Raw genomic sequence first — 112200 nt, 5'->3', positions numbered from 1 at the left:
CTTTACAGGGTTTATATAGGGAAAAACCACAGAACTGGGAAGGGGGTCTTACTTGAGGGACTTTCCACATAGAGTGAATTCTGACTGGTGGGAAAAACCATAGAGCTAGGGAGGGGGTTTTGCAGGGGGTCCTGCCCAAGGGACTTTTCTGATCGGTGGAATCCACCTGGTGTTGCTTGGTTAGGCCAGAAGCGACCACAGGCAGGGTGGTGGTTTCCTGGGTTCCAGGAAACAGAGACAGGGTTCAGGAACTAGGCAATGGGGTAAGGTCTAAGAATAGCAACCAGAGACTATCACCTTAAAGTGGTTGTTCTTTAGTCAATTTGGGACAAGCAAGCAAGCACCTTACAAAAGCTAAGAGGGCAGGTTAGCATGGCAATGAGGCTTTTAATTCCTTGACCTTACACATGGATGCTAGGGAATTGAACTCAGGTAGTCTCTGCTTCTCATGCTGTTGCAGTATGGTTCGCATTGCTGGTAGAAATCACCCAACCAAGAGCAGCTTCTAGGAAAAAGAGATTTATTTTGGCTTACAGGCTCGAGGGGAAGCTCCACAATGACAGGGAAAAACGATGGCATGAACAGAGGTTGGACATCACCCCCTGGCCAACATAAGGTGGACTACAGCAACAGGAGGGTGTGCCAAACACTGGCAAGGGGAAACTGGCTATAAAGCCCATAAGCCCGCCCCCAACGATACACTCCCTTCCAGGAGGCATTAATTCCCAAATCTCCATCAGCTGGGAACCTAGCATTCAGAACACCTAAGTTTATGGGAGACACCTGACTCAAACCACCACATTCTGCCCCTGGCCCCCATAAACTGATAACCATACATGATGTAAAATACAATGCATTCAGTCTGACTTTAAAAGTCCCCATAGTTTTTATCAATTCCAAATATGTTCATACATCCCCATTGTCCAAGATCTTTTAACTGAGCCATAATACCAAAAAATAACCTCAAAAAACCCATAATGGCACAGAATAAATATTCACACTGCAGTAGATGGCATTGGGCATAGCATAAAAACATTCAACCAGGGCTGGAGAGATGGCTTAGTGGTTAAGCGCTTGCCTGTGAAGCCTAAGGACCCCAATTCGAGGCTCTATTCTCCAAGTCCCACGTTAGCCAGATGCACAAGGGGGCGCACGCGTCTGGAGTTCGTTTGCAGAGGCTGGAAGCCCTGGCATGCCCATTCTCGCTCTCCCTCTATCTGTCTTTCTCTCTGTGTCTGTCGTTCTCTAATAAATTAAAATTAAAAATTAAAAAAAAAATTCAACCAATACAAGATTTAAAACAACCAGGGCAAACATTTGTAGCTTCAAGTCTAGCAACTCTAACCAGTGACAAATCTTCAAGTTCGATAATTCTAACCAGCAACAAGTCTCTGGCATTCCAATTCCGCCCCTCCAGCTAGGCTACTCACAGTCCTGGGATACTTCATCAGGGCCGGCAGCTCCTCGGCAGCCATCTCATGGTCCTGGCATCTCCACTGGGTCTCTACTGCAATCCACGGTTCATTCTCATGGCCCCATGGTGTCTCTATGCAGGCAACAACAAACCTGCTTCACACTGCCATGGCCATTTCCAAAACACAAGACCATGTTGCAAACTCAATGACCCTCTTTCCAGCATTTTATACTCCACGATACCAGGTAGGTGCCAATTTGTTAATCCAGGGGGGAATAAAGCAGACTTTGAAGACCAGGGCACTCCTTGAGCACTCAGGTCCCTTCAAAAGAGTCTACATTATTCTTGTTGCCCCAGTGCAGGTCAGTTAGCCCAGTCTCATAGATTGTAATCTCTCAGTTGCAGCTGAACGGGCAACAGTTCACCCAAAGATTTTTCTTTCTGTGCCATATCCCTCTGCACACACAAGTTCATTTCTACACAAAGCAACCCTGCATAACTTCTCAGGACATGGGCATAAGAGTAAGCTTCTCACACAAACTGCTAGCCCAGTCCAAGCAAAGCTCTTTCTCGCCCTCATAAGCCAAACCTCACAGTCCATAGTTCTTACTGCATTCAGGTCTTGTAGCTCTGACCATAATAGTCCATCAAGCTGTACTTATAGCACTGCAAAGCATCTCTTAGGCCAAGGTTTCAACTCCTTCCACTTTCCTCTTGAAAATCAGCTCCAAAAGGCCAAAGCCACACAGTCAGATGTCTAGCAGCAACCCACTCCTGGTACCACTTTACTGTTGCAGTCCGGTTCTCACTGCTGGTAGGAAAAAACGATGGCATGAGCAGAGGATGGACATCACCCCCTGGCCAACATAAGGTGGACTACAGCAACAGGTGGGTGTGCCAAACACTGGCATGGGGAAACTGGCTATAAAGCCCATAAGCCCGCCCCCAACGATACACTCCCTCCAGGAGGCGTTAATTCCCAAATCTCCATTAGCTGGGAACCTAGCATTCAGAACACCTAAGTTTATGGGGGACACCTGAATCAAACCACCACACATGCTCACACAGCAAGTGTTCTCACCTGTTAAGCCATTGCTGCAGCTGCCATAATCATTCTTGGTAGCAACAAAGGTGACCAGGTATTTATAGCTTTCCTGTTCCCATCAGAGGCAGTGTTCACTGTCTCCTGGTTCCGTGATACGAGTGACACACAACATACCCACCACTACTGTCAGCCCCACAGCCTGTCCTGCTGCACCAGAAGCTGCTGATGTCACAGCCTGAGTCCCCAGCTAGTCCTGAAAAGTGAGGGACACCCCACTCAGGGCAGGACTGTGGTCCTCAGGTCACCAGGGCCCTTCAGGATGGGAACCTCTGCTCACTAGAAATGGGCTAAGAGGCTGAGGTGGGAGAAGGAGAATATAAAAGGAGAAAAAGTTGGGTTGAGAGTGAGTAGAGTTGATGGCAAGGGAGAATTAGAAAGATGGAGAGAGAATGAGAAAGAGAAAAGAGAAGGGAGGGAGAGAGGGAGAGAAAGAGGGGGAAATAGAGACAGCTTATGAAAAATGGAGATAGAAGTGAATTCAAAGTATATGAAAAGAAATAAGAACCCAGAAAATAAGAGTTCAGGTCAGCCTGGGCTACAGTGAGACCCTATCGTGAAAACAAAAGCAAAAGGAAAAGAAAGGAGATGATGAAAACAGAAGGGAAGAAAGGAAGGAAGGAACAGCACATTTTAGTAGTGGATGGGTGGCCCAAAAGGGCTGGGATACCATACATTCAGTCTGCTGATCTAGAAATAATGGGGAAGCAGTGAGAACTGTAATTCAGAGAGACTCAAAGAAGAGTGTTAGGAAATGGCCAGGAGGGTGCATGGGCATGAATTCCTTCCTGGGACAACTCAGGTTGTCCTCATTTTGACTCTTGGTGAGGGGCCTCTGGCTACATTTGGCCCTGAAAACAGCTAGAGTACCCTCTAGTCCAGCTGCTTTTCCTGGAGTGGGCAGAGCCTGGTGATGCAGGGAAATCACACTGGTAGGCTGGAACCATGGTTCAGGAGGCCCATAGCTAGGGATGAAGCTGGCTCTGTGGAAATAGCTTTCTTCTGAGTGTCAGTGCTTCATTTCTTTTCCATTCTATAATATTTAGTACAATAAATTCTCCTAAGTGTGTCCAGCTTTGAGAAAAATTATGTTTCATAAATCAAATGATAAGAAATATGCCTCTTGGGCTGGAAAGATGGCTTAGCAATTAAGGCACTTGCCTGCAAAGCCAAAGGACCCAGTTCGATTCCCCTGGACCCACATAAGCCAGATGTACAATGTGGCCATGTGTTTGGAGTTTGCAGTGGCTGGAAGACCTGGTGCACCCATTCTTTCTTTCTCTGTCTCTCTCTCTCAAGTAAATAAATAATAATAATAATAATAATATATGAAAAAAAGAAACATGCCTCTAGGGGCTGGGGAGATGACTTAGTTAAAAGCACTTTCTGGACTGGAGAGATGGCTTAGCAATTAAGGTGTTTGCCTGTAATTGATTCCCCAGGACCCACGTAAGCAAATGCACAAGGGGGCACATTCATCTGGAGTTTGTTTGAAGTGGCTGGATGCCCTGGTACAGCCATTCTCATTCTCTCTCTCTCCCTCTTTCTCTCTCTCAAATAAAAATTAAATAAATAAACATAATCTTAGAACAAAATCACTTTCTTTTTTTTTTTTTTTTTTTTGGTTTTTCAAGGTAGGGTCTCACACTGGCTCAGGCTGACCTGAAATTCACTCTGCCCGGCTAAAAAAGCACTTTCTTGCAATGCCTGTTGGCCTGGGTTTAATTCCCCAGCCAACCAATACAGCCACACAGGTATTTGTTTGCAATGGCAAGAGACTGTGATGTACCCGAACACATACATGCAAACATATATATATATACACATATACATATACATATACATATACATATACATATACATATATAGGTGTGTGTGTGTGTGTGTGTGTGTGTGTGTGTGTGTGTGTGTGTTACATGCATCCAGCACAGGTGATCAGAAGGACTGACCGACCTAACTAGCTGACATGAGCCCACATAGTGCATCAAAGAGGTAACCAGCTTTACAAGTCAATGTAAGTGAAATAGAGCTTCACCCCAAAAGGGAACTAGGCTGATTTACACTGAGGCAATACATACTCCAAAGCTGGGCTTACAGGTTTGAAGTGGAAGTGCTAATTGAAACTTCCCTATCAGGGTAGGTTGCTAAAGAAAGAATCCCAGGGATTAAAAATAAAGTTCAAAACCCAGCCCACTAAGGCAAAATACTTTTTTTTTCAAGGTATAGTCTCACTTTAGCTCAGGCTGACCTGTAATTCACTATGTAGTGTCAGGGTGGCCTTGAACTCATGGTGATCCTCCTACCTCTGCCTCCCAAGTGCTGGGATTAAAGGTGTGTGCCACCACACCTGGCTAATACTGACATTTTATATCTGATGTATATTTATTATTCTTTAAAATAATTTGCCACTTTAAATAATTTGTGTATTTGGGTTAACTTTTGTCACTTTGGCGATTTCTGAATTTTTAGTCCCATTTAAAAAATACTTTATTTATTTATTCATTTATAGAAGTGTGAGAAGAATTTCAATCTAATGGCATAGTTTTCAACAAAATCAGAAGCTGGGCATGATGGTGCACACCTTTAGTTCCAACACTCAGGAGACTAAGATAAAAGTATTTTCTTGAGTTTAAGGCCAGCAGGCTATACTGAGACCCTATCTCACAAAAGAAAAAAATCATAGAAGAAAATTTTCCCTAAATAGAAAAAGAGATGCCAACATAGATACAGGAAGCATTCAGAACATCAAACAGACAGGACCAGAAAAGAACATCTCCACAAAATATTATAATTAAACTAATAAACGCATAGTAAGAGAGAAGCACTTAGTCACCTATAGAGACAAGCCCATCAGAATAACAACAGATTTCTCAAAACAAATTTTAAAAGCCAGAAGAACATGGAGTAATGTGTTTCAAGTTCTGAAAGACAAGAACTGCCAACCTAAGTTACAATATCCAACAAAGGTATGTGTCATAACTGAAGGAGACAGAAGAACTTTCCATGATGAAAATAAGCTAAAGGACCACTAAGTTACCTCTACAGAAAACACTTGAAGGAATCATTTGGACTGAAGAGAAGGAAAAACACATACATGAGACCACAGGAAATAATAAGCCATGATTGAATAATAATGTAAGAGAGTAATAGAAAAGCAGCAAGTGCTTTAAAAATAATGACAGGAATTAATACAAACTTTTTCAATAATAACTCTGTCAATGGTCTCAATGCCTCTACAAAAAGACACAAAATTGCAGAGTATATTAAAAGGCAGGATCCTTCTGTCTGTTGTCTCCAAGAAATGTACCTCTGAGAAAAGAAAGACCCTGGGGCTGAAGGGATGGATTAGCAGTTAAGGCATTTGCCTGCAAAGCCAAAGGACCCTGGTTTGATTCCCCAGGACCCACGTTAGCCAGATGCACAAGAGGGCACATGCATCTGGAGTTCATTTGCAGTGGCTGGAGGCCCTGGTGCACCCATATTTTCCCTGTCTCTTCTCCCCCCCCCACCTCTCTTTCTCTGTCAAATAAATTAATTTTAAAAATGAAATATAAAAAAGGAAGACTAACAGGGTGAAAGGACGGAAAAATGGTATTTCAAGCAAATGGCCTAGAACACAAGCAGATGTTGCTGTGCTGATATCTAACAGGATAGACTGCAAACTGACATTAATCAAAATATAAAGATCATTTTATACTGATTAAGAGAAGAATCCAAGAAGAGGACATTGCAATTCTAAACATATTTGTGCCAAACATGCTGCACCCCATTTTATTAAACAAACATTACTAGATGTAAAGTCACATATAACCCAAGAACAATAGCAGTAAGCAACTTCAATATTCCACTCTCATTAATTGACAGGTCAGGTCATCTCTGCAAAAAATAAAGAGAAGCATCTGTACTAAAAGACATCATAGAACAAATGGACCTAATAACCATCTAGAGAACATTCCATCTAAATGCTACAGAATGCACATTCCTTCCAGCGGCACATGTCAATTGCTCCAAAATAGATTATACATTAGAATACTTGTACCAAATATAGGAAAATTGAAATAATTCTGTGTAATCTATCTGATCAAATGGGATAACACTACAAAGCAATAGTGACAAAGGTGACAGAATGCTGGGACTTGAGAGGCCCAGACATGAGGCCTAGTGGAACTTCCTAAACCTAGCTAAAGTTTGGCAAACTGCCTCCACACAGCTATGACTCAGCAGGGGGCCAAATGGACTCCTGCCTGCTACTTCCTCACAGGAAGTTAGAATTCCTACCCATATGTGCTTAGAACTCAGCAGGGGGCCAAATGGCCTCTGGCCTGCTACTTTCACACAGGAAGTGAGAGTTAGAACCAATCATCTCAGAGGTCGCAGTATGCTATTGGCCCTTACACCTCACCCCATCCTAAAATCCCAGACTTTGTTCTCAACATTATATAAACACCCGCCTGTAACAATAAAGTGAGTTCCTGCTTTGATGAGAGACTCCTTGCTCAGTGGTTTTGTTCCTGGCCGTGGACACCCACCCTCCTCCTCAACCCTTGGGAGGAACCAGCGGGCCTGGTCCTCCCCCAGCACTACCTGCGGGGGGGGGGGGAGTAGGGGAGCCCAGCATCTGGTGCCCAACATAGGGCAACAGGTGGCATTCATTGAGGAGGTCAATCAGCATGCAGGTGAGTGTACCCTCATAAGTTATGAGGCAGTCTTCATATTTAATGTGCTAAACCTTGCTTCTATAACCTGTACTTGCTTGTCAAGATCTCTTCATTCTCTTCCTCTTTCCTTTCACTTTTGGGTCGCTGGCAAGCTGCATTTGCAGCTTTTGTACAGCATGTTTACCTATTTTTTGGATCCCTGTGTTTGTGTTATACTCGTGTGTCTGTGGCTTGTTACAGCCCTAATTTTCTTTCTTTTTTTATTTATTTATTTATTTATTATTTGAGAGAGACAAGCACAGAGAGAAAGACAGATAGAGGGAGAGAGAATGGGCGCGCCAGGGCTTCCAGCCTCTGCAAACGAACTCCAGACACGTGCGCCCCCTTGTGCATCATTACAGCCTTAATTTTATGGACATTTCACTTTCGACTTTATAATACGAGACAGTCTACAAATCCAGTCCTGCCTTAGAAGCTCTCAGGGCACTCCTAAAGAGCAGAGGGCTTAATTTAACTGACAATCAGGCTCGACAGACCTGGGATTGCCTTCTTAAGCTGGCGCCATGGCTGCCGGAAGGAAATCTCTTTGATTGGGACACTTGGGATAGGGTAGAGGCCCTTGTTTGTCTGGCACATGTGGAGAAGGGTCAACCCCCCACCCCTAGAGGTCCTCCCTACGATCTCGGCCCTCAAGGGCTGCTTCCCTCTGTTGGGACCCCTCCTCACGGAGGGATTCCAAGCCTAGGGAATCGAGCGAGACCCCAAAGACTGACACTGACGCTTCTCAATGCAAAGCAGCAAGAGGTGTTTATTGAAGTTCCGGTGCATCGGGGCTCAACACAGTCCCCACGCAGGAGGGGTGAAGAGCCCCGAATAGCAACTTTACAGGGTTTATATAGGGAAAAATCACAAAGTTAGGGAGGGGGTCTTGCTCAAGGGACTTTCCATATAGAGTGGATTTTGATTGGTGAAGTCCATCTGGTGTTGCTTGCCTAGGCCAGAAGTGACCACAGGCAAGACGGTGGCTTCCTGAGTTCCAGGAAACTGAGACAGGGTTCGGGAACTAGGCAGTTGAGCAAGGTTCAAGATCAGAGACTATCATCTTAAAATAGTTATTCTTTAGTCAATTTGTGGCAAGCAAGCAAGCAAGTTACAAAAGCTAAAAAGGCAGGTTAGCATGGTAACGAGGCTTTTAATTTCTGTAACCTTACATTTCCCCCTTCTCTTGGGCATAATTCCAATCATGGAATTTTAGATTTCTGATCTCCCTATTAGCTGATATCATTGACAGAGAACCAGTAGTTGGACTGTGTCAATTCTCTCCCTGATGAACGTTACCAGACAGACGTATGGTGTAAACAGTCTATTCCCCTTTTATTTTTCCCTCTCATGAGAAGATACTTTAACTGCTTTAGGGGACTGGGTTGAAGACATCAGATCATTTACTACTTCCTGCTGAACGGGACACGAAGTGGAGACTTGTTGTAGTTAGAGAGTTTCTCCCAGGGAGGGGAACTATTTTTAATGGACCACAGAGTGTAGGAAGATAATCTTGAAAGAGAACTTTGGAAAGAAAGAATAAAAGTAAGGAGTTACTGAGAAGTGAGCACACAGCAAATTGGTCCCTTTGCAGGTTGAGGGAATCCAGGTAGACAGGCTTGGATCATCTCAGGACCATCTGAGGATGAGCTGGCTGAGATTTTCTTTTAGAACTGTTTATTAAATGGCACAGTAGTATTTAACATGGTTTGTAAAACAGATGAGATGTTATCAGAGTTATTAGAAACATATACATAACATTTAATCTTGACAATAAAGAGCTATTGGGTGCCATTAAAGGTTATATATATATATGTATTGGTCTCAGAATTTATTTATATATTTTAGATTTGAAAATTACCCTTTGAACATCTATAGTTTTTTATTATTATTATCGAATTAGAACTGTGGGGAAAAGATATCTTAATGTTTATTTGTTTTCCCTCTTGAATACCTCTTGTATTACTTAATAGGCCATTTATATATTTAAGCTATTTTTTTATCTTTGGTTATACATTTCTCTCTGAGTGTTTAAGACCATGTAGATAGTCAAAAGTTAATTAAGGATTAATTTTGGAGGTCATTAATGGCTCTCCAAAGAGACTTTAGGGACACAGGAGCAGCCCCATAGTTTACTGGTGTCTTTTACCTGTTAGGATGAGTCAGGGCCATGCTAGCCAAGTAGTTTTTCCTTCTTTGGGAAGTCAGGAGGACTGATTACTCCTCAATTGTGACTCTCCTGTTTCATATTATACACCAGTTTTGATTGGGTCTCCATATCCTCCCTGCTCAGGAAGACAGGTGACTTACCAGGGGGCCAGTATAGAAGTGTCCCATCATCTCCAGTGGCCTCATGGCATGGGAGCACAGGCCAAAATATTGACACCTTTTACTCCGATGATTCCAATTGGCTTTGGCTTCTACATAGGTGATTAACACACTTAGAAAGGAAGTTACACCAGCTTGGATGTACATACATATAGAGCATATTTAATTACTGAAATAGACTTAACTAAAGAATGGCACAGGGCTTTTAAAATCATTTTGTCCTAACTTTAAAATTTTTGTTGTACTGTGGTAGCATAAGCCATATATCTGAGGTATAGAAAGTAGGCACATCTCATATTTTAAATATCTAACATTTATAAATGTAGGCAGAACCTGTTACCAGTCTTGAAATCAGTACCAGTTGATTTACAAACTTAACTCATTTAACCTAGAAAACAAGTAAGACAGTATAAGGTCTTAGCACCTGTGTGAAAACATCTTTGATTAGTTCAGATACCTGTGTGGGTACAAATTACCCAGAGAACATTGGAAACAGAACCATGGAGTTTGAATTTTTTTTTTTTTTTCTCAGATGAGGACCATTGTTTGAGCATGAGGCTGTGCCCTAAAGTAGGGAATATGTCTTAAGGGTTAATTTTGTTATAAGCACTGGACTTAAGATGCCAAAATTGAGACAGTTACTTTACATACAACAAAGTAGAATCTGGTCTTTTCTGAGTCCAAACAGCTAGCTAAGTATTAATATAACCCTTGATAAATCTTCTTGAAAGAAAAAACATTATTTGACAACCAATGATTTTGGCTTAAACTTGATAGCTATTGATTTCATGCACCACAGAAATTTTTATTAACATAAAACAATTTTATGTTCTACCCATGACTTAAATTTGATAAAGCTTAAGCAAACTATCCCAACATACTTTAGCTTGAAAATTTTTTTCTTTTTCACATCCACACACCTTCATTTACATACTTTAACATTCTGACCTAAGTACCACTTAAAAGGCATTTTTAATAAGCACTCTATGTCCCAACATTGAAAAATTCCTTCCCAGTTTCTTTCTTTTTGGGGCATTTATGAACCCAACATCCTCTTTCCTTGCAATATGTACATTAATCCTTCTCAAGGGGCTTCCTAAAGCCCTCAGGTTCCTTTTTTTTTTTTTTTTTTTTTTTTTGTTTGTTTGCTTGTTGCCCAGATACCCTGGCTGTCTAGGCCTTCCTGATCCTGATGCTCTTTTTTTTTTTATGATAAACCTTTTTAGCTTCTTTAATTATGTCTGTCAAAGCATTATTCACCTTAATATTTTAAATCTTTCTAGAAATGAAAAAATGTCCATTTCAAAAACATTGGTCATCCTCTGTCACATACAGCTCAATCAAAGTCAAATGGAGAGACACATTGACTGGGGCCTGGAGAGGACCAGACCCAGTCCTCACAGCAGGGTGAGAGTTTGGATGTGTCTTCCCTCAAGATGAAAAAAGACCCATTTGGGTACCAGCGAGGGACCTAAAATATTTACCCCAACAAGGGGACACTGATAATCACCCCTCCAGGGAGAGTCCCACCCCTGAGGACTGTTCCTAAAATGGTCTTCACCCTGCTAAACCAAACAATTTCCTCCCTTGTGGAAGATAGCTAGCTTTGCCCCCGATCTGGGCCTGCCTGGCTGCTTACAGTAATCATCAATGATACAACTACAGTTGCCCATATGACCCTACTCATTGGGTTGGGAATATCAGTGACATAAAAGCTGTGTCCAACACTATCCTTGATCTCCAACAACAGCTAGATTCCCTGGCTGAGGTAGTCTTACAAAGCAGGAGGGGATTAAACCTATTAATGGCCAAAAAGGGAGGCATATACTTGTTTTTACAGGAAAAATGCTGTTTCTACACCAATAGATCAGGAATCATTCAAGACAAGATCAAAAGACTTCGAGAGGACCTAGAGAAGAGACGGCGGGACCTCCAGGACAACCCACTGTGGACGGGCCTGCATGGCTTTTTACCCTACCTCCTCCCTCTACCTCTTCTCCTTTCCCTTATCCTCACTGTTGGGCCTTGTGTAATTAACAAAATTACACAATTCATTCACCAGCAGCTAGAGGCAATAAAAAAATCCATCAGGTTGAGATACATTATCAAAGGCTGGCAACTCAGGAATTAAGTTCCTCAGATGACCCACTGCCACTTCCTCTGCCCTCCATGTGACCGATGATGGGTAAGATCTCAGACTGACTGAGACAACCTAAGACAGGCCATGGAGTGGGTTCTCAGTGAGCTAAACACCTAGTACCCAGTGATGGGTTAGATCCCCAGAGGGGGATGACCTAAGACAGGGGCCATGGTGACTAATGCTCTTACAAAAACAAAAGGGGGAGATGTTGGGCCTTGAGAGGCCCAGATGTGAGGCCTAGTGGAACTTCCTGAGCCTAGCTACAGTTTGGCGAACTGCCTCCACCCAACTATGACTCAGCAGGGGGCCAAATGGCCTCTGGCCCACTACTTCCACACAGGAAATTACAGTTCCTGCCCATGCCACTCTTAGAAGTCTGCATGGGGCCAAATGGCCTCTGGCCTGCTACTTCCCCACAGGAAGTTAGAGTCCCCGCCCATGCACACTTAGAACCAATCATCTCAAAGGTCACAGTATGCTATTGGCCCTTATATCTCACCCCATTCTAAAATCCCCGCCTTCATTCTCAACATTATATAAACACCCGCCTGTAACAATAAAGTGAGTTCCTGCTTTGACAAGGCTCCTGGCTTGGTGGTTTTGTTTCTGGCCATCGACACCCACCCTCCTCCTCAACCCCTTGGGAGGAACCAGTGGGCCTGGTCCTCCCCCAGCACTACCTGCGGGAGGGAGAGTGGAGAACATACACAAACTCATGGAAATTTAATAATGCACTATTTAATGATAAATGTGTTATTGAGGAAATGAAAAAGGAAATTAAAAATCTCTAGCTGGACAAAGTGGTGCATGACTTTAATCCTAGCACTGGGGAGGCAGAGTTCAGAGAATTGCTATGAGCTTGAGGCCAGCCTGGGATGACAGAGTGAGTTCTAGTTCACCCTGGGCTAGAATGAGACCCTACCTCAAAAAATGGGAGGACTTCCGTGCTGTCGGCTGTGCTGGGGAGAAAGTACTTCACGCGCAGTGGGGTGACCAGACCCCGCAGGTACCGCTTAATAGGTAGTTCACACCGGGGGACAAATAGCTGCTGAGCTGGTGAAAAGACTCTCGCCAGAGTCCACGCATGTCTTAACAGAACTTTGGACTGTTTACTCCCGAAGAGAGATGTAGATTAATGAAGCTTTGAGTTTAATGTTGCCTGCTCTGTACAAAAATGCAATGCAAAGCCAACTTATTTTGTCAGTTCAAGTTCTTTATGTTTTTAACCTTTGGTTCTCAAGAGCTGGCCATCACTCGTGCTCTGGAGGTGCGGGAGTATGTTTGATACCTCATTCTTCATGCTAACAGGTTTTGTTTGTTAGTGATCCCCCGGCTCCGCCCCAGGCTGTCTTCCCAATGAACTCCTCCATGGCCCGTGAGGCCCTCTGGAAATACTGAAAATACTGAAAGGGAAGTTACAGGACAAAGCATTTGTTGATGTGTTTGCTGGGAGAAGATGTCCAGCAGTTGAGAGTTGGCACAATCCTGTCTCACTTTCCTTATTGGATACAGTGTTGGGGGCATAAGAGCCGGTGACATCATTTCTAGCATTGAACTCATGTACTGTCTAAATATCTCCTTCAGATGGTCAGGATCAAAGCATCCCAGTACTGAGGGTGTTCACATTCTGTTTTTCTGTAGTCCAGTGTTTTGAGGTCTTTATTTGTGTTTATGGTGATACTTAACATTTAGATGATAATAGTTTTTGTGTTTTTAAACTGCGTTGCAGGTGAGCTTCCTATTGTCAGTATTAAAGAATGTGGCTAATACAGCTTTCCCCTGAAATCCTTAGCCACGCCCACACAGACCCCTGTAAAACTGTATGTGTTGGACTTTATTTATTGGCATTTCTGTTTCCGGCACGTCTTACTTGATAGAGCTTTAACATTCTGCTGATGCTGGAAAGCTTTGCCCCGAAGCGTTAGTGACTCACCCATCATTGCTTTGCTCCTAGAAAGAGCAGAGTCCCTCCTTCCTGGTCCGTCTTGGTGTTTTGTAGCTGGGCTCACCAGAGCATGTCACAGCCACATTCAGCCTCAGTGGGAAGTGGGCTTTCCTACAGGGAGTTATTCAAGTTGAAAAGGTTCTGAGTATTAAGACAGACGCATATGAGAATCTAGCCTGAGCTCTTCCATCAGTGTTTAATGGTGACCAGGTATGCCATCTCTTTGAGGACTGTTTCTAAGACTGAGGACCCAGCTAGGTAGATGGTCATTTCCTCCAGCCAGCTGCTCTCAAACCCATCTTTCTTTTCTTTCTTTTTCTTTGTGACCTCTGAAACTTTTTGTAAAAATTGTCTATGTGGTAGCACAGATTTAAATGCCAAAGACATGACATATTTGTATAACACTGTGAGGTGTAAATTATTTACTGGAAGACAGCTTTAGAATGGAATGGGTGTTCTTAGTGGAGACAAGTACTGTTTGTATAAGGTTGCCACTTCACAGATACATTGACCTGTTTCTTTAGGCCTTAGAAAATATTTCAAAATGATATTTTGCTGAGAGTTTTGAATTATCTAAAGAAGTAGATTCACAAAATTTACATCTAAAGTATGTTGGAAGATCTGATTTCCAAATTCTCACTGATTTAAAAACTTCTGCTTGCCAGGTGTGGTGGCTCACGCCTTTAATCCCAGCACTCGGGAGGCAGAGGTAGGAGGATTGCCATGAGTTCAAGGCCACCCTGAGACTCCATAGTGAATTCCAGGTCATTCTGGACCAGAGTGAGACCCTACCTTGAAAAACCAAAAAAAAAAAAAACTTCTGCTAACAAACAGGCAAATGACTCAAAATACCCTATTTTTCACTCTGCGTGCATGGCTTTCATCCTGCTCTACCTGCTTTTCTCACCAGGTCCCTCTATCTACCTCGCCCCCAACAGCTCCTCTGGCTCCTTCAGCTCCATCAGACTCTCCTGACCCCTGCTTGGTAACAAGGTTTGATTTTAGTCTCTGGAGTTGTAAATAGAATACAAATTTAAAGTGGGAATGCATAACTTCTGGATGAATGAATGAATGAATGAATGAATATGTAAAGGCGAAATGGTTGTCTAGAGTCTATATGAAAAGTGCACTTGAAATGAATGTGTGTGTGTGTCTCACAACCCTAAGGCTGCAGAATTATTTCTGCTCTGAATAGTGCCATTTTGTTGTGGGGAATGTTTTCAACCAAGCCCACTATACTAGATGGCATACCCAATTTTTACTTTTGAGTGTCACCCAGAAAGAATGCTAAAACAATTAAGATCATAGGCAAAACATATAGCAAAATTCTCCTACTCTTAAAGAGTTGTAAACTGGCAGGATCTCAAAGCTACCTTGTAGCTCTGAGGGAAGTCCAAAACTCTCCTCAGAATTTAGGAAGAAAAAAAAAAGGCTTTTTCTTAGCTTCCCTGCCTTGTAGAACAAGGGGGCTGCAAGCACAGGGAATCTCAGGATCCTGGCCTGAGTATGATGATGGGTGAATGCCAAGTTGCTGAGAACAGACAGGGACTTCTTATAAGACATTTGTAACTGTTTACATTTACTGTATCTTTCTATGCTTCTATGAAATTACTAACACACATTTAACATTCTTAAACATGTTATGTTTAAATTTAGAAGTATTCAATACTGAGTTTCTAAGGGAATTTCAAAAATTTCTAATAATGTTCAAATCTGCTTTCATATATTTTTAAAAATGCATTTCAGGAATGTTATAAGAAAAACATTCCAAAATCAATAAATGATAAAATCTATATGCTTATTCTGGGTAAATAGTATAAGTCAAATCTGATCTCCTGTTTCTTAAAAAAAAAAAAAAAGTTACTTCAAAAGGCCGTTTGAGGGAAAAAAAAAAAAAAAGAACTTAAATGGTCATATTAAAAGTCTTATGGGGGCTGAAGAGATGGCTTAGTGGTTAAGCGCTTGCCTGTGAAGCCTAAGGACCCCAGTTTGAGGCTTGATTCTCCAGGACCCACTTTAGCCAGATGCACAAGGGGGCACACGGGTCTGGAGTTCCTTTGCAGTGGCCAGAGGCCCTGGCGTTCCCATTCTGTCTCTCTCTCTATCTGCATCTCTCTCTCTCTCTCTCTCTCTCTCTGTCACTTTCAAATAAATAAAAATAAACAAAAAAAATTTTAAATAATAATAAAAAAAAGTCTTATGGGACTTCCAGTTAAGATATATAAAGATACATAAAGGACCCTAAAGACTCTACCAGCAAACTAGTAGAGCTGACAAACACCTACAGCCCTGTAGCAGGATACAAAATAAATACACAGAAATGAGTAGCCTTCCTATGTGCTAACAACAAACACACAGAGGATAATATCAGAGAATCACTCCCATTCACAACTGCATCAAAGAAAATAAAGTACCTTGGAATAAACCTAACCAAGGAAGTAAAGAATCTCTATAATGAAAACTTTAAAAAACTCAAGCAAGAAATTGCAGAAGACACTAGGAAATGGAAAAACATCCCTTGTTCCTGGATCGGAAGAATCAATATTGTGAAAATGGCAATCTTACCAAAAGCAGTCTACACATTGAATACAATCCCCATCAAAATTCCAATGGCATTCTTCATGGAAATAGAAAAAAAAATCCAAAAACTCATTTGGAATCACAGAAAAACCTTGAATATCTAAAATAATACTGAGCAACAAAAATAAGGTGGGTGGTATCACCATCCCTGATTTTAACCTATACTACAGAGCCATAGTAACAAAAACAGCATGGTACTGGCACAAAAGCAGACATGTAGATCAATGGAACAGAATAGAAGACCCAGATGTAAGTCTGGGTAGCTATAGCCACCTGATATTTGATGAAAATGCCAAAAATACTCATTGGAGAAAAGAAAGCCTCTTCAGCAAATGGTGCTAGAAAAACTGGGTATAGAAGGATGAAAATAGATTCTCCTCTCTCTCCATGCACAAGAATTAAGTCCAAATGGATTAAAGACCTTAAAATCAGAGCTGAAACTCTGAAACTGCTAGAGGAAAAAGTAGGGGAAACCCTTCAGCATATTGGTCTTGACAAAGACTTTCTGAATATAAGAACAATTGCTCAGACAATAAAACCACACATTAACCACTGGGACCTCATAAAATTAGGCATAGGACACCATGAATAAAGCAAAAAGGCAACCTCCAGAATGGGAGAAAAATCTTTGCCAGCTATACATTTGATAGAGGAATGATATCTAGGACATACATAGAACCCAAAAAATAAATAATATGAATCAAACAACCCAATTAAAAAATGGACTGTGGAACTAGATAGATAGTTCTCAAGAGAAGAAATTCAGATGGCATATAAACATCTAAAAAAAAAAGTTCTTCATCCCTAGTCATCAAGGAAATGCAGATTGAAACTATGTTGGGATTTCATCTCACTCCTGTCAGATTGGCTACCATCATGAAAACAAATGACCATAAATGCTGGTGAGGATACAGAAAAAGAGGAACCCTTCTACACTGTTGGTGGGAATGCAATCTGGTCCAGATATTGTGGAAATCAGTGTGGAGGTTCCTGAGACAGCTAAAAATAGATCCACCATATGATCCAGCTATAGCACTCATAGGCATATATCCTAAGGACTCGTCTCACTACCTTAGAGATACTTGCTCAACCATGTTCATTGCCATCTATTCACAATAGTACCAGCCTATATGTCCCTCAACTGATGAGTGGATAATGAAGATGTGGCACATTTACACAATTGAGTTCTACTCAGTGGTAAAGAAAAATGAAGTAATAAAATTTGCAGGAAAATGGATGGATCTGGAAAGGATTATACTAAGTGAGGTAACCCAGGCCCAGAAAGCCAAATGTTGCATGTTCCCTCTCATATGTGGATCCTAGCTACAAATGACTGGACTTCTGTGTGAGTAGAAAGAAAACTCAATAGCATATGCCAGTAAGCTAGAAAGGAGTTATAAAGGGAATAGAAAGGGAGGGAGGGGGACCTAATAGGATGTTATTGTATATATACAAGTAGAAGAACAGACTAATGGTAGTGAAAAGGCCAAAGTGAGGTCAGGGGAAGAGATTGAGTAGGGTACAGTGGAGGGAGTGATAATAAAAATCTAAGATAATATAAATAAGTCATATGGAACTCTACTTTTTTGGAGAATGGAACATACAGGAGCCATTACTAGAAAATTTTCAGTGCCAGGGATGGGATACCTTCCAGTGAGTTGTTGGCCAGGGAGGTCCCTGATGCACCCAAAACACTACAGGCCATTGGCAAGGTCCTTGGTTTCCCACCAGGAATAGATGGTAAGACCCTATTGCTGAAGACTCCACATACTTGGGCTACAAGGTCACTGAGAAATCCTGCTGGAGCTGAGCTGAAAACCCCCTTCACAGAAATCTGGAAAAAGCTATGCTGTGTGCAGTTCAATCTGAGAGAGAGAGAAATCACCAGTGAAGATACTCAACAGTGGACACTACAAACCTTATATTTGGCCAAACAGGCCAAATGAACTAACTGGTGCAATAGTGGTACATCTGTTAGAGAAACCAACCACCCTCTAATTTTACTGGAGGCTTGCTCCCTGGGAAAGAATATATTCCTGATACTGAAAGCCTACAACAGGGTTAGTCATTAACTCTAGGGGTGTAACGTCTGCTACTCTCTGGCTAAATGTATATACTATGCTCACCAAACTGCCCAGTATGCACTTCTCTTAATGTTCATACCCATACATTAATGCTCCTCTCACTTTTGCTTAGAGAACCTTCTCTTTTCAGATAGCAGTGACCTTGGGATGACTCAGAAGACACCATGGTGCTGAGAAGTGACAGAGGAGTGCTCAGCACTGGGATATATCCATCACAACTTCCAAGGCTTAGGGTCCATTGTGGAAGATGTGGCAGAAAGAATGTAAAGGCCAAAGGAAGGATAGGACTCTTTGCAACGTGTTCCTCCAGACACAAAATGGCCTGTATATCCATGACCTCATAGTGCCTGACACTACCTACTCAAGAGCATCATAATAGGAGGAAAAGATCATGACATCAAAATAAAGGAGAGACTGAGAGGGTATATGATGGAGAGTGGAGTTTCAAAGGGGAAAGTTGTGGGAGGGAGGGAATTACCATAGGATATTGTTTATAATCGTGGAAGTTATTAATAAAAAATTAAAAAACATGAAGATTTAGTTATAAAAAAATCTCCCAACTAAAAAAAGCCCAGGCCCAGATGGATTCACTGCTGAATTTTATTAGGCCTTGATGGAAGAACTAACACCAATGCTTCTCAAACTTTTCCACAAAATAGAATAGGAAGGAATCTTACCAAACTCTTTCTATATAGTCAGCATCAGCTTGATACCAAGACCAGACAAGATAGAACAAAAAACAAAATTACAGACCAATCTCCCTCATGAACATAGGTGCAAAAAATGATTAACAAAATATTGGCAAACAGAATATAAAAGTATATCAGAAATATTCACCCCAACCAAGTAGGCTTTATCCCAGAGATGCAGGCATGGTTCAACATATGTGAATTGATAAGTGTAATACATTATAAGAATGGACTGAAGGACAAAAATCACATGATCATCTCATTAGATACAGAAAAATCATTTGACAAAATCCAACATCCTTTATGATAAAAGTCCTACAGAAACTGGGAATAGAAGGAACATATCTCAACATAATAAAGACTGTTTATGACAAACCTACAGCCAACATAATTCTAAATGGAAAAAATAACTTGAAGCTTTTCCACTAAAGTCAGGAACAAGACAAGGGTGTTCACTGTCCCCACTTATATTTAATATAGTACTGGAAGTCTTATTTATAGCAATAAGGCAAGAGACACACAAAAAAAGGGATACAAATTGGAAAGTAAGAGGTCAAGGTATCATTACTTGCAGATTATATGATTGTATTCATAAAGGACTCTAAAGACTACCAGAAAACTGTTAGAGCTAGTAAACACTTAAAGCCTTGTAGCAGGATACAAAATAAACACACAGAAATCAATAGTCTTCCTATATGCTAACAACAAACATGCAGAGGATGAAATCAGAGAATCACTCCCATTCACAATTGCCTTAATAAATAAATAAATAAATAAATAAATAAATAAATAAAGAAAGAAAGAAAGAAAGAAAGAAAGAAAGAAAGAAAGAACGAACCTTGGAACAAACTTAACCAAGGAAGTGGTCAAGGAAGAGAAAGAGTGACCAAGGAATGCTCAGCTCTGAAATAGTTCTATCACACCTTCCAAAGCTTAGGATCCATTGTGGAAGAGGTGGAGTAAAGAATATAAGATGGACAGCAACTCTTTACTTTCTTCGTCCAGGCTTTACAAATAAGCACCTTTAACCACTGAGCCATCTTTCCTGCCCTAGTATATATATTAAAGTGAAAAAAATCATGAAAAAACAAAAAAAGAATGTAAGAGCCAAAGGGCAGATAGGATCCCTTACAATATGCTCTTCCAGACACAAAACAGCCTGGGCCTCATAGAGCTTGACACTACCTACACAAGACCATCATAATAGGAGGAAAAGATGATGACATCAAAATAAAAGAGACTAGTTGAGAGCGGAAAAGGTATGATGGAATGTGGAGTTGCAAAGGGTAAAGTGTGGGGAGGGTGGGAATTACCATGGGTTATTGTCTATAATTATGGAAGATGTCAATAAAAAATAATAAATTAAAATTTAAAAAATTTAAATAAAATAATGAAAAAAGAAAAGGTGTTCTATAAATTTCCTGCTTAAATACTGGGAATTTTAGAATAAGCACATGATAAATTATAATATTGACTGAATGTATTTTATTTTCTAAATGGGATTATTTTAATATTCTTTATTGAATAAATATTATAATTTGTTTGCTATGAGACTTATTCTTAAAGTGAATGTAAACTATTTTTTCCACATGAATAAAAATGCATGTATTGCATTTTTAAAATGGAGAGATGGCTTAGGCATTCACCTGCAAAGCCAAAGGATCCCAGTTCAATTCTCCAGGACCCACGTAAGCCAGATGCAGGTGGCGCGTGCATCTGGAGTTCGTTTGTAGTGGCTGGAGGCCCTAGTGTGTCCATTCTCCCTCTCCCTCTCTCTTTGCTTCTTTCTCTCTCTGAAATAAATAAACTATCTTTTAAGTGCAAGTATTAATCAGGGGTTAATTAATTGCATTGAATTTTCATTTTTACACTAAAGTAATTCATCAGTATGTAGGTAAATGCTTTATTCAGTTTGTAATTATTTCCTCCAGTTATATTTGAAGTTAAAACAACTGGGTAATGTACCAATTGAGATAAATATATGCTTAAAACAAAACAAAACAAAAAAGCTGGGTATGGTGGCACACACCTTTAATCCCAGCCCTTGGGAGACAGAGGTAGGAAGATCATAGTGATTTCATGGCTACCCTGAGTCTACATAGTGAATTCCAGGTCAGCCTGGGCTAGAGTGAAATACTACCTTGAAAAACCAAAAAATAAATAAATAAGGCTGGAGAGATGGCTTAGCAGTTAAGATGCTTGCCTGCAAAACTTAAGGACCCACGTTTGATTCTACAGTATGCACATAAACCAGGTGCACAAGGTGGCATATGTGTCTGGAGTTTATTTGCAGTGACTGGAGACCCTAGCATGTCCATTCTCTCTCTGTACCTGCTTCTCTCTCTAGTAAATAAATATTTGTTAAAAATAATGCAATACTTGGTTCATTGTAGAAATGTGCCACTTAACATGAAATTCAGTTAAAATAAATTTTAACTTATAAAAATATTATTTGCTTGAGTTACTTGATATATGGTTATACTAAAATTTCTGGGGACTTATGTTTTCTAGCTAAAAATATTGTTTTGTTAGTACTTCAGAATTCTCTTTGTTTTGAAAGTTATCCCTCTTGCATATGTCAATTTATTTTCTGGGATTTTTGTCCATGAGAAGTTAGATATTTCTTCAGTCTTTCCAGATTGACTGTGCTTTAAGAAGGACTGCTTTTTCTTAGTCAGGGACCAAGGGTTCTGCTAAAGAAAAGCTGAAGAGATCTTCTAACATTTTCACAACTGTGGATGGAATATTTAAAAATATAATTGAAGATCTTACTTTATAAGTTCATTGATGTCTAAGTTCTTCACTGATTCCTGCCATTTGAATTCTAATGGATTCCAATTGTTACATAGGAAGAATATGAAATATTCTTATTTTAGAGATATTCATGTTATTAAAGTTACTAAGTTATGTAGAAGGCTTGAAAAAAATGTATGAAAATTTTCCCAATTGAAAAATAAATTTAGCAAGTAAATTCTTAAGGAATTTCATTGGATCATAAGGCAATTTAAGATAAACTGGAAAACTGTGTACTAAGAGTCATTCCACTAAGAGAAGAGTCAAGTGAATACTGTTTATTGGATAGTGTAATGGTTTGAATAAATCCTAAATCCAGTTGATTTAGTAATTTATTAAAGCTTGTAATTTAGATCTCCAGCCACCTGGCTGTAGGAGGTGTCACTGGGGGCAGACCCGGAATACCAATCTAAAGATATGCAAAGTGCCTGAGTTCTGCCTGGGTTCTCTGTGGTTTAGCTGCTGTATTTTTTTTAAATATTTTATTTTATTTTTGTTTGATTTTTATTTGATAGAAAGAGAGAGCAAGAGAGAGAGAGAGAAAGGGAGAGAAAATGTGCACACCAAGGACTCCAGCCACTGCAAATGAACTCCAGATGCATGTGCCACCTTGTGCTTACATGGGTCCTGGAGAATTGAATCAAGGTCCTTTGGCTTTTCAGGCAAATAACTGATAAGCCATCTCTCCAACCCAGAAATTTTTTTTGTTTTTTGTTTTTTTGTTTTCGAGGTAGGGTCTCACTCTTGCCTAGGCTGACCTGGAATTCACTACGTAGTCTCAGGGTGGCCTCAAACTCACGGTGATCCTCCTATCTCTGCCTCCTGAGTGGTGGGGTGAAAGGCGTTCGCCACCACGCCCGGCTAACCGAGGATTTTTGCTCTTGCTTTTGGTGGTGGGTTTTCTCTTTTTCACCATTATGGAACTTCCCCTGAATCTGTAAGCTTCAAATAAACGCCATTCCTCCCATAAACTGTGCCTGTTTTGGAAATTCATCCCAGCAATCTGAGGCTGTCTACTACAAATAGTGAACGAGTTTATTTTTAACTTTGATTATATTACAAGTTAACATTATCAACTTAAAAAGTCCAGCCCAAGATGGAATCACTGGTGAATTCTACCAGACATTCACAGAACTAACACCAATGCTTCTCAAACATTTTGATAACATGAAAAAGGAACGAGCTGGGGAGATGGCCTAGCAGTTAAGGCACTTGCCAGAAAAACCAAATGACCCAGGTTTGTTACCAGTACCCATTAAAGCCAGGTGTACAAGTGTAATAGGGTTCTTGGGGTCCAGGGAAGTCTTTCAACCCCAAGCCCTAGGTTTGTTTTTAATTTTAACCAAAGGATTGAGAAAAAAAAAGAAAGAAAGGACTGAGAAGGAGCTGGGTGTGGTGGCACATGCCTTTAATCCCAGCACTCAAGAGGCAAAGGTAAGAGGAGTGCCATGAGTTCAAGACCACCCTGACACTACGTATAGTGAATTCCAGGTCAGCATAGGCTAGAATGAGACTCTACCTCGAAAAACAAAAAGAAAGAAAAAAAAAGACTCAGAAGGATAATTAATAAATTATTATAATGTTGAGGGAAGACAGAGCCAAGGAAAGATGCCCACATGGCTAGAGATCCCATGTGGAGGGCCTGGAAAAACCATGTAATGAAAAGAGAGGAAAGAAAGTTCAAGGAGCTCCTGTTATGTGGGGAGCTGGAGGGGATAAAGAACCCATGTGGTGCTTGCTTTAGCAACACATATACTAAAATTGGAACAATACGGAGAAGATTAGCATGGCCCCTGCACAAGGATGACATGCAAATTTGTGAAGCTTTCTATATTTTTAAAAAACGATCTTGGAGCCCAGCGTGGTGGCACACGCCTTTAATCCCAGCACTCAGGAGGCAGAGGTAGGAGGATCACCATGAGTTTGAGGCCACCCTGAGACTCCATAGTGAATTCCAGGTCAGCCTGGGCTAGAGTGAGACCCTATCTCAAAAACAAACAAACAAAAAAAAAAATGATCTTGGGCTGGAGGGATGGTTTAGTGGTTAAGGGGCTTGCCTGCAAAGTCAAAGGACCCAGGTTCAATTCCCCAGAACTCACATAACCAGATGCCCAAGAGGGCACATGCATCTGGAGTTTGTGTGCAGTGGCTGGAGGCCCTGGGGCGCCCATTCTGTCTCTCTCTCTTTCTCTCTCTCTCTCTCTCTCTCTCTCTCTCTCTGTCTGTCTGTCTCTCTCTCTCTCTCTCTCCTCCCTCTATCAAATAAATAAAGAAAGAAAAATAAAATATTTTAAAAAACGATCTTAAAATTCATATAAGATGGCAGCAGGTCTCAGATATCCAAACATATCTCAGAAAAAAAAAAAATCTCTGGCTATATCACCATACTCAATCTAAAGCTATATTACAAAGCTCTGGTACTGGTACTGGCATAAGAACAGAAACATAGACCAATGGAACAAAACTGAAGTGTCAGACCTTAGGTCAAGTAACTACAGCTTCTTCATCTTTGACAAAGGTGCCAATAATGTAGACTGGAGAAACTACAGCATCTTCAACAAACGGTGCTGGACAAGTCGGATGAACATACGTAGAATGATGGAACTAGGCCACTCATCTCTCCTACACTAAAATCAAGTCCAAATGGGTTAAAGACCTCAGTATAAGACCTGAAACTCTTCTCATACTGGAAGAAAAAATAGGCACTCTCCATGACATAGGAGTGGGGAAAAATCTTCCTGAACAAAACCCTAGTAGCCCAGGAAATTAAACAGTCAACCAGTGAAATCTCATGAAACTAAAAAGCTTTTGCACAAACATACCATAAGCAGAGAAACAGATTACCCACTGAATTGGAGACAATTTTCCCCAGCTATACCACTGACAGAAGCCTAATATCTACAATCTATAAAGAACTCAAAAAACTAAACAATAAAAATATTAAACAGCCCACTCCAAAAATGAGGCAGAAAACTGAATAAAAGTTCTCAGAGGAAGAATTACAAATGGGTAAAAACACTTAAGAAAATATTCAACATCCCTAACCATTAGTGAAATGCAAATTAAAACAACCATGAGGGCTGGAGAGATGGCTTAGTGGTTAAGCACTTGCCTGTGAAGCCTAAGGACCCAGGTTCAAGGCTTGATTCCCCAGGACCCACATTAGCCAGATGCACAAGGGGGCGCATGCATCTGGAGTTTGTTTGCAGTGGCTGGAGGCCCTGGCATGCCCGTTCTCTCTCTCTCTGTCTCACTCTCACTCTCTCTCTCTCTGTCTGTTGCTCTCAAAAAAAAAAAAAAAAACAAAACAAAACATGAGATTCCACCTTACTCCAGTAAGAATGGCAATCATTAAAAAAAAATCTAACAACAACAAATGTTGGCAAAGATTTAGGGAAAGAGGAACCCTCATACACTGTTGGTGGGAATGTAAACTTGTACAACCACTATGGAAATCAATTTGGAGATTCCTGAAAAGGACATAAAAAGAACATAGAGTTAACAACAGACCCAATTATTCCCTTACTGGGCATTTATCCTAAATGTTCCATGCATCACTACAGAGATATTTACTCAACCATGTTTATAGCTGCTCAATTCATTATAGCTAAGAACTGGAATCAACCCAGATGCCTATTGGATGAATGGATAATGAAGTTGTGGTACATTTACACAGTGGAATTCTACTCAGCAGTAAGAAAAAAAAAAGAAATTTGTAAAAACAAAAAAAAAAAAGGACAGACTTGGAACAAATCATACTTAGTGAACTCATACAATCACAGAAAGACAAATGCTGCATGGTGTCACTTATCTGTGATTCCTAACCTGTACCTGCTCGAGTTGCTGACATACCTGATAGGCAAATCAAGGCCCAGATAATAGGAATGGAAGGGTTTGGGGAGAGGGGAAGAGGAGGGAGGAAAACAAAAACAAAATTAAACCCCAAATGAGTTGATACCATAGAAACCTTTATCCTTGGGGATACCCTAAAAGATAAAACTCTCAAAAGGAATAAGGGGGAAAGTACCTGAAAAGTAGGGCTCTGAGGGTGGAATGAAGCCTAAGCTTAAAAGAAAAATTTTTTCTGTCTCTGGCCTGTTACTCCCAGTACCAGAGATTGATTGCTACTCACATTGAGCTGTTGATCAGGGACCTATGAGGTCCTCAAATCAAGACATCTTTCTGTCAAAGCACTTGATTACCTGCCTGAGGCAAAAGCTAAGACACTATTGCAGAAGACACCATATGCTGCTGCCACAGAGCATGGAGAAACCTGGCTGGAATTCAGAAGAAATCCAGTCCCCAGACAGACTGTCTACATGAGTAGCTATATGAGCTACTGGGGGAGAGTGGCCAACAATGGTCTGAGCAACCAGAGGTCTAGACTACTCAGAAGCAGACACTCTGACAGGATGTACCTTGCCAGTGCAGTAGTGGCAACATAGCCACAGTGGGTAACCAATAGCTTTCTGATTTGGCTAAGAGATCCACTCAGGGTAAAGGAACCCATATCTGGAATTGGGAACCAGATAAGAATCCTCTGGAGACAAAGATTATGTTCTCCAGTGTAAAGCTCTCACTAGTCTTTGGCTAAAAGAGGGGTTACGTACATCAAATTCTCCCTAAAGTAATAATTCTTGTTACACTTAAACTATGCTGACTTCACTGTCCATTGGAGAATCTATTCTTTTTTCAGAAGATAGTGCGACTGGAGGAGGAAACGACCCCTTGCACATCAGCCAAGCTACAGCTGAAACCACAGAGGAAATGGAGAGATGAGCAAGAGTGCTGCTTCCACGCTGAACCTGACAGCAGCTCCAGGGAGCACACTCAACACCTACCACAGCAGAGATCCAGAGGCTCCAAGAGCTCACCACTGAAGTAGGCTTAAAACTCACCCAGCTGGCAGGGGCGGTGGCTGCCACACTGAGGACCACTCAGTGAGCATGCAATACTCACGCGCTGAGGAGCCCCCACCCAGGCGCTTCGCAGGGGGCCTGGACTTGAACCAGCGTATCCCCATCATTCCAGAGGATGTGGACTATGATGTTGGCCCGGCTCCAGACTGCCACAGCCCAAGAAGAGGAGCGGGCTCCATGCTACCAGATAGAAGAACCACTGCAAGCTGGCTGCCCTCCAGAGGAGGCAGGTGCCATCAAGGCTAGCCTCCCAGTGCCCCCAGTACACCCAGGAGTCCCTGCCAGCCACTGAGGCTGCAGGACCAGGATGTCGCCCAGTCATAGGTAACGGAGCTTGAACTCAGAAGGAACTCTTATCTGGAAATCGGGAACTGTACAGAGACTCCAAACTCTGACTTCCTTCAAAACACAGAACAACAGCAGGAAAAAAAAAATTTTAGCTTTGACAAACACAAAAGTGGTTTATTTTTTTTGTTTGTTTGTTTTTGTTTTTGTATTTTTGTTTTTGTTTTTCAAGGTAGGGTCTCACTCTGGCTCAGGCTGACCTGGAATTCACTATGTAGTCTCAGGGTGGCCTCGAATTCTCGGTGATCATCCTACCTCTGCCTCCCGAGTGCTGGGATTAAACGCGTGCCCCACCATGCCTGGCTGGTTTATTTCTTTATTAGAAAGCCCTCCTCTCCCCAAAATGTGAGCCACCTGTGGTACCAGTCCCCCCCCTCCAATAAACCAACAGACAGTTTCGAGTCCTTTGCCTCTAGATAATACATTACTCTTGTTTTGTAAAGTGTGCGCTTGGGGTTCTGAGGTGTGTGGGATTTAATTCTCTGATTTATTTTTTAAGACATTATATGTAAATGTAAAAGGTTATTTATATTTTTTAAAAAGAAAACCCTAACCACCAACTTTTGTTGAAACACGGAAAAAAAATCACTGCTTCATTAAATGAACCACATCATGTGTCAATACTGTCACCGCCCTGGAGGGACCTCAGGCCTTTGAAAAGCTCAGGGCTTCGCCTGCCTTAGGAGGTGAACCAGAAACCTGAAGCTAGTTGATACGGTACACACGCTGAGGGTCCGCCTCCCTTCTCATGACAAGGTTGGGTGTACAGGGCCACCCCTCCCCTGCCGTACCTGTTGCAGGTGATAGGAATGGCCAGGAACATGCGGAAAGGTCTGCAGCTCTGGGGAATTGGAGTCAAGCCAACTGATTGCCACCAAAGCCCGGGATGACGAGGACGATTCCTGCTCCGTGTCCTCTGTCCCTTTGGATCATCCCAAGTAAAGCAAGGGCTCATGGTCCAGCAGCAGTGTTTCCGAGCTCCTGTACCTGAACCCTGACCCCTGCGGTGGGGAGAAGAAACGTCCCGTCACGCCCAGCGGTCCGACTTTGCACCTGTCTTGAACTTCCTGCCTCTGGGTTGCAGGGATGCTGGGTAGGGGTGGAGGGCAGACACCCAGGAGGAATGTAGTTCTGTGGCCTTGGCGTCCGGTGGGGTTGGAGAACAGCCCTCGCCACTCACCCAGCCGCGCCCCTGCGCCACCTTGGAGAAGGCCGGGAGGGCGTGCTGAGCGCTCCTGTGCCTGCGGGGGGCCAGCCATGCCGACCCCACCCCGCCTGCTGCTTCCTTGGGACACCTGCTTGGCCCCGTGGAGTTGTGCACTGAGCTCCATCTGAAGGGGCTTTTTCCCACCTTGTCCCCCGCCCGGCAAGCACCGCTTCCGGGCCTGTGAGCCCTCTGCCTGCAGCCGACCTCGCGCGGCTCACCCGCACGTGTGCACTAGCCCGTCTGCCTGATGCACTATCCTATTACATACTGAACCTCCATGAGGCAGACTACCAGATAATTTAGACTCAACCAATAGGCTTTTGTGTATTTTTTTTCCAGTCTTTTTCTTTTAAGAGAGCGGGAGAGTTTTTGTTTTGTTTTTTAAAGAAGTTTCTTTGGGCTGGAGAGATGGCTTAGCGGTTAAGCGCTTGCCTGTGAAGCCTAAGGACCCCAGTTTGGGGCTCGATTCTCCAGGACCTACGTTAGCCAAATGCACAAGGGGGCGCACGCATCTGGAGTTCGTTTGCAGTGGCTGGAAGCCCTGGCACGCCCATTCTCTTCCCCACCCCCTCCATCTCTATGTGCCTCTTTCTCTTTCACTCTCAAATAAATAAATAAAAATAAACAAGAAAAAGGGAGACTCTATTTTAAATTACTTCAGGGAATGTCATCCTTTTTGTTCAATATAGTCCTTGTTTAAAAAACAAAAAGGAAATAATCAGACTAGCCCTGTGATCACTAACTTTTCTGGCCACTATTATTCCTTTATTTAGCAGGATGTCTGTTGCCATCAAAAAGCATTCAGCCCATTGGGTGTAGAAAGCTCATTTGTAGACAAGGAACCTTGGGCCCATCATGAGTTACCAGGAGATAAGCCTTCTTGGGCCAGGCTCCCAGGAAGTCAGTCCAGGGTCCACACTGGACATTTTAAATGAGAATTTCCACCAGAATACTTTGTTCTTTTAAACCCCAGCCCCTGAGTGGATTTGATTATATCTAGCCAACAATCTACAGAAGAAAACCCCACTATCAAAGGATCTAGCCATTTGTCATTTAGGAAGTTGCTGTGGCCTCTGGGATATAGTAGTCCCTTAGGAACTCCTCCCCCTCAGCTGTCCCCACCACACCTGTTGGTGAGCGGGGAGGAGGCCCTAAGCTGTTGCGATGTGGTCAGGGTTGCCTGTACTTCTGGGGCCAGGAGTGGCGGCTGCGAAGGACTACTGCCTGCACCATGCGTTCCTGTGGTCATAGATAAAGTTTGCTTAAAGTAAGTTTGTTTAAAGTTCCTCAAATACACATAGCCAATTACAATAAAGGTTACCTAATCTGCTTGGAATCCCCCTAACCCCCTGCCCACTGGCTTTGCCCACCAGCATCCTAAGCCGATCAGAAAAATACAAGTGCAGTTACTGCCTAAATCAACCAATCATGTAACCGTTACCTTAATTCTCCCTACTTCTTTGTTCAAATCCCTATTAAAAAAAAAAAAAAAACCTGCTCCCCTGCTGCTCAGGGTTGTCGTATGGATCCACTGCCTTGGTGAAGTCAAGAGTCTGAGCTTAAGCCCAAAATAAAGCTCTTTGCTGTTGCATACGTGTCAGACTCTTGGTGGACTTTGGGGACTCCATGATCTAGGCATAACATTAAGAGACATATGTTGAGACATCATGACCAGAGGCATTATCTCCCCCCAAAATTAACTGACTGCTGCTTCCACAACACATAAACTACAGCCCCATGGGAAATACCTGCAACCCCACTGAGTAGCATCCCCAGTGAAAAGTGAAGTGTTTAAGTTATTATTAAGTTATTATTAACTACAGTAGAGAAGCAGGAGAAACTCAAATCTTCTAGAAAGGAGGAAACCAGCCAGAATCCTGCCAACGTGCCAGAGGCCCCAGTCCGCATGTCTGCCTTCATGGGTGGCCCCGGAATACAGGAGCAGAAACCAGGTAGAGGGATTTTCCACTCACATGAGCCTCCTTGCAAAGTCAACAAACCTGAAGGGGAAGACAGCAGGGACCAGCTGAGGAGCTGCTGAAGGAGAACACAATCAGAACCAGCTAAGTAGCTCCAGTACAAATCCAGGCATACTGCACAGTCTCCCATCCCCCAAGCACCAGTACCATGGTGAACCACTGGAGAACCCATTCAGCCCCTGCCACAGGGGATCCAGCACAGCTGATAAGAACACCAGATCTACAACACAAATGAAAGGGTTCAACGTGGGCACTCAGCATGGTAAGATTGGAAGCCATCCCAAAGTGTAACAGGAGCTGGGCGTGGTGGCACACGTCTTTAATCCCAGCAGAGGTAGGAGGATCACCATGAGTTCGAGGCCACCCCGAGACTATATAGAGAATTCCAGGTCAGTATGAGCTAGAATGATACCCTACCTCAAAAAAAGAAAGAAAGAAAGAAAGAGAGAAGGAGAAAAAGAAAAAGAAAAGAAAAATAACCAAAGAGTAACAGGGACTACTTACACAAAGACAGGTACATAGGCCTGCACTGGAAGTACTAATCTCTCTTTTAATGTCAGGGCAGGTAATGTGTTACATAATCTTGGTTGGCTTTATCATTCTCAAAAAAAGCTGTATTTTGGTGATTACTACTGATTCCTCAAATACTTCCTAATTTATAGGGCCTTTGTCTTTTTCTTCTGTCACTATTGGAGGCAGGGTTTGACTCAGCTGACCCATTTCTGACCAGAAATCTCAACCTCCCAGTTGACAAGATTAAGGGTGTGTTGCCCCACACCCTTAGGGACTTTGGCTTTATTAGATTATCTGCTTGTTTTAATCCCCCTAAGGTCACTTCTGCTGCTTTCATGGGGCATAAGAGCTACACCTGACACCTTAAGCTCCTACCCTAGAGATATATGAAGTCAGACTTACACAGCTAAGAACACTGCAGATAATTAGAAAACCCAAGCATCAAATTAACCCAAGATGCAAAAATCTCTACATTGTAATACAAGAAACACAAAAAAATCAAGACAATACAATCCAACCAGAAATTATAAAGCCATCAGAAATGACCCCCAGTGAGAATGTTTTTGATGAAATGCCTGACAAAGATTTCAAAAAAAAAAAAATGATATTTATGCTCAAAGAAGAATCAAAGGAATTAAGGAAGAAAACAAACTCCTGAAGGAATCCCAAGAGAACACAGGAAAACAACTTAATGAAATAAAGGAGGTCAATATAAAACATTACTAAGGAAACAGAAATAATGAAAAAAGTACCAGTCAGATGTACTAGAAATGGGCCAGGCATGGTGGCACACACCTTTAATCCCAGCACTTGGGAGGCAGAGGTAGGAGGATTATGGTGAGTTTAAAGCCACCCTGAGACTACATAATTAATTTCAGGACACCCTGGAACTAGAGTGAGACTCTACCTAAAAACAAAGAAAGAAATACTAGAAATGAAAAACAGAGTTAAGTCAAATAGAAAACTCTGCAGAAGTTCTCACCAGTAGAATGGATCAAGGAGAGGACAGAATATCTAAACTAGAAGACCAGATGACAGATCTAATATAGGCCAACAGAGAAAAAGACTAATAGGAGGCATGAATGAGAATTTCAAGACATTTGGGGCATTCTAAAGAGATCAAACATAAGAATTCAGGGCATAGCAGAAGGAGAAGAAATTTACTCCTAAGGCATAAGAGGTATATGCCAAACTGACAAAGACTCCAACAGGAAGACATGACAATTCTAAAAATATGCACCTAACATGGAAGCTCCCAATTTCCTTAATTGCTAATCCATCCCTCCAGGCTGAGTCATTTTTCCAAGATTTTATTTCTTCTGGTGCTGCCAACAGCCCAGACCGCCCCCCCCCCCCCACCACCACCACCACATTTCAGCCCTGCCCCGTCAGCCCGCCAACAGCCCCCGCCCCGTCCCCCGCCCCAGAGCTAAACCCGCCCTTCAGGAAACCGCGCACCTTCTGATCCTGTCCTGTTGGCCCAGGCCTCGCCCCCAGACCGAGCCCCACCACCCCTTTGGGCCCCGCCCTGCCCGGGCCTGAAGGGCCGGCCAGGCTCCGCCTCACTGTGCCTACCAGCAGGTGGCGCCTGCGCGCCCAGAGCAGAGAAAAGCACTTTGTACCAACTTTTCAAGGAGTCAACATCCAGCCTAGACCCGCACCAGGGACCCGGTCCAGTGTCCCTTCTGGCCTCCCAAATCCAGTTCCTGGACCTTCACTCTCCCCTTTCTGCCCTGTCCCGGAGGAGATTCCCTGGGAACGTAGGAAAGCGTCCCAGGACCGTGCCATGGTCCAGGCATATGGCAGCCGGGTACTGGCCGCGATGACCCTGCTGGGCATCCCTGCCGCCGTGCTGACCGCTCTGGCAGCGCAGCTGCTGTTCCAGCTGCAGGCGGGACGAGCAGAGCTGCGGAGTCCCGAATTGGGCACCGGCTCCAGACTGCCTGAGGATGCGGCAGGGGCGCTTCTGCCGCTGGCCGCGGCGCTGGCCGCGCTCGCCCTGGTGCTCGGCCTCACCGCCCTGCTGCTCGCCGCGCTCTGCTCACATCTGGGCGCCGAGCTGGCACGAGGTCCTGGCCCCAGCAGGTAGGAGGCCCCGCTGGGGACTCTCCCTCCCCACCGTCCTACCTCCTGCGCTTCTTCTTTCTCCCGCATTGCGTGGATATTTGCAAAGGGTGCAGTTGCTCCTGTGACTGGGGCTCGGAGAGAGCCAGCTTTGCATACATCAGCAGCCCACTTTTTGCTTTGTCTCTTTTCATTGGTAACTGGGGACGGAACCCAGGGCTTTGCACCCGGTAAGCAAGCACTCTGTTACTAAACCACCTCCCAACCCCTGTGGGTCCCTGCTTTTAACTGCATTTCAGGCAAGTAAATAAGTGTGCCTAGCTAAGGGAGCTGACTCGACTTAAACTTGTTTCAGCTCCAGTCTGTGTCCAAGAACCTTAGATCGGGGGTGGGGAGGTGTCTCTATATGGTAGTGGATATGCAGTTTGAGTCTTTCCTCCAGGATGCTGGGAGAGAGAAGCCCTGAATCTGGTCGGAGACCCGGTGGATTCAAACATGGGAATTCCCACATTTGGGTAGATCCTATGCAGACTGTACTCAGCATGGGGGAACACCATGTCCAAAGGCCCTGAGGCAATGAGCTTAGGCTGTCGGAGGGATATAGGTAACTTAATTCAAGTTTGAAATAAGTCCTGCTGGCCCTGAACTGAAAAGTGGACAGGGACAAAGGAGTGAGGGAGACTAGGAAGGAGGTCACTTTCATTGTACAGGCGGGAGATAAGAATGGAAGAAACATTGACAGCCTCCACTTCTGTGATATTTGTGTTTGTAACATGAGCAATAGCATGTTCACCTCCGTTTCCTCACCTCCCAATGGGCTTCTGGTCTGTATGAAGATCGTGGTCAGTGAGGGACTGCATTTGGAAGCTACTGTATGCATGCTGGATGTTTGGTTGGTTGATGTATGTGAACAGCTTATTGGAAGGGAACAGTGGATAGATGGTAGATGGTAGATGAATGGGCAAGTGAATGGATGGGTGAGTGACTGGATTTGTGATTCGATGGATGAATGGGTGGATGTGTAGATACTATTGGATGAGAAGTATTAATGGGTGGGTGGGTGAAAACACCCCAGAAAGTTGTCCTTTGTCTCCTTTAGGTCATTGTCCCTCCCTCTGCTCCCCGCCCCCCCCCATACTTCCCTGGCTGAGGCCCTCTTCTTCCTTCCCCTCCTTAGGTCTGACTGGTTTCTGTATGACTGCCGCCTCCTCAGACACATGGCTCTTGGCCTGTTCTGCTGTGGGATCTCTGTCTATTTAGCAGGTGCGTCCAGGGGAGGGGAAGAAGGGTGCAGTGGTGGTTGGACCCTGGATTGTAATGGAAATTGGCCCTGGCCCCTTAACTAGGGTCAAAGCTGGAGCCAGCCTACCTGAGTTCAAATAGACACTCCCATCTATTCTCCCACTGCACTTTAGGCCATTCTGTGCCTGGTTCCTCATCAATATCATAGGCAATATCAATGCAAATAATTTTGTCTGGGCCTCAGAATTGCTGGAGAGTTAATACTCATGAAGGCTTCGGGTGACGTCTGACCACAGTGGGGTCTGCATGCACTTTCCTTATGAAAATTCCATATCTGTAGCCTGGCATGGCAGCACACACCTTTAATCCCAGCACTCGGGAGGCAGAGGTAGGAGGACTGCCGTGAGTTTGAGGCCCCCCTGAGACTCCATAGTCAATTCCAGGTCAGCCTGGGCTAGAGTGAAACTCTCTACCTTGGAGGGAAAAAAAAGAAAGAAAATTCCCTATCTGGCCAGATGATGATGCATGCCTGTCATTCCAGAACTCAAGGTGGTGGCAGGAAGGTCAGGAATTCAAGGTCGTCCTCTGCTACCTAGGAAGTTCAAAACCAGCCTAGGCTACATGAAACCCTGTCTCAGAAACACAAAAGACAAAACAAAAGAAAGTAGATAGGGTTGCTCTTGTGTTTGAATTTATCAGCAACACCTTGGCACCAGGTATGGCTGAATCCAGGTGCTTATGTAACCTTATGTGATATAATTCTTTCTTCCCCTCTTTAGCTGCTGTTACCCAAGTGGACTTTTGTTTTGTTTTGCTAAGAAATATGTCTGTAAGTACATAGGTGTAAGAAGAGTGAGTTAAGGTTTCCGTGTTGACTTTGAGCTTGGTATCCTCCTTGCCTCATGGTTCCTAGTTCTGGGATCACAGGTGTGTCTGCCTACCCCATTTCTTGTAAACAATTTTGACACAGTGTCTGTAATTCTCAAGCATTTTCCTGGGCTAACAAAAGTGCTGGTGACCTAGAGAATAAGATATTCTCATTGTAAAATGCAAGAAAAAAATTAAAGAAAAAATAAATATCTACAGCAAGACCCTACTTCAAAAAACAAAAAGAAATATCAAAAGGACAAATAAAAAGTTACATGTTAACCTTCTTGAGGGTTAAACTGAAACTTCACCTCACATTTAGATTCTTGTTGTGGTTAGGTGTTCTCAGTCGAGAAGAATTTAATTGCTAGCCAGAGCCAAAGAAATAATGATGTACAAAACAAAAGCAAGAACACAAAACCTTTCAAAACATGTAGAGCAAAACAAAGTCCTGGGCCTCATTTAAATATCTTAGAGATGATGCAATCTGGCCTCCTCAGAAGCAGGAATTCAGAATCAGAGAAGGCCAAAAGCAGCCCAGACTGTGACACCTTGGGCTTCCGTCTACTTGACCCTAGAGCCAGCCCTGGAAGAAGACTTATCTAGCCCCATAGCCTATGAAAACATTCAAGAACTGACTCTCATTGGCTGATCTTAAGTCATGCAATAGCCCTCCACCAATCACTATGATGGAAAAGCAGTGCTCTGATGGCTAAGCATGGCCTCTCAGTGACATAGCACTATTGGCTAGAGATGTGGCTTACTGGTAAAGTACTTACCTAGCAAGTGCATGGTCCTGGGTTCCACTCCCAGCCTGTTTGTTTTCAGACCAGGTCTCTCATAGCCCAGGCTGGCCTCAAACTCACAATACAGTCAAGGATTCTGTTGAACTCCTGATCTTCCTGCCCCCACCTCCTGAGTGCTCTGATACTGTGCTTATTCAGTACTGAAGATGGAGCTTAGGGCTTCCTGAATGCTAAGCAACTACTGTACACGCTGAGCCACATTCCCCACCAATGGAAGGGATTAAAATTTGTTTTTATTACACAATGCTGGGGATTGACCCCAAGATCCATGCTGGGCATGCGAGACAAGTGCTCTACTGCTTAACACCACAGCCTGAAGAGTCTAGTTTAAAACAAATGGATGAGGAGCACCTCAGAATGTGCCTGTAGTCAAGTAGTCTGCTATTAGTGGGTCTTTTGAGCCCAGAAGTTAGAGGCCAGCTTAGACATGATAGCAGGACTTCTCTCTCAAAGCAGAGCTAGGTGTACATACCTGTCATCCCAGCACTTGGAAGGTAGAGGCAGAAAGATCCAAAATTCAAGATTATCCTTGGCTCAAGGCAAGCCTGGGCTGCATGAGACACTGTTTCAAGAAAACAATTTTACCCTGAGACTACAGAGTTAATTCCAGGTCAGCCTGGACCAGTGTGAGACCCTACCTCGAAAAACAAAAAAAAAAAAAAAAAAAAAATTAAATTAATTTTTTTTTTATTATTTAGGAGAAAAAGTGATAGATAGAGAATGAGCATACCAGGGCCTCCAGCCACTGCAAACAAACTCCAGATGCATGCACCACCTTGTGCATCTGGCTTATGTGGGTATTGGGGAATCAAGCCTGGGCCTTTGGCTTTGCAGGCAAGTGCCTTAACCACTAAGCCATCTCTCTGACCCCAAAACTTTTAAAAGAGAATAAAATAATAATAGAAATACATAGAGCAAAATGTGTGCTTCCTTGAACTCCAAACTTCCCTTTTTATATTAGAGAGAGGGGTAGGCAAATAAAGAGAAATGGGGATGTCAGGGCCTCCAGCTGCTGCAAACAAACTCTAGATGTATGTGCCACCTTGTGCATCTGGCTTATGTGGGTCCTGGGGAATCAAATCTAGGTCCTTAGGTTTTGCAGGCAAGCATCTTAACCACTAAACCATTATCCCCAGCTCCTAAACTTCTGGTTCTATCTTCCCCTTAGAACAAAAACCATACCCAAGGCTTCCACTAACAATATGGTCTGATTCCCACCTCCCCCATCTCTGCCCCCACCTGCCCTTTGTTCCAGCTAAAGGGACAGTTTTCCCCAAGACTAAAACATTCCTAGGTGTTCCCACCACAGGCTTTTGCAGTTGCTGTTCTCTCCAAAAGAAAAATATGACCTTGGTTTTCTTCCACCACCTGTCTTTCTTTCTTTCCCCACAGGTTTAAGCTCAAGCACACCATCTTCTTGTGGAAGTCCAGTCCACAACTCCTGGAATAGGTCCCTTTTTATTGTCCCTCTGATTGGAAGGACTAAATCTAGAACCATTCAACTTGGGTCAAATCCCATCTGTCACCTCCAGGCTGAGTAGTTTTGGGAGAGTCACCTAGCCCCTCTGGACTCCAATTTTCTTACTTGTAAAATGGACATAAAGATGACATACTTACCAGGGGTGAGGGGAATCTATACAATCACCTGTGTCTGCCATGTCTCAAGGTTCTCTGTCACTCTATCTGAAGCATCTCCCCACAGTCTTGAAGAGCAAATGTCTGTTGATGAATAAATGAGCATTTCCTTCCCCAGCACTGGCCATATATGCCCTGCTGCTTTTCGAGATCGAGACAGGGGCAGCAGCTGCGTCCATCCTGGGATCTGGCGCCTTGGTTCTGGTGGCAGTACTGTCTCACACTCTGCTCCAGGCTGTCCGGGCCACCCGCCGGAGCCTCCATGAGCTGTCCCCACCATCCTTTGAAGATGAATCCACCAATCCTGCAGAAGTCTCTAAGGCCAGCTGCAGGGCTCAGCCCCAGCAGGGTACATATCACCCAACCCTCTCTGCAGCCTCCCTGGAGCCTGGGGACCCCCTTGGGCCTAGGCCCACTGCCACATTACCTGCAGCTCTGGGGGGTGCCCAGGAGAGCAGCCTGACTACCCTCTACACGCCCAGACACAGCTGACAGGCATGTGACACTGGGATGGGGTGGCTCATGAGATGCGTTGTATGCTGGGACACAAGCAACCAGTCACAGGAAGACTCAACACTGGTGTGAGCCCAGGGATTGGGGTATAGGTCCAGGCTCAGCAGCAGTAGGACTTCATTTCTTAAGAGTTCACAGCATCCCTATTTCTGTCCTCATGGTGTGAAATAGCTATGGCTATTCTGAGCCTTGGAAACTTTTGTCTTTTATCTCTCAAAGTAGAGTTTCACTCTAGCCCAAGCTGACCTGGAATTCACTATGTAATCTCAGGGTGGCCTTGAACTCACAGTGATCCTCCTACCTCTGCCTCCCAAGTGCTAGGATTAAAAGCATGCACCACCAGGCCCGGCAAGCTTTGTGAACTTTTTGCCTGCATTATACTGGCCAGAACACAGCCACACAACCAAATCTTGATGCAGGGGAGGCAAGGAAATGTGAACCAATGTGGTTCTTGTATAGGTGGGGGAACAGTAATGTAGGTGCTGATTCTCTGTCTCTATCCATTTTACAGATGAGGAAACGGAGGCCCCAAGGAGGTCAGTGACTTGCCAAGGGTCCCAGTTCTGAGTATCAGAGCTTGTATATCTCCCCTAAATTCTGTGATCTCCCCTGTCCCCCTGCTGCTGACAGAAGGCTCAACTCTCAGACTGACTTTCCACCACAACCCCAGCAGCTATTGAAGTTTGAAACTGGCATGTTTGGAGATCAGAGGTACCCAATGCCAGGAACATTCCTGGCTGAAGGTCTGTGGCTGAGTGTTTCTCATCTTTGCTTCAGTTTCCTTGCCTGGAAGATGGAAGCTGGTGATGAGACACAAGGCTCTACACAACTCTACATGTTTGCCATGTCTATGCTGTTGTTGCTAGGTGGTCTGTAGAGGCAGGAGACTGTCCCATTAGGAAATGACAGGGCTCATGGGGAAGGACAGAGGCTCAGATATCTGCAAAGGCCCCTATTCTACTTCTGTCTTACAGAGGTCTAAAATAAACTACAAAGCTCCCTATCTCTGTTTAGTTTTGGGGGTTTCTTTGTTTTGTTTTGTTTTTCTGAAAGGATCTCAACTAGCCCAGTGGCCTCAAACTCACTATGTGATGGAGGATGACCTTGAACTTCTGATCCTCTGATCCTCTTGCCTTTACTTCCAGAGTGCTAGGATTACAGGTGTGCACCACTGTGCCAGTTTATGTGATGCTGGGGATGAAACCAAGGGCCTTATGCACGCTGGGCAAACGCTCTCTGCAAAGTCATACCCCTAGCACTGTTTACTTGTTTTGTTGTTTTGAGACAGGGTCTTGCTATGGAGCCCCATTTAGCCAACTCCTGCCTCCTCCTCCCAAGTGCTCAAATTAGAGGCATATGATGATACAGCCATATATATACACATACATACATATACACACATATTTTTTGGGACATGGTCTCATGTAGCTAGCTAGCTCCAACCCTGTCTAACCACTGCACCCTGGCACCTCATCAGCCTCACATTTCTCTAGTACTTGTCTTTGTAAGACCCTGAAGTTGAGCCTCGGAAATCCTACAAGACTGACTCCTAAGGCCTTGCTGAAATCTAGCCTGCTTGTTGGCACCCTGAGAGGAAAGCTGGGAGCCAAGGACCTTTCTATCTCAGCCTCAATCAGCTAGGAAGGGGAGGGGCTGGAGCCAAGCAGTCTGTGCTACTGGGCACCAGAACCAGGGTTTGATTGAACACAGGTGCTTGGGCAACAGTTATGACCTGTACTTTGCTTTAAAATTTTTTTTAATATGTATTTATCTATTTAAGAGAAAGAAAGGGAAAGAGAGAGGATGGGTGTGCCAGGGCCTTTAGCCACTGCAAATGAACTCCAGACACATGCACCACCTTATACACCTTCTACACGTGGGTACTGGGGAATTGAACCTGGGTCCTTAGGCTTCACAGGCAAGTGCCTTAACACCTAGGCCATCTCTCCAGCCCCTATTTTTTTAATTTTTATTTATTTATTTGCATATGGGAGGGCTCTTGCCACTGCAAATGAATGCCCATTTGGCTTTACATGACTGGCTGGGAAATTAAACCCAGACCCATAGATTTCCCAAGTAACTGCTGAGCCATCTCCATACCCTGTGCTTTTCTTTATTATTTGTGTTTCTTTCCTTTTTGCTTTGTTTAGGCAGGGTCTTGCTGTAGACCAAGCTGGCTCTGAACTAATGCAATCCTCCCCAGCACTAGCACTAACCCACAGCTATCCTCAGGCCTACCCGGGCTCACAGCCACGGCTGGGCTGAGCCATGGGTTTTTGAGGGTGGCTCTCAGCAGGGCAGGCTGGTCCAGTTGGACCTAAGGCCAAGTTCACAGGTCATCCTGAGGCCCCTAGTCACGCGCTCAGATGCTCTGAAAAGTGATCATCTGGGGCAGGTTTTGAGGCATCTGAGAATGTGACCAAGGAAAACAAATGCCTTTTGCTTCCTGGAGGATAGATTCATGGCTGGTGCCATAGCAGCCACGACCAGACAGTTCAATGTCTCCCCCTTCAGGTGACCCACTGAAGACCAAGTGGTCCCACTCAACATTTTTTTTTTTCTGGAAGAGGAGGTAAAGACTTCTTTTCCCCTCCTCATTTTTAATTAGAAAAAAAATGAAAAATTATTTTTTCTTTCTTTTTTGGCTTTCAACACAAAAGGACCTCATCTCTATATCTCTTATTGGAGGAACATGAGGGAAATGAAGATTAGGAACAAAAAGATGTGGGTGCTGCCATGGGCAAGGTTAAGTATCAGTATTGACTCTTGAGTTCAACAGATTTTCTTGACCAAATTTTAGCCAGGTTCTTCTGAACTCTTGTATCTGGCTCTTGACAGTGGCCAGTTCTAGCTGTGACCTACCTAATTCTCGCTGTTCAGCCCATGCTAACCTTAAACTTAAACTGCCTCAGCCTCCCAAGTACTGGGATTCCAAGAATATGCCATATTGCCCAGTTTCCTGGAATATTTCCCACCTGTGGTTAATGATGAACCTGTAAATAATGAAGATTAAGTGTACTTGTAGCCCCCAAACCCAATTCCTGGCAGTGTCTGGTCATTTGGGGACATGCGGACAGGGGATGCTTCAGCAGACGTGTACATTCCCATCTGTGAACATCAACCTTTAGTGTGTACTAAGGAGGGCTTTCGCACTTGCGGGCTTGTTTTACCATTGAGATTTCACCATTGAAAATGGCCCCGGGCATCATGCTGAAACACTGTCTTGTGGCTACACAGATGGCTTAGTAGTTAAAGATGCTTGCTATACAAGCCTGCTGACTAGAGTGGAAGCTCAGCATCCACATAAAGCAAAAAGCAAGTAGCACATGTATCTGAAATCCCATCATGCCTAGGGCAATGGAAGCCTGACGCAGGAGATTCCCATAGCTCACAGGCCAGCTAGTAGGGTGTTTGCAACAGCTGGCAAGAGAAACATGTCTCAAACAAAGTGGAAGATCAGGACCTATACCCCAAGTCCTCTGACTTACACACATACATACACACAGCAAAAAGAAAAAACAAAAATAAGAACACTTGGGCTAGAGACATAGCTTAGCAGTTAAGTCACCTGCCTGCAAAGCCAAAGGATCCAGGTTCAATTCTCCAGGACCCTCATAATCCAGATATATAAGGTGATGCATACATCTTGAGTTCATTTGCAGTACGGCTGGGGACCCTGGCATACCCACTCATATTCTCTCTCTCCCCCCCTCTCTCAAATAAATAAATAAATAATAAGATATAAAAAATAAGACCACTCAAATTAAATGGATGTGATACTATATACCTGTCATCCAAGCACTGGGGAGGTGGAGGCAGGAGGATCAAGAGTTCAAGATTGGGCTGGGTGTAGTGGTGCATGCCTTTAATCCCAGAACTCGGGAGGCAGAGGTAGGAGGAACACCATGAGTTTGAGGCTACCCTGAGACTACAGAGTGAATTCCAGGTCAGCCTGAGTTAGAGTGAGACCCTACCTCAAAAAAAACAAAACAAAACGAAGAGTTCAAGATTGGGCTGGGGAGATGGCTTAGTAGTTAAGGCACTTGTCCACAAACCCTAAGGATCCAATTCCTCAGTACCCATATAAGCTAGATGCACAAGGTAGTGCATGTGTCTAGAGTTCTTTGCAGTGGCTAGAGGCCCTGATACACCCATTCATTCTCTCTCCCTCCTTCTATGACTCTTTCTCTCAAATAAATAAATTTTTAAAAAAAGAATTCAAGATTATCCTTGGCTACAGAGTGATCCTGTCTCTAAATTAAAAATAAATAAATAAATAAGTAAATGAGGTCTACAGAGCAGTGTTTATTGCCAGAAGAAGGCTGGCACCAAGTGTTTGGACACAAATGACTAGAAGGCACTAGCCCTGCCCAGATCCACCCCTGAAGGCTGGGGCAGGAGACCCCATCAGCAAGCAGCCCTCACCCCCACTTGGCAGCCTGGATAGTATGGCTGAGAGTGGGTCCTAGGTATGTGCTGGGCCCTTCAAGTTCCTGTAGTGTGGAGCCAGGGGGCTATCACAGGATCTCATTCTGGGGTAGAAGAGAGCTATGAGATGCTGGGGGGCAATCGCGCAGCCGCAGTCTTCTCCACCACGAAGCCATAGTTGTACTGAGGGAATGGAGAGAGGTAAGTGGAGGGAGTGGCTAGTGAGGGGAGAACTATGGGGGTAGTCAAAGAATGTGGGGCACTCAGGAACAGTTCTCCAGAAGTTGGGGTGTGATGGGGTGGATGAGGACTATGGGGACATAAGTGGGGGATCCCAGTACCTTCATGCACCCATTATACCCCAGTACCCACCTCCTTCTCAATGTCTGCCAGCGACTTGATGGTCAGGTCCCCGAAGGTAGAGAAGGCCTAGCAGGCAGAGTGAGTCAGACTGGGGCCTGAGTCCAAACATGAACCCCTATTGTTCCACCTTTTTGTGTTACTGTGGGGAAGTGTTGGTGGGGGATGGGATTTTTCATTTTTTGAGACAGGGTTTCAGTGTAACTGAGGATGGCCTTGGACTCCTGATCCTCCTGGCTCTGAGTCTCTTATCCTTCAGGAGTGGCCCTGCAAATATTTACCTAGATAGATGTACCCACCACACTTCCTGCCACTAGCTGCCCCTTTGCCCACTCTGGGTCCCTTTGTCCTCCATTTCTTCTCCACCACACCAAGGTAAGTGGTGCTATGCTAGGCTAGATGACTATAAGAATGTCTGGGCACCTAAAAGGGCAATTAAATGGAACAGACCCAGATCTCTGAGTTGCCGACTCACCAGGGGGCTGCAGCTCTTGCCCTCGAATCGGGGGTGCAGCGTGAAGGGAACCCCATCCATGGCTGGAATAAATACATCAGGAAAAACATTGAGAACAAGGGGCCTGGGCTAGAGAAATGGCTTAGCGGTTAAGGTGTTTGCCTATAAAGCCAAAGAACCCAGGTTTGATTCCCTAGGATCCACGTTAACCAGATGCCCAAGGGGGCACACGCATCTGGAGTTCATTTGCACTGACTGGAGGCCCTGGCATACCCATTCTCTCTCTCTTTCCCTCTCTCCCTCTTTCTCTGCCAAATAAGGAAGTAAATAAAAATAAAATAGTTTTTTAAAAAAAGGGGAAAGAGAGAGAGAAAACAAGGGGCCTGAGGGCTATCCCCAAGTCATTTCAGAATACCAGCCTCAGGATGGAGAGCTTAGCTGAGGCTCAGTTGGTACAGTCTCTGCTGAACAGTTCCATCCCTATGCTTACTGAACATCCCAGCACAGCAAAAGTAAAAATAAAACTACAGTTTGGTGTGGGGGGACCAGGTAGAGTCAACCCTAGCCCTGTGCCTTTCTGGGGTACAATTAGAGTCAGGCAAACATCTCCCTCTATGCCTCAGTTTCCCTATTCTGTGCTTACCTGAGATGCCATAGAGACTGGATGCCTCATAGATGGAGTCACTCCTCCTCAAGGTAGATGCCCGAGAGCTGAGTCTTGATAGTGTCCGTTCAGGACAGCTGCTTTTGCTGGTGGATGCAATGATAGCAACCTCTATCATGCCTGATCCCAGTCCAAGCCCCTCACCCACCCACACTGGTGCCTGGGTCTCACCTGGGCTGGCTTGGTGCATCCAGGGAGAGGCCTCGCATGTCCCCACTGAGGCCTCGGGGTTTGGGCATCGGCCTTGGAGCCTTGGCTTTCTTGCACCAGATGGCAAACCCTCCCATGTCCCTGGATGAGGAAGGGAGAAAGGACAGAGACTATCGAGTGAAATAGCCACCACAGGGAAGGTCTGTAGCCCTCTGCTTCAACACCTCCACCCTCAACCCCAATCAGTGTGGGAATACTGCAGAGTCCATTCCTAGGCTGCCTACTTATGGCAACCCTGCAAGATGGCTACAGCTGTGGCCATCCCAACATGCAGAAAGAAGGTTTCAAGGGACGCCTGAACTTCAGAGGGTAATATCAGGAGTTAAGGCAGGAACATAGATGCAAGACAGGGAGAGGGGCGTCCAGGGCCTACCCTACTCGCAGGTATCCAGGCACTGTCTTGGTCTTCCCACTCAGCCGTACATCAAACACAGCCATATCGGCCGCCCCCAGGGGCAACAGCTTCACGCACAGTCTTTTCTTCTTTGACACAGAAGCCTCTGGGAGTGCGGGCAGGGAAGTGAGAGAGGGAAGTTGGGCAGGGGTGGGAGGAGTACCTCTGGGGTGCTGGGTGTGTATAAGGACACCGTTAGGGAGGTGATTCAGTCACAAGTGGTGTAGTCATAGGAGGGTATCGCACTAAGTGGGTTTGTCTTTGGTGATAGGAACACTTTCCCTGGTCCTCTAATTCAGAGCTCATGAAACTACTACTGCCTTCTCAAATCCAGCCAAGGCCTGTTTGATGCACCTTGGAGGTCAGAAGTGTTTATTTTTTATTATACTCATTTATTTGCTTTCTTGCTTTTTCAAGGTAGGTCCTCATGTAGCACAAGCTGGCCTCCAGCTCACTATGTAGTCAAGACTGGCCTAGAACCCCTGATCCTCTTCTCTTCACCTTCAAGAGCTAAAGATGACAGGGTCTCACTCTGTAGCCCCATGCCCTCGGCCTGGAACTCACTATACAAACCAGGGTAACATCAAACTAAAAGCAATCCTGCCTCAGTCTCTCAAGTGCTGAGATTATAAACATGAAAAGTGGGAGATAGATCTGGATATACATTCAGACAGACAGACAGACAGATAGATAGATGTGTGTGTGTGTGTATGTGTATAATTTTTATTTATTTGAGAGAGAGAAGGAGGCAGACAGAGAGAATGAACGGGCACACCAGGGTCTCCAACCACTGCAAACAAACTCTAGACACTTGAGCCACCTTCTGCATCTGGCTTAGGTGAGTCCTGAAGAACTGAACCTTAGTTCTTTGGCTTTACAGACAAGTGCCTTTAACCACTAAACCATCTCTCCAGCCCAGAGTTTCATATTTTTTAAATGTATCAAGGAGGTGGGCATGGCAGTTGTAAATTCCAGCACTTGGGATGATGAGGCAAAAGAACAGAGAGTTCCAGGCCAGATGGGACTACACTAGAGTGTCTGTCCAAAAGCCAAATAAACAAGTAAGTAACTAGTTGAAAAGAAAGAAAGAAAATGAGCTGGAGAGATGGTTAGTTGTTAAGGCACTTGCCTGCAAAGCCTAACAACCCGGGTTCTATTCCCCAGTAGCTATGTAAAGCCAGATGCACAAATTGGCACATGTATCTGGAGTTTGTTTGCAGTAACTAGAGGCCCTCGTGCACCCATTCTCTCTCTGTCTCAATCTCTCTCTGTTTCTCTCTGCTTGCAAATAAATAAATTTAAAAAAAAGAAAGAGCAAGAGAGATGGCTTAGCAGATAAGGCATTTGCCTGTAAAGCCAAAGGACCTCAGTTTGATCCCAGGGGACCCATGTAAGCTAGATGCACAAGAGGGCGCGGTAGGCCCTGACACGCCCACTCTCTCTCCCTCTCTCAAATAAATAAAAATAAAAATAAACTGGAAGGGAGCCAGGCATGCGCCTTAATCCCAGCACTAGGGATACAGAGGTAGGAGGATTGCCATGAGTTCAAGGCCACCCTGAAACTACAGAGTGAATTCCAGGTCAGCCTAGGCTACAGTGAGACCCTACCTCAAAAAAAAAAAAAAAAAACTGGAAGAAAGGAGGGAGGGAAGGAAGAGAGGGAGGAAGGGAGGAAGAAAATGCCCATTGATATCATCTAGCTGCTATCTGGCTCTCTTCATAAAAGTTCATCAATATCAATCAAATACCCTGAGAACTAAATACAAATTAAAGCAACAAGTGAGTGGGTGGCTTGGGTCAGGCTAGGAAGGTCACATTGGGCTACGTGACCGGCAAAGGGCCGGTGTGGATGGGGAATGAACTCTGCAGAGAGCATAGTGAAGGAACTCCAAGCAGAGGAGGCAGCTGTTGGCCTGGAAAGGACACAGTGGATCTGCTCAGCTACAGGAGCAGCAGGTGACAAGCAGCAGTTAACAGTGGCAAAACAGGTCCTGTGAACGGACCCTGAGTGACAGACTGTGTGTGCATCAACCACTTTTTTTTTGAGACAGGGTCTCATATAGCCCAGGCTGACTTCAAACTGATCATGTATCTGAGGACGAACTTAAACTCCTGGCTCTGCCTCAGCCTGCCAAGTGCTGGGATGGGCGGCATCAGGCAACACATACACCTTTTTGGGGTAAGGGCAGCTTTTGAGACAGGGTGACACTCTACAGCCCCGACTGACCTCGAACTCGCAGCCATCCTCCTGCCTCTTTAGCATCCTGAATGCTAGGATGGCAGGCGTATACCATCACACCCTCCTTTCTGTTAGGCGGACGGGGAGGTTTTGAGATAAGGCTCAAACCGAGGAAGAAGTAGCAGGCATCCTCCTGGCTCAGCCTTTCAAGTGCTGAGGCTGGCCCAAGCACACTCGAACTCAGGACGGATGTCCCCGCCAGGGCCCTGCGCGCGCATGCGCAGACTCGCGCCCCCTCCCGTCTTACTGGTGTCCAGAGGATCACAGACTGGCGTGAAGCCCGGCGGGAGGGAGCCCTTGTCCAGCACGACCTGGATGTCGGCCACCAAGCTGTCCTGTGGATTCTGGAGCGTCGGGAGTGGGGATTAATGGGCGGCGGACGGCAGGACCCCGCGGTCCCCGCCGGGTAGTCTTTACCTCCAAGCCGCCCAAAGGACTCAGGCACAGGAAATAGCCGGACTTCTGCGCGAAGCTCTTGCCGAAGCTGGCGGGCGCGCCCTCCACGGTGCAAGCGATCTGCGAGCAGAGTGAGGGTCAGAGCCCGTCTGGGCCCTGCCGCCGTCCCCTGCCGCCGTCCCCGCCCCGCCGCGCCCCGCTCACCGCGCTGAACCCCCGCGGAGGCGGCGCCGAAGCCGACGACCAGGCCAGACCGGCCAGCGGCACAGTATCGATCGTCCCCAACCCAGGATCCATCCTCGCACCCGAGCCCAGGGGACACCCTCGCAACTCCCAGCAGCCTGACTCGCTTTGGCGGGACTAACTACAATTCCCAGAACGCCCTGCAAGGGCGGGGGGCGGGGTCTGAAGACTGCGCAAGTGCAAATAGTCCCGACTGGCCAATCGCGTGGGCCTGCGGAGCCACGCCCCCAAGTGTAGCCCAGGTGCTCCAGTGCTAGACCTTTGCGGAAAAAGGGCAAAGCTTTCTGACGCTCAGTAAGTTTGGATAGAAAAATCGTTTTCAAAACTGGACGTAGTGGTGCTTCTTTAATCCCAGCACTTGGGAGGCAGACGTAGGATCGTCGTGAGTTCGAGGTCTCTCTGAGACTACATAGTGAATTTTAGGTTTGTCTGAGCTAGAGTGAGACCCTACCTCAAAAAAACAAATAATAATAATAAATTAATTTTTTTAAAGCCGGGCGTGGTGGCGCACACCTTTAATCCCAGCAATAGGGAAGCAGAGATAGGAGGATTACCGTGAGTTCGAGGCTGCCCTGAGACTACATAGTAAGTTCCAGGTCAGCCTAGGCTAGAGTGAGACCCTACTTTGAAAAAACAAAAAAAGAAAGAAAAGAAAAATCAGGGCTACAGAGATGGCTTAGCATTTAAGGCGCTTGCCTGCAAAGCCAAAGGACCACAGTTTGATTCCCCAGGACCCACGTTAGCCAGATGCACAAGGTGGCGCATGCATCTGGAGTTCGTTTGCTGTGGCTGGAAGTCCTAGCGCGCCCATATTTTCTTTTTCTCTCCTCTCCCCTCCTCTCCTCTCCTCTCCCTTCCCCTCCCCTCCCCTCTCAAAAAAAAAAAAAAAAAAAAAACTAGAGGAAAAAAAGAGTTTTCTGTTCTAGATACGGAATCATTGGGGCCCATACAGGTGTTAATTTAAATAATGAAAAACACATGGGTAACCATGAAATCTTGGTTAAACCTAAAGACTTGCTCATGATAAAATGGGTTTGTTTTTAGGTGTTTTGTTTTTCGAGGTAGGGTCTTACTCTAGCTCAGGCTGATCTGGAATTCTCTGTGTATTCTCAGGGTGGCCTCGAACTCACAGTAATCCTCCTACCTCTGCCTCTTGAGTGCTGGAATTAAAGGCATGCGCCACCACACCAGCTTGTTTTCAAGGTTTTTGTTTTTGTTTTCAAAGCAGGTTCTGCTCTTGTGGTAAGGGGGGAGGGGAGGAGGTCATAGGGCTCCTTACAGAACAGAGAAGTTGTCTGTCTGTGTGCATGTGAGCAACCTTGAAGCCCAGTAGTTTAGGAGGCCTGGATGATAAAGGGAGACTGAAGGAAAGGGAAACGAGAAACATCAGCAGCAGGCTGTCAGTGTCCTTGAGTGTCCCCTCCCCGCCCTGTAACCCTGCTCCTCCATTGGCACATTGCCAAATATGTATTCAGCATCATGTTTTTTTGTTCGTTTCTTTTTTACTATAAAAGGTGTATAAAACCTTGAGCCAGGGTTCAGGTCTTAGCCAGCTAATAAAACTGCTTTCTTGTGATCTCAGTCCCTTGGTCCTTACTCTCCCACTTCACTCTGGCCCAGGCTGACCTGGACCTCTGTAGCCCCCAGGCTGGCCTCAAACTCAGAGCAATCCTCCTACCTCAGCCTCATAAGTGCTGGGACTAAAGGTGTGTGCCACCAGGCCTGGCTTTAAAATGAGTTTCTATGTTCTTATAAAGACATTTTTTCTTTCCTTCTTTTGGTTTTGGGTTTTGCTTGTTTTATGGTGCTGGGGATTGAACCTATGGCTTTATACATGGTAGGAGGACTCTACCCACTGACATACATCTCCAGTCCTTTTTGTGTATTGAGACATTGAATACACTACAAGCAACCAAGCACTGCCTACCTTTTTATTGTTCTAGCTTTCCTTTTGTTTACTTGGTTCCCCCCCCCCCCCAAGGGTTTCACTCTAGCCCAGAATGACCTGGAGCTCTCACTCTGTTGTCCCAGGTTGGCCTTGAACTCACAGCAATCCTCCTACCTCTGCCTCCCAAGGACTGGGATTAAAGGTGTGTACCACCACACCTGGCTTCTTTGTTTTTATTCTTTTTGCACTCCAGCTCAGGCTGACCTAGAATTCACTATGTAGTCTCAGGGTGGCCTCGAACTCATAGAATTCTTCTGTCTCTGCTTCCTAAGTGCTGGGATTAAAGGTGTGCACCACTATGCCCGGTTTACTTATTTGGTTTTTTGAAGCAGTGTCTCATGTAACCGGGTAAGAAACCTTTGTAGTCCAGAATGACCTTGACCAGCACTAGGGGATGCATGCAACTTGTTTGCAGTGGCCTGAGGCCCTGGAGTGTCTATTCTGTTTCTCTCTATCTGCTTCTCCCTCCCTCCCCCCCCCCCTCAAATAAATAAATGTGAATAGAAAAATTTTAAAAGGCTGCAGAGATGGCTTAGCAGTTAAGGCACTGCGTAAAGACTCAGGTTCAATTCTCTAGTACGTAAACCAGGTGTACAAGGTGACACATGCATCTGGAGTTTGCTTGCAGTGGCTAGAGGCCCTGGTTCACCCATTCTTTCTATGCGCCTCTTCCCCACACCTGTCTCTCTCAGATAAAAAAAAATTTTTTTTTTTTTTTTAAAAAGAATGACCGTGGCCTCCTCATCCTCTTGCTTCCACCTCCTGAGTACTGGTATTACAAATGTGCATTACCATGCCCCACTTCTGCTTGATTTTTTTAAGGCACTGGGAAGCATTTTTTTTAAATATTTTTATTTCTTTGAGTGCAAGAGAGAGTATAGGTAAACCAAGACCTCTTGCTAACTGCAAATGAAATCCAGTAAAATACATTTTGTGATTCTGGCTTTATGTGGGCACTGGGGTAAACATGGGCTGACAGGCTATGCAAGCAAGTGCTTTTAACTGCTGAGCCATGTCCCCGACCCCTCTCTTGATTTTTTTAAAGTTTTATCTGGGGGTTGGAGGAGTGGCTTAGCAGTTAAGGTATTTGCCTACAAAGCCAAAGGACACAGGTTCTATTCCCAAGGACCCACGTTACCCAAATGCACAAGATGGTGCATGTGTCTGGAGTTCGTTTGCAGTGTCTGGAGGCTGTGCCATGCCCATTCTTTCTCTCTCTCCCTCTTTCTCTCTGTCAAATAAAAAATAAAGTTTTATTTGCTCATGTGTGTACATGTGTATGTGTATGTATGGACACACCAGGGTTCTTGTCATTGCAAATGAACTCCAGACATACTCACTTTGTGTCCAGCTATATGTGAGTGTGGGGAAGCAGTAGGGTGATGGCCCCCCAAAAAGCAAAGGCAGGAATGTCTTTGGGCCTATCCTTGCAATCTCCACTTTGCTAGAGATCAGAGAAGAATCTGGCTTCTCCTTCTCTCTTGCTTGAAGGAGTTTCCTAGACCTACTTTTCCATGAACAACCTGAGTCCCCCTTTTTTTTTTGTTTTTGTAAGAGCATTAGTCACCATGGCCCCTGTCATAGGTTGTCCCCCTCTGGGGATCTTACCCGTCATTGGGTACCATGTGTTTAGCTCGCTGAGAATCCACTCCATGGCCTGTCTTAGGTTGTCCCCCTCTGGGGATCTTACTTGTCATTGGTCACATGGAGGGCAGAGAAGGTGGCAGTGGGTCATCTGAGGAACTTAATTCCTGAGTTGCCAGCCTGTGATAATGTATGTCGACCTGATGAAGTTTTATTGCCTCTAGCCGCTGGTGAATAAATTGTGTAATTTTGTTAATTACACAATGCCCGAGAGTGAGGAGAAGGAGGGGGAGGGGTCCAGGTAGAGGGAGAAGGTAGGGTAAGAAGTCATGTAAGCCCATCCGCAGAGGGTTGTCCTGGAGGTCCCACTGCCTCCTCTCCAAGTCTTCCTGGAGCCTCTTAATTTTGTCCTGGATGATTCCCAATTTATTAGTGTAAAAGCAGCATTTTTCCTGTAAAAACAAACATGCCTCCCTTTTCGGCCATTAGTAGGTCTGGTCCTCTCCTGTTTTGTAGGACTACCTCAGCCAGGGAATGTAGCTTCCAGGAATGATACCTCCATCTGGGATTAAGGTGGCTGGGGCACAAAGTCTCATCCAATTGGTGGGCAGAAAGTTATAGGCCATCTCGCCTCCACAAACATAAACCATTCCAGAAGGCGGGCAGCGTTGAACACTGGGTTTAGTTGTGTTAAAAGTACAGAAAGATGAATGTATCCCACATCTATACTGGAATTATTAGGGGAAGGTGGGACCCAAATGCCCAGAGGAAATATTGGGAAAAGCAGGACGGAGATGGGGAAGGTGGCTGAGCAGTTTTTTAAGGTCATATGGACAACTGTACTGCAAGCAGCCAGAGAGGCCCAGATCAGAGGCAAAGCCAGCGATCCTCTACAAGGGAGGGCATTATTTAGTTTAGCAGGGTGAAGGACCATTTTAGGAACAGTCCTCAGGGGCGGGACACTCCCTAGAGAAGTGATTGTCAGTGTCCCCTTGTTGGGACAAATATTTTAGGTCTCTTGCTGGTACCCAAAAGGGTCTTTTTTCTTTTTACAAAGTTTTTCCATGGACAAAAGTCCATGAGCTTCACATAAGTTTCTTTCAAAAAACTTCATTCTGTTATAGAGTTTTTGTACTTTAATTACTTCTCAGTATAAAGGTTGGGGTTGGGAAACAAACAAACCCTTTGATCTCAGCAATATAAACATAAATATTAAGGAATGGCCAGCTCTTATCAGTAACACTGAATGTGTATAATCTTGCTTACATGTAGGTACTAAAGCCTTGCTGTCAAATGGCCCAGAGCTGTGGATACAAGGCCAGCCAAATGGCTTTAGGCAATTTTTTTCCTTTTTTATTTATTATGAACTGGGCCCTTCTGGGCCTCAGTGTAGAAAGACTGTGTCTGTCTCATGTTGTCCTCTATGATATTTGGGCCTTACCTGTCATCAGTACATGAATTCCATCATTCATGCCCTGTTTTAGATTGACCTAACTCGAGAGAATCTAACCCATCTTTGATTACCAGCCTCTGCAGGGGCTTTAAAGATAATGTCTCAGGAAGCCGGGGTCGGGTCGTAGCTGTATTCCGTGTATTTCTGTACGGATATCCATAAAGGATCTTAGAAGGCATATAATGACTATGGGCAGCAGACACAGAATGAGTAAAAGACAAACACCTGTAGCAGCAAAGCTCCCTATCCAAGAAGAGAGAGAATTCCATCCAGGCAAAGCAAACTTAAAAGCAAATATTAAGTCATCGGCAGCTTTAGCTGCATCAAAAGTAAGATGATTATTTTGCAAAGACAAAATCTCTGAATGTAACTGAATCAGATCAAATATCTCTTAAATGCATTTTTCCAACACTGTTTGATGTTATTATATTTTTTAGAAGTAACACAAATCAATTGAAAATTTACATGATACTTCAAACGAGTTTTTAACTTTTAACCCTAGTATATAGAGCATCTAACAGGTGAAACTGGATCCAGGGTAAGGATTGAGCCCAATATTATTTTTTTAATATTTTTTGTCATATTTTACTTCTTTATTTGAGAATGACAGAGAGAGAGGGAGAGAAAGAGAAAGACAGAGAGGGAATGGACGTGCCAGGGCATCCAGCCACTGCATACGACCTCCAGACGTGTGCACCCCCTTGTGCACCTAGCTAATATGGGCCCTGGGGAATTGAGCCTTGAACTGGGATCCTTAGGCTTCACAGGCAAGCGCTTAACCTCTAAGCCATCTCTCCAGCTCAAGCCCAAGATCTTAAAGGGAAGTACAGTTTCAATTTTTTCAGGAGCTACTTTAAAGCTGTGAGTATGAAGGATAGCTAGACATTAAAAGTACAAGCCAAAAGCCAAATGTCACAGTACACTTTAGGAACTCCTGCTAGGCACACTTTACATATCTTTAGATTGAAATCTGAAACCCACCATCACACCTTAAGATAAACAATTGAATATATTGGGGGCTATTTATTTAAATTACCACATTTCGCCCCTGGAGTCCAATAGATTTATAACCATCACACATTATAACTTGTTAGAAAAAATTAAAATATTTAGGGTAAATAATGGCTTTTTTAGTTGGTCATGTGGGGTAAGGATTCCCCCTTTTGTTTTTGTAATTGAGACTTGAGAGTTTGACTATATCTTTTAACAATAGCCTGGGCCCAGGGCTTGTATGGGATACCTGTGGAATGTGAAATTTTTCAGGTCTGAAGAAAATCTACAAAGGCCTTGCTTAGGAAGCAGGGGCCATTATCTGTTTTAATTTGATCAGGCAGCCCAAGAGTGACAAAACATTGAAATATATGACTAATAGCATGTTTATATTTTTCCCTGGCATGTGCTGATGCCCAGTAGGCAAGGGAAAAGGTCAGTGAGCCCAGTCACCACGAGAGGGCAGACTTCTCCCCTGTCCCCACCTGGGTCAGTCCAAGGGGGCCACATGGCAGTCTCCCAGGAAGTATATTGCATACCAATTCCCAGTAGGGGAGGGTCAGGCTCAAGCTGCCAGGAGGGGGGCCATCTATTTAAATTACTAAATTTCACCCCTGTCTCCCAAAAGATTTATAACTATTATATATTATAAATTGTACTTAGTTTAATTTTAATGGTCCCCACAGTCTTGACCAATTTAAGATATTAAGACCTGTAAAATTAAACAAGTTAACTACTTCTAACATATAAAGACACAGAATAAACATTTTTAACTGGTATAAGGCATAGCAAGGAGAGACTAAAACAATGTAAATTGAACCACCATAACCTAAAATTAGTCTCAGTGCCTGTAATTTTAACTTGCTTGAGGTTTTCTAGCTAAAATCTTATATTTCAGCTGGGTGTGATGGTGCACACCTTTAATCCCAGCACTCAGGAGGCAGAGGTAGGAGGATCACCATGAGTTTTAGGCCACCCTGAGGCTCCATAGGGAATTCCAGGTCAGCCTGGGCTAGAGTAAAACCCTACCTCGAGAAACAAAAACTAAACAAAACAAAAAAACAAATCTTAAATTTCTTAATCCAATATCTCTAGCTAAGCATATCAGTCTATTACAAACTTAACCTTGATTAAACTCTCTGGGCCTGGGCAGCAGGACGCAGCCGGCCCTTATGCCAGTAGCGCAGTTCCAACGAAGTTCCCTATAGTCTTTCTTTCCTCTTAAAAAGCTAATAAGCCAAGCCTCGAAGTTTGATGTTGTCTGCACTTAGTATTTTTAAACTTTTATCTGAATAGTCCATAAAATTTGGCTTACCACTCCAGAAGATGCCTTTAGTTGTAAGCACCAAGTCTATGCCTATTTCTCCAAAACAAAGGTTCCAAAAGATTAGCATCCACATGGTCAGGTTCATCTCAGCTCATTTCTGTCTATATCAGACAGCTTTAGGTTCGCTGAGATAAATTTCTATACCAGGTACAGTTATGGAGGAAGGAATATTTATTGAAGCTTACAGATCCAGGGGAAGTTCCATAATGGTAGAAAAAGCTGGCCTGCCTTCACAGGCCCAAGCAGAGAGAGAAGCACAAGCCTTCAGAAATACAAAAGCTACAGGTGCAGCTTGTTAGGCCCCGTTCAGAAATACAAAAGCTGCCGGCGAACCAAGAGTGAAAGGAACGAGAAAGAGAACGAAGAGATGTCAGCAAGTAAATACAGGTTATAGGAGCAAAGTTTAGCACATTAAATATGAAGACTGTCTTATAACTCATGAGAGTACACTCACCTGCACATGTACACTGATTACCTCCTCAACAACTGTCTCTCACAGGGAGCACTAGTCTGCCGGGTTCCCAGAGCCCCACGTTAGGTGCCAGATGCGGGGCTCCTTCCCAGGCAGGCAGGTAGTGCCGAGGGAAGGACCAGGCCTGCTGGTTCCTCCCTAGGGGTTGAGGGGATGATGAGCGTCGGACGACCCAGACCTCTCCTGGCCACCGGAGAAAAACCACACTGAGTCGGGAGTCTTTTCGAAGCAGGAACTCATAGAAAAAACTTGCTTTATTGCTATGAGCAGTTGCCTATATCATGTTGGGGACAAAGGCGAGGATTTTAGGATGGGGGCGGGGTGGGGGGGGAGGCAGGGGGAGAGGTAAGGGCCAATAGTAAACTGTAACAATTGAAATGGTAATTACAACTCCTACGCAGAAGTAGCAGGCCAGAAGCCATTAGGCATCTTGCTGAGTCCTAGCTGGCCAGAGACAGGTCGCCAAACTTTAGCTCGGCTCAGGAAGTTCTACTAGACCTCACAGGACCCAACACCTTGGAGGGAGTGCCCCTTTCCTAGAATTTAAGTCTAATCCTGATATTGTGGTGGGTTAAACTCAGCCCCAAAACTTGGTGTCCTGGTTGGCCTCTTCTTAAGCCAGACCAGTCAGCCCTCTGGCTCACCTGACCTTAAAGGTGAAGCCCTTACCAGAGGGCAAGCTCTCTTGACTGCCTGATCATCTCTCATGAACTTCCAGGTCCTGACTCCTATTCCCACATGAGTTCTCTATACCCTCCTGCCTCCACGTGGTGACAGCTATCTGCATTTTCTTCTCTTTCTTCTCTAAATCTCTCTTCTAGTTTCTTCTAAGCTCATTACATGGACTCTTAGACCACATGGATGTATCCATTTCCCTTCCCATCATTTTATACTTTGCTTAATAAATGTAATAATTTAGAGCCGGGCATGTTGGCACATGCCTTTAATCCCAGCACTTGGGAGGCACAGGTAGGAGGATCACCATGAGTTCAAGGCCACCCTGAGACTAGAGAGTGAATTCCAGGTCAGCCTGAGCTAGAGTGAAACCCTACCTCAAAAAAACAAAAAAAAAGTAATAATTTAATAGTTATCCTTCTCAGCCTGGTTTTCTAGTTTCTTGGTTAAATAACAGACATAAACTCAGGGATTAGAGTTCAAGGACTTTCCTGAACTTGCAACACACCATTACACTGGGAGTTGAACCTGGGCCATCAGGCTTTGCCAGCAAGCACACCATTTGATATATATTTTTTAAATTTTTTGTTTGTTTATTTATTTGAGAGCGACAGACAGAGGAGAGAAAGAGAGAGAGAGAGAAAGAATGGGCGCACTAGGGCCTCCAGCCACTGCAAACGAACTCCAGACGTGTGCGCCGCCTTGTGCATCTGGCTAACGTGTGTCCTGGGGAACCGAGCCTCGAACCAGGGTCCTTAGGCTTCACAGGCAAGTGCTTAACAGCTAAGCCATCTCTCCAGCCCACACCATTTGATATTTTTAAATACTTTATTTATTTCAGAGAGAGAGAATATGGACATGGCAGGGCCTCTAGCCACTGCAAAAGAGCTCCAGATACATATGCCACCTTATACATCTGGCTTATGTGGATCCTGGGGAATCAAATCTGGATTTTAGGCTTTGCAGGCAAGCACCTTAACCGCTAAGCCATCTCTCTAGGCCCGGTTTGATTTTTGTTTTATTTTTCAAGGTAGGGTCTTGCTCTTAGCCCCAGCTAACCTGGAATTCACTATGTAGTTCTCAGGGTGGCCTCAAGTTCACAGTGATCTTCCTACTTCTGCCTGCTGAGTGCTGGGATTGAAGATGTGCACCACCATGCCCAGTGGCCCATTTGAATTTTTTTTTGTTTTGTTTTGCTTTGTTTTTTGTTTTTTGAGATAGGGTTTTGCTCTAGCCCAGGCTGACCTGGAATTCACTATGTAGTCTCAAACTCACCGTGATCCTCCTGCCTCTGCCTCCTGAGTGCTGGGATCGAGGGCATGCTCCATCACACCCGGCCCATTCAAATTTTTAAGAATTATTCTTTCATATTCCTGATACTGAAAACTTAAAACAGGGGTAGCCATGAGCCCTAGGGGTGTAACATCTGCTGATGTCTAGAAAAATGTATATACTATGCTTATACAGCTGCTCAGTAAGCACTTCTCTTAATATTTATACCCTTATATTAATGCTGCTCTCACTTTGGGTAGAGAATCTTCTCTTTTCATATGGCAGTGACCTTGGGATGACTCAGAAGGTATCATAGTGCTGGAAAGAAGTGACTGGAGTACTGAGTAACATCTCGATCACACCTTCCAAGGCTCAAGGTCTAATGCAGAAGAGGTGGTGGAAAGAATGTAAGAGCCAAAGGAAGGGTAGGACTCCTTACAACGTGCTCCCTCTAGACATAAAATGGCCTGGATATCCATGACCTCATATTGCCTGACACTACCTACACAAGACCATCATAAGAGGAGGAAAAGATCATGACATCAAAATAAAAGAGAGACTGATTGAGATGGGGAGGGGATATGATGGAGAATGGAATTTCAAAGGGGAAAGTGAGGGGGGGGAGGGAGGGTATTACCATGGGATATTTTCTATAATCATGGAAAATGTTAATAAAAATTGAGAAAAAAAAACCTTAAAAAATAAATTAATTAAAAATTACAAAAAAAAAAGAAAGAAAAAGAAAACCTGGAAAAAAAAGAATTACTCTTTTTTAAATTTATTTATTTGAGAGCGACAGACAAAGAAATAGGCAGATATATATAGAGAGAGAATGGGCGCGCCAGGGCCTCCAGCCACTGCAAATGAACTCCAGACGTGTGTGCCCCCTTGTACATCTGGTTAACATGGGTCCTAGGTAATCGAACCTCGAACCGGGGTCCCTAGGCTTCACAGGTAAGCACTTAACCGCTAAGCCATCTCTCCAGCTCCCATTCAATCTTTAAAAATGTTTTATTTTTATTTATTTACTTGAGAGAGAAAAAGAGGCAGAGAGAAGGAGAGAAAGAGAATATGGATGTGACAGGGCCTCTAGTCACTGCAAAAGAACTTCAGATACATGCACTACCTTGTGCATCTATCTGGCTTACATGGGTCCTGGGGAATTGAACCTGGGGCCTTTAGCTTTGCAGGCAAGCACCTCAACCATTAAGCCATCTCTCCAGCCCCCGAGTTTTTGTTTCTTTTTAAATATTTTATTTTTATTTATGTATTTGAAAGAGGCAGGGTTTTTTGCTTGTTTTATTTTGTTTTTCAATGTAGGCTTTCACTCTAGCCAAGGCTGACCAGGAAATCACTATGTAGTCTCAAGGTAGCTTCGAACTCACGGTGATACTCCTAACTCTGACTCCTGAGTGCTGGGATTACAGGCATGCACCATCATGCCCGGCAAGGCAGTTTATGTTTATTTATTTATTTGAAAGAGGCAGATAGAGAGAATGGATGTGCCAGGGCCTCCAGCCACTGAAAATGAACTCCAGATGCATGTGCCACCTGGTGTATCTGGCTTACATGGGTCCTGGGAATCAAACCTGGGTCCTTTGGCTTTGCAAGCAAGGACCTTAACTGCTAAGTCATCTCTCTAGCTCTGTTTAATTTTTTTTTCTTTTCTTTTTCTTTCTTATTTTTGGGGTGTGTGTGTGTGGGTGTGGTGGTGGTGGTGGTGGTGGTGTTTTGAGGTAAGGTCTCACTCTGGCCCAGACTGATCTGGAATTCACTCTGTAGTCTCAGGGTGGTCTGGAACTCACATGAACCACTATGCCCGGCATGGCTGCCTTTAAAAAAATTATTTTATTTGTTTATTAGAGAGAGGGAGAGAAAGAGAGGATGGGTGCACCAGGACCTTTAGCCAGTGCACACTCCAGACACATGTGCCGCCATGTGCATCTGGCTTATGTGGGTTCTGGGGAATCAAACCTGGATCCTGGCTTTGCAGGCAAGCACCTTAACTGCTAAGCCATCTCTCCAGCCCCTTAAAAATATTTTTATTTATTTGCAAACAGAGAAAGACAGAAAGAATGGGCGTGCAAAAACCTCTAGCATGGGGTAAGGGAGGGTATTACCATGGGATATTTTTTATAATCATGGAAAATTTTAATAAAAATTAAGAAAAAAAAAAATTAAAAAAAAACTCTAGCAGCTGCAAAATAACGCCAGATGCATGTACCACTTTGTGCATTTGGCTTTATGTGGGTACTGGGGAATTAAACTCAAGTTGTAAGGTTTTGCAGGCAAGCACCTTAACTTCTGAACCATCTTTCCAGCCACAGCTGCCTTTGAGTCATTCATTGCTCCTGTAAGTAACCCTGCTATGTAAGTAACCTCAAAAACTCATGGATTCACCAAAACTGGTCTTGGTGTAATAATTCTTTGGTCTGTCATCTGTGGCCTACAAATACGGCATTGACCACTAAGCTATCTCTCCACCACAGCCTTGTTGTTTTTGTTTGTTTGTTTTGTTTTTTTTTTTAGGTAGGGTTTCCCTCTAGCTCAGGCTGACCTGGAATTCACTATGTAGTCTCAGGGTGGCCTTGAACTCATAGCGATCCTCCTACCTCTGCCTCTTGAGTGCTGAGAATAAAGGCGTGCGCCACCATGCCCAGCTTGCCTTGTATCTTTTTGTTTGCTTGTTTTTGTTTTACAAGGCAGAGTCTTGCTCTAGCCCAGGCTAGCCTAGAATTCACTATGCAGTTTCAGGGTGCCCTCAAACTCATGGTGATCCTCCTACCTCTGCTTCCCAAGTACTAGGATTAAAGGCGTATGCCACCATGCGGCCCCCAACACCCCCCCCCCCGGATTTTTTTTAACTAGTATATGCTAAAGGCGGACCTTGAGCTTCTGCTCCTCCTGCATCAGTCTCCTAAGGAGGGCCTTGAACGTGTGTGTGACTGTTGTATGTGTGTGGACTTCTGTGTGTGGGTGTGCATGCATAAGAACCTAGGGGTTGATGTCTGGTGTCTTCCTCAGTCAATCTCTACCTTATTCTTTTTTTTTTTTTTTCCGAGGAGGGTTTGTTTTAGCCTAGACTGACCTGGAATTCACTATGTAGTCACAGGGTAGTATCAAACTCATGACAGTCCTCCTACCTCTGCTTCCCAAGTGCTGGGATTAAAGGCGTGCGCCACCATGCCGGCTATTCTACTTTATTCTTTGAGACAGGGTTTCTCAGTGAACCTGAAGCTCGCTAATTCAGCTAGACTAGACAGTGAGCCCCAGAGATCCTTTTCTCTCTTCCTCCCCAGAGCTGGGATTACAGGTGTGCACCACCACACCCAGAATTTATGTGAGTACTTGGGATCTGAACTCAGATCCTCATGTTTGCACAGAATACACTTTACTCACTGAGCCTCTTGGCTTCAAACTTTCAACAGTTTTCCTGCCTCAGCCTCCCAAGTGCTGGGGATGGGGATGCTCTACCACACCGAAATGTGTTTAAAATCCAGACCCACCAAAAAGAAAGAGGATTCCAAGTTTCTGTTAAGTAAACTCATATCACAAGAGTATTGAAGTCTGTCAACACACTAAGACAGACTTGTCACACCTACTGTGGTGAATTTTGATCACAAAATGTCACTTAGCAATCATTGTCCAACCTGTATTTCTCTTCTGTTTTTCAAATCCATTAAGTTCTAAGTTACTGAGGACCCCACAACACCATATCTCCCATCCTCCCCTGTCACCACAGCCACATAAGAAGCAGTATTTCCAGCCAGGCATGGAGGTGCACACCTGTCATCCCAGCACATGGGAAACTGAGGCAGAAGGATTGTCCCAAGTTCCTGACCAACCTGGGATAGATAACAATCTGGAAGGAAAGAAGAAAGGGAGTCTCATGACAAAGGTAGGATCAATGGCACCGTGAGTCATTGGGGAAGGGCTCTGTCTCCAGCCCTTCTTCCTTCCCTGAAGGTTGGGATAGACTGGAAGTTGCAATCCTCTAATCCTGAAGCCACACAGGGGCTGTGGCCACCAGATCCACGTGAGCCTGCAACATGATACAATCATGGTGCTGGGGAGATAGCTCAAGAGGCAAAAGTGGGGCATGACATGAGCCTAACTAACTCCCTAATGGGGAGGCAGAGACAAGAGGAAACCCAGGCCTTGTGGGGTAGCTAGTCTAGCTAAATAAGTAAGACTCAAGTTCATCAAGAGACCCTGTCTCAGAAAACAAGGGGAAGGGACTAAGGAGATGGCTCAGCAGGTGAGAGTACTTGCCACACCAGGATGAAGACTGGACCTCCATCCCCAGCATCCATGTAAACCCAGGCATGGCCGCACATGCCTGTAACCCCAGGGCTAAGGGAACAGAGCGGGAGGATGGCTGGGGCTCACTAGTCTGCCAATATGACTGAAAACAGAGAGCTTCAGATTCAATGACAGACTCTGTCCAGAAGATGAGATGGGAGAGAAATGGAAGAGACCACCATCATGCCCTGGCCTCCACACAGATGTGTGTGGAGAGTACACACTGTACATGCACATACATATGCCACATGCACACTCCACACACACTGCACACATACCAAAGTCCTCCTGACACTGACCTCTGGCCTCCACTCATTCACACACACGTGCACATGCTATTTGTGGTGGTTTGATTCAGATGTCCTCCATAAACTCATATGTTTTGAATGCTAGATCTTCAGCTGGTAGCAATTTGGAATTGGAGCCTCCTGGAGTCAGTGTATTGTTGGGAGCAGGCTTATGGGTGTTATAGCCAGCTTCCACTTGCCAATGTTTGGCACACTCTCCTGATGTTGTTGTCTACCTGATGATGGCAAGGAAGTGATGTCCACCCCTCTGCTCCTGCCATCATTTCCCCCTGCTGTCATGGAGCTTCCCCTCAAGCCTATAAGCCAAAATAAACCCTTTCTTCCCACAGGGTGCTGTTGGTCAGGTGTTTGCTGCCAGCAATGTGAAGCTGAGTGCACCACCATTATATGCATGTGCACCCACATGTATATAGACAGGCATACAAATACATACCTACAAGGTCCATCAATTCAGGGTTTCCAAAGACTTTTACCAGTTGCATGCTAAGAAATGGTGACAAACTCCAAGTTTGTTTCTCACGATATCAGCCCTGACTTCTGACCTGCCCTTTTGGCCTCTGAGTTGGTCACAAGTTGCCTGTGAGGTCTGAAAGTGTCCCTCATAAACAAATACATCACTGTGACCAAAGCACGGCTCTGTACCTGAAGTTCTGGTGGGTTTCTGGTCCCTAACCCATATCCTCAGGACCTTGGGAGCAAGGTCACCCTCTGCTGCTTCCTGCTGGATGGCTGAGTGGCTGTCACAAGGGCTTCCAGGCTAAAGAGCGTCTATCTTCAGTCTGGTGCCCTTCTGGGAGGCCAGGGATCCTAGCTTGGCCCCCCACTGCTACAAACACAGAGAAACAGCCAACCCTGGGAAATCTGGACTGTGTTCAGGATTTGGCTAAAGAATATACTGTGATAACATGCAGCACCCCCCATCCCCACACACCCTGTTCCCAGACTGGTAGCCAGGCACCTATAATCAGGCCCATTAAACTCTGGCCACATGAACAGGATATCCTTTCCCCTGGAGAAATCCCTCCCAACACCCTACCCAAGGTCTTTCCCTCAGGGGTCCTTCTTGTTTTTTATTATTGCTGTTGCAGGGGTGAGTTTGAGACAAGGTTTCATGGAGCCCAGGTTGGCCTTGAACTCACTATATAACCGAGGCTGGCCTCAAACTCCAGATCCTCCTGTATCTACCTCCCTAGTGCTGGGATGACAGACTTGCCTCACCATGCCCATGCCCAGCTTCCCTCCCCCTGGCTTTGTGTTCAGCAGGGCACCCCTGTGTTTACTCAAAAACATAATCTTTGATCCTGGCCACACTTCAGCATTATCTGTATCCATCTGTCCCCTCCAAACACAGGCTGGGCAGATGTTCTGTACATCCACTGAGCACCTACTGCATACTGAAATACTTATATTTCTTCAGGGGCCCTGCTTTAAAGGCTGGTCCTGCCATTACTCCACTTTGCAGATGAACAAATGGACCTGAACCTTTTGAAGGCCATTTGTTGCACGGGGATGGCCTGTGCACATTCTGGAAGCCTCAGCCAATTTCTTTCTGGTGCCAAATAAAGAAGGGCAGTCTGGACCACCTCCTCTCATCCAATCTCCCAGTTTCCCACCAACTTTAGGATTTATTTTATTTTATTGAAGCAGGATCTCACTTTAGACCAGGCTGGCCTCAAACTCATGGTGATCCTCCTACCTCAGACTCCTGAGTGCTGGGGTTAAAGGTGTGTTACACCATGCCCAGCTGCTCACCAGGGCTCACACACACATCCTCCATAGCTCCCATGGTCCACTCAGTGGAGGCAGAGGTGCTCAAGGGTCTCCATGGGGACTCCTGATCACAAACCCTGGCCTTCTGGCTCTTCTTTTGGACTGGGTGTTGGGGAAGCTTTTGTCCCCTGTGCTGAGGATTTCCATACTCCATCCCCCACCTCCTTCTTCCCTCCTCCCCCTGTCAAGCATTCCTCAGATGAACTAGGTCACAGTCCTGGCTTTCACTTTCCAGGAAAATGAAACTGAAAGACTGCAGTGTCAGGAAAATTAGAAGGTTTATTACAGCTTCATGCAGGCTGCAGCAGAAAGCCCAGGAAGTTAATGTAAGGGTTAATAAGTTGGGGGTCCAGGCAAGCATTAATGTAGTACACAGAAATTACTGGAACATGATGGCCCTAAAACGGGCTTTAACACAGGAAATTATTTGGGGTTGTAAATAACTTTCCAAACCACAGCCTGATAAGGTCACCTGCTGCACAGGAACCATTGTCTCAGGCTACATGGGAACTATTGCCCCAAACCATGCAAACAGGCTATTATTACAAACTAGCTAAGCCAGACCTAAGAGTCTCATCTGGGAAAACAAGTCAGCAAAGGAAATAGCCCTGAGCCAGGGATGGTGGCACATGCCTTTAATCTCAGCACTCTTGAATCTGAGGTATGCTATGAGTTCAAGGCCTATCTGGATTACTGAGTACCAGGTCATCTTGGGCTAGAGTGAGACCCTGCTTCCAAAAACAACAGCTGGGCATGATGGTGCACAACTTTAAACCCAGCACTCAGGAGGCAGTGGTAGAAGGATCACCATGAGTTTGAGGCTACCCTGAGACTACATAGTGAATTCCAGGTCAGACTGGGCTAAAGTGAGGGCCTACCTCAAAAAAAGGTGGGGGGAGAGCTGGGCATGGTGGTGCACGCCTTTAATCCCAGCACTCAGTAGGCAGAGGTAGGAGGATCACTGTGAGTTCAAGGCCACCCTGAGACTACATAGTGAATTCCAGGTCAGCCTGGACTAGAGTGAGACCCTACCTCAAAAAAACAAACAAAAAGGGGGGGCTGGAGAGATGGCTTAGTGGTTAAGACATTTGCCTGCAAAGCCAAAGGACTTTGGTTCAATTCCCCAGTACCCACGTAAGCCAGATGCACAGGTGGCGCATCGTCTGGAATTCCTTTGCAGTGGCTGGAGGCCCTAGTATCCCATTCTCTCTCTGTGTGTCTGCTCCTTTCCCTCTCTCTCAAATAAATAAATAAAATTTTATTTTAAAAAAAAAAGAAAAAACAAAAACAGGAAATAGTTTTGCTCAGTTTCGTGGTTTTTTTTTTTTTCAATTTTTCCCCCATTCTCTGATCTGCTTGTCCCTTCCCCTTAAATATCCTTCTTAGCTGTGTCTGAGCACAGCAGCCTCAAATCTGTGGAATGGGGTTTCTTGTCCATTGCTGTTCACCTGCTCTCCAATAAAGAACAGCCTGCTGTTGAGGTAACATATTCTTTCTCTTTATGTCCATGTCACTCTAATTGGTCTCAGCACCCCAGTCTCTGATCCAACAGTTGACATCAGCAAAAAAACCAAACAGGCAAAAGCTCTGCTGCTCATGCTAATGAGGGGGTGTGGCCTGCAGGCCCGCTGCTTGCTCTAGGCTTTCAAGCTCCTAAAAGCTGCTGTACACCAGACTTCCTGGAACTGGCTATTTGGCAGAGAAACTTCTGCCTTTTCTCCCACAACTAAGGGAAAATCTGGATAGGCTCTGCTTTTTATCACCATTGTCCTGTGAAGCCCATGGATGAACGATGGAAGGAAGACAAGGGAACATTCTCCAAGTCACAGCTGATCATAGGGGTCATAGCAATGCTGGTGGCCCTGAGCCTGATAATTCCCCTCATCATCTTTGCTGTCCGGGCCTATAGTGAAGCCTGCCAGAATATACACCAGGCAGAGAGAGCATGCCGCAATGGCACCCACCTCCTGCAAGGCCAGCTGACCCAAGCCCAGGAGGGCTTGCTGAAGGTGGAAACCCAGGCACACACCTGCAATCAGACTGTGGTAAGCTACTGTAACTACCTTGGGAACCTAGAAACCCTCCACAGAAACGCCCCACTGTGCCTGGGGTGGGGGAAGACGTGGGGAAAGCAGTAAGATGGCTGTGGGACCTCTGCACCAGGAGGGCCTTGGGTTTGCACACCAGGGATCGAGGAGTTGAAAATTCTCTCCAACACTGAACCTTGAGGTGGGTGAGGCCTTAGAACTCCCAGCAGCACCAAATCAGGGTCTCTGAATAACCCCCAGTAGGACTTGAGGGATTCTCCAAAATTTTTCCAAGGTGCTGGTATGGGGGAGCTTGAAACTGCCTCAGCCTTTGCACTTTTGTTTGTTTTTGCTTTTGCTTTTCAAGGTAGAGTCTCACTCTAGACCAGGCAGACCTGTATTTCACTATATTGTCTCAGGGTGGGCTGGAACTCATGGCGATCCTCTTACCTCTGCCTTCTGTGTGCTGGGATTAAAGGCACGCGACACCACGCCAGGCTTCCTTTGCACTTCTTGGTAACTTTACTAAGCCGTTGAAGAAGAGGCTATTGAAGCCCAGCATGGTGGCACACAGTTTTAATCTCAATGAGAAGGGGCATGCAGTTAGGGTGACTGGACCTCCTAAGGTAAAGCAGGAAAGTTTGCACTTGCTAGAAATCAAAGATGACCTGACTTCTTGTCTCTTGCCTGGTCCCTAGACCTGGAAAGGAGGTCTTTCATAGGACTTAAACATTGTGATTGAGCTGGGAGTGGTGGTGCGCACACCTTTAATCCCAGCGTTGGGGAGGCAGAGATAGGAGGATTGCCATAAATTTGAGGCCACCCTGAGACTACAGGGGTTCAGTTGGTAGAGTGTTTGCCTAGCATGCATGCGGCCCCAGTTTCCATCCCCAGTACTGCATAAATTGAGTGTACACCTGCATACCTGTACTCAGGAGGTGGAGGCAGGAGAGTCAGGAGTAATTCTTGGATACATAGTGAGTTAAAGGCCAGCATGACAGGCCATCTCAAAAATCAAAGCAAATCAAAACAAAAAGGTTTAAAACATCATTTCTTTTGAAAACACACACAAAAATAAAATTTCTAGCTGGGCATGGTGGTACATGTGTTATGTCCAGTTCTCGGCGCTCCCAGTGACCACCGAGGAGAACTAAACACGTATGCAAAGACAAGGAGCTTTATTTCAGGATTAAACTAGGACTCTTGACTTCACCAACACAGTGAATCCATACAAAAGCCCCAAGTAGCAGGAGGGCAGGGTTTTTATAGGGACTTGAACAAAGAAGTAGGGGGCAGTTACATGATTGGTTGGTTTAAACAGAAATTGTATTTGTATTCTTTTTGACTGGCTGGGGCAGAGAAGCAGCATGCCTGGACATGTCTAGGGGCTGACTCAGGTCCTCTGCCTTAAGCAGGAATTTGAAACTTAGGCCTAGCCGGGGTCGCACCTTACTGAAGCCTGTCATGGCGCCAGTCTGGTTTCCGGGTCTTTCACATGCTTTTTTGTTTGTTTATTTTTTGAAGTAGGGTTTTGCTGAAGTCTAGGCTAAATTGGAATTCACTATGTAGTCCCAGGGTGGCCTCGAACTCACAGCAATCCTACCTTTGCTTCCCCAGAGATCAAAGGCGGGCGCCTCCATGCCTGGCATGGCACATGTTTTTAATATTAGCACTAAGGAGGCTGAGGTAGGAAGATCACCATGAGTTTGAGGCCACCCTGAGCTACAGAGTGAGTTCCAGGATAGGTTAGGCTGGGCTAAAGTGAGACCTGCCCAATAAGTATATAAATAAATTAATGAATAAACAAACAAACTTCTAATGTGTCTGAGAAATTTTAAATTTTTCACGTGAGTCCTCGTATTGGAAGTCTTGCAGTTCCTTCTCATCAGCTAACTTGCTCTGGGAAAATCCCCTGTGCTGGAGACCTAGGAGAGGCCTTACTGATTTTCTTGGGCACTAATGCAGAGCATCTGGAAATTTCGCCAGGGTTTGAGTAAGGAGTGGAGCTTAAAACTCCCATTTTGGGATGATATCAAAATAAAAGAGAGACTGATTGAGATGGGGAGGGGATATGATGGAGAGTGGAATTTCAAAGGGGAAAGTGGGGGGAGGGAGGGAATTACTATGGGATATTGTTTACAATCATGGAAGTTGTCAATAAAAATTAATTAATTAATTAAAAAATAATAAAAATAAAACTCCCATTTTGGGAGCACATGTTCACCTGTAGCCCTGGGTGAAGAGAGTTGCAACAAAACAGTTAACAAGTCTTTAGGATGGAAGTTCTTTTCATGGCAGGGCTCAGGAGGGAGTCCAGGGCTCAGATGCAGCCAGAACCCCAGTTTCTGACGTTTCTTCTTCCCAGGTGACCCTGAAGACTTCCCTCCAGAAGCAACAGGCTCAGAGCCAAGAGCAGCAGGCGCACATACAGGACCTCGAGAGTGAGAAGGGGAGAAAGAATCTGGGAGGGGCTGGGCAGGAATTGAAGAAGAAGCAAAGCTGGGTGTGGTAGTGCACGCCTTTAATCCCAGCATTTGGGAGGCAGAGGTAGGAGGATCATGGTGAATTCAAGGCTACCCTGAGACTACATAGTGAATCCCAGGTCAGCCTGGACTACACAAACCAAAAATAAATAAAAATTAAGAGGTAAAGCAGGTCCCGAGGTTATTGCTAGAGAGGAAGTGAGATCCTGCCTCTGGGATGAAGCTGGGGAGTCAAGGCCATAGGCTGACAGGCCCCTTCTGATTCTATGTCATCCAGGAAATATCATCAATCTGAACCGGAGGCTGCAGGACATAGTAGCAGAACTGGAGCAATTAAGGTCAGATACCTCCACTCCTACCTGAGGCTCTACCCTTGTCACTTTCATCTCCCTACCCCAAGACTGGGGACCCACTTGGCTCAGAAAATACATATTGTAGTTGGGCATGGTGGCGCACGCCTTTAATACCAGCACTTGGGAGACAGAGGTAGGAAGATCACCATGAGTTCAAGGCCACCCTGAAACTGCATAGTGAATTCCAGGTCAGCCTGGGCTAGAGTGAGACCCTACCTCAAACCCCACCACCACCACCAACAACAAACAAACAAACAAACATTGTCTCAGGGAGTAAACTGCAGGTCTCAGAGAACCACGCAGTCTGGGTAGCTGCTGCCGGCTCCTCTCCCTAGGAACTTGGGAGGGGTGGAGGGCAGCAAGGAGCTTCTAAAGCCTGAACAAGTGAAGGTGAGTAACACAGGACTGTGATGCCAGCACACAAAAGGCTAAGGCAAACCGGGAGTGGTGGTGCAGCCCTTTAATCCCAGCACTCGGGAGGCAGAGGTAAGAGGATCACTGTGAGTTTAAGGCCACCCTAAGACTACATAGTGAATTCCTGGTCAGCCTGAACTAGAGTGAGACCCTACCTCAATACCTACAATGCCAGTGTGGAATGGTATGGAAACTGGAGAATCACTGGGGTTTGCTGGTCAGCCAGCCTACCTGAAAAACAACACAAGCTCCAAGTTCAGTGAGAAGTTATATCTCAGAAATATGGTGGAAGAGTGATAGAGGAGGAATTGTCCACATGTATATATATACACGATGTATACACACACACACACACCAAAAACTACACACATCTCAAAAGTATTATAATAATAATAATAATAATAATAATAATAATAATAAAAGATCGGACACATGAGCAGGACTCGGGCCTGGCCTTGCCTGAGTCCCCTTCTCCCCACAGGAAAGAGAAGAAGGCTTCAAGGCAAGTACCTGTGTTCAACTTTGCCAGCTCCCTGGTCACCTCCAGCCTCCTCAGACCTATAGTGTTGCTGATATTGGTCCTGGGTGCCTTGATGCTCTGAGGAGTCTCAGGTGAGGAAGGGCCAGTGGAGCTGGAGAACTGCCCAAGTGCAGAGTAGCAGAGCCCACTGGGAAGAGAGTGCTCAGGGATGAAAGTGGGGCTGGTGGTTGATGGGCCCAGATCACTGACCCGAGTCCCTCTCACTTTGTTTTAGGACACAGTCTGCATTTATACAGTCGCACCTGTTTTTGACATCTGGGGTCCTATCTCTCTTGACAGGCAGGGAAACAGGATGGCCCTTGAGAGGCCATGGCAGCCTTGGGGGTGTACAGCTGAATGGACCTTTGGCTGCCTCCCCTGAGAACTGCAGTGTCCCACTTGGCCATGGGGTAGGTGAGGTGGGTGGAGTCGGGCACCTGATTTTGGCTGTTACAGTTTTGTGGGGATGTCACTATCTTCTGTGATCTCTGGGCTTCAGAAAATAAACACCTGTTTTGGGAAAGAGAACTTTCCTGTCAGTGCTTAGAATTTCATTGTGTCCCATGCATGCTCTTACAATATCTGGAGCTGCTTGTAAGGGTAGACACCTCATTGCTGACCACACCTGTCTGCCCCACCCTGCTCTGTTTGCATCATAGGAGACACTCTGCAGCCTACTTCAGTGCTCAGAGCAGGTCAAACATGGTTTGCCTGTCTTAATCACTTATTTCTACAGTTCTAAGAAAGAGCTAAGGAGCCAGGCATGGTTGTATATGCCTTTAATCCCAGCACCCACCTGGGAGGCAGAGGTAGGAGGCGCACCTTGAGTTCAAGGCCACCTTGAGACTACATAGTGAATTTCAGGTCAGCCTGGACTAGAGTGAGACCCTACCTTGAAAAAGAAAGAAACAGGCGGGGTGTGGTAGCACACACCTGTAATCCAAACACTTGGGAGGAAGAGGTAGGAGGATCACCATGAATTCGAGGCCACCCTGAGACTACATAGTGAGTTCCAGGTCAGCCTGGACTACAGTGAGGCCCTACCTCGAAAAAAGAAAAGAGGCTGAGTTGGAATTTAAATTAGGATCTTCTATCACATCCAAGCCTTTGTTAGAATGCTTTCTCATTCTCCCTCCACCAAACTCATCCTGCAGTATCCCACTCTGAGAACTTCCCTCTCTGGAGAATCTTTTTGCTTCTTCAAAATAAACAGCTACAATTTCTATTGACCCTTCACCCACTTTCTGGTTCTTCCCAGTCACCACAGCCCTTTCCCCTGTTTCCTTCCTTCCTCCATGTCCTTCTGGAACCCCAGCTATTTCCTGTCTTTGGTATTGCTATGCCCTAGATTTCTGTGCTGTCCTCAGACCCCACAGTGCCCACAGGCCAGTTGGTGGGCAGCCCTGCCAAATGTCCCTGTCATAGCCACTGCTGGCCCTCTTGGGGCCTCAGTCCTTGTTTGCCCCACCCAGCCCTCCACTAGTTTGCTCTGCCTGCTGCCTGGAGACCCCAGTCATCACTGCCAAGGTCTAGGTTAGAGACTTGTCATAGGTTGTTTTTTGGGGGGGGCGCGGGGGTAGGGGGAAGGTTACTCAAACCCCATACCTGAACTTGTGTCTGTTCTAACAAAGAATTGACAAGGATGATGTCTATAAACTATTATATTTATTCCATAAAGTCCAGAAACCAAAAGGTGAGGAGTGGGTACATCCACATGGTCTAAGGACCCATGTAAAAGTCCATGGGCCTAGGGGAAAAATGTGAAAAGGAATATTCTAAAAGAGAGACTTTGTACTCTAAGGATCAAAAGGCAAAAACAAAACTGGTTGCAAGGACCTTAGGTGTTGGGAGATGAATAGCCCAGGAGCACAAAAAAAGACAGAAATCCCTTGTGGGCTCCAATGGGGCTTTTTATTATGTGCATGGGGCTGAATCCAGAATGAGCCAGCACACGTGGGTGCACAAGCTGAAAGGGGCTGGGCTTGAACCCTGTGCCCACCTGAGTAATTCCAGCTCTGCCTCCTCCGGGCCACGCCCCCTCCTCACTGGGATTCTAGGCGGGTCTCTACCACTAAGTGGGCGCGGCAGGGGGCGTCCTCTGTCCTAGCCCACAAACATTTTGGGCTGTTATTTTCTGTGAGGAAACTATCCTAACAGATGTGACATCTCCAACAGATGGGAATAGCACCCATCCTTCTCCCAGGTTGTGACAGCAAAATCTGCTTTCTGGCCAGGCGTGGTGGCGCGCGCCTTTAATCCCAGCAGAGGTAGGTGGATTCCAGGTCAGCTTGAGCTAGAGTGAGGCCCTACCGGAGTGGCGGGGGGGGGGGGGGGGGGCGGGCGGGGGGGGGGATACCTTCTGTATTGCTCCCAATCTCCCAGGGAGGGATCTTTGCAAGGACGAAGTCACTGGGTCCTTTCTTGGGGAGAAAAGTGGCATCTCTGAAGCCACTGCGTCAGCTAGGGTTTCGAAGCTGGCTTTTCCCATGAACAAACCAACTCTCCATTTGACCTCGACCTGACTTCCTTCCTCTTTCTCCCTGCCTGCTTTCCTTCCCCCCATGAAGCTGTGAAGTTGCACATGTGGTTTGGTCTCTCCAGAGTGCCCACACTGTGTTTTGCTGGGGACCAGAAACTCTGCTTCAAATGATAAGTGGGACCCACCAACCTCCACAACACAGTAGGGGAATGGGAAGAGGCAATGTTTTTCTCATTATGTGTTTTCCTCGGTATTTTGGCTTCATCCCCAGAAACCTGGCTCCAATTTTTGTGTCCCATGTAGCAGTTGAGAAGGTTGAAGCTTGGGGCCAGGGAGAGTGTGAGAGAAAAGCAAGAAAGCAGCAGCCTTCCTGCCAGATGAAGGCTAAAGCACTGAGTCAGGCCGGTGTTCAAAGGTATAAGGAGGCAAACAGACTCAATCAGCTGCAGGTCTAGGGAAGCAGATAAGGCATCAAAGTTATTTGCTCAGAATAGGCTCTCCGTTCTTTATTGGACATTCTAATCTTAACTCTTTAGTTCCCTCTGGTTTCCAGGGAAGGACATTAACCCTTCAGAGAGCAGCCAGCCAGGCACTGCCAGCACTCCCCTGTTCTCCCTTTCTTCTTTTCTCTCCCCCTCCTCCTCTTTCTCTCTGAGGCAGGGTCTTATCTAAACTGGCCTCTAACTTGACATGGAACTGAGACTGACCTTGAATCCTCATCCTTCTGCCTCCACCTCCAGGTGCTGGGATGACAGAGGCAGGCACAGCCTCTGATTTATCTAAATGGGGGAGCACACAGTCACACTCCCCTCACATTTATTGACCATCTACTAGGTACAAGCTCCTGTGATTACAACTGAGACACGTGCTTGCAAAGCCTAATGGCCTTAGTTTGATTCCCCAGGACCCACATAAACCAGATGCACAAAGTGGTACATGTGTCTGGAGTTCATCCTGTGTTTTTCTCTTTCCGTGTGTGTGTGTGTGTGTGTGTGTGTGTGTGTGTGTGTGTTTCAAGTAAATAAATAAATTTTAAAAAGACTTTGCTTTTTAGGGGTTTACCTACTCTGATGGGTGTCAGTTTCTGCGCGCCCCCTCCCAAACCGGGATGTAGAAATTGACGTTTCTAAGAGTTTTCCCGCCCCCTCCCTGTAAAGTAAACCGGGCTCCAGTCTGGGAATACCTTCTGTTGTGCTAATTCCTAGGCCAGTCCGTACCTAGATGGGAGGGGACAGCTCCTTCCTCAGAAACTGGGAAACCAAAACAGAGATTAAAGTCCATTTGGAAAGATTTGGGACAGTATGGGTCCAGCATAATTTCCCATCTCCATGTGAAAGACACGCCATACAGTGTTGGGACATCCCATGCAGAGTTCAGATGGCTTATACAGCGTGGGTTTGCCCCGCAATGCAGTGCTAGACCTTCCCTCCCTATTCCCCCAGAAGACCTTAAAACCCTCCACACCTCTTCCTGGGCAATTCAGAGTTTCTCCTCCCCCCATTCTCTTTGCTCTAAATCCCGCCAGTATGCCCCATTGGTGTTAATTAAAAAAACATGGAGGGGGGACAGAGCCAGGTGTGGTGGTGCAGGCCTTTAATCCCAGCATTTGGGAGCCAGAGGTAGGAGGATCACTGTGAGTTTGAGGCCACGCTGAGACTACATAGTGACTTCCAGGTCAGCCTGGGCTAGAGCGAGAGTCTACCTCTGTGGGGGTAGGACCCAAAAAGAAATTGACTCAGCGGTTTTCTAAACTCTGAACCTCACCCATCACCAAGGGAAGGCAGCCTGAAAGGCAAAACATTGACATACAATTTTTAGCAGGTGCCTGGATGTTGGTCAAAAGAGCCTGACTAGGACTGGAGAGACGGGTTAGCGGTTAAGCGCTTGCCTGTGAAGCCTAAGGACCCCAGTTCGATTCCCCAGGACCCACATTAGCCAGATGTACAAGGGAGCGCATACATCTGGAGTTCATTTGCAGTGGCTGGAGGCCCCGGTGTGCACATTCTTTTCCTCCCTCTCTCTCTCTCTCTCTCTGTCTCTCTGCCTCTTTCTCTGTCCAAAATAAGTAAATAATATATATTTAGGGGCTGGAGAGACGGCTTAGCAGTTAAGCACTTGCCTGGGAAGCCCAAGGACCCCGGTTCAAGGCTCGATTCCCTAGTACCCACATAAGCCAGATGCACAAAGAGGTGCATGCATATGGAGTTCGTTTGCAGTGGCTGGAGGCCCTGGTGCACCCATTCTCTATCTGTCTGTCTTGTTCTCTCTCTTTCCTGTCTTCCTGTCACTCTCAAATAAATAAAAATAAGCATATATATATATATATATATATATATATATATATATGCTTTTTAAATATATATATATATGTGTATATATATATATATATATATATATATATATATATATATATTTTTTTTTTTTTTTTTAAATAAAAGAGCCTGGCTAATTGGGGCTGAAGTTAAGGCATTTGCCTGCAAAGCCAAAGGGCCTCGGTTTGATTCCCGAGGACCCATGTAAGCCAGATGCACAGGTGGCAAAGCTTCTGGAGTTCATTTGCAGTGGCTGGAGGCCCTGTTGCGACCATTCTCTCCCTCCCTACCCTCCCTCTCCTCTTTCCCTCTTGCTCTCTCAAATAAGATTTTTTAGAAAGCCTGGCAAATGGGTGGAAGAAGGGACCTTTATGGAACAGGCACGAGTTCAAGAGTAGTACTTAGCTGACCAAAGCAAGATGGTTCTCAGGTACCCGAATGGCCAATGCAAAGGTCCTAGGGTTGGAATACACTTAGCAGAAGAGCACTGGGGAAAGGCAGTGAAGAGGAATTGGCTTCAAAGACAAGATAGGGAGGGCCCTCGCAGGGGAAGGAGAGGAGGAATAGAGAAGAACAGGAGGAGGAAGAGCGAAAGGAGGGAGGGACAGATGGAGGAGGAAGAAAAACAGGTGGAGAAGGAGGAGAGGAGGAATTGAATAAGAGGGAGAGGACATGGAGGACAAGAAGAAAAAGCAAAAAGAGATTTTGCGATGGAAAGGAGGCCAAAAGGCTCTGGATTTCAATCTCATCGTTCTATCGCTCTCTAGCGGCCGAGCAGAGACTGCGTGGGGCGACATCCCTTAGCTTTTACTCATTAGTTTATACACCAGTTATCAGGAAAGTGGGGCAGCCTGAGCCAGGCAGGCCAACTTCGGTTCATTTATTGCCCTCCCAGCCTCAATTTCCCCATCAAAAATGGGGACATCCCCTATCCTCACAGTGCTCCTCTTTATACGCAGTCCTTGGAGCTTTGTACGAATGGCCACCTGACCCCTACCAAGCCCCCATTCCATAAACCGGGAAACTGGAGTGCACAACACTCAGAACTGGAACCCAAGACCCCAGTCCTCCTTTGGGTTCTGCAGAATGGGCCTGGAAGGGGTCCAGCCCCTCCCCAAGTACTCGAAAAGCCACCGCCGGGGCAGGGCGGGACCGTGGGTGTCCCCTGGTGCCCCAAGGTGCCAATTAAATGCTCCTGGCCCGTCTGGGGTCAGAGCTGTGGACAGCAGCATGGCCGAGCCGGGCCCGGAGCCTGGACGCGCGTGGCGGGTCCTCGCCCTGTGCGGGGCCGCGGTGTTTCTGGCCGCTGCGGCGGCCGGCGGGGCCCTGGTGGCTTGGAATCTGGCTGCTTCCACTGCGCGGGGACCCCGCTGCTTCGAGCCGCCGCCAGGGGTAAACGCCACGGCGCCGGCGCCGCTTCCAGACCCGGCGTCCGAGGTCGAAGAACTGTGGCGCCGGCTGGAAGAGGCCACGCTGCGCGAGGAGACCCTGGCCGGGAGGCTGGAGCGCGCGGAGCGAGGCCGGCGGGAACTGGCGGAGACGCTCAGAGTCTGCGAGGGCCGCCAGGTAGGGGCAGGAGGGCTGGGAAGTCTAGCGTATTGGTGGGGGAAGTCTGCACGCCCATCCCTAGGCCTTAGTTTCCCCAACTCATCAACTGGTAGAAGCGACAATAGCGCTCCAATAACTTTCTACCCTCTGATCAGTGAAACCATGCTTGAACCCGCTATTTGCCAGAGAGTTTTTGAAGAAAGCCCAGAGAGTTAAGCCTGTCTGGGGAGGCTGACCTTGGTGTTCACTCATCTTCCCCACTCCAGTTTCTAGTAGCACTATTTTGAGAAAGGGACATTTATGTCACCTGTAATTAGGAGGCTAAAGTTGGCTTTTGGGGGGTGGTACCAGCAGGACCTCCCTTTTCCTGGGCCATCTCCTCGGACTGTTTTTTTTGTTTGTTTTGTTTTGTTTTGTTTTGTTTTGTTTTGTTTTGTTTTGTTTTGTTTTGTTTTGTTTTGTTTTGTTTCCGCGGTAGGGTCTTGCTCTAGCCCTGACAGACCTGGAATTCACTATATAGTCTCAGGCTGGCTTGAACTCACGGCGATCCTCCTACCTCTGCCTCTGGAGTGCTAGAATTAAAGGCGTGCACCACCCTGCTGGCCATTGGATTGTTTCTCAACTTTCCTGAGCCCAAAACCTCAATGAAAAGCCATCTTCAAAAACCAGTCATTGGCCTGGGGTTATAACTCAGCATGCACCAAGTCCTAGACACCCCCCCCCCCGCCCCCCAGCACTACTAAAGGAGAGGGAGGAGAAGGAGAAAAAGAGAGAAGGGGAGGGGAGGAGAGAGGCATGAAACTCAATCACGGCCCAGAGTGGTAGTCCCCACCTGCCATCCCACACTGAGGTGGTTGAGACAGGATCCTGACAGGATCAGGAATTGCAGGTCAGCCTCAACTACATGGCAAGTTCAAAGGCTAACATAGGTAATGAGATCCTGTCTCAAAAACAAGGCAAAACCCAGTCCATTAAATTTATCAATTGACTACAGCACAAATTGTTCGACTGTGGAAAGAACACAAGACTCCACACATGCCAGGCAACGGCTGTACCTTTGAGCAGAGCCATGGCCCCAGCCACTCTCTGGGGATTCCAGGTGGGTGGTAAACCACATCCCTATTCCTACTTTTTCTTTTTTAATATATTTTATTTATCCATTTGAGAGTCAGAGAGAGAGAGAATGGATGTGCCAGGGCCTCTAGCCCCTGCAAACACATTCCAGGAGTATGCAACACCTTGTACCTCTGGCTTACATGGGAACTGGGGAATGGAACCTGGGTCCTTAGGCTTTGCAGGCAATTACCTTAACCACTAAGCAATCTCTTCAGCCCCCTACTTTTGTTTTTAAAAATATATTTACTTATTGTGTGTGTTTGTGTGTACATACACAGGCACTAGGACTTCTTGCCACTGCAAATGAACTCCACACACTTGCACCACTTTTGTGTCTGGCTTTGTTTATGTGGGTGCTGGGGAATTAAATCCAGGCTGCAAGCAAGTGCCTTTAACCGCTGAGACATCTCTGCAGCCCATACTTTAAAAAAAAAGAAAAAAAAGTGAGGCAGGATCTCAGGAAGTTCCCCAAGCTAGACTTGAACTCACTCTGCAAGTGATTGGAACTCATGACCCTCCTGCTTCTGCCTTTCATGTCTTGGGATAACTGGTATGTGCCATCAAGTCTAGCCAGAATCTTAATCTTAAAAGTACATATGGTGTGGGGCTGAAGAGATGGTTCTGCAGTTAAAAGCACTTGCTTAAAAAGTCTGACAGCCTGGGTTTGATTCCCTAGTATCCACATAAAACCAGATGCACAAAGTGTCCCATCCATCTAGAGTTCATTTTCTGGGGCAGAAGGCCCTGGCATGACGATACTCACTCACTATTTTCATCTGCCTTTTTCTCTTTGTCTGCCTCTCTCTGTGTCAAATAAAAATATATTTAAAAAAATACAAATGGGGCTGGGTGTGGTGGCATACACCTTGAATCCCATCACTGAGGAGGCTGAGATAGGAGGTATCACTATGAGTTCGAGGCCACCCTGAGATTACATAGTGGATTTGAAAAATCAAAACAAAACAAACAACCCCCCCCATAAAAAAACCAAATGGGGCTGGAAAGATGGCTTAGTGGTTAAGGTGCTTACCTGCGAACTTGAGGACCCATGTTCAACTCTCCAAATCCCATGTAAACCAGACGCACAAAGGTAAGTTAAGTGCAAGGTTGCACAGCTGCCCACTGGGTGGCGCAAGCATCTGGCGTTTGATTGCAGTGGCTGAGGCCCTGACACACCAGTTTTCTCTCTCTCTCTCAAATAAAAAAATAAAAATAATTTTAAAATAAAAAATACAAATGGAGGAGTGGAGAGATGGCTCAGCAGTTAAAAGCACTTGTTTGTAAAGCCAGATGGCTGAGGTTCAATTCCCCAGTGCCCATGTGGAGCCAGACGCACAAAGTGGTGCATGGATTTGGTTTGCAATGGCAGGAGGCCCTGGTGCACCCATTTTCTCCCTTTCACTGTCTCTCTGATTGCAAATAAGAAGATACAATGGTGGGCTGGGGAAATGATGGCTTGTTGGGTAAAGTGTTTGCCTTGCAAGCATAAGGAGCTGAGTTTTATCCCCAGAACCCATGTAAAAGAGAAGCTCATTCTCTTCTCTTCTCTTCTCTTCTCTTCTCTTCTCTTCTCTTCTCTTCTCTTCTCTTCTCTTCTCTTCTCTTCTCTTTCCTTCACTCTTCTCTCCTCTCCTCACCCCTTCTCTCCTCTCCCCCTCCCTCCCTCCCACTCTCTCTCTCTCTCTCCCTCTGGCTGTGTCTGCCTGTCTCTTTTCTCTCTATCTCTGCTTGCACATACATAAATAAAATAATTAAAAATAAATAAATTGTGCTGGAGGGATGGTTTAGCAGTTAAAGTGCTTGCCTGAAAAGCCAAAGGACCCAGGTTCAGTTCCCCCAGGACCTACGTAAGCCAGATGCACAAAGTGGCACATGCATCTAGAGTTCGTTTGCAGTGGCTAGAGGCCCTGGCACATCCATTCTCTCTCTTCCTCCCTCTAAAATAAATAAATAAAATTAAAAATAAGTAAGTCACTTGGAAAAAAAATAAAAAGGGGAATGTGGTGTTGTACACCAATCATTTCATTGTGAGCAAGGTAATGTCACCTGTAGTCCCAGCATTGGGGAGGGGAGAACATGACCCTCAGTCTTGCTGGCTGGACAGTCTAACCTACTTGATAATCTCCAGATCAGTAAGTGACCCTGTCTCAAAAATTGCTGGAGGATGGGGCTGGAGAGATGGCTTAGTGGTCAAGGCTTTCATCTGCAAAGACAAAGGACTAGGTTGGATTCCCCAGGACCCCATGTAAGCCAGATGCACAAGGTGACACATGCATCTGGAATTCGTTTGCAGTGGCCGGAGGCCCTGGTGTGCTCATTCTTTCTCTGTCTCTGTCTCTCTCTCTCAAATAAATGAATAAAAATAAAAGTATTAAAAAAATAATGGAGGGCTGGAGATATGGCTTAGCTGTTAAGGCACTTGGCTGTGAAGCCTAAGGACCCAGGTTTGATTCCCCAGATACACAGGGTGGTGAATGCATCTAGAGTTCATTTGAAGTGGATAGAGGTCTCTCCATGCCCATTCTCTCTCCCTCTCTCTCTCGCTCGTCAATAAATGAATAAGAATTTTAAAAAATAGTGGGTGCTGTACCCGAGGATGATACCTGTGATTGTCCTTTGGCCTCCACCTGCACACAGGTTAATGTAAACTCATACATACTTGTGCACCCACACACAGATGAGCACACATGCACACATGGACATCACACACAAAGTAAAAGGAAAAATCAAAAATCAAAAAGAGCCAGGCATGGTGGCGCACACTTTTAATCCCAACACTTGGGAGACAGAGGTAGGAGGACCGCTGGGAGTTTGAGGCCACCCTGAGACTACATAGTTAATTCCAGGTCAGCCTGGACCAGAGTGAGACCCTACCTCGAAAAACCAAAAAAAAAAAAAAAAAAATCAAAAAGGGATCTAGGGACATGGCTCAGTGGTTAAGGTGCTTGCCTGTAAAGCCTAGCAACCCAAGTTCAATTCCCTAGTACCCACGTAAAGCCAGATTCACAAAGTGGCATGTGCATCTGGAGTGCATTTGCAGCACCTGGAAGTCCTGGCTTGCCCATTCACTTTTCTCTCTCTCTTTTCTCTCTATCTCTCTCTGCTTGCACATAAATAAAAATAAATTTAAAAATCACTTGAAAAGAAACAAAAAGGGATGGCACATGCCTTTAATCCCAGCACTCAGGATACAGAGGTAGGTGGATCGCTATGAGTTTGAGGCTACCCTGAGACTACATAGTGAATTCCAGGTCAGCCTGGTCTGGAGATCTAGACATCCTACCTTTAAACCCCCCCACCAAAAAAAAAAAAAAAAGTCAAAAAGGGGATGGTGGGCTGGAGAGATGGCTTAGGGGTTAAGGCGCTTGCCTGACAAGCCAAAGGACCAAAGTTCAATTCCCCAGGACCCACGTACGCCAGATGCACAAGGTGGCACATGTGTCTGGAGTTCATTTGCAGTGGCTGGAAACCCTGGAGCAACGATTCTCAATCTCTCTCTCATTCTTTGTGCCTCTTGCTCTCTCTCTTCCTCCCTATCATAAATAAATAAATATAAAAAGAGGCGTGGGGACGTGGTGGTGCACATCTATCATTCCAGCTCTATTATTCCAGCATTAGGAAGGCTGAGGCAGGAAGTTACAGGTTCAAGGTTAGCTTGGGTTCCATAGGAAGACCATATCTCTAAAAACAATTAAATGGGCCCGGCGTAGTGGCACAGCCCTTTTTTTTTTTTTCTCACTCATCACAATGGCTTGGATTTGTTTGAAACCTCAGTCAGTGAATCCTAAATAGAGTTTGGAGGTTCGTTAAGCACAGGTCTGAGCAGTTTCTACCTTAGGAGAGTTTGGGTAGGAGTCTGTGTTGGGGTTAAGTCCCTTCCTCTGTCAGGCAGTTGTCAATAATAGTTTGCACCTATGAGGTCCTACAAGTACTTTCCAAAGAAAGCTTCTGGCCACAGATGCTGAGGCGCTGTTGTCCCACTGTTCCCCACCCCCTAAAAAAGGGTGCAGTCCCTTCCTTAGTGCCCTTCTCTCCTCAGAGCCAGCTTCAAACACAACTAAAGACCCTGAAGATTGAAATGGAAGAGGCCAAAGCTCAAGGGATGAAGATGGGGCTGGAGAATGGGGCCCTGACAGGTAGGTTGAGATGTAAGGAGTGGGCCGACTATAGTTGTGTGTGTTGTGAGGGGGGGAAGGGTGGTCACAAGGTTCCCAATAGTGCCAGTGTACACGTGCAAAACAATCGCGAGAACTCAATAAGGGACACAGCTTTAGAAGCGTGCATAAGTCACAAAATAGCTCAAAAGCAAGAAAACAGTTGGGCATTGGGAAACAGAGGTAGGAGGATCTCCATGAGTTTGATGACAGTTTGAGACTACATAGTGAATTCAAGGTCAGCCTGGGCTGGAGAACGAGACCCTACCCCCCCCCAAAAAAAAGGAAAAGAAAAGAAAATATGAAAGTGCTACACAAAGAACTCACAAAATAATGCACACGTATTAAACATAAATAAAATAATGCAGAAAATGCAAATGAGCCGGGCGTGATGGCACACGCCTTTAATCCCAGCATTCGAGGCAGAGGTAGGAGGATCGCCATGAGTTGTTCGAGGCCACCTGAGACTACACAGTGAATTTCAGGCCACTTTGGACTATAGTGAAACCCTACCTCAAAAGAAAAAAAAAAGCAAAAAGCAAATGACGCATGACAGAAGTGCACATGAATCCCGGGTGTTGGCACACTCTTGCCGTTCAGGGACTCCGGAAGCCCAGGCTGCATAAGTGAGCTCGAGGCAACCTGGGTTACTTGAGACGCTATTGAAAAGGGCGGAGGGCGAGGGAATTACCATGGTTTATTATCTATAATTATGGAAGCTGTAAGTTAAAAAAGTAAGGGGGAGCCCCACACAAAACAGAGTGTGAACTTCCGGGCGGGCTCGAGGGAACCGCGGTTGGGCGGCTGTGGACGACCCGCCCCTGCACCCGCAGACGCCCTGGCGCGCTGGGAGGCGGCGGCTGCCGAGTCTGCGCGGCGGCTGGAGGAGGCGCGGCAGAGCGCTCGCGCCGCAAAAGCCGACGGCGAAGCCTGTGCTGCCCGCGAGGTGGCGCTGCAGGAAAGCATGTGAGTAAGGGGCGGTGCGGCTGGCCAATGGCTGTGCAGCACTTTGTTCTTTAAACCAATCACGCTTGGAAAGTGGGTTGAATAGAGAAGGGTAGGGTCTTTGTTGGTAAGGAGAGGGCGTGGACACATGATTTGGGGCTTTGGGGAGGATGTGTTTAAAAGCTGCGGAGGATGTGGAGAGGTTGGAGGTGATTTGGGGAACCATATAGAGGGCTCCAGGGGAAATGAGCAGAATACGTAGGTGAAGGGGAAATGGAGTATAGAAGTGGGGGTCGGTGGTTTGGGAAAGAGGATCACTGGGGAGGAGTCTCTGGAATGGCAGGAGGGGTAGAAGGAAGGAGGACTCTGGAAGGTGGGGATCCCCGAAGATGGAATGACCAGGAAAGGGGTGAACCGGGGTCTCTGGTTACAGGGGTGCTGACAGCCCCTTTTCCCCTCCCTCCAGTTACACCCTGGAAACCCAGCTTGGCCCCCAGCAGAAAGGATCACACACACGGCCTCGCTCAAGGTCCCGGGCCAGGCCCAGCATCCGCTCCCGCTCCCGCTCTGGACCCACTAAAGGCTGTCGCAGGCCACCACAAAGTGCCCAAAAGTTAGCTGGCTCTCAATAAGAGGGGAACCCCAGGCCAGGAGGACAGGTCTGGCCGGCAACCTCCAAGCTCAGCCTTCATCCCAAGAGGTGCCCCAAATGAAGCTACAGATGGACGACTTGGCTCTCCTGGGCCGTACAGGGCTCATTTTACAGATGGGGGAAACTGAGGTCCGTTTAATCGTGCAGAGAAATAAAGCTGAGCTAGGACTTGATGTCCCCATTAACAACAATGTGGCCTTCATGCCATGGACAAGAGGGCTAGGGGTAATGACATCTCACACTGTAAGGATGATATAAAACTCCCAGGTGGAATTTTACAGAGAACTAGTCACAATACCAATGGATCAAATGAGAAAGTTTACAAATTGTGAAAAGCCATCAAAATAATCAGTCAGGATGAGGATGCAGCCGGGCGTGGTGGCGCAAACCTTTAATCCCAGCACAGAGAGGCAGAGGTAAGGTGATTGCTTCGAGTTCGAGGCCACCCTGAGACTACATAGTGAATTCCAGGTCAGCCTGGGCCAGAGTGAGACCCTACCTTGAAAAAAAAAAACTATGAGGTTGTCAACACTAAGTTATTTTAATAGTGTTCTGGATGAACTGGCCAGAACAATGACAAGAAAATAAATGAGATACAAATAAAAGAGAGATTCAATCATATGAAAGTACTGTTTCTATGGATAAAAAAAAAAAAAAAAATCAGCCGGGCGTGGTGGTGCACGCCTTTAATCCCAGCACTCGGGAGGCAGAGGTAGGAGGATTGCTGTGAGTTCGAGGCCACCCTGAGACTCCATAGTGAATTCCAGGTCAGCCTGGGCTAGAGTGAGACCCTACCTAGAAAACAAAAACAAAACAAAACAAAAAAATCATAAAATGAAGTTATGAAATTTGCAGAAAAATGGATGGACCTGGAAAGGATTATACTAAGTGAGGTAACCCAGGCTCAGAAAGCCAAGCGCCACATGTTCTCTCTCATATGCTACAGATAATTGGGTTTCTGCGTAAGAATGAAAATACTTAGTAGCAGAGGCCAGTAAGTTAAAAAGGAGACATAAAGGGAAGAGAAAGAAAGGGAGGAGGGTACTTAATAGGTTGATATTGTATATATGTAAGTACAATGATTATGATGGGGCGGTAATATGATGGAGAATGGAATTTAAAAGGGGAAAGTGGGGGGCGGGGAGGGAATTACCATGGGATTTTTTTTATAATCATGGAAAATGCTAATAAAATTTTTTTAAAAATCATAGAAATATCAATTTCTTTTTCTCCTCTCCTCCTCCTCTTCCTCCTCCTTCTTCTTTCTCTCTTTCTCTCTCTGAAACAGGATCTCATGTAGCCCAAGCTGGTCTTGAACTTGCTATGTACAGTACTGGGATTATATCATCAATGGTTTTTTCTTTATTTATTTTTTTATTTTTATTTTTGCTTATTTTTACTTATTTGACAGCGAACAGAGAGAGAGAGAAAGAGGCATATAGAGAGAGAGAATGGGCGCGCCAAGGCCTCCAGCCACTGCAAACCGAACTCTAGACGTGTGCGCCCCCTTATGCATCTGGCCAACGTGGGTCCTGGAAAATCGAGCCTCAAACTGGGGTTCTCAGGCTTCACAGGCAAGCACTTAACTGCTAAGCCATCTCTTCAGCCCAATTTTTTGTTTTTTTTTTTTGTTTTTTTTTTTTTTTTTGAAGTAGGATCTCACTCTAGTCCATGCTGACCTGGAATTCCCTACATAGTCCCAGGGTAGCCTTGAATTTATGACGATCCTCCTACCTCTGCCTCCCAAGTGCTGAGATTAAAGGTGTGTGCCAACACGCCCGGCTTGATGTAGTTTTAAAAATATTTTATTTTTACTTATTTATTAGAGAGACAAAACGAGGCAGAGGAAGACAGAGAAAGAATGGGCATGGCAGGGTCTCCAGCCACTGCAAACAAACTTCAGATGTATGTGCCACCTTGTTCATCTGGCTTACATGGGTCCTGGGGAATCAAACTGAGGTCCTTTGGCTTTTCAGGCAAGCACCTTAACCACTAAGCCATTCCTTTAGGCCCCTGATGTATTTTTTAATGTGTTGGTAGATACTTCCTATGAGTGGAATCATGCAATGGTTATGGGATGAAAGGTTTTTGGATATTTCACTAGGGGAAATATCTTTGCTTTTTCATTTCTTTTCTCCCCCTCCCCCTTTTTTGAGGTAGGGTCTCACTTCAGCCCAGGCTAACCTGGAACTCTGTAGCCCCAGACGGGCCTCGAAATCCTGGTGATCCTCCCACTTCAGCCTCCTGAGTACTGGGATTAAAGTCGTGTACCGCTGCACCTGGTTCAGGTGAAATGTTTTCAAAGTCCATTCCAGCTGTACCGTGTGTATGTTGGAATTTCATTTTTTTGTTTGTTTGTTTTGTTTTGCTTTTTGAGGTAGGGTTTCACTCTAGCCCAGGCTGACCTGGAATTCACTATGGAGTCTCAGGGTGGCCTCGAACTCACGGTGATCCTCCTATCTCTGCTTCCCGAGTGCTGGGATTAAAGGCATGAGACACCACGCCCAGCTGGCATTTCATTCTTTTTGAGAGTTGTATAACATCCCATCTACATGTATAACACATTTTGGAGGGGTTGTTATATTTTTTGTTTTTACTTTGAGACAGAATCTTCCTATGTTGCCAAAACTGGCCTCAAGTTTTGGGTTCAAGTGATTCTCCTGCTGAAGCCTTCCAAAAAGCTGGGACCACAGGTATTCACCATCATGCCCAGCTGTGGGGTTTCACTTTCTACCCACTAGTTTTTGTGAAGATTAAAAGAAAATAAATTATCCAGGCATGGTGATGCATGTCTTTAATCCCAGTACTTGGAAGGCAGAGGTAGGAGTATCACTGTGAATTCAAGGCCACCCTGACACTACAGAGTAAATTCCAGGTTAGCCTGAGCTAGAGTGAGACCCTACCTTTAGAAAAATGAAAGAAAGAAAGAAGATAAGAAATTCACATATAATACTAATACCCACACACAGAAGGTGAGACAGGAGGATTGCGAGTCCCAGCCCAATACAGACTACTTAACAAGACCTTTACTCAAAAACAAGAGTGCTGGGTATGGTGGAATATGCCTTTAACCCCAGCACTTGGAGGGTAGAGACAGAAGGATCACTGTGAAGTCAAGGCCATCCTGAGACTACATAGTGAATTCCAGGTCAGCCTGGGCCAGAGTGAAACCCAACCTCAAAAAACAAAAACAAGGGGCTTGGGAAATGGCTTAGTGGTTGAGGTGCTTGCCTGAAGAGCCAAAGGACAAAGGTTCAGTTCCCCAGGACCCACATAATCCAGGTGCCCATGGTAGCACATGTGACTGGAGTTAGTTTGCAGCAGCTGTGGGCCCTGGCACACCCATTCTCTCTCCGAATGTCCCTCTCTCTCTCTCTGTGTCAAATATATTGTTGCAGTCCGGTTCGCATTGCTGGTAGAAATCACCCAACCAAGAGTAGCTTCTGGGAAAAAGAGGTTTATTTTGCCTTACAGGCTCGAGGGGAAGCTTCATGATGGCAGGGGAAAACGATGACATGAGCAGAGGGTGGACATCACCCCCTGGCCAACATAAGATGGACCATAGCAACAGGAGAGTGTGCCAAACACTGGCATGGGGAAACTGGCTATAAAGCCCATAAGCCCGCCCCCAACAATACACTCCCTCCAGGAGGCGTTAATTCCCAAATCTCCATCAGCTGGGAACCTAGCATTCAGAACACCTAAGTTTATGGGGGACACCTGAATCAAACCACCACATATATTTTAAAAATATTAAAAAGGAAAAGTACATAACCAACTGGTTACAAATAAACCACACTGGCACTGCTATAGAAAAAATAACCCACCCATTTCTGGGAATAGCTCCTTGGCAAAATCATGAGATAGGGCAATTGTCCAAAACCTCACACAGTTAAATTGTCACATACCTTTCACACAACCTCTAGGAAATTTTTCCATTCATAGTTATATATGCAGAAAATGATGTCACACCATCAATTTGGTGCAATGCAGAATCCTGGGTTGGAATTTGAAGCACTAAAACTTGGTGAAAACCAGACGTGGTGGCACATACCTGTCATCTCAGCACAGGACAGTTAGAACAGGAAGATCAGGAATTCTGGGTCATTTTTAGTTACATAGTGAGTTTAAGACCAGCCTTGGTTACACAGACCCTGTTTCAAAGAAAAAAACAAGCAAAAACTTAGTGGTAAAACTTGGGGAATTAGATAAAGTCTTTAGACTTGGGTTAATAGTTAAGAACTAGGGTTGATTTGTTTGTTTTGACAAATATGGTAGTTAGCAATGGAGAAGATGGATGAGTGCTGGTCAAGGACTCTATATTATCACAGCAAATTTTCTGTCAATCTAAAACTATCCCAAAATAGAAAGTTTACTTTTTAAAAGAAAGAAAAAGGAGCTGGAGAGATTGCTTAGTGGTTAAAGAACTTGCCTACAAAGCCAAAGGACCTTGGTTCGATTCCTTAGGACCCACGTAAACCAGATGCACAAGGTGGCACATACACCTGGAGTTTGTTTGCTATGGCTGGAAGCCCTGGCACGCCCATTCTCTCTCTGTCTCTCTCACTCTGCTTCTTTCCCTCTCAAATAAATAAATAAAAAGAAAAAAAAAGAGGACTATGTTTTCTTTAAAAAAAAAAAAAAGGAAGAAAAAAAGTATGTGGAAAGGGATAAGCACATTTATTACCACATCTTAGTAATTACAAAAATATGGGAACAGGGGCTGGAGTGATGGCTCAGTGGTTAAAGGCACTTGCTTGCAAGCCATGATGGCCCAGGTTCGATTCCCCAGTACCTATGTAAAGCCAGGTGTACAAAGTGGTGCATGTATCTGGAATTTGTGGCCAGAGGCCCTGACATGCCCATACTCTCTCTGTCTGCCTCTTTTTCCCTGTCTCTTTTTGTCATAAATAAATAAATAATCTGTCATAAATAAAATGTTTAAAAATATGGAAACAATTTTGATGTCTATCACTTGGGGACTGTTTATTTCTATATTTACTTATTTATTTATTTATTTCCAAGGAGAAAGACAGAGAAAATGGGTATGCCAGGGCCTCTAGACACTGTAAATGGATTATAGATGCATGCGCCACTTTGTGCATCTGGCTTTACATGGGCACTAGGGAGTCGGACCTGGGCCCCTAGGCTTTGCAGCAAGCACCTTAACCACTGAGCAATCTCTCTAGCCCAGAAGACGCTTTTATTCAGATACTTCTGAAGGCAAATTTAGCCACATTTGTGGCCTTTAGGGAGAGAGTCAGGTGTCTGGTGGTTAGTGGGACACACACTGTCATATTTCTCTGTATATTTCTTTGTAAAGTGGGCACTTTTAAAATCATGTGCATGTAGTGTTTGTTTTTTTGCTTATCTCTGTGTGTTTGTGCATGCATATAAGTGTAATGTGGTGTGTTTAATGTAGTGTGTGTGATGTGATGTGATGTGATGTGATTGATATGATGTGATGTGATGTGTGGTATAGGCCTTATGGTCTCTCATATACTCATCTGCAAAGGTGGTAACTCCCCTATGGTAACCAGAGTGGGACATCTGGTGTCCTGCTCCATCATTCTACTGCCTGGTCTTGTTTTGAGCCAGAGTCTCCGTTTACGGCTCTGAAAATTCTCAAGTCTCTGCTGCCCTTGGATCCTGGGCTACAGGCTCCCATGGCCACACCCAGCCATTTTAAGTGGGTTCTGGAGATTTAAACTCTGGCAGTCTAGGCCCCTGACGTACTCAAACAGGAATCAGACTGAACTGCTGAATTATCTCTTTAGCCCATGCACTGATTTTTAGAATTAAAAATTAAATTTTGAGCTGGGTGTGGTGGTACTTGCCTTTAATCCCAGCACTTGGGAGGCAGAGGTAGGAGGATCACTGTGAGTTCAAGGCTATCCTGAGACTACATAGTGAATTCCATGTCAGCCCGAGATAGAGTGAAACCTTATCTCAAAACAACAATAAGTAAATAAATAAATTTTGTTTAAAAAATGCCTTAAACCGGGCGTGGTGATGCACGCCTTTAATCCCAGCACTCAGGAGGCAGAGGTAGGAGGATTTCCGTGAGTTCGAGACCACCCTGAGACTCCATAGTGAATTCCAGGTCAGCCTGGGCTGGAGTAAGACCCTACCTCGAAAAATAAAAAAAAATTAAAAAATGCCTTAGAGGGGCTGAAGAGATGGCTCAATGGTAAAAGCCACTTGCTTTGCAAAATTTGACAGCCTGGATTCAAATCCCCAGTAAAGCCAGATGCACAAGGTGGCACATGCATCTGGAGTTCTTATGCAGTGGCAGTAGACCTGATGCACCAGTTCTCACTCGTGCTCTCTCTGCTTGCACATAAATGTATAAATACATATTTTTTAAAGAAGTCTTAGAGACTGTTGTGGGGTGGGGAGTGAGTGCTCTGTGTCACCCCCTTGCATACAGTTCTGCTCATGAAGGACTCAGGAACCAGGTAGACACTATGACAGGCTTCAGAGTCCTCAGTAGGCCTAAGTTTCTGTTTCCCGGCAAGGTCTAAGTTTTTATTTTCTGGTAAGGGTGGGTTTAACAGTTACTGGAAACTGATTATGCCATACATTCTGGTACTCAGAGATAAGTTCAGTTCCCCTAGCCCCAGCCTGCCAACTTTCCCCCCCAAAATCCTAATTCAATCAGAAGAGTACAAGTGCAGTTACTGTTTAAATCAACCAATCATGTACCCATCCCCCACTTCTATGTTCAGATCCCTATAAAAACCCTGCCCTCCCACTACTCGGGGCTCTTGTATTGATCCACTGCATTGGTGAAGTCAAGAGACCAAGCTTAAGCCCGAAATAAAGCTCCTTGACCTTGCATACCTGTTTGGTTCTCCTTGGTGGTCACTGGGGGTGCCGAAAACTGGCATAATATCTGGGAGCTCATCCTGGATATCCTCAGAGACCCCTGAGGACCACCAACACGTGGAGCTCAGGTCGCCAGCTGGTAAGTGTGCTTCTGTGTTGTGCTTTTGTGTTTTGTCTTTCCTGAAAACCTGTCCTTCATTCTTCCGCTCATTAGAAAATTGTGGCTGGGTGGACGCATCCCCAGGAGGCCATTTTGTTTGGACAGTGGGTCCTGGGTGCCCCAGGCCTGCCCAGAGGGGATTCCATTCCCCTATTTGTAGAGACAACTTAAGAGGCCATGGTCTCAGTTTCGGTTTTGTAGTCGCTGGCCAGCTGAAATTTTTTGCTGTCTCTTTTCCTTTTCTTTGTTGGAATTACTATCTGTGTAATTGGACAGATGGGACAGATGCAGACTACCCCACTTTCATTAATGATGGACCACTGCCTGGACCCCAAGAGCCCATTGGGTGTTGGCAAAATCCCTCTATCTATTTCTCTCTGACACTCAAAAACCAGTAACACATCAACCTCTTAAAAGCCTTTAGGACAGGTTGCCGGCCTCTTAAACTTGTGGACAAGCTCACCCTGGATCTTTGGGGAATCCCCCGTGCGCTAATCAGCCCTTGGGAATGTTGCCCTTTGGTCTTGGTGTTTCTAATCTTTCTCTGTCATGGCTAACATTGACACACACACACACACACACACACACACACATCAGATTCATGGAATAAGAGCTCTTTTGAAAGTTAAGGGAATTAGCTCTCCCATAGGGAGGCTGGCTCCTTTTGGGAAGAAGTCCTCCAGGATTTCTGGGCATCCATGTGGACCCACATAGCTTATCTGTATAGTAAGTGAAAAGTTCAGGAAGGAAATGTCCCCTCACTCCCTTTAAGTAGTAAAACTACAAGCCAGCTTTGCAAGCACTCCAAAGCAGCTAGGGTCAGAGTCAGGTGGCAGACAGACAATGGCGCCTCTGCCCGTGCAGGTGCCATGTCTCCACCTGCTGTCCCAGTGGCCCCCAAGCAGGCCCATTCCTTCTTCAGAGGCCTCCCAGTGGGCCGCCTTCTTCAGAAGCCTCCTGGCAGTCCTGGAGCCCCCACCCCCACCCCCCTTCTCCTTCAGGTAGTCAGAATCCTTGGCCTCCCGGCAGTCTTCTTGGCCATTACCTCCGCGTGTACTAGACTGTGTACTAGACCAGACCCCTGGGGAGTGCCGGGAGTAAGGCAGGGCTGATCTAAGGTGTATACAAGCCCCGCCCAGCTGCAACAGCGCGCCAAAAAGCGGCAAGAAAGAAAAAAAAAAGTCAACTATGTTACATGATATCATAAATATAATTTCAGAATTTATGTTCTAGGTCAACTTCAACTTTCTTAGAGGATTATAATTTGTCAGGTATTTTTAAAAAAATTGTAATGTTCTTAATGCACTTAAAGGGAGGAGGCACCTGACCTGACTTCTAGGCCAGCCTGCCTCAAGATAGCAACAATATTTGCCTTAGTTTAGTGTCTTATTGGTACTAATGACATAAAATTGCCTTTAGACTACTCACTTGTTAGTGAGTAATAGGATTAATTAATTTGGTGTAGTTTTCATAATAGCCTTATAGGAAAGTTGTTTGTTAATGGGACGAAATGAATTGATTGAAGGAACTGGGAAGGAAGTTTTCAATATTGGAACATAGAATGCTTGTTAAAAATGCTTTGTGAGTGGTACTTAGATGAGAATGTTAAAGTATGTGGATAAAGATGTGCGTATGTAGGAAAGAATTTTCAGGCTAAACCTAAATGCCATGCCTAAAGTTAGAGGTTTTTCAACTGTTTGCAAACTCCTAAGGAACAAAAAAACTAGTTTTCAGACTAAAATATGTTGGGATAGCTTGCTTAAGCTTTATCAAATCTAAGTCATGGGTAAAATATAAAATTGTTTTATGTTAACAAAAATTTCTATGGTACATAAAATCAATAGCTATCAAGTTTAAGCCAAAATCATTGGTTGTCAAATAATGTTTTTTCTTTCAAAAAGATTTATCAAGGGTTATGTTAGAATTCAGCTAGCTGTTTTGGTTAAAAAACAAAACAAAACAAAACAAAAAAACACCAGATTCTGCTCTATTGTATGTAAGTCCAGTGCTTATAACAAAATGAACTCTTAAGACATATTCCCTACTTTAGGGTACAGCCTCTTACTCAAACAGTGGTCCTCATCTGAGAGGAAAAAAAAATTCAAGCTCTTTGGTTCTGTTTCCAATGTTCTCTGGGTAATTTGTATCCATACAAGTATCTCAACTAATCAAAGATGTTTTCAAACACAGGTGCTAAGACTTCATACTGTCTTACTTGTCCTTTTCTGACAATTTCTAGGTTAAATTAGTTAGTCTGTAAATCAGTTGGTACTGTTTTCAAGACTGGTAACAGGTTCTGCCTATATTTATAAATGTTAAGATATTTAAAATGTGAGATGTGCCTACTTTCTATACCTCACATATAAGGCTTATGCTGCCATAGTACAACAAAAATTTTAAAGATAGGACAAAATTATTTTAGAAGCCCTTGTGCCATTCTTTAAATCTATTTCAGTCATCAAATGTGCTCTATATGTACATACATCCAGGCTGGTGTAACTTCCTTTCTAAGTGTGTTAATTACCTACACAGAAGCCAAAGCCAATTGGAATCATCAGAGCAAGAGTTGCCAATATTTTGGCCTGTGCTCCCAGGTCATGAGGCCACTAGAGATGAAGGGACACTTCTATACTGGCCCCCTGGTAAGTCACCTGTCTTCCTGAGCAGGGAGGATATGGAGACCCAAACAAAATTGGTGTACAGTCTGAAACATGAGAGTCACAATTGAGGAGCAATCAGTCCTCCTGACTTCCCAAAGAAGGGAAAACTACTTGGCCAGCATGGCCCTGACTCATCCTAACAGACAAAAGACACCAGTAAGCTATGGGGCTACTGGTGGGTCCCTAAAGTCTCTTTGGAGAGCCATTAGTGACCTCCAAAACTAATCCTTAATTAAATTTGGCTATCTGCATGATCTTAAACACACAGAGAAATGTATAACCAAAGATAAAAAATACCTTAAATGTATGAATGGCCTATTAAGTAACACAAGAGCTTTCCAAGAGGGGAAACAAACATTAAGACTTCTTTTCCCCATAGTTTTAATTCTATAATAAATAAAAACAAATATAGATGTTCAAAGGATTATTTTCAAATCTAAAATATGTAAATAATTTGGGAGACTGGGTGTTTGTTCGTGAGACACTGGAACCCCACTGGAAGGGACCCTACATCATCAGCCTGACCACACCTACCACTGTGAAGGTGGAAAAAATTGCCACTTGGATTCATCACACCCACATCCAACCAGAAGATCCACTAGCTGAACCTGAAGACTATCAGCCACAATGGAAAATTGACTGGGAACGCAGCACCCCACTCAGCTTCAACTCAAACGCTCCTGATCCTGCCTGTGTTCCTAACTGTATGTATTGTGGCAGCTACTCCCCACCAAGTTTATAATCTGACCTGGATAATATCGAACACTGCCATGGGGGAAATTGCTTACTCCAAATCACATCTTGCCCCACAGGGAACCTGGTTTCCTGATTTGATCTTCAACCTCCATCAACTAATGGGTGACTCATGGGACTCTATGGCAAATCAGGAAATTTCTTATTTCTATGTATGCCCCAGGCACTTAGAAAAATCAAGAATCAAAGGAGGTTGTGGGGGAACCTGAAGCCGTCTACTGTGCTGGCTGGCAATATGAGTCTACTGGTTATTGGAACCCACCTACTAAGGGAGACCTTATCGCCATGACACCGAACCAGACCAGGGACCAAAATGGACCATGTCACTCCCCCCCCCCAAAAAAAAAGTAAATGAGACCTGTAATTTTGTTTCTCTCAAGTTTACAGAAAAAGGGAGACAGGTGTCCTGGGATAACGGAAAGACCTGGGAAATAAGACTATGTTACTGGGTATGATCCTGGTGCCTTATTTACTGACCGGTTGGTGACAACATTTCCCAATGCAGGCCTGGCAGGGGCAGGAACAGGCATTTCAGTAGCACTCACCCTTCAAGGAAAACATTACAATGAGTTGAGAGAAAGTATAGACTTAGATGTTCAGAGGCTGGAAATGTCCATTACTCACTTAGAGAAAAATATAGATTCCTTAGCTGATAGATGAGGGTTGGACTTATTATTCCTCCAGCAAGGGGGACTATGTGTGGCCTTAAGGGAAGAATGTTGTTTTTATATCAACCATTCAGGTATAATTAGAGACTCAAAGGTGAAGGTACGAGAGAATTTGGAAAAACGAAAGAAAGAAAGAGAAGCTAATAGAGGATGGTTTCAGTCATGGTTCAGTCATTCCCCATAGTCAACAACTCTGCTGTCTACTTTAGCAGGGCCATTACGTTTATTTTTGTTGTTAATCACAATAGGACCTTGCATGATTAATAGATTAGTTGCTTTTGTTGGGGAACACATTAATATAGTACAGCTTATGGTTTTAAGATCACAGTATATACCATTAGACTCCACTCACTAACTCAATCAGGATCAAGATTGATCCAAGAGTTCTTTGTACCTCATGGTACAAAGAAAGGGGGGAATGAAGGACTCAGGAACCAGATAGATGCCATGACAGGCTTCAGAGTCCTCAGTAGGCCTAAGTTTCTGTTTCCTGGTAAGGTCTAAGTTTTTATTTTCTGGTAAGGGTGGGTTTAACAGTTACTGGAAACTGATTATGCCATACATTTCTGTAGTCATAGATAAGTTCAGTTCCCCTAGCCCCAGCCTGCCAACTTTGCCCACCAAAATCCTAAGTCAATCAGAAGAGTACAAGTGCAGTTACTTTTTAAATCAACCAATCGTGTATCCATCCCTTCTTCTATGTTCAAATCCCTATGAAAACCCTACCCACCTGCTACTCGGGGCTCTTGTACAGATCCACTGCATTGGTGAAGTAAAGAGACCGAGATTAAGCCCAAAATAAAGCTTCTTACCCTTGCATATGTGTTTGGTTCTCCTTGGTGGTCACGGGGGGTGCCGAGACTGAGCATAACACTCATTATCCTTCTACCCATCAGGGAGTTGGGCGTACCTGATTAAGCCCTTCACCTAACGGGGGCTGCTTGGAACATGAATCCGAGGTTGTGACTAAAGGGGAGAGGTGAGATCTGGAGGTGCAGTTAGAAAAGAAAGATTGGAAGGATGGGAAGAGGGGAAGCCAAAAGTAGGCTGGTTTGGGAGCAGGGCCTGGTGGCACACACATTGTCATCCCAGCTACTCAAGATGCTAAAGCAGGAAGATTGTGAACTCAAGGCTAACCTGAGAAATTCAGTAAGACATTGTCTTAAAAAGTTAAAAAAAGAAACCCAGAACTCTGGAGGTAGAGGTGGGAGATTGCTGTGAGTTCAAGGCCAGCCTGGGGCTAGAGTGAGATCCTACCTCAAAAACCAGAGGGAGAGAAAGAGAGAGATGTTGGAGATGTCACTCGGGTAGGGAGGACATCTCTAGCATGTATAAAGCCCTAGATTTAAACAACAAAATGAAAAAATGAAAGAAAGAAGGAAGTGTTAGGTCAGGACAAAATGGAATCATAGCAGGAGGGCTACCGAGACATAAGGAAGTGGGTCATCCACATTCCTTAAGAAACCACCCAGCCATTATCCCTTCCTTGCCTAACAATGCCCCAGGTCTAGGTTTCCTGCCCCCTTATCTCTCAGGACTCCTGATTGCTGTTCTGGTGTCACACCCTTAGATCTCCCCTAAAGAAACCTTTTCTTTACTTTCCCCCTTCTTCACCTTCCCCCACCTGAAAAGCTCTATATAGTCCACTGTCTGTGATCCCAAGTTGACTGCCTCACTCTTGAGAGTCAGTCCTGGCAGCTCGTGTTTTTCCCGAACAAAAACTTCCATCTTTGCCTCAGAGTGGTCTTCGTGGTCTTGGTCACTCCCAAACCTTACATCTGGTCCCCTGGACTTGGATAGGAAGGCTTCTGGTTGTCCTCTTAGGTGGCCAGACCTCCTTTCCCCTGATCAGACCTCTGAGCTGCCATTTGACCCTCTGAAGGCCTCAGATTATCTTTGTGTGATACAGGTTCTCACACCCACCAGGATTCATCCTCACTGTTCTTCCCTTCTCCATCTCCTCCTTCCTTCTTGGTTAGTGTCCCCTCAGGTTGGCCTGCTCTCAGTTTTCACCCCTCCTCATGGAACCCATGCCAGCATGCCAGGCTACACCCCTCAGATGCTTTTAAGCCCCAACCAAGAAGCAATCTTGACACCACGGGTCTATTGCTCTCTGGTCTACTGTACCCTAAGGGGCGCTTTTTGGATCGGTTACCATCTCAAGACACTCCCTCTCCCTCCTTCCTCTGTCCCTCCCTCTTCTCCCTCCTGAGCTCTCATCTTTCACTTCCAGCCACTTTCATCTTCCACAGCCAGTGGCTTTCACCATCAGGAGCACAGTCGCCCTCCTTGCCCACTAACAGGCTTAAAAGCTGACAGTTGCAACCTGTACAGCCTCTGCCCACATGGGAGGTCCCATTCACCCTAACTGGCCAGGGAGTCATTTTGGTATTCTGTGTAAACGCAACTTAAGCTCTGGTTTATTGTTTTCTCACCTTTGTTTTGCTCTTTCCCTGTCTCCTTAAGAACTTAAAGCCTCTATGACTCTTGGATGACATCTTATCTTTCTCTGCAACACTGCTTGGCCACATCCATAAGCTGGACAATGGGTCCAAATGGCCTGAGAATGATACTTTTTATTTCAAAATTCTCACTAATTAAAAAAAACACCTATGGTGGGCTGGAGAGATGGCTTAGCAGTTAAGCGCTTGCCTGTGAAGCCTAAGGACCCCGGTTCGAGGCTCGGTTCCCCAGGTCCCACGTTAGCCAGATGCACAAGGGGGCGCACGCATCTGGAGTTCGTTTGCAGAGGCTGGAAGCCCTGGCGCGCCCATTCTCTCTCTCTCCCTCTATCTGTCTTTCTCTCAGTGTCTGTCTCTCTCAAATAAATAAATAAAAAATTTAAAAAAAAAACCACCTATGGGCCGGAGAGATGGCTTAGCGGTTAAGCGCTTGCCTGTGAAGCCTAAGGACCCCGGTTCGAGGCTCGGTTCCCCAGGTCCCACGTTAGCCAGATGCACAAGGGGGCGCACGCGTCTGGAGTTCGTTTGCAGAGGCTGGAAGCCCTGGAGTGCCCATTCTCTCTCTCTCCCCCTATCTGTCTTTCTCTCTGTGTCTGTCGCTCTCAAATAAATAAAATTTAAAAAAAAAATAAAAAAAAACACCTATGCCACTGCACAGGCAAATGGTCTGAAATACCCTATTTTTCACATTGCATGCACAGCCTTCTCTCTGCTCTACCTGTTTTTTTCATCAGGTCCTTCCAGCCACCGTGCCCCAAGAGCTCCTCCGGCTCCTCCAGCTCCCTCAGCCTCTCCTGACACCCTGCCTGGTGACAAGGTTTGATTTTAGTCTCCAGAGTTGTAAGTAGAATATAAATTTGAAATGGAAATGCATAACTTCTGAATGAGTAAATGAATACGTGAAGGGGAAATGGTTATCTAGAGTCTATATGAAAAGTGCACTTAAAATGAATGTGTGTGTATGAGTATGTATGTGGCTCACAGCCCTAAAGCTGCACAATGATTTCTGTTCTGAGCAGTGCCATTTCATTGTGGGGATGTTTTCCACCAAACCCACTGTACTAGATGGCGTAGCCAATTTTTACTGTTGACTGTTCCCCAGAAGGAACTCCAAGAGTAATCAAGATCATAGAAAAAAAAATACAAGATTCTCCTACTCTTAAAGAGTTGTAAAATGACAGGATCAAAAGAAAAAAAAAAAAAAAAAAGAGGCTCTTTCTTAGCTTCCCTGCCTTGCAGAGCCAGGGAGCTGCAAGCACAGGGAATCTCAGGATCCTTGCCCCCAGCATGATAATGAATGCATGTCAAGTCACTATGGGGACTTAATCAGAAATTTGTAACTGTTTTACGTTTACTTTATCTTCCTATGCTTCTATAGAACTACTAATAAACAACAGCCTCAAAATTTATGCTTCATTTTTAAGTACTCCATACTGAATTTGTAAAAAAAAAAAAAAATTTCCAATAATGTTTAAATCTGCTTTCATATTTTTAAAAATGTGTTTAGGGAAAGTTATAAGAAACAAAGACCAAAATCATCTATATGTTTATTTTGGGTAAATAGCATAAGTCAAATTTGATCTACTCCTTTAAAAAAGTTATTTCAAAAGGCCTTTTGTCTAGGGAGGCAGAGGTAGGAGGATCACCATGAGTTCAAGGCCACCCTGACACTACATAGTTAATTCCAGGTCACCCTGGACCAGAGTGAAACTATACCTCGAAAAACAAACAAACAAAAAAACAAAATAAAGCTTTTTGAGGGGGAAAAATGGTCATGTTATGACCAAAAACTATTAATGCATCAAAAAATGGCCTCCAGTGAGAACGAGTTAGAGGAAATGCCTGAAAAAGATTTCAAAAGAATGATTATAAATATGTTCAAAGAAGTCAAAGAAGAAATCAAAGGAATCAAAGAAGACACAGGACACCAATTTAATGAAATAAAGAGGTCAATACAAGGCATAAATAAGGAAATAGAAATAATAAAGAAAACCAGTCAGAATTACTAGCAATGAAGAACACAGATAATGAAATAAAAAACTCTATAGAAAATCTCACCAGTAGGATGGATGAAGGAGAGGACAGAATATCTAAGCTAGAAGACCAGGTGGCAGATCTAATACAGTCCAACAAAGAGAAAGACAAACTAATAGAAAAGTATGAATGAGAATTTCAAGATATTCAGGACACTGAAAAGATCAAACATAAGAATTGAGGGTATAGTAGAAGGAGAAGAATTTCACTCCAAAGGCACAGAAGACATCTTCAACAAAATCATAGAAGAAAACTTCCCCCAAATTGGGAAAGAGGTGCCAATGCAGATACAGGAATCCTTTAGAACACCAACCAGACAAAACCTAGAAAGAACCTCTCCTCACCTATTAAAATCAAACTATCAAGCACACAAACCAAAGAAAAATTATTGAAAGCAGTTAGAGAGAAAAATCAAGTTGCCTACAAAGGCAAGCCCATCAGGATCACAGCAGATTACTCAACACAAACTTTAAAAGCCAGAAGGGCTTGGAGTGATGTATTCAAAGTTCTGAAAGATAACAACTGTCAACCAAGGTTATTTTATCCTGCAAAGCTATCCATTCAAATAGACTGAGAAATAAGGACATTCCATGACAAAAGTAGGCTAAAGGAGTATTTGAAGACAAAACCACCTCTACAGAAAATACTTGAAAGAATCCTCCATGCTGAAGAAAAAGAAAAGCACACTGAGATGAACCTGACAATGTAGATATTAATCTTTTAGAACCTTTGTTTTGGAGGAATGGGCATGGACTTGGTGCTTGCAAATGAAGATGCCTTCTGGAGTGGTAAGCTAAGATTTATGGACTATTCTGATGAGAGTTTGAGAATTCTAAGTGCAGACAATATTGAACTTTGAGGCTTCGCTTATGAGCTTTATCAGGGGAAGGAAAGACTGCAGAGGACTTTGTTGGAAATGGGCTACTAGCATAAGGGCTGGCTGTGTCCTACTGCCCAGGCCCAGGGAGTTTGATCAAGATTACATTTGTTATGGACCAATGTGCTTGGCTAAAGATATTGGACTGAGAGATTTAAGATTTTAAGTCAAAAAACCTCAAGCAAGTTAAAATTACAGACACTGAGACTGGTTTAAGGTTACTGAACCTGCTATTGTCAAACACATTAGCAATCTTAAGGAAGATGATCCAACTGCTTTATATTAAAACAATGGAAAGGATGCCTGAGGAAGGACTGTCATAGCAATACAAACTCTTTTGGAAAGAGTTGATTGGAGAAGGAACTTGCTTTTCAAGGTTATGATTTATTTCATCTGTGAATTAAGAATATGGCTGTGTCCTGCACACCTGGTATTGGTTTCAGAAGCATGAAAAATGCAAGCAGTGGTCATGAATGCACACAGCTCCAGGAGCTGCTGCTGAGATGCGGCATGAGGTAGGGCATGATGCCCTGATACGCTGAAAGAGCCTTTGGAAGATGGACCATGGTTTTCATGAAGACCTGAAGGCACTTTTGGATATACCAGGACTATGCAAGGGCTACCATAGAGCATACTGTTGGCCTAGGATGCAAGTGTTCCCTTGCTACTCTGCCCAGCTGGAGGGGTGGAGTTGGAAAATCTGGAGTGTCAGAGACCATGACCTGGCTGCCCTGAGGACAAAAGAGAACTAGCAGCCCTCATGCAGCCCCTCCCCCGAGAACAAACAGCTGCTCTGGGAGATGTCACAAGAGAGATTCCAGAAACACCACAAGATGCTCCAGAAGATTACGGCCAGGTGGCCCTACTTCCTCCTTCCTTGTACCCCTTCCCCCTTTTCCCCTCCTTATTGCCCTACCTGCTGGTTGATTATAAAAGAGCTAAAACATCCAACATTAAACGAGACCTTGACAAATCCTCCGCTTGGTCTCCTTCTTTCCCGCCCGTTCTTTCAGATTGCAGCCCTCCTCGACCACCCCATGTTAGATTGGTCCCACGGGTCGGGGGCACTGGAGACTGTTAGTGTCCCAGTTGTATTGAACTTAAACTGCAGAAGTTTGATGTTTGTTTGATAAGGGTCGAGTTTGTTTTAGTCTCTCCTTGCTATGCATTATACCAGTTGAAAATGTTTACTCTGTGCCTTTATATGTTAGAAATGTTTAACTTGTCTGATTTTACAGGTCTTACTGTCTTAAATTGGTCAAAATTGTGGGAACCTTTGAAATTGAACTGAGTACAATTTACAATGTGTGATAGCTATAAATCTATTGGGGGCCAGGGGCAGAATGTAGTGGTTTGAATAGATGGCCCCCAATATATTCAGTTTTTGTTTGTTTGTAGTTTGCATCTGCAGCCACCTGGCTGGAGGCAGTGTCACTGGGTAGATCTTAAGGTGTGGTGGTGGCTTTCAGATTTCAATCTAAAGATATGCAAAGTGTGCCTAGCTGGAGTTCCTGAAGTGTGTTGTGTAGCTTTTGACTTTTGGCTTGTACTTCTCTCTCTCCTCTCCCTCCCCCCAGCTTGGTCCTGGGAAAGCAGGCCAGCTTCTTCTGCCATTATGGAACTTTCTCCGGGTCTGTAAGCTTCAATAAATATCCCTTCCTCCATTAAAAAAAAAAAAAAATTGTTGGTAGTTATGAGATGAACTGACTAAAAAGGATAAACTGGAGAGAAAACTTTATAATGTTGGATGTTAAATGTCCGATGAAAAAGATTGTTACAGAGTGGTTACATGGATTGTAAGGTAAAAGTATGTAGAAGAAGGTATGAGTAAAGTATGCAGCTGAAGATATGAGTAAGCTTAAACAGAAGGTTAAAGACAAAGTTCTTAATCAGATTACAGACTTCTTGAGATATAAAATGACCATTAGCCTAAAGCTTACATCAGACTAACAGTATGGCCCTGTCTGGTAGCTGGTTGCTATGCTATTCAGGTGGTAAACTTAACTTTAATTCATTGATGGCAATCTGATCATAATAATGGTTATGAAAGACTGAATTTAGAGTACCCAACCAAGGTAACTAGGTTCCCCTATTTGTCAACCTTTTAACTAAATTTTAAGGTTAAAATTGACTCATTAATATTCTCTCCTAAGGTTATTATATCTAAAACTCTGCCTCAAAAAAAAAAAAAAAATCCCACAGAGGAGTTGTTTACTCTTTTTTCCTGTTTTATAAGGTAAATAGACTACATTTGAAACATTAAGTAGTATTTATCTGTCACACGCTTGGAAACTATTTAGTTCATGGTGAACAGTAAAAGAAAGTTCTAAACAAAGTTATGTTGTGAGCCGGACATGGTGGCTCACGCCTTTAATCCCAGCACTCGGGAGGCAGAGGTAGGAGGATCGCCATGAGTTCAAGGCCACCCTGAGACTACAGAGTTAATTCCAAGTCAGCCTGGACCAGAGTGAGACCCTACCTTGAAAAACCAAAAAAAAAAAAAAAGTTATGTTGTGATTTTAAGATGTAATTCCTCAATTCCTCCAACAATCAGTCTTAATACTTTAGTTTTAACTTATGTCATTACTGAACAAGTTTACCAAAGTACCACAGACAGAATTATAGAGTTGGTTAAGGTTCGAATAGTTATAGATTGTGTTATAAAATTTTGCATATAGTTGAAATTAAATATAGTTCTATAAAATTGATTTGGAAGAGATTAAAGATACTTTTTTGGCTCAGCAGTTAAAGGTGCTTATTTGCAAAGCCAGATGCACATAGTGGAACATACATTTGGAACTTATTTGCAGTGGATAGAGGCCCTGGTGTGCTCTCTCTCTCTCTCTCTCTCTCTCTGCCTCTTTCCCTCTCTCAAATTAATAAATAAAAATAAAATATTAAAATATATCTGTATATACTATATAAAGGTATTCCACCTTTTGTTGGGCCCTGAAAGGCCTGGCCGTGAGGCCTAGTGGAACTTCCTGAGCCTAACCAAAATTTGGCGACCTGTCTCTGGCCAGCTAGGACTCAGCAAGACGCCTAATGGCTTCTGGCCTGCTACTTCCACGCAGGAGTTGGAATTATCATTTCAATAGTCACAGTTTACTATTGGCCCTTACCTCTTCCCCCATCCTAAAATCCGCACCTTCGTCCCCAACATGATATAGGTAACTGTTTGTAACAATAAAGTGAGTTCCTGTGAGTTCCTGCTTCCAGAAGACTCCCTGATTCAGTGTGGTTTTTCTCCGGTGACTAGGAGGGGTTCTGAGTTGTCCCACGCTCATCTTCCTCCTCAACCCCTTGGGAGGAACCAGCAGGCCTGGTCCTTCCTGCAGCACTACCTGCCCACCGGGGAGGAGCCCAGCAACCTCTGAACTTTAAAAGTATAAAAGTTTTCATGTCTTCATATTTAAGCCAAAAATATTACTACATCATATAGATTTCTTGTTTATTTTAAATTTTGTCAACAGATCTTTTGTTCATAGTTTACTCTCTGTAGCCTCATGGGCCTTAAATATATAAACTCTACTTTTTGTTAATATCAGACTTCTCCAGATGTCAGAATATTAAAATATTATAATTTGATTAATACAAAGTCTATGATGTTTAACTATCAATAAGCATGAATCACTATGCCTGGCTAAAACTCAGTAATTTTAAGATGGTTCTTGTCTTGTTCATGCTGATTTTGCTTAATGATTATCACTGAGGTTATAATCTGTCTTTAAAAAGTGACTTAGAAAAATCCACTGTATACAATGTTAATATAGTTTGTCTAAGCTTCATGTAACAGTCATAAATATTTCTTTAGTTAAGCCTTAAAATTGTTCAATGGTAAAAGGTACTTATTTTAAAAATTACTTTGTGTCTGTCATTTTTTCTCTAATGTATGTTAAAATCAGATTTGTTAAACCGGGCATGGTAGCGCACTCCTTTAATCCCAGCACTTGGGAGGCAGAGGTAGGAGGATTGCCATGAGTTTGAGGCCACCCTGAGACTACATAGTGAATTCCAGGTCAGCCTGAGCTACAGTGAGACCCTTCCTCGAAAAAATAAAAATTAAAAAAAATCAGGCTTGCTTAGCTCAACAATGACCAAATTTTATTTTATTCTTGAGCTATGTATAATCACTCTCAGTCAAGGTTTTGTTTAATTAATTGTCTCATTTCTGGTATCTTAAGTTCATTGCTTATGGAAATATTGATACTTAAGGCAAGTTTCCTTCCCTAAAAAAAAATCTTAAATTGCTGTTCTGCTTCCATTTTGGAGGATAATTGGTACTTGCATTGGTACACAGACTAGCCAAAGTTGTTTTCAAACACAGATGCTAAGTTTTTTCCTGCCTTAAATCAATTGCCTTAAAGCTATTGATAAAATAATTGCTAAAAATATTGTTTTCAGGACTACTAAAATGTTCTGCCTATACTTATAGCTGGCAGATACTTAAAAGATAGAATGTGTATGCTTTCTATGTCCCAGATATAGCTTACAATGTCACCTGGCAACTAAAGTTCAATATTAATCAGAATGATTTTAAACTATTGTGCCATTCTCTAACCAGATTTGCTTTGCCAACCAGATGTTCTTCACCCTTTTTAACTAATCTGTTTTGCTAATCAGATATGTAGAGTCTCTCTGAGTGATTAATAACCATATGTAGAAGCGAAAATCAATTGGAAACATTGGATGTAAAAGGATAACAAATATTTTGGTTCCTGCTCCCAGGTCAAAAAGCCACAGGAGATGATAGGACACTTGAACTTCTAGCCTCTGGTAAATTACCTGTCTTCTTGATCAGAGAGGATGTGGAGACCCAGAAATAAATTCCAAGTCAGTGTATCTGCAACAGGAGAGTCACATTGAAGAAAAATCAATCCCTCAGGCTTCCCAAAAGAGGGAGGGCCACTTGGTCAGCTCATCCTTGACTTATCCTAGCAGATGACAATACTGAGAGTCATAGAATTCCTCACAGGTCCCTAAAAGTCTTTCCTACAGAGCCATTATTGACCTCCAAAAGATAGTCAATTCTGGCAGCCTACCTGGTCTTAATCACCCAATGAGAAAAATGTAACTATAGTACAAACAATGATTTGGACTAATAGGCTCCCCTGTCTGATGCTGACTTACAATATTAGACCCTAACATTGACTCAAGTCTTCTGCCTCTGCCTGTCCCAGATTAACTTCACCTACCCTGACCCCAGCTCCTCCCACTTGCCTTAGCCAGAATCAGAGCTATTTCTTGGGCCCCCTCCTTCCTTAGCCCTTACCCTATCTCATCCAGGGATAAGTACACTGCCACTCCAATGGGCACTCTCAAACTTAAACTCTCTTTTGTTCTTACTCTTCCCCTGATCCCAAAATGCCCCTCTCCCTCCTCTTGCCTCAAGCCCTCTCTATCCCTCAACTCTGAATGCTCATCCTCCCTTTATACCTGGCATTTTAATAATAGTAACAAGCTCTTTATTCTCCTTTCTGTCTTCTTATGGGGTGCACAGAGCCCATCTCCCTCACCTTCTCTATAACAAGTGTCTCCCAGTGACTGCCCTGAAGCCAGCTCAATACAGGGATGGTACGAGAGAAGTCTCTACTTTGCTCAGGACCAACTCATAACAACATGCTGCACTGGTGCTATTGAAGTCACCACTGTGCCACCTCTAGCCACCATGAAACTGCCTCCTCATCACCTGCCCTGAAGAGAGACCCATCAACTGAATTATCCAGCCTTTCCCATAAGAACTCATTGCCCTTACGGTCAACATAAAAAAAAAAAAAATTAACCTTCATCTCTTATCATTAACAAAAGGCTGGAATGTTAGGTCAGGAAAAAAATGGAGTCATAGCAGGAGGGCTACAGAGACATAAGGAAGTGGGTCATCCACATTCCTTAAGAAACTACCCAGCCATTATCCCTTCCTTGCCTAACAATGCCCCAGGTCTAGGTTTCCTGCCCCCTTATCTCTCAGGACACCTGGTTACTGTTCTGGTGTCACACCCTGGCTATTTTAGACCTCCCCTAAAGAAACTTTTTTTGTTTTGTTTTGTTTTTTTTACCTCCCCCTTCTTCACCTTCCCCCAACTAAAGAGCTCTGTAAGTCCAAGGTCTGCAATTCCCAAGTTGACTGCTCCACTCTTGAGAGCCGGTCCTGGCAGCTCACATTTTTCCCGAATAAAAACTTCCATCTTTGCCTCAGAGTGGTCTCTGTAGTCTTGGACACTCTTGAACCTTACAGGAAGGAAGGAGGGAAGAAATAAAGAAAAGAAAAACTTCTGAAAATTAATTAGGGGAATGGAGGACAGTAGGGAGTCATGGAAGATATGTGGGATGAAGGGCACAGAGATCTGCTGCCAGAGAAAGTTGGGAAGGGAGACAGGGCAAAGGCTGGGAGTGTTGAACCCCACAGAGGCCCCAGGGATTCAGGGTGACATAAAGAACAAGTGTCCTATGCTCTAGGCTCCCCTGCTGCTAGAACTCTTGCAGGGAATCTGTTTCTCCCCTCAAGAGCCAACTCCCTCCCTGTCCTTGCTCTTTTCCACTTCTCAGTCTTTATTCATCACTGTGTTGTTTTGTTCTGTGTGGTTTGTGCTATTGTTGTTGTTTGAGAAAGAGCCCAGTGCAGCTCAAACTGGTCTCACATTCTCTATGTGGCTGAGGAGGACTTTGAACCCCTGATCTTCTTCCACCTCCCAGGTGCTAGCACTACAGGAGTGTGACAGGAGACCTGGTATGCATTTCTGGGGAAGGAACCTAGGGTTTCCAGCATGCCAGGAAGCACTCCACTAAGGAGCTATGACCCTAGCCCCTCCTTGAGGATTCTAGGCAAGGTTCTACTTATGAGGCACACTCTGTCTCCAGTAAGTGTCCCTTCTCATATGTCTACAGTCCCAAGTGCTCCTAGGTAACACCTACTTACCTGGTCTGTGGTTACCCTGGATCCCCTCCTGTGGCTTCAGAGACAGGATAATGGGACAGCAATTGAAGGCTCAGAAAATTCATGGCAGGGGGCATCTGGGATCCTAACCTCATGGTTCCCTCTTTCTTCCCAGGCAAAGAACCTGAGAGCACAAACTGGCCCCTTGGAATCACTTTACTCCCTCTTTTGCCTTCAAAAATCTTTTTTTTTTTTTTTTTTCTTTTTTCAAGGTAGGGTCTCACTGTAGCCCAGGCTGACCTGGAATTCACTTCACTCTGTAGTCTCAAGATGATCTCAAACTTGCAGTGATCCTCTTACCTTGGCCTCCTAAGTGCTGGGATTAAAGGTTTATGCCACAATGTCTGGGCCCCTCAAAATCTTAAAACCTAATTTCATTTCAGTTTCCTCCAAAAAAGAGCAAATATTCCCCCCCTTTTTAAGAATAATGTTTATTTTTATTTATTTATTTGACAGAGAAAGAGGGAGAGAGAGAAAGAAAGACTGGGCATACCAAGGCTTCCACCCACTACTAACAAACTCCAGACACATGCACCCCCTTGTGCATCTGGCTAATGTAGGTCCTGGGGAATTGAACCTGGGTCCTTTGGCTTTGCAGGCAAACACCTTAACTGCTAAGCCATGCCTCCAGCCCCTCCCCACCTTTTTTTCTCCCACCAAGGTGTTTTTTATTTTTTTTAGTTGTATTATTATTATTATTATTATTTAGAGAGAGAGAGGGAGGGAGAAAGACAACTGGTGCACCAGGGCCTCAGCCACTGAAATTGAACTCCAGATGCTTGTGCCACCTAGTGAACATGGGCAACCTTGGGCTGGCCTCACCTTTGTGTGGCTGGCTAATGTGTTATCTGGAGAGCCGAACATGGGTTCTTAGGCTTTGCAGGCAAGTGCCTTAACCACTAAGCCATCTATCCAGCCCTTTAAATTTATTTTTATTAGATATGGACAGATTTAGTATCCTTTCCCTCTTCCCTGCCCCTTTTCTGAAGAGGCCCTCCTCATTGGGGATGCAGGTCAATCCCATGGGGATTGTGGGTCATGCATTATGGGGGAAGCAGTCACTTATGGGGGAGAGGCAATGCCTCTGGGCAAAATGTCCCAACTTGTGGCTCTAACAATCTTTCCGCCCCCTCTTCTGCAAAATTTCCTGAGCCATGTTGTGTGGGTTTTAAGTCTATTTTAAGTCTAATTTAAGTCACTGGTTAGGCTCTTAGGAGCCTCTGGGTCTCTGGTTTGGTAGGTGTTGAGTGTCCTTAGTGTCCATCTCCTTCACCCTTCTGCTGATATCAGGTTCACCAAGAAAGCAGCACTCTTGCTCATTTCCCCAATTCCTCTGTGGCTTCAGCTGGGGCCAAAGTGAAGTGCATTGGACTATTTTTCTCCTCAGTTCTAGCTCCCATCTGAAAAAGAGAAACAGAATCTCCAATGGTGAGTGAAGTCAACATCAGTTAAATGGGAGAACCATTATTAATTTAGAGAGAATTTAAAGGGTATAGACCCTCTTATATGCCAAGATTAGGGGGAGCTTGACATTGGAAATCAAAATCATTATCTGGATATGATTCTGACTTAATTCCTGTTGGCCACAGGTAAGGGCCCCAGGCCGCTGAAGGTTAAAATCAGGCCTGACCTGCCAGACATACCGTAGGGCCCCTGGGCTACAGGAGGCCACTCCCTCCCTAGCCTGGGACACCTGGAGGCTTCACTTATAGCCCTGTGGCCTTTGGCCACTTGCCTAGGAAACTCCTTATACGGTATCAGCCAGCAGCCTTCACACAGCCCATCCCCCTGTGACCTGTACCTCTCCCCTCTTCCCACCACTATGTAGATCACCTCACTCCCTGTGTGCTGGAATGAATGTCCCTAGGCATCAGCAAGCAACCTTTTAACCCACCAATCCCCTTAGGACCCCCTTCCTGCTTTCTCTCAACTGCTTATAAAAACTCAGTCCCCTGACAAATAAACCAGCTGTTCTCTGAAGCTGTCTCTGGGTGTTTCTTCCTGCCACACTCATGACTGCTCAAGGCCCTGCCTCACAGTTGCCTGAATGCCTCCAGGGAGCTGGTGTGCAATGGCCTCCTGAGGAACCAGGGACCCCACAGTTTCCCAGTTCCAGATGTTGTTTCCTTTCCACTGAGTGGATCTGTCAGCCAATCCAAGAGCAGTTTGTTACTCACCATGGCTATGTGCCCCTATTGCTCTTGTGTGAGCATCCCATCAGGTTGTTTCCTTCTGAGTCATGTAGACTTTGAGTTGCTCAGACAGATGTTGTCCACTTTACCTCGCTAGCTCATGTAGTGCCTTCTAGCACTAGATAGGTTAACTGTCTGGGGACTGGCGCTCTCTTCCAGATTACAACCAGATCTCTCCATGTCCATGCTGACAGCATGTGGTGTCTTCAGCAGTAGGGTCTTATCATTAACCTCTGGTGGGTAATCCAGTGCTCTGATAGAAGTCTGTCTTATTTATTTTGGGAGATCTAGAAGGTCTTTCTGATCCAACAGTTCAATGTGTATGTAAACCACATCTCCATACCACCATGCCTACCTGCACATAGACCGGCACAGGGAACACAGCCAAGATTCTTTCTAATGAATTGACCACCACATTTTCACATTTTTGAAATGACCAACAGATCATACAAAGTCATTTCATTTTTTTTAACATGTAAAACATACTTATTCAGAGCTAATGTTGGCTTTTCTTTCAATTTTTTTTATTAACGACTTCCATGATTATAAAAAAGTCCCATGGTAATGCCCTCCCTCCATCTCCCCACCTCCCGAGCACTTTCCCCTTTGAAACTCCATTCTCCATCATATACAACCTCCTGCTCTCAATCAGTCTCTCTTTTATTTTGATGTCATGATCTTTTCCTCCTATTATGATGGTCTTGTGTAGGTAGTGTCAGACACTATTAGGTCATGGGTATCCAGGCCATTTTGTGTCTGAGGGGAGCACATTGTAAGGAGTCCTATCCTTCCTTTGTCTCTTACATTCTTTCCACCACCTCTTCCACAATGGACCCTGAGCCTTGGAAGGTGTGATAGAGATATTACAGTGCTGAGCATTCCTATCACTCCTTTCCAGCACCATGATGCCTTCTGAGTCATCCTGAGGTCACTGCTATCTCAAAAGAGAAGATTCTCTACCAAAAGTGATAGTAGCATTAATATATGGGTATGAACATTAAGAGAAGTGCTTACTGGGCAGTTTGATAAGCATAGTATATACATTTAGCCAGAAAGCAGCAGACGTTACACCCCTAGGGCTCATGACTACCCCTGTTGTAGGTTTTCAGTATCAGAGATGTATTCCCTCCCATGGAGTGGGCCTCCAGTCCAATTAGAGGGCAGATGGTTTCCACCATGACAGATGTGCCACTATTGCACTGGTTGGCTCATTTGGCTGGGCTAGCCAAATACAAGGCTTGCAGTGACCACTGTTGAGTATCTTCATTGGTGATTTCTCTTTCTCCCATTGAACTGCATGAAGAATGGCTTTTTCCAGCTTTCTGTCAGCTGGTCTACATGGAGGAGGTTATAGCTCAGTTCCAGCAGGATTGCTTAGTGGCCTTGCAGCCCAAGTATGTGGAGTCTTCAGCAATAGGGTCTTACCATCTATTCCTGGTGGGAAACCAAGGGCCTCGGCAATGGCCTAAAATGCTTTGGGGGTATCAGGGACCTCCCTGGCAACAACTTACTGGAAGGTATCCCATCGCTGGCACTGAAAATTTTCTAGCAACAATCTATGGCACCTGAGTGTTCCATTGTCCAAAAAAATAGGTATTCATATGATTTATTTGTATCCTCTTAGATTTTGATTAGCCCTCCCTCCATTTTTCCTTTACTCAATCTCTTCCCCTGACCTCACTTAGGCCTTTTCACCCCCATGAATCTATTCTTCTACTTACATATATACAACACCATCCCATTAAGTACCCCCTCCCTTCCTTTCTCTTTCCTTTCTATCTCTTTTCTAGCTTACTGGCCTTTGCTACTGAGTTTTCTTCCTACTTATACAGAAGTCCAATCTTCTGTAGCTAGGATCCACATATGAGGTAGAACATGTGACACTTGGCTTTCTGGGCCTGGGTTACCTCACTTAGTATAATCCTTTCCAGATCCATCCATTTTCCTGAAAATTTTATAACTTCATTTTTCTTTACCGCTAAGTAGAACTCCATTGTATAAATGTGCCATATCTTCATTATCCCCTCATCAGTTGAGGGATATCTAGGCTGGTTCCATTTACCAGCTATTATAAATTGAGTAGCAATAAACATGGTTGAGAAAGTATCTCTAAGGTAATGAGATGAGTCCTTAGGATATACCTCTAGGAGTGCTATAGCTGGGTCACATGGTACATCTATTTTTAGCTGTCTTAGGAACTTCCACACTGATTTCCACAATGGCTGGACCACATTGCATTCCCACCAGCAGTGTAGAAGGGTTCCTCTTTTTCCACATCCTAGCCAGCATTTACAGTTATTTGTTTTCATGATGGTAGCCAATCTAACAGGAGATGGAATCTCAACATTTTTTTAATCTGCATTTTCCTGATGACTAGGGATGTAGAACATTTTTTTAGATGCTTGTATGCCATCTATATTTCTTCTTTTGAGAACTCTCTATTTAGTTCCATAGCCCATTTTTAATTGGCTTGTTTGATTTCTTATTATTTAATTTTTTGAGTTCTTTGTATATCCTAGATATTAATCTCCTATCAGATGTATAGCTGGCAAAGATTTTTTCCCATTCTGTAGGTTGCCACTTGTCTTTATTCACAGTGTCTTTTGCCATATAAAATCTTTGTAATTTCATGAGGTCCCAGTGGTTAATCTGTGGTTTAATGTCTGAGCAACTGGGGTTATATTCAGAAAGCCTTTGCCAAGAACAATATGTTGAAAGGTTTCTTTACTTTTTCCTGTAGCAGTTTCAGAGTTTCAGGTCTGATGTTAAGTTCTTTAATCCATTTGAACATAATTCTTTTGCATGGAGAGAAATAAGGATCTATTTCCATCATTCTACAGATACATATCCAGTTTTCCTAGCACCATTTGCTGAAGAGGCTGTCTTTTCTCCAATGAGAAATTTTGGCATTTTTATTGAATATCAGGTGGCTATATCTACTCAGACTTACGTCTGGGTCCTTTATTCTGTTCCATTGATCTACATGTCTGCTTTTGTGCCAGTACCATGATGTTTTTGTTACTATGGCTCTATAGTATAAGTTAAAATCAGGTATGGTGATACCACCAGCCTTATTGTTGTTGTTCAGTATTGTTTTAGATATTTGAGATTTTTTTGTGATTAATTTTTGGAATGTTTTTTTCTATTTCAGTGAAGAATGCCATTGGAATTTTGATGGGACTTGCATTAAATGTACAGATTGCTTTTGGTAAGATTGCCATTACACAATATTGTTTCTTCTGATGCAGGAACAAGGCATGTTTTTCCATTTCCTGGTGTCTTCTGCAATTTCTCGCTTGAGTGTTTTAAAGTTTTCATTGTAGTGACCCTTCACTTCTTTGGATAGGTTTATTCCATGGTACTTTTTTTTGATGCAATTTTGAATGAGAGTGATTCTGATTTCATCCTCTGTGTGTTTGTTGTTAGCATACAGGAGGGCTACTGATTTCTGTGTGTTTATTTTGTATCCTGCTACATGGCTGTAGGTGTTTATCAGCTCTAATAGTTTGCTGGTAGAATCTTTAGGGTCCTTTATGTATAGAATCATGTCATCTTCAAATAATGATGACTGATCTCTTCTTTTTCAATTTGTGTCCCTTTCATGTGCGTCTCTTGCCTTATTGCTATGGTTAAGACTTCCAGTACTATATTAAATAAAATTGAGGACAGTGGACACCTTGTCTTGTTCCTGGTTTTAGTTGAAAAGCTTCCAGCTTTTCCCCATTTAGTAATCTGTTGGCTATAGGCTTGTCATAAATAGCCTTTATTATATTGAGATATGTTCCTTCTATTCCCAGTCTCTGTAGGACTTTTATCATGAAGGGATGTTAGATTTTGTCAAATGCTTTCTCTGCATCTAATGAGATGATCATGTGATTTTTTTTCCTTCCGTATTTGAAAGACATTTCTTTATGCACTTGTTTGAAACCAGCAGCTTCAGAAAACTGTCAGCATTGATTCAGGGCCAACAAAAAAATATTTTTGTCTGAAAGTTTGAGGATGAGTGTCAGGGGAGGTAGCTCAGTAGTTAAAGGCACTTGCTTGCAAATCCTGCCTGCCTAGAATGTCATTAATAGCAGCAAGAAACAGACCCTACTATATTTACATACACAGGCACACACACACACACACACACACACACACACACACACACCGCGTACCTGTGTAGAAGTGTGGTAGTTTGAATAGATAACCCCCAATATATTCAGTGATTTATTAGTTTGTAGTTTGCATTTGCAGCCACCTGGCTGGAGGCAGGGTCACTGGGAGGATCTTAGG

The 112200-nt window shown here is 44.6% G+C and overlaps 4 protein-coding genes, 1 long non-coding RNA gene and 1 other non-coding gene across 6 annotated transcripts; 4 read left to right on the top strand and 2 right to left on the bottom strand.

Annotated features, from left to right (window-relative positions):
- Nucleotides 1-13532: 13532 nt before the first annotated feature.
- On the bottom strand, nucleotides 13533-32915 carry LOC123457729. Its single transcript, XR_006635126.1, has 3 exons — nucleotides 32863-32915; nucleotides 27828-28037; nucleotides 13533-13737 (listed from the first exon to the last, which is right to left on the bottom strand). It is a non-coding gene; the product is annotated as an uncharacterized LOC123457729 (long non-coding RNA).
- LOC123458147 lies at nucleotides 23504-23610 on the top strand. Its single transcript, XR_006635445.1, has one exon. It is a non-coding gene; the product is annotated as a U6 spliceosomal RNA (small nuclear RNA).
- Nucleotides 32372-38923, top strand: Tmem221 (transmembrane protein 221). Its single transcript, XM_004665912.2, has 4 exons — nucleotides 32372-32820; nucleotides 33977-34062; nucleotides 37468-37698; nucleotides 38374-38923. Exons 1-4 carry the CDS (start codon nucleotides 32522-32524, stop codon nucleotides 38427-38429), a joined length of 672 nt encoding a protein of 223 aa, XP_004665969.1. The 5' UTR covers nucleotides 32372-32521; the 3' UTR covers nucleotides 38430-38923.
- Nucleotides 38924-42147: 3224 nt separating this feature from the next.
- Nucleotides 42148-47352, bottom strand: Mvb12a (multivesicular body subunit 12A). The gene is made up of 9 exons (XM_004665985.2): nucleotides 47212-47352; nucleotides 47029-47127; nucleotides 46859-46955; nucleotides 44352-44478; nucleotides 43940-44059; nucleotides 43748-43854; nucleotides 43126-43187; nucleotides 42663-42719; nucleotides 42148-42473 (listed from the first exon to the last, which is right to left on the bottom strand). Exons 1-9 carry the CDS (start codon nucleotides 47302-47304, stop codon nucleotides 42411-42413), a joined length of 825 nt encoding a protein of 274 aa, XP_004666042.1. The 5' UTR covers nucleotides 47305-47352; the 3' UTR covers nucleotides 42148-42410.
- A 17655-nt stretch (nucleotides 47353-65007) lies between these two features.
- Bst2 (bone marrow stromal cell antigen 2) lies at nucleotides 65008-69676 on the top strand. Its single transcript, XM_045137674.1, has 5 exons — nucleotides 65008-65396; nucleotides 67744-67819; nucleotides 68139-68199; nucleotides 69110-69240; nucleotides 69384-69676. The coding sequence occupies exons 1-4, from the start codon at nucleotides 65133-65135 to the stop codon at nucleotides 69228-69230; spliced, it is 522 nt and encodes a 173-aa protein (XP_044993609.1). The 5' UTR covers nucleotides 65008-65132; the 3' UTR covers nucleotides 69231-69240; nucleotides 69384-69676.
- A 5493-nt stretch (nucleotides 69677-75169) lies between these two features.
- Nucleotides 75170-83016, top strand: Ccdc194 (coiled-coil domain containing 194). The gene is made up of 4 exons (XM_045141152.1): nucleotides 75170-75505; nucleotides 80643-80739; nucleotides 81591-81723; nucleotides 82169-83016. The coding sequence occupies exons 1-4, from the start codon at nucleotides 75170-75172 to the stop codon at nucleotides 82332-82334; spliced, it is 732 nt and encodes a 243-aa protein (XP_044997087.1). The 3' UTR covers nucleotides 82335-83016.
- Nucleotides 83017-112200: the final 29184 nt, after the last annotated feature.

The sequence above is a fragment of the Jaculus jaculus genome, chromosome 1, assembly GCF_020740685.1.
Source record: "Jaculus jaculus isolate mJacJac1 chromosome 1, mJacJac1.mat.Y.cur, whole genome shotgun sequence".
Taxonomy (NCBI): domain Eukaryota; kingdom Metazoa; phylum Chordata; class Mammalia; order Rodentia; family Dipodidae; genus Jaculus; species Jaculus jaculus.
Note: the sequence above shows the minus strand (reverse complement) of the source record. Positions and strands in the feature narration are given on the sequence as shown.

Coding starts and splice junctions, on each gene's coding strand:
- Tmem221 (XM_004665912.2), top strand. CDS start 32,522: ATGGTCCAGGCATATGGCAGCCGGGTACTGGCCGCGATGACCCTGCTG. Junction 32,821..33,976: donor CGAGGTCCTGGCCCCAGCAG/GTAGGAGGCCCC, acceptor TCCCCTCCTTAG/GTCTGACTGGTTTCTGTATG. Junction 37,699..38,373: donor CAGGGCTCAGCCCCAGCAGG/GTACATATCACC, acceptor TCCATTTTACAG/ATGAGGAAACGGAGGCCCCA.
- Mvb12a (XM_004665985.2), bottom strand. CDS start 47,304: ATGGATCCTGGGTTGGGGACGATCGATACTGTGCCGCTGGCCGGTCTG. Junction 43,855..43,939: donor GATGCACCAAGCCAGCCCAG/GTGAGACCCAGG, acceptor TGCATCCACCAG/CAAAAGCAGCTGTCCTGAAC. Junction 42,720..43,125: donor GCAAGAGCTGCAGCCCCCTG/GTGAGTCGGCAA, acceptor TCTGCCTGCTAG/GCCTTCTCTACCTTCGGGGA.
- Bst2 (XM_045137674.1), top strand. CDS start 65,133: ATGGATGAACGATGGAAGGAAGACAAGGGAACATTCTCCAAGTCACAG. Junction 65,397..67,743: donor ACACCTGCAATCAGACTGTG/GTAAGCTACTGT, acceptor TCTTCTTCCCAG/GTGACCCTGAAGACTTCCCT. Junction 68,200..69,109: donor GCAGAACTGGAGCAATTAAG/GTCAGATACCTC, acceptor TTCTCCCCACAG/GAAAGAGAAGAAGGCTTCAA.
- Ccdc194 (XM_045141152.1), top strand. CDS start 75,170: ATGGCCGAGCCGGGCCCGGAGCCTGGACGCGCGTGGCGGGTCCTCGCC. Junction 75,506..80,642: donor GAGTCTGCGAGGGCCGCCAG/GTAGGGGCAGGA, acceptor TTCTCTCCTCAG/AGCCAGCTTCAAACACAACT. Junction 80,740..81,590: donor GGAGAATGGGGCCCTGACAG/GTAGGTTGAGAT, acceptor CTGCACCCGCAG/ACGCCCTGGCGCGCTGGGAG.